The 144,179-nt window shown below is 36.2% G+C and overlaps 9 protein-coding genes, 1 long non-coding RNA gene and 1 other non-coding gene across 14 annotated transcripts in view; 7 read left to right on the forward strand and 4 right to left on the reverse strand.

Moving 5' to 3' along the window:
- Positions 1-4,232: 4,232 nt before the first annotated feature.
- On the reverse strand, positions 4,233-8,251 carry LOC126713895 (uncharacterized). Of its 2 annotated transcripts, XM_050413840.1 has the most exons (8): positions 7,887-8,251; positions 6,610-6,707; positions 6,445-6,531; positions 6,202-6,370; positions 5,613-6,116; positions 5,224-5,279; positions 4,837-4,924; positions 4,233-4,495 (listed from the first exon to the last, which is right to left on the reverse strand). In XM_050413840.1, the coding sequence occupies exons 1-6, from the start codon at positions 8,034-8,036 to the stop codon at positions 5,256-5,258; spliced, it is 1,032 nt and encodes a 343-aa protein (XP_050269797.1). In that variant the 5' UTR covers positions 8,037-8,251; the 3' UTR covers positions 4,233-4,495; positions 4,837-4,924; positions 5,224-5,255. The 2 variants fall into 2 exon arrangements, with proteins under 2 accessions (XP_050269797.1, XP_050269796.1); XM_050413839.1 differs by lacking the exon at positions 5,224-5,279 and having other exon boundaries at positions 7,887-8,250.
- A 13,948-nt stretch (positions 8,252-22,199) lies between these two features.
- On the forward strand, positions 22,200-31,582 carry LOC126713896 (RHOMBOID-like protein 9, chloroplastic). 2 transcript variants are annotated; one of them, XM_050413841.1, is made up of 7 exons: positions 22,200-22,350; positions 23,970-24,525; positions 26,976-27,198; positions 27,333-27,498; positions 27,957-28,127; positions 30,875-31,029; positions 31,261-31,582. In XM_050413841.1, exons 2-7 carry the CDS (start codon positions 23,976-23,978, stop codon positions 31,496-31,498), a joined length of 1,503 nt encoding a protein of 500 aa, XP_050269798.1. In that variant the 5' UTR covers positions 22,200-22,350; positions 23,970-23,975; the 3' UTR covers positions 31,499-31,582. The 2 variants fall into 2 exon arrangements, with proteins under 2 accessions (XP_050269798.1, XP_050269799.1); XM_050413842.1 differs by having other exon boundaries at positions 27,336-27,498.
- Positions 23,712-23,830, forward strand: LOC126716196 (5S ribosomal RNA). The gene has a single exon (XR_007652015.1). It is a non-coding gene; the product is annotated as a 5S ribosomal RNA (ribosomal RNA).
- Positions 31,583-69,833: 38,251 nt separating the features above from the next.
- On the forward strand, positions 69,834-71,197 carry LOC126713897 (membrane protein PM19L-like). The gene is made up of 4 exons (XM_050413844.1): positions 69,834-70,168; positions 70,384-70,561; positions 70,726-70,774; positions 70,897-71,197. Exons 1-4 carry the CDS (start codon positions 70,036-70,038, stop codon positions 71,086-71,088), a joined length of 552 nt encoding a protein of 183 aa, XP_050269801.1. The 5' UTR covers positions 69,834-70,035; the 3' UTR covers positions 71,089-71,197.
- Positions 71,198-74,262: 3,065 nt separating this feature from the next.
- Positions 74,263-84,567, reverse strand: LOC126713898 (ultraviolet-B receptor UVR8). Its single transcript, XM_050413845.1, has 10 exons — positions 84,265-84,567; positions 83,402-83,512; positions 83,236-83,296; positions 82,826-82,944; positions 80,191-80,276; positions 79,806-80,007; positions 78,542-78,595; positions 78,034-78,147; positions 76,984-77,040; positions 74,263-74,609 (listed from the first exon to the last, which is right to left on the reverse strand). Exons 1-10 carry the CDS (start codon positions 84,439-84,441, stop codon positions 74,403-74,405), a joined length of 1,188 nt encoding a protein of 395 aa, XP_050269802.1. The 5' UTR covers positions 84,442-84,567; the 3' UTR covers positions 74,263-74,402.
- Positions 84,568-86,988: 2,421 nt separating this feature from the next.
- On the forward strand, positions 86,989-87,723 carry LOC126700085 (uncharacterized protein At4g02000-like). Its single transcript, XM_050398073.1, has one exon. The coding sequence runs from the start codon at positions 86,989-86,991 to the stop codon at positions 87,721-87,723; it is 735 nt and encodes a 244-aa protein (XP_050254030.1).
- A 12,861-nt stretch (positions 87,724-100,584) lies between these two features.
- Positions 100,585-100,910, forward strand: LOC126713900 (uncharacterized). The gene is made up of 2 exons (XR_007651482.1): positions 100,585-100,674; positions 100,812-100,910. It is a non-coding gene; the product is annotated as an uncharacterized LOC126713900 (long non-coding RNA).
- A 370-nt stretch (positions 100,911-101,280) lies between these two features.
- Positions 101,281-105,275, reverse strand: LOC126713899 (14-3-3-like protein A). 2 transcript variants are annotated; one of them, XM_050413846.1, is made up of 5 exons: positions 105,126-105,275; positions 103,765-104,255; positions 103,521-103,646; positions 102,065-102,181; positions 101,281-101,545 (listed from the first exon to the last, which is right to left on the reverse strand). In XM_050413846.1, exons 2-5 carry the CDS (start codon positions 104,248-104,250, stop codon positions 101,471-101,473), a joined length of 804 nt encoding a protein of 267 aa, XP_050269803.1. In that variant the 5' UTR covers positions 104,251-104,255; positions 105,126-105,275; the 3' UTR covers positions 101,281-101,470. The 2 variants fall into 2 exon arrangements, with proteins under 2 accessions (XP_050269803.1, XP_050269804.1); XM_050413847.1 differs by having other exon boundaries at positions 103,521-103,643; positions 105,126-105,274.
- Positions 105,276-128,671: 23,396 nt separating this feature from the next.
- On the forward strand, positions 128,672-129,022 carry LOC126700107 (uncharacterized). Its single transcript, XM_050398110.1, has one exon. The coding sequence runs from the start codon at positions 128,672-128,674 to the stop codon at positions 129,020-129,022; it is 351 nt and encodes a 116-aa protein (XP_050254067.1).
- Positions 129,023-131,215: 2,193 nt separating this feature from the next.
- LOC126713901 (uncharacterized) lies at positions 131,216-134,772 on the forward strand. The gene is made up of 3 exons (XM_050413848.1): positions 131,216-131,410; positions 131,863-132,010; positions 134,450-134,772. Exons 1-3 carry the CDS (start codon positions 131,356-131,358, stop codon positions 134,526-134,528), a joined length of 282 nt encoding a protein of 93 aa, XP_050269805.1. The 5' UTR covers positions 131,216-131,355; the 3' UTR covers positions 134,529-134,772.
- A 3,755-nt stretch (positions 134,773-138,527) lies between these two features.
- LOC126713902 (T-complex protein 1 subunit zeta 1-like) overlaps positions 138,528-144,179 on the reverse strand; it is a 10,530-nt gene continuing 4,878 nt past the window's right edge. The window contains exons 8-15 of the mRNA XM_050413849.1: positions 144,127-144,179; positions 143,935-144,021; positions 141,160-141,364; positions 140,911-141,005; positions 139,787-139,855; positions 139,583-139,690; positions 139,346-139,464; positions 138,528-138,925 (exon numbers count right to left, since the gene is read on the reverse strand). The exon at positions 144,127-144,179 is cut by the window's right edge and continues 62 nt beyond it. Of these exons, the coding sequence (XP_050269806.1) occupies positions 138,850-138,925; positions 139,346-139,464; positions 139,583-139,690; positions 139,787-139,855; positions 140,911-141,005; positions 141,160-141,364; positions 143,935-144,021; positions 144,127-144,179 (812 nt within the window). The 3' untranslated portion in view covers positions 138,528-138,849. The remainder of the gene's footprint in view (positions 138,926-139,345; positions 139,465-139,582; positions 139,691-139,786; positions 139,856-140,910; positions 141,006-141,159; positions 141,365-143,934; positions 144,022-144,126) is intronic.

Genomic DNA, 144,179 nt, shown 5'->3' on the forward strand with positions numbered 1-144,179 from the left:
CAAGGGTGGGGGCCAAGGCCCCCCAAAGTTTAAAAAAATTATTTTATAGTATTTATATTATTTACATTTAAAAAAATGTAGCATGTAAAAATTGAAGTTGGCCCTCCCAAATTTTGAGTCATTTCAATGTTGCTCTTAAAAGAAAGAGAAATTATATTAAAATTATATAATTTAAGAGGTTTAACAAATTGAATTATGTAAAAAATGATAAATTTTTGTACATGTCTAATAGAAGAAATACATGACTTTTGTATGCTCATTAAAATTTAGGAGATGATAAATTCTCTTAGTAAATTAATTTTTATATATGTGTGTAGAGGTTTGTCTTGATTAACAAATATATTAACATCATAACTTGGCCCTCCCAAACCAAAATTTTTGGCTCCGCCCCTGGTGGAAACCAGATGCGTTATGCACACTTATTTCTCTTCACCAATTTTCTCATTGAGCCGAAAAGACATTTATGTTGGTCCTTCTCAGCGGATTCCACGGTCGGAGATGTGCTATTAGTTTATCCTTCTTCCTTTATTTTTTCCCCCCCACAATTTTTCACTTTGAAGCATAATGGACGGACTACAATGAATGTGACCAAAATGTAATAACCGCTAGCAAGACCAAGATGTAAAGGAAATTTACATGAAACATCAGCAATACAAATGGGCCTACCCAGGTTATCAAGGTTTTCTGTGAATCTAATGTGTACATCAGTTCTTGAGTACAAGTTTGCAACAAAATTACAGTACCTTAGGGTCAGTTGAATAGGGGGAGGGCAGATTTAGGTTTGTTTAGATACCGCTTATTGTTAAAAATTGAAAATATTGTAGCGAAATAATTTTTAAATATGTGAATAGTGTTGTGGGACCCAGTTTTAAAGTTAGATTTACGTTTTTCTGTACTTACGGGTCTCATGAACAGTGTACGAGACCTAGTTAAAAAAATGCAGACGAGCAAAATAATTCACTCTGCCGCTATCCAAACTCACACTTCATCAATTTTCTCCCTCCCCCGCTTTTCTCTCTAAATTGGGGTGAAAACTATTTCACTCAAATGGTGAGCTCGGAGAAAAAACTCCGGACCATTTTTATTCAAAAAAATTCTACATCCACAACATTTTAACTACTCTTTCATAACAAATTATAAGTGGTAAGTTATTAACTCACTACCAAAATTACTTTTTTGCCCACTAATAACAGCCAATAAAAATTTGTCACTTAAGATTTATTGTAAAATTATTGCGAATATAGAATTTCTCTTTTTCACTCCACCCTCCCCTTTCCAACCAAATACTATTTTATATCCTATTTCCTCTTCTTTCTTCTCTTCTCTTCACTTTTCTCTCCAACCAAACAGCCCTAAAGGAGGGTAGTTGTCGTTTAAGGAAGGCTCATGGGCATATTTTGGGTGCTAACTTTTTCTTTTTCTATTGCAATTAAATAACAATCTCCAATTGGACCTCATAATAACAAAAAAAAAAAAAGCAATTACGCATGCTACAGGTAGAGTTTCCTAGTTAAAAAAAAAGAATAGGAAACTGAAACCCAAGTAAAAATTAAAAAATAAATAAAAGAATCACCTCAATCTACTAACATAATCGAGTGCTATTGTCTTAAGTCTAAACCCCTTTCACATTTAAAATTCTAAATTTCCAAGCAGTTGTGTTGCGCGACTGAAATGGGGGAATCATATATTCATATAGGCTAGGTTATGACAATACAAAATTGTATCATAGCAGAGGCAACATACCAACGCAATATTTTGAGCTATTCAATTGAGGTTAAAGAATGTTATAATAGAATCTAGCTCCAAGATATTATGCATGGGAGTTCTAAAATAGTCATGTGACTCATGTGGATTCTCCTTAAGAAAATAGATTATTGGGGAGAATATTTGCTAAGAATCAGAATTAGATTTTTGGAATTTAGTTTTTTGATAGTCTTGATTTTGTTCTTCTCTCCAAAAGCTTCCGAGAAGCTGGATTGGTAGATTTTTGTAACTTTATTTTTTTTTTAATATAAAAGTTTTCGTTTTTTAGAATAAAATATAAAGGGAAAAACCATAGAATCTAACGTTTACCACGACTAATAATAGAATTTGAAGGGAAAAACTAATGGCTTAGACCAATTATGTGTGTGTTAGCCTCAAGTTTTTTTTTTTTTGTGGATAAATATTAGCCTCAAGTTATGTTCTTATAACGTTGTCTCCTTATAATTTTTATATTTGTAAATTATTAAGACGATCAAAGAATTAAAATTTTAAGATTCCTTAAAAAAGAAATTATATATAGAACTTTTTTTTTTTTTTTTTGTGTTGAAATTTTAATATACCTTCTATATATAAAATTTTAAGATTCCTTAAAACAATACCCAAACATGAGTAAGGAATCTTAAATTTTAATACCCTCTCTCCTCCATTTAAAATTTTAAAATATCCAAATAACAGAGAGGATATCTACTCTCTTTTTTCAATCATCTCCTAAAAATGAAAATCTGTATATAAATAAATAAACTAAAATATTAAAAGAAAAAGGTATGCCAATGTAAATACTAATGACATCATATAGCAATAGCACAAAAAGAGCACTACAAATAAGTTTACATTGGTGATTGGACAACATCCGAATAGAATATGGAAAAGTCCAGCACATAAAGAAAAATAAAAAAAAATGTGTGATGAGGATAGGTAGGTGAATCATTGCATAAAAGAATGTGAAAGTTGGTTATTGATTGATTCCAACGAATTTTAGACGCAAATGTACAAAACTACTTTATGATCGATTTATGTCATCAGCTTCAACACAACCCTAACTTCTCCCAATCTCTCAGAATCCTGTTTTCATAATATAATTTGTTTCCCTACGTTTCTTCATTTCTTAAACCCATTACTTGAAGACGACAAAATTGACTGGTGAGGGCAGTGAGGGTCATATGTATTTTTTTTGACTTATGGCTAGGCTCTTCCACAATATGGTGCACATCTAATCATCTATGCTTTAATATCTATCAGTCAGCACAATTGTAGCAAAATAATAGTAACTGTATTTTCTGAAAAAGGAAAAAAGAAAAAAAAGAACTATGGCTTGTAAAATTTGAAGGAGATATTTTGGATATATAGTGTAACAAAAAAGTCCCTTTAATCTAATCCGGTATTTTTTTTCATTTTTGTTTTTTTTGAGGTACAATATTCATGCCATTTTTATGAGGGGTTGGAATGAGTAATATTACGTCTATAATATTTTCATAATAATTTTACAACTAATTTTATGTGATAAGTTGTTACTAGTTTTAATTTAAGTTCACCACTGATATCACTAGTTAATAATAACTTGCTATTTAAGATTTATTATAAAATTGTTAAATATTGTGGATAACATTACTTAGATTAAATAAAATAGGCTTTAATATGATACTTCTATAGATGCCAGTCATTAACTACCTGGTCTTTCTTGTGAACTATTCAAATCATACATGCCAGTCCTTATGAATCCTGACCTCTCAAATTGCATAGCTGATATCCCATAACCTTTAAATGAACACGGTTCGTGACATTTGATAGAGTATCCCAGTTCTTCAGCTCTGTAATGTCACTATAACAGGTGTTTATGAGAGAGCTATACAAATACATCAATGGCATTAGATCTAAAAACTTGTAGAAGCATCAAAACAATTATACGGACGTAAGGGAAAAAAAAGCAATTCAACTTTTGATGAGAACACGAATGCTCAAGAAATCAATTAAGATAATTGATCACAATTTACCACCATTATTGTCTCTAAAAGATTCCTACAACTAATAAAAACTTTCCTTAGAATTTCAAAAGGGATTTGATACTAGTTTCAAGATTACAAATTGAAGGTTTCCAGATTACAAATTCCTTCTTCCTATTATTGATAAATTTGATTTACAACTTCTGATGGCAGAGAAAGATTGCACCCAAATTCTCAAAAAGAGCTTTGATAAAGCAAAAGTTTCTACTGCACAGAAACGATTCATTGCAAGTATAAATGTAAAATGAAAAATGAAAAATGCAGTTATTGCTTGTTTTTGTTTAGCACCATAGACAAATTAGTTTTTTATCAAGTTTAGTGCTATGGGCACAAAATTTTCACGACAAAATTTAGGTGGTAAGCTGTTACAGTTTCTCATTTGGGCCCACTACTTGCTTGCCACCTAGACTTAGTTGTAAAAATATTGTGCCTATAGCTTAATTCTTCTAGGGCCCCATATCTGTAAAATGTTGGAATCATGTATAATTATCATTGCCAATTGGGTGATACAATAGGTTGTACATAAATATCATGATATATAGTCCCAGATGATTCTGACTCTCTGTATACATTTGGATTTTGGCATCTCTCAATATTTGTACTAAAAAAAGGTCCAAACTAAACTATAACCTAGAGGTAAAATATCCTGTTCATCAGTATATCAAAAATGCACAACCGTCAACATCCAAGAAAATAGCCTCTGTTCCAATGGCATCAGTATCTTTGCTTGCCTATAAACAACATATGAAAGGAAATGTCAAAATATAGTTCAGAAAACAAAGCATCCTCATAAGTAGACGTAAAATACGCATTCATGAGTGTGTATGTGGGTAAAAAAGAGACTGAGGTCCATAATGGCACATACATAACTCGACAAAGTAAAGCAATAACCAAATTGCATTAGCCATTCACATGTCAGACAGTAATCAAAAGAATACCAGTATCTAGCACAACTTAATATTGTATTGACATCACCATTAGATAAGAATTACGCCTGAAAATATTTAAAGAAGGGGGGGGGGGGGGGTGTTATCTAGCACAACTTAGTATTGTATAAACAAAAATAACTTACTCTTAGATATCATGCGCTTTGCATCAAACATTGCAGCATGAGCTTGAGTTCCATCACTTTTTTATTTGTGAAACAATAGCTGCATGCTCTGAAATTGAAAAGGGCACCAATTTTAGATAAATTAGCTTTGGAAAGCTTCAAGAATTGAGATATGGACTTACAGGGACTGTGAGAACAATATTCAAGGTCAATAGTTTATAGAACCTAAGATCTGGCCATTTTAAATGTTAACACTTCCTTCTCCCATAAGAATAGGTGAAGGGTGAGGTTGTTAGTTCAAAACTCACTAGATACATGTATAACTAATCCATCAAAAAATTTTGAGCTTAAAAAAAAAAAAACTATTTAACATCAAGAACCTAATTACATTTAAGAGAGAACAAATACCTGATGTAATATACTATTTTGCCAATGAACTTCTAACTCAAATAGCACATCGTCCACTGTGAAAAACATGTGGAGAGTGAAATCATGGGTTCAAGACCAACAGGGTAAGTGACTAACTCAGCCATCAACAAGAAAAAAAGAAGACATTTAGTTAAAAAAAGCTTTTAAATATGTGAATGTTAGATTGGATATGGAATACAAGGACATCAAGTTCCACCCTACTAAAAATTTTCTAACAATCCATGCCACTATTCAAGTGCCCATATTAAATAATGATCACACTTTCAATCTAAAATAAGTTAGTAGAAAAAAAGATACCACAATATTTTACAAAATTCAAGGATTTTGCATTTCGATCTAATAGTTAATAAAACTGAAATTAAACTTACCTTTCCAAAAGAGGCACAAAATTCTAAAAATTGCAATGCAAGTTCAACATCTTCAGGAGGTAAATCAATGTCAGCTACAGACATTAAGCTGGCACCCTGAGGCAAAGGAATGTCAACTTCAAATTCTTTGTTCTCAAGATTCATGGTACCCTTCCCGACTTTACATGACATAGCATTGCCATTCTTCATAGCATATGAAACTCCTGCATTTTTCAGAGTTTCACCATCCTTTTCTTCTTTGATCTCTTCTGATTTAATGGGACTCAAAGGAAAATCCTCTGAAACATGTGTTTTTGAATTCTCTTTCATAAAGAGGACACCACCATCCTTTCCGTTTGTTATAGAGACTTCCTCCGAAATTTTAGGCTTCTTTGGGCTAGTATTCTTTGGGTGAGCACCAACATCCCTGCATATTTCCTTCAGTGCTTCCCACTTTAATTTCTTTGACTTTATTTCATCAGATTTTTCCTTCCCCCATATCCTCAGTGAAAAAACTTCATGTCCCTGTGACAGAACACGAATCCCATCAGACACACCAAAACCTAAAATGCTGCTGCAAACAAAGTACTACAAAAAAACACTATCGAACCTTGTTTAAAGCAACTAGGTCTTTCAGTGAAATATCCATGTTGTCAACAACCAATTCATTACCAAAATTGTCACGAACTTTGACATTCAGCATTTCTGAAACAGATGAATATCCGGCGATCCTGGCCTTTTGCACTAGTTGACCAGTGGGTTTGTGACCTCTTTTCTTCCTAGAAAAACATTGATCTATCAGAATTACCAAAAGACTAAAAATAACAGATTAGCTCACATACCAAACACTTACATGCAGAAACTACAATTGCAAATGCCTCTACATCTGGGACATTTCCAGTCATCCAACAATTCCACCTCTTCTGCTTTCTCTCCATACCTAAGTCAATATTAAACAAAACACATTAGCCAATAGCATCAAAAGAAGAACAAGAAGACCTTTATTATCAAATCTAACCTGTTCAAGAGGCATTTGTAACAGAAATATATGGGACAAGGCTTCTTCACTTTCAAGTTCTTACACGACACCGATAAAACCGTCGTTTTTTGACGACACTTCAGCATCATACCCAAAAAACATAAGAGATTAATCAGTAAAGCTGGCCCTAAACATTAAACCAATCGAAAGTTCAGCAACTTAAATAACCATTAATTTGGAGAAATGAATCTGGAAAGTGAAGCAGACAATATGATAACTAAATAACCAATCAAAAGTTTTGCATTGTGGTTATTTCCTACACAAGAACTAAATCAATGTTACGAAGCAGACAAAATGGATTAGGCCGAATTCAATAAAACTTTTTTGAAACAATGCAAAACAAAGATTAGATAATTCTACTTTCTTTCACTTTCCCACGTTTTCTCACCAACCAAACATAACAAAGATCGCAAATTCAGCAAACTGGCTCAAAAAGTTCAACCAATCCAATCATCAGACCCGTACCTTCATGTCAATTTTGCCAACATTGTCATTTGGCACAAGATATCATGGCATGAAACCCAATTATCATAAGTCAAACGGGTGGATGGGGGTCTTAACTAATGAATATAACCAACCGAAAACTCGGGTTACATACTGCAGGTGGCCATCATTTTTTCACAACAAGCCATTCCAGCCTTCGTGTGACCAAGATCTGGCCGTGGGAGGCTGCGATCTACTAGCAGAGAACATCCTCTCTCCCCTCTCTCACTTTCAGCTGCCTGAACCGACCAGTTTCAACCTATCATAAGACCACACTGGTCGGTCAAATGCCCGGGCATCGATGGCCAGTTACTGGATCTTACTTTCTGAAACCCCAAGTTGTCGGTCGGAACAAAAAAAAACACAGCCGAACTCGGCCCGTGATAGCTCCTCGTTCTTTCCAAAAAAAACCAACAACAAAAATAATAACGAGAAGCTACAAAGCTTCACATTCTATTGCTCTCACACACTTTCTTGTAAACCAAAATGAACAAAAATGGGAATTTGGAATCCCAATTGCAATTATTTTCTATACAATCAATGATACAAGGCCTACTAAATTCCATTAGCCCCAATGGAGAGTGGTAAGTTTTCCAAACAAAGAGTCTAAGAATTAAGGCCACTAAGCTTGTTTTTCTTTCAATTACGTCGCAAGCAGAGAAACACAAACACAAACAGAAAAACAAAAACAACATAATTCAGAGCGGGTGACATTTTCTCGTGAACCAAACAGAAAATTGTGAAAATCCTAGGAAAAAAAAAAAGGGAATTACCTGGTGACAGGTCTTGCCGTTCTGGGAATCGTAGACCCGATTGCCGACAACCCGGATTCCGGGGCACTTAGAGCGCTTCGCTTTGTAATTCCCATTCTTCGAAGAGACTTTGTTTTCTTCTGAGCTTGAAGAAGCAACGGCCATACCCATATCCCCGGAATAACTGAAATGCTTTCCGGTCGTCGTTTTAAGAAAACACAGTAACAAGCGTTTTCGTCTTCTGTTGACTACACATATAGTAAGTAGTATATAAAAGAGAAGAGTGGGGGTTTTGAGTTTTCATTGTGTTTTTTGAATTCCCGGGCTTTGGAATTTTTGGAGGCTCATGCTCTCATTGAGGCCGCCAAAATGTGTTTCTCAACTTTCCATATATTTCTTATTATCTATATATATATATATATATATATATAAAACCGAAGCTTTTGCTGGCACCACAATTTTCCACGTCAGCACAATATTTAAAAAATAAAAAATAAATAAAAATTATAACTCCTCAAAACCCTAGCAACCTTACCCCTCTCTCAAGTTAGGAAATATAAAGCCACGGTTTCTGCAAATTCTCTCTCTCTCCAGACGTAGGAAGCCCTAAAGCATTCAAGATCTACAAAACCCTAGCAACCTTACCCCCCTCTCAAGTTAAGAAATATAAAGCCATGGTTTCTGCAAACTCTCTCTCTCCAGACGTAGGAAGCCCTAAAGGATTCAAGATCTACAATGCATGGTATAGCATTCAAGATCTACAACTCATGGTATAGATTTTAGCTTATAAAGTTCAGCTTTTGTAAGGTTAGTTTGTTTATATATTTAGTTCTTACGTTTAGGTTTAGGTTTTAAGAGATTTATATATTACTACTATGTGGCTGAATTTCCCGTGACATCAGTTTTATATTTTTAACCAAATACATCAGGAAAGCAAGAGAAGGCGCATAAATATTTAGTCCTTACGTTTAGGTTTAGGTTTAGGTTTAGGTTTTAAGAGAATTATATATTACTACTATGTGGCTGAATTTCCCGTAACATCAGTTTTATGTTTTTTTTATTTTTTTATTTTTTTATGTAAGGTTAGTTTGTTTACATCAGTTCTTTATCTCAAAGATAAGGCTTTTATTTCTACCGCAAGAACTATTTAGGTATGTATCCCTTGCAAGCACACATGAACTTAAATTGTCTTTTAATATATGCATGCTTTATTATTTTCTAATAGTTTTCCCGTGCATCGCACGGGTTAGCGACTAGTTATTTTATATATATATATATATATATATATAAAGATAAAAACTTAGGTACAATTTATTAAGTGCAGTAAATTAAATTCTTACTTATGTAAGGTTATTTAACTTGAACATGATGTTCATTTAAAAAAAAATGAACATGATGATATTGGGTTGAGTTGCGGTTATCCTATATGAAGAAATTGATTTCAATCGATCCATTTGTAGTCTTCCGTCTCTTCACCTTTCTTATTCATTTGAGGTCTTGCTAGATTTGTTGAAAATCTCACTAGATTTGGCTAGATGTTTGCTAGATCAAGTAACATTTGTGTCGATTTGATGAGATCTCTACTGGATCTACACTTGATCGATGAATATCTTAAGATGTCCGCCTTACGTCACCATTGACAAGGACAACAACAAATTCGACCAAACTAAATGTCGCAAATCAAATGGCTTGTTAATCAACACCTTGTACTCCACCCATTGTTAGCGGGCGTGGGCATGGGTTTTTAAGCCTTGATACAGTCGAGTTGAGTTCTATCTTGGATAGGATCCAACTGAACCGAACTGAACTCGTGGATACCCTAATAAAGCACATATAATATCATCTTCTTTAAGGATAATTAAATTTAATGTAGTTATGTGGTAAATTTATTGGGAAATCTAAGTGTCGGGGGTTCTTTTTACGTTTCTTGTACCTTAGACACGCATCTTGATGTTATTGGATAACGATTAGTCTAGGCTTTTTATAAGAAGAAAGTTAGGCTTGACGCTTCGTGGAATGGGCTCCAAAGTACCATTCTGCCGCTGCTAGTTTGTGCGCAAACATTGAGTCCAAAGTCTTAGGGAAGATGTTGCAAAGTGGGCTTATCCTCTATTTTTGATGCAGAAGGAACTTTTTTCTAGTTTCTGCCACAGGCTTGACTTTTCTGCTATGCAGTAAAACTTTTTGCTGTGCAATAAAATCTTCTGTTACGCAGTAAAACTTTCTGCTGTGTAGTAAAGCTTTCTGTTGTGCAGTAAAATTTTCTGTTGTGCAGTAAAACCTTCTACTGTGCAATAAAGCTTTTTGCTGCGTAGTAAAACTGTGTGCTGTGCAGTAACACCTTCTGCTGTGCAGTAAAGTTTTAAGCTTTCTACACTTTTCTACAACGTAAATGACTACTCTTCATTTTTACGACAGAAATACTTTTCTACTTCTTGCACATAAATAAATCTAAAATCCAAAGAAAATACCCATCAAACAAATGTTAGTTTAAATGTGTTAGCATATTCCCAAATATATACATACATATATTTGTATATGCACTTATATGTATTCACATATACATATATAAAATATATTTTTTTCACAACATGAGAAACAATGTATATGTGTATATACTTATGGCAGGATAATGATTAGTTCGTGTTAAAAGTAAAACACGTAATAACAAAGAAATAAGAAAGTTTCGGCAGAAAAGGTTTAGTTAGTATAATAACTAACACAGTAAATATAATAAAAAGGTGCTACAGCAGAATAACTAGTACAGCAAATAAAGATACCACAACAGGACAACTGATGCAGCAAACGTGATAAAAACGTGCTACAACAAAATGACTAAATACAGAAGATATAAGTTCTAATGAGTGAAATCAAATATATTTGCAATTGAAATCAAATATTGAATCTTCCCATAGAATAAGTAAACTAAGAAGGAACCCAAACCTCAACTTGAACAACCTTGTCATAGGCTTTTGCCATCAAAGTTATGCATTTTGGAGAATAAGCCTAAATGGCTACTAACTACTACTTTTAGGGGACTTCAAAGAGTGGGTTTGCTAAGAGGGAGGGAAAAGATGGTCTATTGATGCATGCCCTTATTCCTGTTGTGTTTTCTCTCTTCTTTTTACCACTTTATTTCTTTGTTTTTTCTCTTCGTTCTTCTTACTCTTAGTTTCTTACTACTCTCTTGCCGTGGGTTGTTCCCCCTTTGATCTTTCCTTTTCTTGGGTCCCTCTCTCTAGGTACCTCTCTCTCTTTAAGTGCCTCCATTACGTGCTTATTGCTCTCTTACCGTGGGTTCCCCCCTAGGTGCTTCTCCCCCTACGTGCTTCCCCCTTTTACATCCATGGCTACCTCCTTCTTTTATAGCGAACTAATTCAGTGAGATTTCTCTCTTTTACTCCTAAGGCTTCACCAACTATTTTTGGCTTGTTGTGGGCATTCCTTTAGTATTGCCCACCAACCCATTTATTGCTCAACCACTACCTCTGCTCAGAATATATTTGCTGCACCACTACTCATTTCGTGATAAAATTCTCTTTTGTTTGTTCTTGCTGTATACCTTTACCTCTAGGTTCAAATGGATAAGGATTAGGCTACCTCACTACCTAGCTCCATGACATGCATCAAATAGTCCAAACCATCTACTACTTCTTTTGAGTAAGATACAATCCCAGCAAGGTATATTCCCAAAAGAAGTTATGGCTGGAAACCAAATATGGACCCATTTTCCCCCCACCACCAAACAACACCCTCTGAATCCCTTTACCATGGGCCTACTTCTCTTGTATTGGCTGGGTACAGGTTGCTAGTGCTCTAGCCCTTTTGTGTCCACTATCTTCTATTTTTGTCTTCTTTCGTTTTCACGCCGTATCTGCCGTAACAGATTAGCTTTGTTTTGTTCTGCTACGTGTCTCTGTCTTATTTCTTCATGCGTTTCCTGTTGTTTTTGTCATTTCCTTTAGTTTGGCTTTTCTTTCTTTCATGCATTTCCTGCTACTGACACTTCCTGCTATTCCTTGTTTCTTTTCATTGTGCTTTTTCATATTAGTTTTCACACTTATCCTTTTATACAAAAGGATTTGGGCCTTTGTGGGCCAAATAATATTGACTAGATCAAAAGGGTCTTGCGCCCAATTTGTCTTTATCTGCTGAAGTCATTCTGCAATAGAATTGTATTCTGCGGTAAAGCTGTATTCTGCTGCAGATCGCTTTCCCTTGCATTTCTTTCTTTGGACCTCTCTTGCTTTTTGGTCTTTTTGGTGGGCCTTTGGGCCTTGCTTTTCATTGGGCTTTCCTCCGTATGGGCCTTTGGGTACGGATTTACAAAAAAATGGGCATCAACGCTAAGAAACTGGACTTTGCATGCTATGAGATAGAGTTATTTTCTGGAAACTTTTAGTGAAAAAAAATCTTTAAAAAATAAGTCATATTTTTTATAGGGTTTTTTGTTGAAGAAAAATAGTTTTCCTTTATCTCTTTTTTATGCCACCAAATATAAGTAAAAGCTAAAAACTATTTTCATATGAGGTTTTCCATCAAAACAAATGGAGCATAATTGGATTGAATCCTTTGAGGTTCTGTGTTAGTCATATTCTAGCTAGCCTGCACAAAACCACCACATATAGGGTTGTCCAAGCAACCTGGCTACCCAAACAGACCGACCAAAACAACTTATCACCGATGGGTCGAATGGCGGGTTTCCTCCTCTAAAACTTAAACCACCCGACCCGACCGACCGACAAACACTAAGAATAAGGCCGAAATACCTAGATTCGGCGACGAGTAGGTGCTCCTCCACTCAGATTATGGTTGGCCTTCCTTCACTCGGATCCAACCTTATTTTCTTAGATTTGCTCAAATTTTTCTCTACCCACCATCGCTCTTTCATCAATTTTAACTAAATTGACCAGTCATCTTCCCAAGCCCAATCTGACTTGAGCTATGGTGATTGGTGGTTAGTGGTGGGTCTCATCTTCTTCCACAAGACTTGAGGGGTTGAATTTGAGTTAAGGCCAAAATCGACCCGTGGATAGCCTCATCACATTCTTATCCTGACAAACTTTTGTAACTTAGGCTGGGTTTGGCTCAATGTAAAATATTTTCAAAGTGTAAAATATTTTTCTGAAAGGAAAATATTTTTAGGTGTTTTGCTTGTGTTCCTGAAAATGTTCTAGAAAACACATTTTCTACTAATTTCTCACATTTTTCTCAGCTTCCAAACAAATATTATAATAGAAAATCCCAATATATAAACCAAAGAAAAAAAAAATTCTATCTTTCTCAAACTATACATCGATCGTGAAAGAGGGAGAGAGAGATAGATTGAGAGAAAGGGAAAGGTAAAGGTGGTGGCAAGATCTTGTTGGTTAGATCTGAAGGTAGCAACAACGAGATTGGCGGTTTGATCTAGAGGCGGTAGCGATGGCCTCGAGCTTGAGGAGGCGAGATTGTTGGGTGGGTCATAGTGGTTTGATCTACTCATGGGTGGGTTGCGGCGGTTGGTCCGATTGCTCTATGCTCTCTCCTTCATTTGGTTCAAGCTCTCTGTGAGTCTCCTCTCTCTTTTTGGTTTGGATGGGTGAGTGTGAGTGTAAGGCTAAAAATGACTGTAATTCAGTTGTAGAGAAAATAAAAGTGTAAAAGATTTTACACTCCCAAGGTCCTTATTTTACTGTTAACTAAAATTAAATTTCAATTTGATTGTGTTTTCCAGCCCACCCTTTGAATGGTGTAAAATATTTTCTGTATTTTTTTCCACCCGAAACAAACAAAGCCTTACACAAAAGTTCCTCCATAAAGTATGGAGTCACTCAACCAAAAAAACGATGTTAATTTGTACTAGGATTAAAGAGATGCTAAGAAATCAAACAAATCAATGAAATTTTCTTACCATCTCACATAAAAACTTTCTTCTCCTTATCGAAAGAAAAAAAAAATTTTCTTCTCAATTCACTTGGGCCCACCATATGAGAAATTTATGTGTAATGCTGTGAAATTTGGGTCTGTTAATCACTGTGGCCTTTGATGATTGGACTTGCATGTATTAACATATAATCAAATATACATATATTTAAAAAAACATTATCTACATTTTTTGAGTTTGGGTCACTACCTTCTTCTTTACCTTTTTATAACTCACTAAAATATTTCATATCCTCCCAATTGACTTCTAGGAAGAAGGTTTAGCCCCATAAAGTTATAAAGTTATAAGGAAGAATTAAAACCTATTTTTTTTCCAATTTAACCAATTATTTTTTGGCAATATTTATTTTTATGTAGAACACTATTTGGTTTTTAAAAAACTAATACCTATCCTACATGGATTTAGGAACCAATTATAGAATGCCATATAATTAGCCCGTAATCCCTCAATTTTGGCTTGTTCATCTTCTTTGCATTTTTCGTGCTACTCATGACTCTCTTTATATATTTCTTCTTGCCGGAGACCAAGAATATTCCCATTGAAGAAATGACTTGTGTGTGGAAAAGGCATTGGTTTTGGAAGAGATTCTTGCCTGAAGACCGTCCCCAAGTCTAAATGTTATGCTACATTAATTTCTATATAACTAGTTTATTGTGGGTGCTAGTTAGCTCAATTAGTAAAGTCTTTGATGGTTGTATAAGAGATATGGGGTTCTATCCCTACCTACACTGAAAACTGATTGGTATCTTAATCTGAAGATAAAGAGCTATCATCAGGAGTGGACGCTATAAATCAAAACTCTCTCTCTCAAAAAAAAAAAAAAAACTAGTTTATTAATTACTTCAGTTTTTAATTTCCCTATACTATTATAATTTTCCCCCCATTTTGGGGCTCCAACAACTACTATTACAAGGGTGTCATAATTGTTTTTTTCTCTGCAACCCCTTTGCTATTTTTAGTTATTGGGGAGGTTCAATTTTTATATTTTAGTTAATTTGTTCTAATTGTAGTTGGGCTTCGGTTTCCTTTCCATTTTCTATTGGGGTGTGTGGTGTTGTTAATGGCCTTTTCTATTCTTCTATTCTATTAATATGAGGTTCGTTCATAATGATTATTGATATCAGTGGTGGTGCTAAACCAAGCAATCAGGCAATTCAGCAGTCTCTTTGCTAAGGCAAACTCGGATGTACAATACTGATTTTTAATCACATAATTTTTTTTTTAAATGAATCATGTATTATAAAATTTATAAATGGAATTATTTCATTAAAATATTTGGTTTCAAACATGTTTGAAACTATTTTGATCCAACCCACTATATGACAATTAAAAAGACTATCCAATTGTAATTTTAGTCACACGATTTTTTTAATTAATCATGTGATTTGTTGAAATAATATACATGAGTAGTAATAAGTTGTTATATAGTGGGTTGGAAAATATAACTCTAAACATGTGTGAGAGACCATGCCTTCAGCTCAACCTGTTCTCTAGTTAGGCCAAACTCATGAGATGATACAAACTCATGGGTAGAACTCACCCTTGAAATGACTTGCAAGGGGAGAGTGCCCAAAAACTTATAAACTTCACCATAAGTTTACACTTAATCTAGTGCCCAAGAGCTTATAACTCTCTCTCTCTCTCTCTCTCTCTCTCTCTCTCTCTCTCTCTCTATATATATATATATATATAAGACTATCAATATTAACTTTAGACATATTAGAAACTATCTTGATCCAACGCACTATATAGTGATTAATAAGACTATCAAATTGTTATTTGAAAATTTTAATCACATTATTTTTAAAAATGAATCATGTATTATAAAATTTATAAATGTAATTATTTCATTAAAAGACTTGGTTTCAAACATGTTTGAAACTATTTTGATCCAACCCACTATATGATAATTAAAAAGACTATCCAATTGTAATTTTAGTCACATGATTTTTTTAATTAATCATGTGATTTGTTGAAATAATATACATGAGTAGTAATAAATTGTTATATAGTGGGTTGGAAAATACAACTCTAAACATGCGTGAGAGACCATGCCTCCGTCTCAATTTGTTCTCTGGTTAGGTCAAACTCATGAGATGATACAAACTCATGAGTAGAACTCACCCTTGAAATGACTTGCAAGGGGAGAGTGTCCAAGAGCTTATAAACTTCATCATAAGTTTACACTTAATCCAGGATCATAACATAGCTTATAAACTTAACCATAAGTTTACACTTAATCCAAGATCATAACATACCATTATGCTTCGTAGCTGACGTCCATGACGATCCACTCTATCAATATTGACCTGATGGTAGCCCTTTCTCTTATTTTTTTTGGTGATTCAACTCATCTATCAGTTATTCAATGACTTAGTAAGACATTTTAATCTAGCCTCTAGGTCACCCCATCTGAGACCCGACCACAAATCCGCAACTCATTTGATCCCATACTCAATGAGTTACGTATGATGACTCGATGTGGTGGTTGACTCTAATACCAAATAATACAAACTCATGGGTAACTTATCCTTGAAAACCCTCTTACAATGGGAAGGTTCCCAAGAGCTTATAAACACATTATTAATCTTACACTCAATTCAGGATCATAACATGTAAATGGGTGGAGTTGTGTTGGTGCCTTTCATGAGTGTAGTGGAGGTTCTACTGATGCTATCATCCCTTCCAGGTTAAGCGTTTTACAATAGAGCCGCTACTACTATTTTATTGAAAAAAAAAAAGAAACTAAAAATTGAAAATATACAATATTTATTGATGAATTGAAATTTAATGTATAACTCTTGAAAAATAACCAGAAAATTACATGGCTTTGATCTTAGATATAATTTAAGAAAAATACACTTAGTTTCCTAGTTACAATCTAGAGATTCTAGTGAACTTGTATGAGTTAGATCTCTTTTGACTTAAATTGGGATTTCGATCGTAGAGAAGAACTCCATGGACAGGCTACGTGATAATCAGAATGCTATCCATATAGCCTCCAAGTATGTCTTCTACAAGAGAACAAAGCATGTAAAAGTCACCACTTAGGGCATTTTCTCAAGGAAAAGGTGATTGCCGGAATCATCTCAGAACACCAACTATTAGAAGTGAATATCAATTGTCTATCTCTTCACAAAGGGATTGGGAAGGCAATCCTTTTTCTTCTCACTCACAAATAGGAAATGATCGATATCCATTCTGAAATTTAAAGGGTAACATATGGAAGTGATTAGTTGATTTATTCAGTATAATTTACTAAAAAAAGAACAATAGAAATGAAATTTCTCTTAAGGGTATTACTTTAGCCCGGTAGACAGATCCTCCTATAGATAAATAGGGGATTTCGGCCTTTTTGGGGAGGATAAAGGGTAAAACATCAGGTTATCCTTTTTCATTGAATATCTCGGGTTCGATTTAGATTTTAGAGAAAGAACTTTTCCTTTGCTACAAGGCCAATGAGGAGAATCTATTGATAGTTTTGTATTTGGATAAAATAAAATTCGGCTAGTTATAAAACATAAGATAAGTAAGTGGATTAAAAAAAAAAAAAAAAAGTAGAAAGGAGGGGAATGGGCTTCTTAATCCATTGATCTTCGGCTTAATTGATGGACGAAGTTGTGCTTGTTGATGATTGATAATAAGAATAGATGTTAATGATAGATGTGAGCTAGATTGGTGTTTTAAAATCTAAGGGTAGTACTACTATTGCATGTCCAAGTGTTAAAATCTTGATGTGGTTTGATATTTTTCTTTCGGTTGTTTGTTGCATTCACCGTAGCATTTTGATTGTTATAAACCTCCTACGTATTTTGGAATTATTTTATTGATCATCCAACGGATCAAATTATGTCTAAAATTAAGCTTTTACGATTGATTCTAGGCAAGCATTTACCAAGATAAGGATATTTTGAATCCCTTGGACACGTGTCTTACTTCCATGGCATCAACTCCTTCATTTGTTTTCTATTTTGTTCTTTGTTTTGCATTCTCCTCACTTTGTGTTTGTGAGCTGTCGTTGCCTCGGCTCTTTTTTAGGTCAGTGCTAGAGCCTGGGCCGTGCAACCCAATTAGTTTTACATGCCCAAATGGTTTTTAAAGTAAAGTTTTGCTTCCTATGGCCCACTTAGTGTAGACATGGGGCCTTGGGCTTTAGTAAAAAACGCTATGAGCTTCAAGTTTGATCCGTGTAGTATATGCCTTTGGGCTTTTGAACCCAATTCATGAAACAAGAGATTGAGGACTTGTAAGCTCATTCCATGTAGTCGAGACTCTTGTGTTTTCATTAAAAATGCTTTTGGGCCTCAAGCCTGATCCATGTGGTCAAGAACTTGGGCTTTCGAGACAGATCCATGAAGGAGACAATGGGCTACCAAGCCCGTTTCGTGTCATGATGAGTATGTGTCCAATATTTTGGAATGTGTAGATTACTGGGCAAAAGCCCAACCTAGAGAGAAGATAGAGACTAATGAGTGATAGTTTGGACTTGCTAATATAACCATGCTGGTCATGTGAGATCGTGGGGTGTCATGCTTCATTACCGTGTGACTTCTCATGTTTGAGGACCAGACATTGCTAGTATTTTTTTACGCACCTTGAAGATGTTGTGAGAAGCTTAAGGCTATGTCCGGTTCAAGTGATAATGGAGAGATAAAAATAGGGAAGGAAAATGGAGGAGAGATAAAAGTTTTCCATTGTTTGGAGGAAGAAAATACAAGATCAAAGGAAAATGGTGTGGGTGGGGATTTCCCACTTGAGCCACCAAATATTATCCTCCCAATTTGGGAGGAAAACTTGTAGAGAAAAATAAAAATCCATTTTAAGTACAATTAGATGACTTTTCACGTGATGCGCAAACTACTTTACAATTTCATTTAAAATTATTTTTATGTATATTAAGACTTACATATAATACTTATTTTGTTGTATAATATTCTTGTTTGCCCACAATATTGTTGATTACTTTGAAACTTGATTTTCTTAGTTCATATTTTATTTTAAAAAAATTTATAACACCATAAGACTATAACATATTATGGTGGGGTTTGGATTGGGCGTCTGCGTTTACAAACGTGCGTTTTCTCTTTTTTTTTTTTTTTTTTTTTTTTTTTTTTTTTTTAAGCCGTAGTTATTGACTTCAAAGACAAAATTCACTGTTTATGAACAGTGTATGCACTGTTCACACACTGTGCATGCACTATTCACGTATTTAAAAATATTAAAAATGGGCCCCACGGTACTATTCACACATTTAAAAATTATTTTGCTACAGTATTTTCAGTTTTCAGTTTTCAACAATAAGTTCAATCCAAACGAACCCTATAACATTTACGGTTGAAAGTAGATTTTATTTTTCAAACTGATTAAATGATTTTGAAATTTTTAAATAAGAATTAAAAGTATAAAATACTTTTATATCCTAAAATTACATAAATTTAAGCAACCTCCCAAACACTTAATCACTCTATTCTCACAACCAAATATGAAGACCTCAATTGTAAACTAATTCATTATCTCAATGAAATTAAGAAAATCATTTGTAAGTATCAACCTAAAGAGAGCGCGATTAAACAAAGAGGAATTGGCTAAAAACACATCAAATTATCAAAATTTAATTGTTTTTAGTTGGGCTTTCGTATCATTTAAAAAAAAAGTGGAAAATACTTTGAAATCATCATCAATTTTTATTTTTATCACAATGGCTCATACTACACAAAATAGTAGTAAAAAAACCTACAAATTATGAGTTCTAACACAAAATAAAAAAAATAGTTGTAGGGACTCAATTTGTAACGATCCCAAATTGAGTATTGGATTCGAACGTTAAAGGCCCAAATAATAAATTTGTAGAGCGTGGATGTCAAAGAAATAGATTAACTCCAAAAGAAAAACGATTAAACTTAACGTTTATAGATGGATTAACACCAATATAACGATCAATTTCTCCTTGAAACAAGTTCAGTTCTTTATTTCATAAGGTTTTTTTCTAAGTACTACTCGTTTAGAAGTTCCGATCTCCTCCTTTCTTAATGCATTCTTCCATGTTATATACTGCTCTCTTGGTGTCATCTTCACCACACACGTGTAGGTTGGGTTCGGGGGATCCCTTCCTGTCCCATCCAACACGTTTTGGAACCTCCAACCAGCAGTTGTAAGGCTGCTTCATCACTGTTCAGGCATCACCTCCACATTAATGCGGCCAGAGAGTTGGTTGAGAGGCAATTAATGCGGAGGCAGGTGTTGTTAAAGATATTTGTTTATCTTTTCTTTCTTACCCTTGGTCCCATGTCCCACTTTTAGTGGTAATGTAGCTCTGAAGTGTGTTTGTAACAATATGGCGTTCAGGTCGTCTTCGGACACATATTGCCGAGAAGGATTTTGTCCTCGGACGAATACTAAACTCACCTCACGTGATATCTACTTTTCTTTTTCATTTGGTTACCCTTATAACCTGATATGGACCTCCTTGGACAGTTTTACGTCCTCAGATGGGCCACAGGCCCAGTTAACACGGTTTTAATAATTATTGATTAACTGGCCCCCACAATAGTTAACTTTATAATTAAATTAATTAGAATACTTCTTTTTATTTTTCTATGTTATAAAACAAAATACATTTATGACTTTTCAAAACCAAAATCTCAAACATCTAAAGACTCAAAGCAAATCACAACTTTCATAAAATTTACAACGTCCGACTTCAACATCAAAACCATAAGCTACTGTCACTGAATAAAAAACGCAAGCCCCCTTCCTTGGTCATAGCCTATTCATACAAATTATATTGCAATGTTGGAGTTATATAGGTGTCGTTGAAAGGTTGAAAGTAAATAATATCGGCTTTTGTCTAAGTGTATTTAAAATGGGATGGTATGAATGGCTGTGGGCATATGTATATAAATGAGTAGAAATTAAAATGGAGAATGGAAATGCAAAGAATTTGTGTGTGTGAGAGAGAGATGAAAAGTTTTGAAATATTGAATCAAATTAAATAAATAGTAGTCTTAAAACATTGAATAAAAAATGTAACAAAAATTAGTCTTGAAACATTGAATCAAAGGAAATAAAGAGTCTCTATTTTTAAATTTGTTCTTATCTCTAATGTGACTTAAGAGTATTTCAATTATTTTCTTAGAATGCGCCACATTGCAGAACCTCGTGCTCTTCTGCATGAGGTCTCTGCTTTTATACATATATTAATGATTTCTTTTGGTTATTTTAAAAAATGTTTGTTTTGATAGCTATAGCAAAAATAAATAAATAAAAAATAGATTTGATAAAATCTATATAATGGAATTTTTTTTTCCTGATGAGTTTATTTTAATAAAATATCATTGTACTTAATTCCATAAATCACATTTTATTTATATAAAATAGATAGGTAAGAAATAAAAAAATAGAATATAATAATTGGGATGTGTTCGTTTTTATTAATTTCCTTAATAAAATTTTCTAAAAAAATTTCCCAATAAAAAAAAATATTTCTAATGCAATAAGGGCATATAATTAAATTTATATGATTTAACTTTTTTGGTTATCTCCTGTTTCTTTCTATTCGTTCATTTTTTTTTTCATTCCCCACACCAAATCCACATGAAAAGGCTTTTTTTTTTTTTTTTTTTTTTTGGCATTGTTCTAGTTTTTCATCCTCCCATTCTAAATATAACTATGGGCCTTATTAGTTTTATTTATTTATATAAAATTTTAAATATTATTTATACTTACAAATTTATAATATTTATATTATTAAATAGTTATTAATTTAAACTATTTTAATGTAAAATAACAATCCAATCATAAAACCAAAAGGACAAAATTTAGGTACAATACTCTAAATACAGTTATTTAGGTTTCTCTTTTAAGATTCTGTCATGTAGATATTTAGTGTGTGTTTGTATTTAAAGTTGACTTTCTGCAGTGAACAGTGCACATATACACTGTTCACGGTCCCACAAATTTCATTTTTTATCAATTTTTTCATTAAAAATGGGTCCCACAGCACTATTCACACATTTAAAAATTATTTTGCTACAGTGTTTTCAGTTTTCAGTTTTCAGTTTCAGCAAAATAAGTTCTATCCAAACACACCCTTATAACTAAAAAATAAAGTTCTATCCAATGAGAAAAAATCCACGTAAAAAAAATTTTTAAAATAAGAATCTAAAAAACAGTATCAAAATATTGTACATAAATATCCTCCATTCTATTTTTAGTCCCGTCCGATTTTAGAAACCATACCATAAGATATGAGAGTAACCTGATCCAGTAGGGTCCAAGGAAATTCGTGGTGGGGCAAATCCAATACCACTTGAAGGTTGGGGTTTTGCTATTCACACGTGGCAACATCTGAATGGGCCAACAGAGATAAGGCAGGATTCGTTGGATTTCAGTTCCTGCGTAGGTGTTGTTTTCAATTATATGTTCAATTATTAATGTTCAACTGAGAGAAGTACTAAGAAGAAGTATCCAAAAACCTCTGCAACTCATTTAATTGGGATGTCCAAGAATCCTCCATAATGTCAGGGAATTCATACTAAATATAGTTTGTCTTCTCTAACGGTAATAACTACCCACCTCCTTTCTGTGTTTTATAAACTCAGCTTTTAACTGTTCTCTGGTTGAATGGTTGGTTTGTTTTAAATGTTATCAACTTGGCTAAGTACGTAGTTGGTGTCATGTTTTACTGTTTGATGGAGAACTAAGATTTGGATGTTGTATTGCTCTTCCTTTCTTACATTCTCAACTGCCAAATATATGATGATAGCTATCTCTCTTCTTCCGTTTTGTTTTGTGGGAAGATATGCTGTCTTCTATTATTGGTGACTACCCCACATGATATAGTTCATTCTGAATTTTCACGTTTTCGTGTAAAAGACAAATTGGGTTGCTTTGGTTACCATGTTCTAATTGAGTAGTGTTCATATTCAAAGTTCTCCCACGGGTATGGTGGACTCGTTTACTATGGGGCATGACGTAAAGTCAGACGAACCAGGTTCATGGAGTTTTTGAAGTAGAGACCGGGAGTAGAATATTCTAGTTATAGACTGGCACTCCATTTCATTCTATATATATTGCACATCAATTTTCATGAGAATCCAGACGATTCTTAACATGCTAAACTTGTGTGTTGTGTAATTTAGTGAATTCAATTAGATTCCATATGGATTTGATGATTTAAAATCAAGGGATTTGAAGAACAATTTTTAGTATAAATTACTTGATATGAATTTAACAAGACATGATAGATTTGAACTTTGACGACTTTTTTTCCAGGCAAAACACTTGTCATATGAAATAACTTCTTACAAATAATCATTTCCTATCCACATATTAATAAATGTTTAGTCATCAATGAATTTTGTCAATACAAAAATTTGATCTTTAATAGTGAGGGGATAGGTTCTGTACTACTTTTTCTATTCCACTTTATGTTCCATTAGTCACAACTTGTCATGTGTTTATTTTTTTCTATTTTAAACTTTGGTTATTTTATAAGGAAAGTTAACAAATATATAGCAAGTTGTGATTGGTGAAACATAAAACGGAACACAAAAAGTGGTACGTAGGATTTGTATTCTGCTGGGGATTAGCTTGAAATGATCACTTGAGTTAAAATTTCATTAATCATGGAAACTATCTAATGGACCTTATATATGTCCTTTGAACTTCAATCTATGGTTTCAACCTATTATAATTTGGCTTTCTTTTTGCTAAGCTATTATAATTTGGCTTTGTTTCTGGATAATCTCCTCTGCCCCTGAAAGGCTGACACGTACAGATACACACAACTGTCTTTTGCTGTTTCTCTGCTAAATGAAGTACTACTGTCCTACTAGTCCATCCCGAAAAGCAAAAGTGATACTGTGGTTGGAAAGGATTCTTTATTACATCATCTAAAAGGAACCACATTTCCATATTTTGGTTGCGATCATACCAACACTAATGCACCGGATCCCATCAGAACTCCGCAGTTAAGCGTGTTTGGGCGAGAGTAGTACTAGGATGGGTGACCTCCTGGGAAGTCCTCGTGTTGCACCCCTCTCTTTTAGTTTACCACATTTCCATATTTTCGGAATAATGAAATTGTTTGGAAATTTTTATTCATATTTACATTGAACACATTTTTTTCCTTGGATAGACCTAATTGTTGACATGTTTTTGTTCTGTTTTTCTTTCAGGATTACATGGCTGTGGTTCCAATATGCTATAAAATGCCCTATAAGGACCAAACTCAACCAATTCAAAATGTGATTAGGCATAGTGAGAGAGGATTCTTGAGTGAGTGTATTGCCTTTGCAGATGTTACTAGCTGCTTTATGTGCAGGAGATGGCATGGCTCATATCCTACTACTGATATCTTGACAAGAACTAAGATTAAAGAAGGGATAGCACCTAGAGGATTAGCTTGTAATCGAGTTTGTTCTATACATTTCAAGGGCATGATGGAAGTGAATGTCCTACAAAGGGGTTGTCTTAGAGAAAGCCACCTAAGGTCCACTTCAGACAATGATTTGCACAGAGAAAAGTTCTCCATGATGTGTTATGCATCAGAGTCTGGTACTAATGAGATGCAGTTGAGATCATTAGATTCTTATTTTGAAAAACTTCAAGATGATGCAAAACTGCCTCCGGATAATTCAAACAACACCAAGGAACTACATAGTAGAAATAGTCAGTTCAGATCAAAGAAGGAATTGGACTCTCTCGAAATCTACCTTGGCAAACTTAGAAAAGGTAATATATATCAGTATTCTGGAAAATTTCTCCCTGTTGAGTAAGTTGGTTTCAATTAAGAAAGCCTGCTCATCAGTTTAGCATATAATGAAATAAAATCTACTAATGCTTGTCATTTTTGCATCTTCTTTAACTTATTGAGCATAATACTAAGCAGTTTTGATAGATAATATTTGCAGTTTTAGTTGATATTTGGACTCTGCTAGTTCTAGATGTATGGCATTTCTTGATTGGAAAATTAAATCGTGAGATGCAGAACTATTATCCGTATTGCACATCTAGTCTACTTTTTTAGGCTGTGACTCAAATCCTGTACCATTCAGACCAATCGGAAAGCACTTCTCTAGTGAAGACTGAATTGTAATATAATTTGTAGCTAAAGTTCCTAGATTGGTTATCAGTTTTTCCACCTCAGTATGGAACCTTAACTTCAAATCGCTGCTGTCTGCAATAGTCTTGCCAATAATTTCAAGTGGTTTCTCGTGTTATGCCTTTTCAAAACAACTCCGAAAATTTTCTAGTCTTATCATGTATTCCATTGGGGGTATTTTGGTTATTTAAGAGTCTTTAAGGGTATTTTAGTCATTTTAGAGGTCTTGGGATTATTGTGGTCATTTTGGAGGTTTTAAGGTCATTTTAGAGATTTTGGGGTATTTTAGAGGTTTCTCCTTGTTTCAGTCATTCTCCTGAGTAAAAAAAAAAATATTACCATTATTTAATAAGGTAATCACCAGGGCCGGCCCAACAAAATTTGGGGCTTAAGGCGAAAATTTTATAGAGGCCTTTTTATATGTAAACATTAATTAAATAAATTTATATAATACTAATTAAATTAAGACTAATTTGATGTAAATATAGAAATTGATGAATAATACTAATTAAACTAAGGTTAATTTCATACAAATAACTGAATGTCATAGTTGAACAATAAATTTAAACAAAAAGAACTTAAAAAAATATTATTTTTTTAAAAAAGAAACTTACTTTAACTTGGATACATGACTATGCATAGTTAAGTATAGTTGTAATCTAAATTTTAATTTTATATATTCTTTTTAAGAGAAAGAGATAAATAGATATTATTTGGTGTGTGTCTTTGTAGGAGATTAGTTTACAAAAATTAAGATCTCAAACTATTAGAAGAGATTAATCATTGATGATCTATCACATTTGCAGCATTTATTTTTTTGAAACATTTTAGGGTTTCAATTGGTTTCAATTTCTATTGGTCTCCTATTTTGGAAGCCTTGTTAGAAATGAAAAAGAAAAATACTAAAAATACTACAAAATGTTCACAATATAATGTGATAATAATTGTAATTGATGAATTTTAACAACTTAATTTATTTATGTTTGAATTACTTTTTTATATGATTGGTGACATGTCAGTTAAACTTAAACTTAAGCTTAAACCTATAGTAAAATTGTGATATCTTTAACACCACTCTTAAAAAAAGTACCAATTCTTTAAAAATGTTATATTTTTATAAAATTTTGGGCCTTTAGGGAGTGGGATGGACCTTTTTTTAGTAGGGAATTTTTTTTTTTGGGTTTTGGGACCTTAGGCCTAGGCCTTGGGCCGGCCCTGGTAATCACATTGCAATGATTTATGGTAATGTGAATGTTTTGGTAATCTTATATTACCCTAATGTTTTATACAAATAAATGAACTAAACACCATAATGTTGACATTATGATAATGTTGTTGCAATGCTTGTCTCATTATGCGAACTAAATGCACTCAATGTAATCTCTGTAACATACTTTAGATATCATAAATATGTACGATTGGTATAAACCAATATCTTGGCTTTCTGTTACGCTTTTGGTTCTTCTCTTCTGCTATCAGTTAGTGACAACTGCAAACTTAAAATGTGTGTTTGGGTTGGCGTTTGCTGCGTTGCGTTTCAGTTTCTACGTTTTCTCCTTTTTTTTTTTTTTTTTTTTTTTTTCACGCGTTTTCCCCCTCACAAGCGGTTACTGTTCATGTACTGTACATGAACAATAGCCGCAACATTTGACCAGTTTTACGTGAACAGTGCATCCATGCACTGTTCACGGACCCACAAATTTCATTTTTTATCAATTTTTTCATTAAAAATGGGTCCCACGGTACTATTCACACATTTACAAATTATTTTACTACAGTATTTTCAGTTTTCAGTTTTCAGTTTCAGCAAAATAAGTTCTATCCAAACACACCCTAAGTATGAGCGCTGTATTCTTTTGTTACCTAGAAATTAAAGAACGTAAAATTTTAATTATATTTGTCGTATTCTAAGGGCATAAAAGTAGGATTTTGGCTGCCAAAAGTAGTGATAATATGATTATTACCAACGACAATGCTTCTTTTTTAGCGTGCAGTCAATGCTTAAGTCTATAGTTACATTTATTATGTATATTGCTAATTATAGCGAAAACTGATATTATAGTTTATTCTCATCCTTCAGGCGCAAACTCAGAAAATTACCCTTCATCTACTTCCATTGAAAACACTGCCAAAGGAAATCAAGCAGAAAAACCGTTGTCTATCATCAAAAATTCTAGAAGAGATGATGAAGAGGAACAAAAGAGTTACATGGAACTAAGGAGAAGAAACAGTGGTATTAGCCTTGAAAGCTCTCAAGATTTACGGCAGTATGACTATGATGAAACATCCAATCTCTACTTAATGTAAAGCCCTGGTCTGTCATAATTGCGTTTTTATATTTGACATAGTGTATTTTTCTTGCTTTTATTTTTCATGTCATATCATGTTGTGCACTTGCAATTCTCTAAAGCTTCTTTAATCTTAATCTTGGATGCAGAAGTTTATTGGTTTCTATAGACATTGCGGTTTTCCTGTTTGAAATAGCAAGTCCGATAAGGAACTCTGACTTAGAGCTCCTTTCTCTTCCATTACTATATGGAGCAAAGATAAACCAATTGATCTTGGTTGGAGAATGGTGGCGGCTACTAACGCCCATGTTTCTGGTACAAGATTGATGATTGGGTTCGTGTTTCCATTCTATTGCTGTTTAGCATTTATTTTTTAACTCAAAATTATCAGACATCAAAATCCACTTCAAATAGTTTGACTGCTACATTTTGGCAAACTGGATGCATATAGGGTCATAGGTCAGTAACTTATTTATTGCAAATAATTGGGGTCATCACTGAAATTTATTACCGAATCATGAATTGAAGTAGATGACATGATGCATAATGTGATCTGATTTTTCTTTTTTGAAATGTTATTGATTGCTTGGAAGCATTAAGAACTCGAGTCTATGAAAAACAGTGGCTTGATTTAATATAGATAATGATTTCATATTCAACAGTACTAATAGTCAGTGTGGCTCAAAATATCAAATTTGCTATCTCTCAAAACCTTTTCTTTCTTTTTTTTTGTTTGAGCTAAGATGATTCTCAAAACCTATTCATATGTGCAGCACTCAGGATTTTTTCACATGGCTCTTGGTTGTTGGGGGCTTCTTACATTTGGTCCTCAAGTTTGTAAAGGCTATGGTTCTTTTACATTTTTCTTGATCTATATACTTGGAGGAATTTCTGGCAACTTGACAAGCTTTCTTCACACAGCAGAGCCAACGGTTGGTGGGACAGTAAGAACATTGCAACTTCACTTCTTTTATTCATTGTTTAGGTTATGCCTTGTTTTTATTTGATCAAGTAATACTGTGTATTGGTTGGTAAGGTCTCATTTCATGATAGACCATGTAGAAGATCATATGTCACAAATGTTGAAGATCTAAACCCACACAGCTCATACTTAAAATAAGTTTCAAACTTTGTATTGCACAAACATGATAAATTTAGTAGCTTTATCCTTCCATAAGCGCTCAATTTAGAGGAAAATCAACTAGCAGCTAGGTATTGAATTCGTATAATGAATATCTCATACGTATAATTCTCTATTAGTTGGCTTGTTGCTGTCAAATATCTAAACCCTCACAGTTCCTCTTGAACTAAAAGTTTTAAATTAATTACTACGTAAGTTAGTTTAATGGTCTTATCATTGCAATACTTCTAAATTTAGGGGAAAATTGAACTAGTAGCTAGGTATTAGATTCATATTAATTCGATATCTTCTTCTAAAAAGAAATAGTAAATAAATAAATAAAATATAAGTTCAATATCTCATACAAATAAATAAATAATTTTCTATAGATTGGCTTCTTGCTTTGCCATGGCATAGCTGGGGCCAAATCCTGCTCTAGTGACTACATAATTTTCTTACTCAGCAAAGATGCTCATTTGATCGAAATTGAGTTGGTGATTGGTCCACATTAATATTCTACTTGGCTTAAACATTTTAGGCTCCATCTGCTTTTGGCAGTCTTACAAAGAAAATCCTACTATTATAGGTCCTTGAATAACCCTTCCATACTAAATCCATCAATCATGTGCGTAGTTCAAGCCTTCCATTCAGATAATATCATAAAAAGTATAAAGCCATTTGCATCAAACTCACAGCATTTTATGTTCCTTAGACGATCACTTTCTATGTCAAGTAATGGTAATCACTTAAACTCTCGGTGAAGTTGGATGGCTAGCTATTATTATGTATCTATACTTTCTTCCATGGGGGTGTATAATTGGCAATTTCTTTGTACTTTTCCCTGATATTGTATACTTAAGGGACCCGGGTGGGCCCAGGCCCTGGGTCCAATTTTTTTTTTTTATATATATTTTTTATACTTATTATATATTTTATTTTTGTAGTTGAGATCATTTCTAAAATCTTAGGTCCCTATTCTCTTTAATAAACCTAGCTAGCCTCATCCAAATAACAACTATTCAACCTAAAAACTTAACAAAAACAATAAAAACATTTATAAAGGTGATTGTATTTTAGCAAAAAAAAAAAAAAAAAAAACTATTTTACCACAAAAAAAAACCAAAAATCATGTATGTAAGGACTCAATTTGTAGTGATCCCCAAGAAATATTGGGTTCGATCGTTGAAGGCCCAAACAATAAAATTTGTAGAGCGTGGGTGTCCAAGAACTAGGTTAACTCTAAAAGAAATACGATTAAACTTAACGTCTATAGATAGACTAGCACTAATATCACGATCAGTTTCTCCTTGAAATCAGTTTAGTTCCTTGTTTCATAAGGTTTTCTTCTGAGTACTCTTTGTTTGTGAAGTCCCGATTTCCTCTCTCAATGCATTCTTCCAGGTTATATACTGCCCTCTTGGTGTCATCTTCACCACGCACGTGTAGGTTGGGTTCGGGAATCCCTTCCTATCCCATCCAACACCTTTTGGAACCTCCAACTAGCAGCTGTAAGGCTGCCTCATCACTGTTCAGATATCACCTCCACATTAATGCAGCCAGAGAGTTGGTTGAGAGGCAATTAATGCGGAGGCAACTGTTGTTGAAGATATTTGTTTACCTTTTCTTTCTTATCCTTGGTCCCATGTCCCACTTTTAGTGGTAACGTAGTTCCGAAGTGTGTTTGTAACAATGTGGCGTTCAGGTCGTCCTCGGACTCATATTACGGAGAAGGATTTTGTCCTCGGATGCATACTGAACTCACCGCACGTGATATCTACCATTCCTTTCGTTGGGTTACCCTTATAACATGATATGGGCCTTCTCGGACAGTTTTACGTCCTCGGATGGACCATAGGCCCAATTAACTCGATTTTAATAATTTATTGATTAACCGGCCCCCACAATGTATTATTGGAGAAGTTAAAACTAATTTTTTTTTTGCAATTATAGTAAACTGATATAAATACTAGTTGACTATAGCAAATTGTTAAATATGAAATACAATATTTTATTAAGATTATATTTCTTCATTCAATTAAAAAACTCAAATTCTCTCTCTTCCTTTATTATTTTAATTAGTTGTTTATATTATTTTAAATGAAGTGATAAAAAAATAGAACACTTAATATTAGGTTTATTGTAAAGTGTAGTGGTAAAATAGATAAAATAACTTTTTAAGGTGTTAAAAGCTAAAATTTTTAGCAATACCACTATGAATGCTCTAACTTCAACAACAAAAAAAAAAAAAAAAAAAATCCTAGCTATCCTAGTATTAAAAAAATCATTATTTTGTTTTTTGTTTTGTTTTGTTTTGTTCTTGTCTTTGTTGGTAAATTATTGCATCATAATGTATTTAGAAACAACAATTTTTTGTATTTATAATTTTTTAATACTATATAAATGCCTATTTGAAGGTTTTTTTTTTTTCTTTACACTCCAACTCCCGCTACCTTAAAATCCCGAGTCTGTCCCTGTCTACATTGTGATCAATTTTCTTTTATCTATATATGTGATTCTCATCATTTTTTGTCTTCACCTTTCTATATTTAACCAATTCCGTTACACACACAGGGACCAGTATATGCCATAATAGGAGCATGGCTCATTTATCAAGTCCAAAACAAAGACGTTATTGCAAAGGATGTTTCGGATAGTATGTTCCAGAAGGCAATAATTATAACGCTCCTTGGCTTCGCATTAAGCAATTTCGGTCCAATTGATGACTGGTAAGGTTTCAGCCAATAGAATCTTGGATACATTATTTTGTCATGAATATATTTTTCTAGTTGGTCATTTGAGATTTCTTCGATATAAAATGATTCAGTTCTGATTGTTATGGGATATGAAAACACATGGTCATCATGTATTGGAAGTAAGAATGATAAGATAAACATGCAATACTGAAAACTTATATGGCTTTTGAATTTTAAAACCCATTTATGGATTGACTGTTGTAGGACACACTTTGGAGCAGCTTTTACTGGAACAGCATATGGCTTTTTCACATGCCCAACACTTCAGTTGGATGATGCATCTTCAAGAACTGGTCAAGAAGAAGGAATCACACTTGTTAAGCGATATGCTGATCCTTGTAAATCACTTATTTTCTTCACCATCTTCATTATTGTTTTAAGCTCTTTACTCTTTTTTATTGAACCTCCTCTAAACGCCGTAGCGTCTGAGAACTTCGCATAGATGTGCAGAATAGGATGCAATATGGTAGTAGTGTTTCTAAATTCATGTAGCATGGACTTGAATAATAGGTCTTTCTTCTTTTCATTTCTTATGTTTTGTTTATTTATTTATTTTTCTTCCTTTGATATTGCCCTTAAATTTCACTATGGACACAGTTTCAACCCTATTCAAAGTAGAATAAATTGTTTGAAAGCTTGTCTCAAAAAAATACAGTTCAGTTAACCTTTGTTGTGTGTTTTGATATTAACTCTAACTTAATTTAACATTGAAAGACCAATTTATCCTCATTTGCTTGTTTTAGAGAGAGGGGTAAATTGGTTTTTTAATACTAAATTCTGTTAGACTAAAAACCAAAATAGACGATAGAGGGTCATTGAAACAGTGTTATAATTTTTGGGGGGTTTAACTATGTATATCAATAATTAATGGGTAAAGTGTAATTGGAATGATAGTTTAGGATGAAAAAATATAATTTACCCAAATTTAACTCAATGAAATAGTGCACTATGTTTATTAGTATCCCTATTTTATTTAATTTTTCAAGATTGTATTTTTTTTAGGGGTTGGATGATTAGATAAGAGTAGAATAGATTGTTAGATTAGTCTTTGAATATATAGTATCTACTTATAGTAGATACATATTAGGTTTCATTTGAATTTGAATGTTACTTTATCTTGTAAAGACTTCTAAAAAAATACTTTATCTTTTAAAGCTGAATATATATATATGGCCTGATGTTGATCAAGGAGGCTGAAAAATATTACTATTATTGAGTGAGTTTTTACTTTGGAGGTTTGAACTCCCTCAAAGTAGTCAATTTATCAATGAGGAAGTTTTAGTTCCCTCGAAACCAATTGGGTTTGTAATAATGTTCTTTCATTGTACTAAAATAATTTATGATTGATTTTGAACTAAATTTTCTAATGATCTCTCTATCATTATTCTCACATATTGATGGTTGTAACCGAGGAACACATTATAAGGAAGCAATACTTATTTGCCTAAGTTCACATCTTTGAGTCTTTCTAAAGATTGAACATCTAAAGATTGAACATCTAAAGTTTGAACATTTGGGACAATAGATTCCTAAAGTTTCAACAGTTTGAACATTTTTTTCCTCTTAAAATACAAATCATTTATGGATTATTTCCCATAAATTATTAAAAAAAATTCTAAAAAGATTATATAACAAATCTAAAATATATATATATATATATATATGAGAACTACAAAGTGTAAATTAAAGTTAGCATTCAAACAAAACCAAACAATTAAACAATGATTTGTCTTTATCTTAAAACCTCTTACTAATATCAAATATAAATAGGGTTGTAAAATAACTGAGCCAAGCCAAGCCGAGCCGAGTATTAAAAGTTCAAGTTTATTCATTTAATTTTATTTTGAACATGAGCCGAGCTTTAGCTTATAACCAAACACGACTACATATTCAAGCTTGGCTCAGTTTCTTATCTAGAAAACCCATTTGTTCACATGCTACTTGATGTACTTATTATTTCCTATATATAGCAAAATCATAACTCAAACATTTTACACCTTCCCAAATCTATGAATTTTTACTAGGAATTAACATTTTTATATTATCGATAAACTACAAATAATAAGTTATACCATATGAACCTATTTATAAACTTATACAATTCAATTTCAAGTGTGTCTATATATATATATATATCTGAAGACAAATATACATATAAAAATATAATATTATACATAGTTAAATCGAACCCTCATGTTTATGAGTTTGTTAACGGACAAATTATTATATTTGAGCTTAACTCGTTTAATAATCGAGTCTAAACTTAAGCTTGAGCTTGGGTTGGTTGCTAAACAAATGAATATAAACAATTTTTTTTTCCTGAGATGAGCTCGAGATGTTTATAAGCAGTTTGATTCATTTACAGCACTAAATACAAATATATAATATTTGAACTAATAATTCAAATAACTCAAACCATTATTACTAAATATAAATGCACTATGTAATATAAACAACATTATATATCATATAGTATATATCTATACTACTAATACAGGATTCCCCTATTTGGGTACCGAAGTATCCTCACACAAATTCCCTTTATTTAAATTTTATTTCCTACAAATAAAAAAATTAAAAAAAAAAAGTTAAAAGAGTCATCTCAAACTTACTGAAATTTTTTATTGCTAATAACAAAAGCCACTACCCACGTTTTTTTTTTTTTTTTTTTTTTTTTTTTTTAATTTCTTTAAATCTTATAGAAATTTTTGTTGCCAATCACCCACTTAAGTTTCATTAATATTCTTCCTCTGAACTATTTCTATTTGTCATCTATTTTAATTCAAATACTTCAACACTCCACTTCTTTTTTACTTCTTTAAAAAAATTCTATTTGTTATCTATTTGGATTTAAATGCTTCAACCATCCACTTTCTTTTTACTTCTTTAAGAAAACAAAACTATTCATACTTATCCCAATCCATACAATTATCACAACAATTTCATTCCCAGTTTTGGTTTCAATTTCAGACTGTATGAAATTGCCCACATTTGAAAATGTTAAAATTGCATTAATAATAGGGATAACAAAGTAAAATTACTACTCCAAAATACCCACTGCTATCTTAACTCTCATTAGCAACTATCAAAAAAGTCCAAGAGAAGGGAACCACTACGAGTGTATCACTATCTCAAGATTCTCAACTCCCACAAGCGTATCACAAACTGATTCAAATTTAAACAAACCCACTAGTTACTATCCTTATCATTCTCAATTTCGCATTCAAATTGAAAAACCAAATTAACTTTTATGACAAAATCACATGCAGCAACCTTTTGTTAAACATCTTGCCCATTATTATCATTCATGGAGGGCAGCCAATCAAGCTTGGCAAGAGCGACAGAGATCCCCGACTACAAGCTTAGTTGCTAAATTTTGATAATTAAAGAGACAAAGTATATCTTATTTCTATAGAGGTACGTATTTCTTAAAGCAAAGGAGGTGAATTCTGAGGTGCTTGTTGTTGACAGAAAGCTTGGCGAAAGAGACAGAGATCCACAACTACAAGTAAATGTGGAAAATGGGCAGGTCGGGTCGGGTTAGGTTGGGTCAATCAAGTTATGAGTTGGGTCGACTTGTCCCATATTTTTCGCATGAAATATTTTAAAAAGAAAATAACATGTATTTTCCATTTGAAAAGTCACATAGCAAATTACTTAATATAAAATGCATTACTTTGAATTCACCACTCATATCAAAAATGAGCATAGCTAAACAAATTGACACTTTTTCAATAATTTTAAAATTATACAAATCCCAACATTACTAACCAAAACAAAATAGCACAAAGATAAGTAAAATAAATACACAAGTTTCATTTCTACACAATATGAACATCCCAAAACATAAAACAAAATTACAAATGCCTTATTAGATAACTAATTTGATAAAGAATAACAACATATAAGAAATTTACAATCTTAAAAACTAATTTTATAATCTACTATCAATTGTGGTTGTCACTCTATTTCAATTTGAGAATATACATTAAAGTTTGACTGTTTACTTATTTATACACGATTTCTTTTATGAATATTATGTCATTGTTAAGCAACACACACTCCAGGAAATATCATAATTTATTTTAAAAATCCGTTCATTTTGGACATGAATTGTTAAAAAATAGGCCTAAGCATTCACAATTTGTGCTAATTTCATTGATACTTTGGCTTTACTCGTTTCACATTTATGAATGTTTCTCATAAATTTTAAATTTATTCTTTTATGTCTATAATGTTAAATTTATGTTTTTAACTCTACAATAACCATATTATTTTGGCATGTACTTTGTTGTTTGATACCTAAAAAATCATTACTCATTACAGAATGCATTAACCATTCATCTTTCAATTTATTTGCATGTAATTAAGGTCTCAATTGTTTTCTTAAAGCTCACAACAAACAATTGAACCAATATTGTTTTAATTTTATTATTTTTTTTACCAATTTTTTTTAAATTATAAATGGTTCAGGTCACGGGTTGGGTCGGGTTGGTTGACCTACAAAAAAAGGAGTTGGTTCATGGGTCAACCCGTTTTTGCTTCGGGTAAAAAAATTTGGGTTCGGGTTGGGTCGGGTCGAATTAGGTTAGCAAATTTTGACCCATTTTGTCAAGTTTAACTACAAGCTTGGTCTTAAAGGCAAATTATATCTTATTTCTATTAAGGTATGTATTTGATTCCTACAAGCTCTGATTCATTTGCTATCATGCTGCATTAGAGTTTTGTGTTACCTTTTTCTTTTTTAGGGTTCTTTATTCTAAGCAAATGGTTGTTTGGTCTTTATTAATCTTCTTATACCTTTTTATATTTACCAACTTGATATTTCCAGGGTTATATGTAGGGATGTTTGCCAAATTGTACCATAACTGCTTGTAAAATGGTGTAAACACACTACATGGTGTAGTGTGGTGTGCAGTTTTATATTAGATAACCGCACCGCACTGCACCGCCTTGCACCCTATATATATATAGATACGGATAAAATCCCTAAGTAGACGGACATAAATAACGGGAGTAGACATTAGTGACAGAGTCGCCAAAAGAGATGGTCCTGGCATTCTAAAGAACTAGTGGACAGACTCATAATCTGGATGGATAGGAGATACGACGGTTGTACTCCTTAAAGTAGATGGACTTATAACATGGAGGGAGAGGAGATACGACGGTTAGATTCATCGAGGCAGACAAACCTAAGCGAGACGATTTGCCAAAGCCACATGGCACCTTCGTGGCATCTATGTGTCACCTTCGTGGCGTGAGTGGTCTCCAAGAATCCTAGTATGAAAATGTCTTGCACTCTACGCCTAACTACAATCGGAGGAATCCCTAAAAGGAACGGATCTTGTAAATTGCGAGTATTAACGAGGATTTTCTCTATGAGAAAATACCCCCTCCACCAAGAAATTAAGGTCAGCTCTACACTACTATAAAAACCCCCAAAACCCTCACAAATCAAGGTATGCGTAATTTTTTCCAGCTTTGGCACTTTAGAGTTGTAGAAATTCTCCCTCTCTAACTTAACTTTCAGAGGGTATATAGTCGATACCACACCGGTACTCTTTGTAAGGTCTCCTTTATTTCTGTTTCACAGGTTATGTTTAAAGCACGTGAGGACTATGCGATTCATTGACGATTTTTGGCATTATCATATATATATATATATATATATATATAAAATTATTCATATTTAATATATATTTACTTTATATTAAATATATATTATAAATTTATAATATCAATACAAATAGTATAATACCCTAGCCCCTAGCTAACCCATCTCTCAGTATCATTGTTTCAATTTGTTTGTATCTTAATCAAACTATTAGTATACATCACTTTCATGGTCTCCCCCTCAATCTCATAGTCAAATTGTTCAATCTCTCTCAGGTTTATATCTTTTAAGTCTCACACACTCCTCTCTCTTTTTTGGTTACTACGTTATGTTTGTTAATTTTTGTTTGCGTACATATATATTTTTGGATTGGGTCTGGTGGAGGAAGAGGAAAAGGAAAAGAGGTGGGAAAAACTAAATCCTTTCAAAATCTAAGGTAAGATCTACTTCAATCGTATCTTTTTGTGATTTTCGTGTTTATTAAGGTTTTTATTTTGACATTGATTTGAGGCTTCATGAATGGGATGATATATTGTGATTCTATTTCTGATTTCAATTGTTTGCATTTTTTTTTCCAGAAAAAAAAAAAGAAAAAAAAAGAAAAAAAAAAAAAGAAGAAGGTGAAGTTGAGGGAGTGTGTGACTAATATACCGGCCCAAAACCATTTAAACAGCACCTTGTACACTGCACCTATGACTGCAAAACTGAGGTGTGGCAGTTAGTTTTGGCTAAACTGCACTCCAAAGTGCGGTGCTAAAAATATCCCAAAACCGCACTGAACCACATTGTGAACCTAATTTATATGTGAGGAATTCTACTTTGCATTTACCTTCTGTAGGTTGTCCAAAATTTGGTATTTGTGGTCAAATTTAAGCCACAGTTAGTTAAAGTTAGCACCCTTCCTTTGTTTTAACTCAAACTTAGAACATCCACAGCAGTGAATCTATAATTTTAGCTATTTAGCACCAATAAAAGTTACTTTATCTATTTTACCTACACACATGCTACAGCAGTGGATCTATTTTAGCTTTCAACACAATAAAATAATATAAACATCACAATAAAATATTATAACCACTACAATAAAATAATATATCTTAATACCAAAAAAAACCCACAGCACCACCCACAACCATCTCTACCATCAGCCACAGCCACAACCACAACCACAACCACCACCAACACCACCACCAGCAGTCCACAGTAGAAAAAAAAAAAAAAAAAAAAAAAAAGCTTGGATTGTCGGAAAAACCCACGAAGCCCACGACGAGGAAGGCAGCGGTGGCTTTGACAATGAAACCCAGAGAAACCCAGAGCTTGGATTGACGATCGACGATGAAACCCAGTAGCGGCTTGGGGTGGGTCGACGATGAGAGTGACTGAGAGATTATTGGGCACGGACTGGGCAATGGGGCTTGGGGAGATCGGCGATGGGGCTTGGGGTGGGTCGGCGGAACTGATCGGCGATGAGGGAGCTGGCCGACGAACTGAGGGATGAGGGAGCTGGCCGACGAACTGAGGGATGAGGGAGATGAGGGAGCTGGTCGGCAAGCTAGAGAGAAAAAAAAAATTGAGGAAGAAAGGAGAGAGAGAGAGAGAGAGAGAGAGAGAGAGAGAGAGAAGGAAATGTTTTTTTTAATCAGAGAAGAGAGAGAAGGGCAAATTTTTTTTTTTTTTTTTTTACCTTTTTTTTTACCTTTGAGCTACAGTGCACATCTAAAGATAGATGTGCATTGTAGCTGAGGAGCTAAATCTTTTAGATTTAGCTCCACTGCTGCATCATTGTTTTTTGTAATTGAGAGCTAAAAAATAGCATTATACCTATATAGCACCACTGCTGTGAGTGCTCTAAAGCTTTGTTCTTTTGTAATGTTGAGCTATTTTGAGTTAAATCATGAAAAATTATAATAATCTTTTGATTAAATTTAATTATTAATGATTTTTTTCTAATATATGTGATATATATACACACACTAGTCTTTTCACATACGCATTGTGTGTACTTAAAAGCTCTTTTATATATTTTTTAAATAACAAAACTTTTCTTGTATACTAATTCAAGGTTGTTGCATTTTTCAATCACCAAAATCCTCAGGACAGTTTGATGCATTTTAAAATTAAATTAATTATTGTAGGGACACGATTTGTAACGACCCGTAATAACGTTGGGTTCGCACGTAAAAAGGCCCAAACAATATCATTTATAGAGCGTGGGTTTGAAAGGCTGGGTCTTGGTCACAAAACGGTGGGTTTTTCATGGTGTTCATACATAATTAAAGCGTGTGCGCCCTAGGAGTCTTTTTCCAGGAGGCGGGCTGGGAGGCTCTGGTTTTTGGCCATTTTTCCCAGCCCCCTCTTTGGTGCATTAACCTTCTCATTATATAGCCCTTCCTGGTTGATCTTAGCCCTCCACTTGTTAGTCAGGCAGGTGCCTGCTTCTGTACCTGTCCCATCAGCTGTCCCTTATTGCTTTCTGTTAGTTGCGATGATCGAAGTCACCCTGTCCAGGAGTCTTTTCTCATTAACATGGTCAGGACGCTGGCGGGTGCATTTAATGTGGAGGGGACATATTTACCCTGAACTAGTTTTGCACCGTACCTCCACGTGGGTCCCATTCCACTCGTATCTTCTTCAGGGGGCTTTTTGGGGGCGACCTTCGTCGAGAAGTTGCAATTCCCCTTGAAGTCCTGGAGTGCCGAGGATAAGGTCATCCTCAGCTGTTTCCTTTGACACCTCGGCCTTTCATCATTCGTCCTCGGCACACACCCTCCTCGGCATGGGCCCTGAGCCCTAATAGAGCGTGGGCCGGATCATAAGTTCCCCAGCCCCACAATAGCCCCTCAAAATCCTGCTATCTGACTCCTCGGACTGATAGGAGGGTTTTGATGACATCAGACATCTGCCAATGCCTGTCAATCCTTGTCACCTATCGGTTCCCGAGACTTTTCATCTGCCCGAGACATGTTCCTGGAGCCCTTGGAAGGCGAAACGTGGTCTCATTAAATACGGGCGGCTCTGTGTTTCCCACGTTCTACGGCATGATGAAGATCGAACGGTGGTGATCCCTTGGTCTTTATGGGCGGGAAAATTTTTGCAGTTACCCTAGAAAGTATAAAAGATTTTTTGGAACGGATCTGTCTCTTCAGTTTTGCACATAAGAGTTCTAACGCGTATACCCTGGGTTCATCTGAATTTTCGCCCAAACTCAAGTCTATCTCCAGCACAAAAAGCTTGTCCGAAGCGTCTTTCCTCTTTTATGTAAGTTCCCTACCTCCATTAACTCGTGCTTTTTCTTTTCTGGGTTTATTTTTCTCTGGTTCCCTTCCTTCTCCCGTTGCTGTTGAGTTTGTTGAGTAAATCATAGAAATGGTTAAATCGAGACTAAGGAAATTAGTCGATACTGAAGAGGCGATGAACAAGTTCATCGCCGATTACAGAATTCCTCCTAACGTAAGTCTGAGGCATTGTAAAATGGGGGGGGGGGGTGGCACTATAAGAGGGAAACGGGCGAGGTAGTAATTCCCGTCCTCGCCTTTGTAGAGGGGGTATGAGAATCCCTATGGGGCCGGTAACGAGGGGTTACCTCAGGCACTTCCGATTAGCCCCCACCTAGTGCGCCGGCAACGTGTTTAGGATTCTGGGTTGCGTGGATGCTTTAAACGAAAAGATGGGGTTAAGTCTGACCCATCATGACGTGAATTGGTGCTATAATCTCCAAAATTTGAAGGGGAAATCCTACTACATAAAGACGAGAGACGAAAGGGTTCAATTGATCCAATGCCTCCCTGATTCCAACAAGGGATTAAACAAGAATTTCCTTATAGTCTCCGGTGAATGGCATGATGGCAATCCGTGCCCCATAGTAGAAGGAGAACCAGGTGGGGTATAGGGAATGGAAGGGTGCTGACCCTTTGCGCCATTTCTAATATGATGTGGTTCGGTAACTAACCATGCATATGTGTTTTTCTTTTGTAGATCCACACGCTTATCAACGGCATTTTCACTTAGTTAATCGGGTAGACTTGGAGACTGTTCTACAAGCGGCAATTTTCGTAAATGACGGAGATGGTCAAGTCCGAGCCGCTCACAAAATATTAGGGTACCCTCCCGTTTAGAAGTCATTTGCCGACGCTAGGCATGTGATCAGCGCCAGCCGTCCTCGGCTTCCGAAAATCACCGTGGTCGAGACAGGATTTTTAATCTCTGAAGTATCATCTGTCCTAGAGAGCATCTCACTGGTGGACCTCTCCTCATCTCATCAAGTAGCGGAGGACGAAGGGAAGTTAGATCAGCCCGAGGAAGGGTTTGGGGTATTTGACCTAGCCGACCAATCCGAGGATCCTCCTGGTGATATAGGTGACCCAGCCTTGTCCGAGGCGGAATTGTCATCAGTAGGCACATCTTCTCAAGCCGAGATGGGACTCAAGAGAAAGCCCCCGACCACCCTACTCGAACTCCTCGAGGGTCAACCAGGGAAGGGTATGCAGGGAACGCCACAACCCAATGCTCCTTCCCCACCACCTCCGCCAAGGCTATCCAAACTAGGTCATCCTCCTCAAAGTCACAGCCACAATCCCCTCGCCCCAAACTTCCTGCTTCTCCCCCACCAGCTCTGCCTCCTCGGCCGGAGAGCACTGATTCAAAGAGGAAGAGGAGTCCCAAGGGTAAGGAAACCATGGATGGGGGAAAGTCCCAACCTTCTAAGGAGAGGGAGGAAGCCCCGCGTGCGAAGCAATTAAAGATTGGTCACCAAAGCAAGGGTAAGGAGACCGAAGTCCAACCTTTCCAAGGCAAGGGAAAGGGGATCGAGGCCCAATCCTCGCCCAGTGCCTGGCTTCCCGCCCCGATGCTTCACGGGGGTCCACTGCTGGAAACTGCGTCCATGAGGGACCTTGGAGATGGTGAGGGTGGTTACGTGGCAGACGCATTAGGGAGAATCATGTTACTTCCCACCGACGTGGATGGGCTGAAGAAAATGAGGATGCAGGAGGCCTTCCTCAGTACGAAGAGGTACCTGGGCATGGTAAGGCTCTTAAAACCTAAAACTTTATTAAGTCTCACTCCCGGTTTGTCATTCACGATGTATTTATCTCCCTTGACAAGCTCTCCAGGCCACCTATAGGATGGAGGAAGAGGTGAACAATCAGAGTAAGGCGGCCGAGAATGAACGCTCCAAGCGCTTACTGGCCGCGCGGACACTTAAAGCTTCCGAGGAGGACCTCGCCAAGACCAAGATTGCTCTAATAGATGCTATCCGAGACAGGGATAGCGCCTTGGCGGGTTTAGCCAATGCCCAAAAACAGGCCGAGGACCAAACAAGACGTCTGCTAAAAGCCGAGGATCAGTTGCAAATAGCTAAAGAGCTGGTCAAGGACTTAAATAAAAGACTGGCCGCGGCAGAGCATGACAAAGGTGTGGCGAAGTATGCCCGTGACGAAGCCATAAGGGCCAAGCAGGAGGCCGAGTTTGCCAGAAATGAGGCTGAGGCTGCCAAGGAAACGGCCGAGGATAATGGTTATAATGCGGGGGTAGCTGAAACCCAAGCCATCCTTAAAGCCCAGATTCCTGGAGTATGCAGGCTTTATTGCTCCCAGGTTTAGGAAGAGGCCCTAAAGCGAGCTGGGGCGAACGCTTCATCCGATTTGTGGAAAGCGGAGAACATATTCTACCCTACAGCCATCCGTGAGGCCACCTCCATCAGCTCTGTGGCTGTGAGCGACCAACCCGAGGAAGGGGTCACTCAGTCGGAAACCGTACAGGTCGGCGCCTCTCCTGGCGAGACGCTCAAAGAGGGAGAACTCAGGATGTGATAGACACCTCTCAGCGTACGGATCCTGAGGTACCCAAAGAGGTTGCTGAGCCCATGGTTGGCATTCAAACGCCTAATGCTGAGGAGCCAGCCATACCTGCCCAGCCCCTACAGGCAATTCCCCTTGCTGTGGTCCCTAAGATTGCCGATACTGACCCTATTCAGCCTTTCCTAGAAGGGACTATCCTCCAGGGCGTCGAAGCTGACCCCATTCCGCCTTCCCAGGACGTGGCCAACGCAAAACTAAAGAAGTAGAAACCCTGGCCAGGCTTCGTTTTTGTTTTTAGTTTAACGATTAACTTGTTTTTTTTCCATTTTGAAAACTTTGTAACCTACTAGTAGTTTGAACCTATTTGAACATGCATATATGAAATCCTTTTCTTCCTTTTTCCTTTTGGTTACTTGTTAGATGCCCTTGTCGATACTTAATATTGTTTATGAATTTTGAACTAATTATCTTAATACGTATGAGTGGTTGTGCATGCGATAAATTTAGAATCATGTTTCAAAACGTTAGCTTACCTGCACTTGCAGAGCCTTGAACTCATTTCTGACCCTCATTCAATGGAGATATAGGCATCATCCTGGACGTCACGTGTAGTTGCTAAGTCCTGCTTAGTATCCAGGTTTCTCTAAAGTAGTTGGCTTCCCCATAGGTTTGAGCCCGAGAACCATGCACTACCTTGGTTCTGTCCAAAACTTGATAGACATTGATAAGAAGTTGGTTTCCCCATAGGTTTGAGTCCGAGGACCATGCAATACCTTGGTTCTATCCAAAACTTGATAGATATTGATAAGTAGTTGGTTTCCCCATAGGTTTGAGTCCGAGGACCATGCAATACCTTGGTTCTGTCCAAAACTTGATAGATATTGATAAGTAGTTGGTTTCCCCATAGGTTTGAGTCCGAGGACCATGCAATACCTTGGTTCTGTCCAAAACTTGATAGACATTGATAAGAAGTTGGTTTCCCCATAGGTTTGAGTCCGAGGACCATGCAATACCTTGGTTCTGTCCAAAACTTGATAGATATTGATAAGTAGTTGGTTTCCCCATAGGTTTGAATCCGAGGACCATGCAATACCTTGGTTCTGTCCAAAACTTGATAGATATTGATAAGTAGTTGGTTTCCCCATAGGTTTGAGTCCGAGGACCATGCAATACCTTGGTTCTGTCCAAAACTTGATAGATATTGATAAGTAGTTGGTTTCCCCATAGGTTTGAGTCCGAGGACCATGCAATACCTTGGTTCTGTCCAAAACTTGATAGATATTGATAAGTAGTTGGTTTCCTCATAGGTTTGAGTCCGAGGACTATGCAATACCTTGGTTCTGTCCAAAACTTAATAGATATTGATAAGTAGTTGGTTTCCCCATAGGTTTGAGTCCGAGGACCATGCAATACCTTGGTTCTGTCCAAAACTTGATAGATATTGATAAGTAGTTGGTTTCCCTATAGGTTTGAGTCCGAGGACCATGCAATACCTTGGTTCTGTCCAAAACTTGATAGATATTGATAAGTAGTTGGTTTCCCCATAGGTGTGAGTCCGAGGACCATGCACTACCTTGGTTCTATCCAAAACTTGATTTTGGTAAGTTCAACTATGGCGTGGAACCTTGGTTTGGGGGTATTAGCAACTCGGCCAAGCCCCTAGGACCATCCGTGCTGCTGACGCTATGAAGCGCAACCCCTAGTGAAGAAACGTAGCCCCTAGTAGAACTTAATGCTAGAACACTACATCTGGCTGTTGGGAAATGACGTGAGGGATTGTTTCAACCCACTACCTGTGCCAAAACACAAGCCTTCCCACATACGGCGCCAATTGTAGGGACACGATTTGTAACGACCCGTAATAACGTTGGGTTCGCACGTAAAAATGTCCAAATAATATCATTTATAGAGCGTGAGTTTGAAAGGCTAGGCCTTGGTCACAAGACGGTGGGTTTTTCATGGTGTTCATACATAATTAAAGCGTGTGCGCCCTAGGAGTCTTTCTCCAGGAGGTGGGCTCGGAGGCTCTGGTTTTTGGCCATTTTTCCCAGCCCCCTCTTTGGTGCATTAACCTTCTCATTATATAGCCCTTCCTGGTTGATCTTAGTCCTCCACTTGTTAGTCAGGCAGGTGCCTGCTTCTGTACCTGTCCCATCAGCTGTCCCTCCTTACTTTTTGTTAGTTGCGATGATCGAAGTCACCCTGTCCAGGAGTCTTTTCTCATTAACATGGTCAAGACGCTGGCGGGTGCATTTAATGTGGAGGGGACGTATTTACCCTGAATCAGTTTTACACCGTACCCCCACGTGGGTCCCATTCCACTCGTATCTCCTTCAGGGGGCTTTTTGGGGGCGGCCTTCGTCGAGAAGTTGCAATTCCCCTTGAAGTCCTGGAGTGCTGAGGATAAGGTCGTCCTCAGCTGTTTCCTTTGACACCTCGGCCTTTCATCATTCGTCCTCGGCACACACCTTCCTCGGCATGGGCCCTGAGCCCTAATAGAGCGTGGGCCGGATCATAAGTTCCCCGGCCCCACAATTATTATTTTAGGTAGATATTTGGAAAATAAATTTTAGTTTTTTAGTTATGAAATAATAATAGATATGCGCTGACTTTTAGCAATTAGACAAGTTAAATGTTAGTTTAGTTTATGAAATATCAATTTTTGCTAAATTTTTATTTATTGAATACATGCATGGTAAAAAATTTCCATTGACCGCTTGCAAGGCCATCTTAAACAGTCTACATAAATAAACTTCTGAGCAGTCAATTCAGGCTTATTAATTGCAAGATATGTGCCGAAATCCCAACTCAACTAAAATGCAAAAGCTCCATGAACTACTAGTTTGATCTGTCCAACTCTTTCTTAATTGATTCTCCAAGTTCTAAATTGCATCGGGAACATAGATGTGAGCTTGAGTGCATATCATACAATGCACAATCCTGTCCATGTCAACTGTCTGGGCAACATCGCATAAAAGCTCCCCCACCCCGGTGGCAGGGCCTGGCTCCCACCCTATTCTCACTTGGGGGATGAGAAATAATCTTCATCCCCACACATCACATAAAATATAAATTACCCCCTATAAGTTTGGGTCAATAATCAATTACGCCCCAAGCATTATTTTTTTATCAATTTTTTTCTTAAAGTTCACATTTGCTGTTAATGTGGTCCTTGCAAATACCAAAATTCCAGACAAAAAGTTAAAAACTATCCATAATCAATCAACATTTCCATCTTTAATCGCTCTTCTGTTCTCAAGTTTTATGAGGAAACTTGCAGTCCAGCTTTGGCCTTCTCTGCAGAACCACTTCTGATGATACCGAAAACAATACCACCAATGAGTCACACGTTCCTCGTACGATTGCAAATGGCACCTGCACAACGAAAAGGAATAACCTAGCAGAGAGCACCGGTGTGGTACCGGCCAAATACCCTCCGAAGGTCAAGTTAGAACTATTCTCACTGCTCTAGAGTGCTAGAGAGGGTAAAATTATGCGTACCTCGAGTAACGAGAGTGCTAAGGTTTTTATAGTAGCAAGGGTCATCCCTCTTTTCCTTGGAGTAGAAGTCTTTTCCTTATAGGAGTCCCTTTGGGCGTATTTTCCGGGATCCTTTCCTTATAGGAGTCCTTTTGAATATTCTCTAGCGTGGGAAACAAGTCAACTCTTGACTTACAACGTGGGAAGCAAGTCGACTTTATGATCGGTCCGTCAGCCTCGATGTATCTCCTTCAGCTTTTTGGGCGTCACTTGGTGAAACCGTCAACCTTGGAGGCATCAACTTTAACCGTCAGATATTGCTCCGTCTATTTATTTATGGGAGACAGCATAACACCGTCAGTCTGAGGCTCTCTCCTTTTATCCTCATCAGTTGCCCCCTACTCTACATGCTTGACGTTTAGAACCGTCAGCATGTGGAGTTATTTCTAAAAAAGAAGTACGAATGATTCCTCGGGCCGCGAGCTATTTAATGCAAGGTCACGTGGCGCGCGGTAGTTGGCCTCGTTTCTGGGCACGGGCGTCGCCTCGCGTTTCGTGCGTTTTCTCCTTATATAAATATCACGCCTCACTGCTTTATTTCGCTATTTCAACCTCGAAGATCTTTCAAGAGAGAAACCGTCACTCTTACAAACGATTCGTTCCGTCAACTTGTACCAATACCGTCATCCTTCAAGTTGTTTCACTTATTCAAGATCCATTTCACCTGTAAGTTCCTCTTCCCTTCTCTTTGTCTCTCTTTTTATTTTTACTTTTGCCCAAAGAATTTTTTATTAAGAACGTCAGTCTAGGGACTTAGGGTGTATCCGTCACTTGTAGGTAGTCAGATGTCAAGTGACGCGTCGAGTGATCAGTCGTCAGTCCGCGACGGAGCGGGCTACGACGAAGTTTTTGGCTCAGGTCAAGAGTCCGACGGCTTTTCTGAGTCGTCAGGAAAAGAAACGTCAGCCCAATCCCTTAGTATTGACGTAGAAGACCGTGTCGAGGGAGTTAGGGAAAAAATGTTAAGTGAGGTTGAGGTCCAGGGGATCGATGAGGAAGTTGTTGATGATGGTAACTGGGAGGAAGGTGACGAGGAGATCGATAGTGACGGAGGTAGAGGCGGTAGTGACGGTAGTGAGGATGAGGGTGACGAAGAGTCCAGTGAGGGAACTTCGGGGAGTTCTGGAGGTAATCGTCCCTTCATCCTTCCAGAGGAGTGGGCCGTCAATAAATTTCTCCCAAAGATGAGCAACAGAGTTTTTTCTGAGTTGCGCATTCGTTTCCAAATCCCAGATCACATTCCTCTCCGTCTCCCTAAAAAGAATGAGAAGTGTTATACAGGGAGGACGGCTGATGTGGGGATGTACGATGCCATGTTCGCAGCTGGCCTTAGACTTCCACTGACGGCTTTACATCGTCGGCTGGCGGATTTCTTAGGATTGTCCGTCAGCCAGATATCTCCGAATGCTTGGAGGATCTTTATTGGTGCTGAGGTCCTCTGGGGTCGCCTGAGTGGAGGGAACCGTCAACTTTCGCTTGACGAGTTCTTTTACTGTTACAGACCTCAGCATAAAGTATCCGCCAAGGGGACATATCATTTTGCACCCCGTGAAAAGAGCTTAAGATTAGTGTTCGATATGCCGGATTCGAATAGGAATTGGAAGAACAGATTTTTCTTTGTTAAGGGGACGGACTGGGTGTGCCGCCCGGATGAATGGGACATGTTGCCTGGGGGTTATTTTGATAACACATGGGCTTATATTAGGGAGTCAGGTTGCCCCCCTTTCTTTTTACCGTCGCTTTTTATTTTCCATGTAACTTTCACCGTCTCTTTTAACACCGTCTGTTTCCTTTTGTTTCAGCCATCGCTCGTCCGGAGGTGTCTGACGAACAAAGGGAATTCATCCGTCGGATACTCACCATCCCACTTGAGCAACGTAGGTGTAGGGATTTGATAACCCTAGACACTCTACATTTGTATTGTGGTGGTCCTGAGCCGACGGTCGAAGCTCGGAAGTTGGAAGAATTTTCAAGAAAACGTAAGTAAATGCATTATTTAATCCGTCTGCTACTACTCATCCGTCAGCTTATTTATCCGTTAGCTTTCTTTGTGCAGAGATGGAGGCTGCGAAGCAAAGGGTGAGGGCCGCTGCTGCCCGTAAGAAGGAAGAAGATAAAGCTAAGGGAAAGGAAGGAGCGTCAACTCCTCATTCCTCCTTGAAGGGCTCAATCAAGAGGAAATCTGACGGAAAGGATGATCCTCCTTCCAAGAAGGTGGCCGTCACTCCTACGGACGTGCCCTCCCAGAAGTCACCCCCCAAGCCTAGTCACGGTGCTGGGAAAGGAGTGATGACTTCCTCTGGTCCCGTCATTGAGGGGCCCCGTTGCTTGCTGACTCACAAGGATTACGCTGTCGAGGGTCTGGAGTCTCTTATCAAACAGACGGATCTGGATCCTTGTGCTCAGCTTGGGACGGATGACCTGGGGGCGTCAGCCTTCTTTGATATTGCACGGGTATGCTTCCTACTTTGATTAATCTGATCTTTATCTTTCTCAATAGTTGACGGTTGTGTTTCCTGCAGGCCTTGGTTCGTGTTAAACCACTTCAAGACCGATGCGTGGCCAAAGAAGGCGTCGTCTCTCGGGTGAGGAGGCACAATTCCACCCTGATGGATCAGCAGGCGCAATACAAGGAGGCCGTCCGTCTCTTAAACACAGAGCTGAAGGACGTGAAGGAGAAGTTAGGAGAAGCAGAGGGCGAGCAGAAGAAACTTGAGGAGGAGGTCTCATCTTTGCGTGCGCAAGTGGTGACGGCTGGGACTGACGCAGTCGAAAAATTTAAGACAACTCAGTCCTTCATCGACTCCTGTGCTGATTACTATGGCGCAGGTTTCGATGATTGTCTGAAGCAAGTGTCGTTAGCTTATCCGGAGCTGGATCTGTCTGGAATCACCATGGATACTTCCGTTCCAATGACTCCTGCCGCTGATAGAGATGACGAACACCTCAGTTTGGATTCTTTGCTTAATGATGCTGGGGTTGTTTTGGCCCAGCCTGCTGTCGCTACCCCTGCTGGGCCTTCAGATCAAATTGTGAAGGATAAAGCTGACGGGGTCTCCAAGGATGCTCCTGCCGCTTAATCCTTGTTATTAATTGTAATTTTTGAACAATGTCTTCAAGTGCCCTTATGTTTGTTGGGCTTTTTGCTTGTAATTCCATCTACCCCCTGTTGTCCGTTACTTTGAACATATACACTGACTGTTATTGCTTGACTAATTTTAATGAGATCGCCATTATTCTTTTATATTTAGCCTTTTTTGATTAGCTCGTCATCTTTACAGGCTTGTTGGTTGGAGAAACTTATTTGTAAGTAGTTTCATTTTTTGGTAAGACCGTCAGTAATTTGACCGTCTACCATATAAATTTTTCATCCATTGGACCGTCAGCTCTTCAGTGATGGCTTCTTTGGTATGTCCCATTAGATGATCGTCGATTTTTTGTTTTTAGCTTTTCCGGATCATTATTTTCTTTAGTCATTAGCCTCGATGTCCTTTGACATCTCCGTTGGTCCGTCGGTTTTGAGGGCCCGATCCATATGATAACTCTATCTATTGGACCGTCAGCTTTTAACTTTAGCCTTTTCGGACCGTTATTTTTATGGCCATTAGCCTTGATGTCTTTCGACATCTACGTTGGTCCGTCAGTTTTGAAGGCTCGATCCATATGATAACTCTATCTATTGGACCGTCAGCTTTTAACTTTTAGTCTTTTTGGACCGTTATTTTTATGGCCATTAGCCTTGATGTCTTTTGACATCTCCGTTGGTCCGTCAGTTTTGAAGGCTCGATCCATATGATAACACTATCTATTGGACCGTCAGCTTTTAGCTTTAGCCTTTTCGGATCGTTATTTTTATGGCCATTAGCCTTGATGTCTTTTGACATCTCCGTTGGTCCGTCGGTTTTGAAGGCTCGATCCATATGATAACACTATCTATTGGACCGTCAGCTTTTAGCTTTAGCCTTTTCGGACCGTTATTTTTATGGCCATTAGCCTTGATGTCTTTTGACATCTCCGTTGGTCCGTCGGTTTTGAAGGCTCGATCCATATGATCTCTATCTATTGGACCGTCAGCTTTTTAGCTTAGCCTTTTCGGACCATTGTTTTCTTGGCTTTTTTAGCCTTGATGCCTTGACATCTTTCATTAATCCGTCAGGTTTTTCTTTAGTCCGTGAGTTATGGACTTAGTCGTTTTTGGGCCGTAAACTTAGTAGACCGTCGGAGGAACAATATACTTCAGCAATTTCTGAATAAAACTCCTCTTATTGCTATGCATTTAAATAAAAGTAATTAAAACCAAATCCTGCCCCTTGGGCTAAAAAAAGTATTGTTGCGAAAAAAGAAACTAAAGTAAACGATAAATCTGAGGAGTTAAACTATAATTTGCTGAAAAATAAAAGAAGTTGGTCTTCATGCTGCTGCTCCTATTGGTAGTACTTCCGTAGGTGCTCGGTGTTCCACGGATGTGGTAGTTTCTGTCCCTCCAATGTTTCAAGGTGGTAAGTACCTTTTCTCTGCCACGACGAGACTCGGTAAGGACCTTCCCAATTGGGGCCGAGTTTCCCTTGGGTAGGGTCCCTAGCGGCGCCCATGACCTTCCTAAGAACAAGGTCTCCGACTTGGAAGTCTCTGTGTCGGACCCGAGAGTTGTAGTATTTGGCCATGCGATCCTGGTACCTAGCGAGCCTTTGTTCTGCTGCTGCCCTGATCTCATCCACTAGGTCGAGCTGTAGTCGCATAGCTTCATCGTTTTTGTTCTCATTATGGTTGTGTACCCTATAGCTTGCGAGTCCGACTTCTGCCGGGATGACTGCTTCGCCTCCGTACGCCAGGCGGAACGGTGTCTCTCCTGTGGGTGTTCTTGCCGTCGTCCTGTATGCCCATAGTATACTCGGCAATTCTTCAGGCCATATACCCTTCGCCCCCTCGAGCCGAGTCTTGATGATTTTGAGCAAGGATCGGTTTGTGACTTCGACCTGTCCATTAGCTTGAGGGTGGGCGGGGGAGGAGTAGTGGTTCTTTATTCCTAACTGGGAGCAAAAATCCCGGAAATGGCCGTTGTCGAACTGCCTCCCGTTGTCCGAGACAAAGACCCTAGGAATGCCAAACCTGCATATGATGCATCTCCAGACGAAGCTCCTTACGTTCTTCTCTGTGATCGTGGCCAAAGCTTCAGCTTCCACCCATTTCGTGAAATAGTCGATGCCTACTGCCAGGAATTTCAGCTGTCGTACGGCTGTAGGGAATGGTCCCATAATGTCTAATCCCCATTGTGCGAACGGCCACGGGGCCGTCATCGGGGTCAGCTCTTCGGTCGGTTGTCTAATAATGTTGCCGAACCTTTGGCATTTGTCACAGGCCCTAACGTAGGTTTCGGCGTCCCTCTGCATGGTGGGCCAATAGTAACCTGCTCGCACGAGCTTGTGTACCAATGATCTGGATCCTGAGTGGTTTCCGCAGATTCCTTCATGCACTTCTCTCATAACGTAGTCTGCTTCTTCCGTACCCAAGCATCTTAGATATGGTCGGGAGAAACCTCTCTTGTACAGGACGTCTTTTATCAGGACGAACCTCGCCGCCTGGACTTTAAGTTTTCTTGCGCTTCCTTCTCGTCCGGTAAGATGCCGTCTTTTAGGTACGAGACTAACGGCGCTGTCCAGCTGCTGTCGGAGCATATTTCCTGCATGTCACTGATATCTATCAGCGGGGAAAGTTGTACGAAGGAAAGTACATTACCAGGGACGACCATTCGTTCTGCTGAGGCGGCCTTCGCGAGACGGTCTGCTCGCTCGTTTTCCTCTCTGGGAATCTGGATGATTTTGGCTTCTAGGTCGCCCACTCTTGCCCTTACTTCATCAAGGTACTTCTTCATCTTTTCGCTCTTGCACTCGTAGTCTCCATTTATCTGGTTGGTGATGACCTGTGAATCGCAGTAGACGACTACCCTTGCGGCTCCTGCTGCTTTGGCGAGGTCAAGTCCTGCTATCAGAGCCTCATATTCTGATTCATTGTTGGTGGCGGGAAAGTTTAGACGGACCATACATTCGATGGTGTCTCCTTCAGGCGATAGCAACACAATGCCGGCCCCTGCGGCTTGCCTGTTGGATGATCCGTCCGTATGTATGCTCCATTGAGGGGACTCTGCTGCCCCCTGGTCCTCGTCGTGGGTGAACTCAGTTATAAAGTCGGCGACAGCCTGTCCCTTGATGGTGGTCCGCGGACGATATTGAATGTCAAATTCGCTCAGCTCGATTGCCCATAATGCCAGTCGTCCCGCGGCCTCGGGGCTGCTCATTGCTCGCCGTAAAGGCTTGTCAGTCAGGACATTTACCGTATGAGCTTGGAAGTACGGTTTGAGCTTTTGGGCTGCCGTAACCAATGCGAAGGCAAGTTTTTCCATCGGTGGGTATCTCTCCTCGGCACCGCGAAGCGCTCGGCTTGCATAGTATACGGGTTTTTGCACTCTTTCTTCTTCTCTCATCAAGGCTGCGCTGACAGCTGCGGGGGAGACGGCCAGATAGAGAAAAAGCTCTTCTCCCGGCTGCGACGGACTCAACAACGGTGGAGAGGAGAGGTAAATCTTCAATTCTTCGAACGCTTGCTGGCATTCGTTGGTCCATTCAAATGATTTTTTCAATGTTCGGAAGAAGGGCAAACACTTGTCCGTTGCTCTCGACACGAACCTGTTAAGTGCCGCTATTTTTCCATTTAGGCTCTGTACCTCCTTTACACTTCTTGGCGGTGTCATTTCCATAATGGCTCGGATCTTATCCGGGTTCGCCTCGATTCCCCTTTGAGACACCATGAATCCCAAGAATTTTCCTGCCGTTACTCCAAAGGCGCACTTCCCTGGGTTGAGCTTCATATTGTAGGAGCGGAGTGTATCAAATGTTTCTTTGAGATCTTCTAGATGATCTTCCTCCCTCCGGCTCTTAACTAGCATGTCGTCCACGTAGACCTGGACATTCCTCCCAATCTGTTGCGCGAACATTTTGTTCATGAGCCTTTGGTACGTTGCGCCTGCGTTCTTCAGGCCGAAGGGCATGACCTTGTAACAGAATAGGCCTTGGCTGGTTACGAACGACGTTTTCTCCTGGTCGGCTTCGTGCATTCGGATTTGGTTGTATCCCGAGAAAGCGTCCATGAAGCTCAGCAACTGGTGTCGGGCCGTGGAGTCTACCAGGACATCGACCCTCGGTAGGGGGTAGCTATCCTTGGGGCAGGCTTTGTTAAGGTCGGTGAAGTCCACACACATCCGCCATTTCCCGCTCGCTTTCTTCACCATTACTACATTTGCTAACCAGTCGGGATAGTACACTTCCCTGATGAAGCTTGCTTCCCGTAGCTTTCTGACTTCCTCTGCTATGGCTCGGTCCCGCTCCGGGGCAAATACCCTCTTCTTTTGTCTGACGGGTGAAAAGGCGGGCGACACATTCAGCTTATGCACCATGATTGAAGGATCTATTCCTGGCATATCTTCATGGCCCCATGCGAATACGTCTCTATTGCGTCTGAGGAAGGTTATGAGCTCTTGACGGATTGTGGGGTTAGCGAGCGTTCCAATTTTGGTCGTTCGGCCAGGATCGGAACTGTCAAGGGGTATTTCTTCTAGCTTCTCGACCGGCTCCGTTATCGTCCGGTGCTCTTCTATACTTAAAGTCTGAACTTGGTCCTCCATTTCCACCATGGCTATGTAACATTCGCGCGCGGCCATCTGGCTCTCGCGCAGCTCCCCTACTCCGTAGTCAGTTGGGAACTTAATCATCAGGTGGTAGGTGGAGGTTACTGCCTTCCATGAGTTGAGCGTGGGTCGCCCGAGGATAGCGTTGTAGGCTGATGAGCAATCAACAACCAAGAATGTCACGTCCCTGGCTATCTGTTGGGGGTAATCACCCACAATTACGGATAAGGTGACCGCGCCCAGTGGGAATACTCGGCTCTCGTCGAAGCCGACAAGCGGGGCATTTGTTGGGATCAGTCGCCCCCTGTCGATCCTCATTTGCTGGAACGCGGTGTAGTATAAGATATCTGCTGAACTGCCATTATCGACGAGCACCCGGTGCATATTGTAATCCCCTATACGCAAGCTGACGACGAGTGCGTCGTCATGTGGATGGTGAAGGCGTCGTGCGTCTTCTTCCGAGAATCCGATTACGAGACCTTCTCTTCTTGTTATCTTCGGCACGGCTCCTGTTAGTTGAACACTCTGTATCATCCGAAGATAGGTCTTGCGGGCCTTCTTGGATGACCCGACGGCGGTCATTCCCCCTACGATCATCCTTATATCCCCAATTGGGGGCCTCGGTCGCTTATTATCCCGTCGGGGGTGTTGGTCTTGCGTGGGGGGATCCGCTCTATCCTTGCTGACGAATCTCTGCAGCTTTCCTTGTCTGATAAGGGCTTCAATCTGCTGCTTGAGGTCATAGCAATCAGCTGTGTCGTGGCCGTGGTCGCGGTGGAACCGGCAGTATTTATCTCGGGAGCGTTTGTTGGGGTCACTCTTCAGCTTTCCTGGGAATGTCAGCGACTCCTCGTCCTTGATCTGCATAAGGACTTGATCTATCGGGGCTGTTAGCGGGGTGAAGCTTGTGAACCTTCCTCCCAGGGGCTTAGGGCGTCTTTCGTCTTTTCGGTCTGCGGTTCTTGCCTTCTTCCGGCTTTGGTCCTGCCGATTGTCTTCCTGCCGCTCTCTCTTCTTAGGCCTCTCTTCTCGAGCTAACAGTGCATCTTCAGCATTCATATACTTTGTGGCGCGATAAAGTACTTCTGACATGGTTTTTGGGTCGTTTTTGTATAGGGAAAACAAAAACTTGCCCTTCTTCAAGCCATTTGTAAATGCCGCTACAAGTATCTTGTCGTCAGCTTCGTCGATCGAGAGCGCCTTTTTGTTGAAGCGGGAGATGTAGGCTCTTAAAGTTTCGTCTTCTCGCTGCTTCATACTCATCAAGCAAGCCGTAGACCTCTTGTAGCGATGGCCCCCAATGAAGTGTGCGGTAAACTGAGCGCTGAGTTCTTTGAAGGTGCTGATGGAGTTTGGCGCCAGTCGACTGAACCAAATTCTTGCTGCGCCCTTCAGCGTTGTAGGGAAGGCCCTACACATGATGGCGTCCGCTACTCCTTGCAAGTGCATTAGGGTTTTGAAGGTCTCCAGGTGGTCCAGTGGGTCCTTGACCCCGTCATAACTGTCTATCTGTGGCATGCGGAATTTACTTTGTAAAGGGTAGGAGTTGATGGTGGCGGTGAACGGTGAGTCAGTTCGGTTGACAAGGTCGTCAAGGTCGCTTGATACTCGTCCCTTGAGAGCATTCATCATAACCTCCATTTGCTCCTTCATGGCTTGCATCTCCGCGAGGACAAGTGGCGGAGTGGTTTCCGCGAGGGAGGGAATGCTCGTGTTCTGTCGTTCTGGTTTGCTCGGGGCGTTGCTGGCCTGGGGTCCTTCCTGGTTTCTCCTATCGGCCCTGGTTCCTTCTTGATCTGCTCCTTGGTTGTTGGGAGCTGCATCTTTCTGTCTCAGCTGCTCTTCTAGGTCGTGGTTTTGTTTTGTGAGGCGCTCCACGGCGGCGGCGAGCGTCCTCACCTGTCTTTCAAGCGCAGTTGTCGGGGTTTCTTCTTGTTGAACGTCGTTGGTGGTCGCCATTAAGCGAGTGAGTACCATGTAACTCTTTTTGTCTTGAGAACGTGTTAAAGCGTTTCCCACAGACGGCGCCAACTGATGATACCGAAAACAATACCACCAATGAGTCACACGTTCCTCGTACGATCGCAAATGGCACCTGCACAACGAAAAGGAATAACCTAGCAGAGAGCACCGGTGTGGTACCGGCCAAATACCCTCCGAAGGTCAAGTTAGAACTATTCTCACTGCTCTAGAGTGCTAGAGAGGGTAAAATTATGCGTACCTCGAGTAACGAGAGTGCTAAGGTTTTTATAGTAGCAAGGGTCATCCCTCTTTTCCTTGGAGTAGAAGTCTTTTCCTTATAGGAGTCCCTTTGGGCGTATTTTCCGGGATCCTTTCCTTATAGGAGTCCTTTTGAATATTCTCTAGCGTGGGAAACAAGTCAACTCTTGACTTACAGCGTGGGAAGCAAGTCGACTTTATGATCGGTCCGTCAGCCTCGATGTATCTCCTTCAGCTTTTCGGGCGTCACTTGGTGAAACCGTCAACCTTGGAGGCATCAACTTTAACCGTCAGATATTGCTCCGTCTATTTATTTATGGGAGACAGCATAACACCGTCAGTCTGAGGCTCTCTCCTTTTATCCTCATCAACTTCCATTTTAGAAATCATTTTCTCTAACTGGTAATTTCCCATATTGGAGAGAGAGGGAGACAAAGTAAACAGTTTTATTGAATGAAAGAATCCCAAGGCTTGGAAACTAGAGTCTAGAGAGTTACCATCGTTTCTAAGTCTTTCTTTACACGGGGAAGACCACATAGCTCTGTCAAAAGGTTGAGTCGTATGACCTTCACCTAGCAAATTCATAGCAACAAAAATTTTAGCAAGAACAAAAAGATTAGTTGAAAAATAACCATCAAGATATTAAGAAAAGAAAATTAATGGCATCATATCCTTTAGAAAATACAGAACATACATACTCAACAATTTTTTTTTATTGGCCTCCAAAAGGGAAATAATAAATGGCTTCTTTTATTTAGTTAAATAAGTTGAACGAAATCAAAACAAGAACTATCTCCAAAGCTATGGAAAAGCACAATCTGAAAGCTCAAGCTGTAAAATTGAAGAGCTTCATGACACAGATGAAGCAACTACAATTCCAACAGTAAAACCAGTGTCGGCTAAGAAGAGTAAATGAAAAACACTTGTCGTTTATGTTATGTAAATTAGTCTTGGATTAGTGCTTATACGTGTGCACGTGTGAAGGTTAGTTACAGGATTGTTAGAGTAAGTCTTAGTCTAGGAAATATTTACTTAGATATTTCCTATGCTTTCTCAGTGATATATATATTGTAGTTGACGAACACTATTGTAATCAAGAATTCATTTTATCAATCTCAGTATTCTTTTTCAATACCAGAAACTCTCTCTTCCTCTCTGTTTTCTCTGGGTTTTTCCTCTGTGCTTTTACATGGTATCAGAGCTTGAATCCACAACAATGGCTTCCGCAAATGCAACTTCTTCGTCTCCTACTTCAAATTCAACACCTGCTATGGCTAGTACAGCTTTACCTGTTAATACTTCACTGCTTTTGCTATCCAATATGTCTTCGATGATGACTGTCAAGCTCGATTATGGCAACTACATCGTTTGGAAGCATCAAATTGAGGTAATTCTTGAAACTTACTCAATGATTGATGTAATCAATGACTCTGTTATAGCTCCTGATTGTTTTCTCAAAGATTCTTCTGGTAATTTCACTACTGAGATTAACCCTAATTTCATTTCCTGGAAAAACCGTGAGCAAGCTATGTTTACTTTTATCAATTCAACTCTGTCTCCTTCAATTCTTGCTCTTACTGTTGGGCAAAAATCTGCCAAAGGAGTTTGGAAAGTATTGGAAAAGAGATTTGCTTCAATTTCAAGGTCTCATGTGATGAGTCTTCGAAATGAATTGAATGTAATCAAGAAAGGTTCTGATTCAATTGATAGTTATTTTCAAAAGATCAAGCAGACTCGTGATAAGCTAGCTGCTGTTTCAGTGTTTCTTGATGATGAAGAGCTTCTTCATATAGCTCTTGATGGATTGCCATCTGAATATGATTCTTTCAGTTCTGCAATTAGGACTCGTAGTGATGTTCTGTCTATTGAAGAACTTAACACTTTGCTCAATTTTGAAGAGAGAGTGATTAAGAAGAGATCTAAAGCTTTTGCTGTTGATCCTAATTCAGTGGCCATGGCAATGAATTTTCAGCCACAGAATCAGGGTTTCCCTCAAGGAAGAGGTGGTAGAAACAATAATCAGAGAGGCAGAGGTGGTCGTGGATATAATCGAAATGGTGGTCACAATTCTGGTGGATATGGTAATTCAGGATATAATCCTAATTCAGGTTATAATCCCAATTCTGGAGGATATGGCAATTCAGGTTACAATCCTCATTCAGGTCCACAGTATAATCAATCTAAGTCTCAAGGAGGACAAAATCAATCCAATAGGCCAATTTGCCAGATTTGTGGTAAAAATGGACATATAGCAGTTGATTGCTATCACAGGATGGACTTTGCTTATCAGGGAAAACATGCTCCTGCCAAGTTAGCCTCAATGGTAGCTAACTCTTCACAAGTGCAGTCATGTAATGGTTGGCTTACTGATACTGGATGCTCAGATCATGTTACTCCCAATCTATCTCAGTTGTCATTGCATCAGCAACCAGTTCAGGGCAATGAGACAGTTACTGTAGGCAATGGACAAGAGCTTCCTGTCACTCATGTGGGTCATGGTGAGCTTCAAACTTCTACTCATAATCTTAGGCTTAATAATATACTTAGAGTTCCTGATCTTGCATCCAATCTTGTCTGTTCATAAGTTGTGTCTTCAAAATAATGCATTTTGTTATTTTGATGCTGAGAAGTTCTCAATTCAGGATTTGCCTTCGGGGAGGGTCCTCTACAAAGGGTTGAGTAAGGACGGAGTCTATCCCATTCCCACTGCTTCTCCACTTTCATCCTCTGCTGCTTTCAACTCTAAGTCCAGTGTGTCTGCTTTTACTTCTATCAAATCTGATCTAATCTTGCTTTGGCATCATAGACTTGGACATCCAAGTTCTAGAATTTTATATTCTGCCTTGCAAAATGTAATAAAGAATGTGTCTTTGTCTCAGATTAATACACTTTGCTCTTCCTGTACATATTGTATAAGTGCTAAAATGCACAAGTCATCTTTGAATAAGACTTCCATTGTGTCTAATTCTATCTTGGATATTGTTCATAGTGATGTTTGGGGTCCTGCCCCTCTCACATCTATTCTTGGTTTCAACTACTATGTGATTTTTGTTGATGATTATACAAGATTTACATGGTTATTTCTGTTGAAACATAAGCATGAAGTTCTTTCTGTATTCAAACATTTTAAAGCTCTTGCTGAAACTTAATATTCTACCAAGATTAAGGTCCTTAGGACAGATAATGGTACTGAGTATACCAACACTGCTTTTCAAGCATTTTGTTCTTCCACTGGCATTCTTCATCAAAACTCTTGTCCCCATACTCCACAGCAAAATGGTGTTTCTGACAGAAAACATAGGCATATAGTTGAAACCGGTCTTTCTCTCCTCTACAAATCAAATCTTCCCTATAACTACTGGTCTTATGCTTTTTCCACTGCTGTGTATCTTATCAATAGGTTGTCTTCTTCTGTTTTGAACTTCAAGTCTCCTTGGCAATCCCTTTATTCCAAACCACCTCCTCTTCATGCTCTTAAATCATTTGGTTGTGCTTGCTATCCATATCTGACCCCTTATAATAGGAATAAACTTCAACCCAAGTCCAAAGAGTGCATCTTTCTTGGATATCCTCCATTATCCAAGGGTTATATCTGCCTTAATCCTTCTTCAAATAGAATTTATATTGCTTGTTTTGTGTTGTTCAATGAATCTCTTTTTCCTTTTACTCATAATTCTGCCTGCACTAATCCTAATATTCCTTTCACATCTGATTTCTCTCATTGGTTTCCTTCCTTATCTCCTTCTATTGCTAAACCTACTGATGTTCCCTCTTCTTGTGCATCTTCTTTTCCTTTGGACCTTACTGCTTCTCTACTACCCTCTGCTCTAGCTTCATCATTGCCTATACCTGTTGTTCCCTCACCTGATTCCTCACCATCTATACCTGCTGCCTCTCTACCTAATTCCTCCCCACCTATACCTGATTCATCTTCTATTCCTTCTGCCTCTTCTTTACCTGTCACTCATAATAATCATCCTATGGTTACAAGATCTAAACATGGTATATATAAGCCTAAAGCTTTGCAAGTTACCCATGACTACACTGTGACAGAACCACCATCTTTTGTCATTGCTGCTAAACATCCTCAGTGGGTTGTAGCCATGGATTCTGAATTTAACTCTCTTCAGCAGCAAAAGACTTGGTCTTTGGTTCCTAGGCCAGCTAATAAAAACATTGTTACTTGTAAATGGGTGTACAAATTGAAAAGGAACAGTGATGGGTCCATTGCTAGGTACAAAGCTAGGTTGGTTGCTCGGGGCTATCTTCAACAGTTTGGGTTGGACTATGAGGAGACTTTTAGTCCTGTTGTGAAGCCTACCACTGTCAGGTTGCTTTTGGCTTTGGCTGTGAATCAAAATTGGGAACTAAGGCAACTTTATGTGAGTAATGCCTTCCTACATGGCTTTTTAAAGGAGGAAGTGTATATGGCTCAACCTCAAGGGTATGTTGATTCTAAGTTTCCTAAGCATGTTTGCCTTCTCCATAAGGCTCTCTATGGTCTTAAGCAAGCCCCTAGGGCCTGGTTCGAGAGGTTTACCTCTCACTTATTTCACATTGGGTTTTCTGCTTCAAGTGCTGATGGTAATCTCTTCATTTACAAGCATGGTTGTCATTTGGTCTTCCTTTTATTGTATGTTGATGACATTGTTCTTACTGGCAATGATTCTACTTTTACTACTTCTCTCATTCATCAATTGGGTTCTGAATTTGCTCTCAAGGATCTCGGCCCTCTTCATTACTTTCTTGGCCTTCAAATTGACTATACATCCAATGGTTTATTTGTGCATCAGACAAAGTATGCCTCAGATTTGTTGGCAAAGTTTGCTATGACTGATTGCAAACCTTGCAAGACTCCTTGCTTCCCAAATCAGCACCTTCTTCCTCATGACAGTTCTCTTCTTGCTGATCCTACTCCATACAGAATTCTTGTTGGTGCCCTTCAGTACCTCACTTTCACACGGCCTGACCTGTCCTTTGCAGTCCAGCAAGCTTGCCAATTTATGAGTCTTCCTACTCAGAATCATCTTCAAGCGGCTAAGCATATTTTGAGGTACATTCAAGGGACTTTACACTATGGTCTTGCTTTTACCCCTGGCCCTATCTCTTTATCTGCTTATAGTGATGCAGATTGGGCAGGGGATCCTGTGGATCGTCGGTCCATTACTGGAATTGTTGTCTTTTTTGGGAATTGTCCTATTACTTGGTCTACCAAGAAACAAGCTACTGTCTCTAGATCTTCCACTGAGGCTGAGTATAGAGCTTTGGCCTCTTCCGCTGCTGAACTTTGTTGGATTCGTATGCTTCTTCGAGATTTGGGTGTCTTTCTTCCTCGGCCTCCTTTATTGTGGTGTGATAATGTTAGTGCATTGGCTATTGCTTCAAATCCTGTGTTTCATGCTCGGACCAAGCACATCGAGGTTGATTACCATTTTGTGCGTGAAAGGGTTCTTAAGCATGATCTTTTGGTGAAGTATATTTCTTCTCATGACCAGCTTGCTGACATTTTTACTAAGGGCCTGCCTTCTCCACGGTTTCACTGGCTTACATCCAAACTCATGTGGAAATTCCCCTTTCGTTTGAGGGGGGATGAAAGCTCAAGCTGTAAAATTGAAGAGCTTCATGACACAGATGAAGCAACTACAATTCCAACAGTAAAACCAGTGTCGTCTAAGAAGAGTAAATGAAAAACACTTGTCGTTTATGTTATGTAAATTAGTCTTGGATTAGTGCTTATACGTGTGCACGTGTGAATCTTAGTATTCTTTTTCAATACCAGAAACTCTCTCTTCCTCTCTGTTTTCTCTGGGTTTTTCCTCTGTGCTTTTACACAATCACATTACATCAAACACCTAGAATGGCCTTTTACAAAGAAGGTTCCATCATACTCTACTCTTCGCTGCTGCCCTCATGCAAATCATAAACAGAAATGGTGCATCTACATCTGTAATTTAGAACCCATTCAGGCAAGCCAGTGATATAAACCTCCTTGCAACTTTTTCCCTCCATAATTATCATAGAAACGCACTCTCTTGTCATGATGTAGCAAAATATGGCCCGTTGGAATAGTCCCAAAAGAATGAATAACAAGCCGCCATAGTTGTCATAGCGAAAAAAGCGTAATCTTTCCTTAACCCACACATGATTGTGGTAACCGCAAGCAACCATCATCATTATATTTGTCAGCTACCAAAGCCAAGCACTCAACTAACCGTTGAAGATGTAAACGGAGTGAGTGGTTTAGAGTTGTCATCTTTGTACTCACGGGGAACTGGGATTAGTCTAATTTCTCATCTTTGAGATCAAAAGCCACGATGAAATCCGCATACTGTGTCAACCAATATATTGCACCATTAACACAGACACTTTCATATATTTGGTAGAATTAAAACGCAGCCCAGGGTTTACGTTTTTCTTTCTCCACGAGCCGTTGTTGTTGCTGCTACTGCCTAGTGTCAAAACCGTACAAACCATTTTAATAACTCTAGGATTTGATTCTAGAATAGCAAGTGTCCATTTAACAAGTTTAACTTTGTGGGTTTTGGTTAAAGGGTCTAAGCCAAAATGTGTTTTGACGGCCAAAGTGGTATATGTTTCAGAAGTGAGTGGATGAGGATCAAAGGGAAGAGTTAGGGCCTGTTGGGTGGTGGCGTTATAGGTGAAAATAGGGGAGTGATTGGAATGGGGATATTCATGGTAGTGAGTGAGAAAATAGGGTTTCAAATATTGAGAAGAGAAGAGGTGACTGAGAGGATGGGAGGATGGGAGGAGGGCAGAGTGAAGAGTGGAGTGGGATATCTCAGAAAGAGTGGATCATGATCATGGATTACCGGGACCGAGAAATAGTGTTGGTGGGATGTGTCTTTGTTGAAGGCAGAAAGGAGGTTGTGGGTGTGAGTGGATGTGGATGTGTATAGTTGACGACAGAGGTGCAACCATTGGCAAGCTCTCCGGCTGAAATGCATCAAGGACATGCCTGCTCACTGCGGCTCTTATTATCTGTGAAGTAGATGAGTTTGGGCTTTCGAAACCAGTTCATGAAACAGGAGATTGTTTACTCGTAAGCTCATTTCATACAGTAGACTCTTTGGCATGTTTGGTACATGTATTTAAAAATATGTTTTTAGTTTTTAAATAATATAACATGTATTTTCACACATTTTTTCACTCACACAAATTATTAAAAAAATTGAAAATTAAAAAAACTGAAAGTTATTGTTTAAATGCACGTACCAAACGGACCCTCAAAGAGTGCTTGTGGGCCTCAAGCCCGATTCATGTGATGTGGACCTCAAGCCCGATTCATGTTATGAAGAATTTTCGGGAAAAAACCCAACCTAGAGAGAAGAGACAGACCAAGCAATGAGTGATAGTTTGGGCTTTATATTACCATAGTGGTCATGGTGAGGTGTCATGCTTCATTACTGTGTCACATCTCATGTTTAAGGACCATACTTTCCTAGTTGGATTTCTGATTTTTCTAAATTAACGTTGTATCTGTTGGAATAGATTATTAGCGAGTGCTCATAATTTTATATGCAACTTAAAGATCTTGTGAGAAGCTTAAGGCTAAAGGGGGAGGAAAATAGAGGGGAGATAAAAGTTTTTTACTGTTTGGTTGAAAAGAAAATGAAAAACCAAAACTAACTTTTATAACAAAATCAAACGCAACAACCTTTTGTTAAATATCTTGCCCATTGTTATCATTCACAGACAGCAGCCAATCAAGCTTGGCAACAGATATCCCCAACTACAAGCTTGGTTGCTAAAATTTGATATTTGAAGGCAAATTATATCTTATTTCTATTGAGGTATGTATTTCTTAAAGCAAAGCAGATGATTTCTGAGGTGTATGGATGGTCAACCTATTGGGTAATGGATATCCAACCCTACCCAATCTAAATATTCTAGGTAATACCCGATTCTTAATGGGTAAAAGGTAATTATGTAGGGTTTGGATATTACCCAAAATTTTTGGGTAGGGTTTGAATATTACCCATTTACCCATTATTACCCATTTAACTAATTAAATTTAACCCAAACCCAACTTAACCAAATTATTATGGGTAAACCCCAACCCACCCAATAATCAAAACTACCAAATTGCCCCTAAAACTTAAAAAATGACCAAGGCACTCCTAAAATCCTCTAAAATTGCCGAAATACACCCTAAACCTAAAAAATGTCTAAAATACCTCTGAAACCTAAAAATTACCAAAATAACCCCCTAAACCAAAAAAAAAAAAAAACTGAAATACCCCCGAAACATAAAAAATTACCGAAATACCCCTGAAACCTATAAAATGACCCAAATACCCCCCCCAAACTAAAAATTACCAAAATACCCCCCCAAACTAAAAATTACCAAAATACCCCCTTAACCTAAAAAATTACCAAGATACCCTTGAAACCCAAAAAATGACCAAAATAATCCCAAAAAGTAAAAATTACCAAAATACCCCTTAAACTTAAAAAATAATTGAAATACTCCTAAAACCTAAAAAATGACCGAAATACCCCCCCTAAAACCTAAAAATAACCACAATACACCCAAAGCCTAAAAAATAACTGAAATAACCTCAAAACCTATAAAATGAACAAAACACCCTAAAACCTAAAAAATGACTGAAATACCCTCAAAGATTAAAAAATAACCAAAATACCCCCCAAAACCTAAAAAATGACCAAAATAGCCCGAAACTTAAAAAATTACCAAAATGCCCCCGAAACCTTAAAATTACCAAAATTCCTTTGAAACCTAGAAAATTATTGAAATAGCCCTAAAATCTAAAAATTATTGAAGTACCCCTAAAACCTAAAAAACGACAAAAATGCCCCCTAACCTAAAATGACCAAAATACCCTTAGAATCTAAAAAATGACCAAAATAACCCTGAAGCCTAAAAAAGTACCAAAATTCCCTCAAAACCTACAAAATGACTGAATATATATTCTTAGAACCTTTAATTCGACTAAAATACCCTTGAAACACCCAAAATACCCCAAACCTCTATTTTGGTAATTTAAGAGGTTTCAGGTGTATTTTGGTCATCTTACAAGTTTAGGGGTATTTTGGTTACTTTAATGGTTTCAAGAGTATTTTGGTCATTTTAGATATTTTGAGGGAGTATTTTGGTCATTTTAGAGGTTTAGGGCTATTTTTGTCGTCTTATAGGTTTTGGGGTATTTTTGGTAATTTTGGAGGTTTTGGGTTGTTTTTGGTCATTTTAAAGGTTTAGGGGTATTTTAGTCATTTTATAGGTTTGAGAGTATTTTAGTTATTTTTTAGGTTTAGGCTGTATTTTTATCATCATATAGGTTTTAGGGGCATTTTTTTTTTCATTTTATAGGTTTCGGGGATATTTTGGTCATTTTATAGGTTTCAGGGCTATTTCATTCATTGTTTAGGTTTAGGAGGTATTTTGGTAATTTTCAAATTTCGGGGGTATTTCGGTCAGTTTTTAGGATTCAAAAATATTCCAGTCATTTTTTAGGCTTAGGGGGTACTTTGTTAATTTTCATGTTTCGGGGGTATTTTAGTCAAATTTTAAATTTCGGGGGTATTCTAGTCATTTTTTAGGTTTATGAGGTATTTTGAAAATTTTTTAGGTTTCGTTGATAGTTTGATCATTTTTTAGGTTTCGGGGGTATTTCGGTAATTTTTTTTGGTTTAGGGGTATTTGGTCATTTTTAGTGGTTTTGGAGCATATTTGGTGATTTCAGGGGTATTTTGGTCATTTTAGAGGTTTCATGGGTATTTTGCCCATTTGAGAGATTTTGGGATATTTTGGTCATTTAAGTGGTTTTTGAGAATAATTAGTGATTTTAGAGATATCATGGCTATTTTGGTCATTTTAGAGGTTTCATAGGTATTTTGCTTATTTTAGAGATTTTGAGAATATTTTGGTCGTTTTAGTGGTTTTTGAGCATATTTGGTGATTTTATAGAAATCGGGTTTGGATAGGGTATGGATATACATGGGTAAACAAATCGGGTAACAATTGGGTATGGGTATACCCTACCCATAGGTATACCCTACCCATACCCTACCCATGGCTATCCCTATTGAGGTGTTTGTTGTTGACAGAGAGCTTGGTGAGAGAGACAAAGATCCACAACTACAAGCCCGGTCTTATTAAAGGCAAATTATATCTTATTTCTATTAAGGTATGTTTTGATTCCTACAAGCTTTGATTCATTTGCTCTCTCATTGCGTTAGACTTTCGTTTTACCTTTTTCTTTTTTTGGGTTTTTTATTCCAATTAAATGGTTGTTTGGTCTTTGTTAATCTTCTTATACTTTTTTATATTTACTGGCTTGATATTGCTAGGTTTATATGTGGGGATTTTTACTTTGCATTTATCTTCTACAGGTTGCCTAAAATTTGGTGTATGTGGTTTTCCAAAAAAAAAATTGGTTTATGTGGTCAAATTTAAGCCACTGTTAGTCAAAGTTAGCACTCTTCCTCTATTTTAACTCAAACTTAGCTTTGTTCCTTTGTAATGTCGAGTTATTTTGAGTTAAACTAGGAAAAAATATAATAATCTTTTTGTTAAATTTAATTATTAATGATTTTTTCCTAATAAATATATATATATATATATATATATATTAGTTGCTGTCATTTTTTCCACAAGTTTGATACTAAGAGCAACCACATCACTACATCAGCATGTGTAAAGTATTTTAAAATAGAAAAAGGTGTCCATTTTACACATTTTGACTAAAAAAAACACCCACATCAGTGGGTGTAAAATTGTGCATTTATGCACAATTCTACAGTAACCGTGTATATATGCACGGTTAATGTAGCACTTGTATTTAATATTTTAATAATTTGTTTTCTCTCCTCCCTGTCTCTCTGGTTGCTCTCACTCTCACCTCACTCTCACTGCCGCTAATCATCAGAGAATGCCACACCATGCATCAACAAAGAACACCATATCAAAAAATATCTTCCAAAATCAAGTAAAACAAGAAATTAGTATTACGCAGGATTTGTTTGGTTGCTGAGAAAAACACAGAGAAAAAAAAGAATAAATAAATAAATAAATTTGCGATAAACCTAACTCAAATTTGAGTGGAGCCGATCGTCTTTCCTTCTATTTTTACTCTTTTCCACCACTTTCTCACCAACCAAACAAGAAATAAAGAAAATTAACAACAAAAAAGGCGTACCTTGAAGGACCTAGATCTTCAGTGCTAAGAGGAGCATAAGAAGACCGATTCAAGAAGCGAAGCCATTTCAATCACCAAACCGCCAGAACCGAACGCCGATAAAAACAACAAAGCTCGCACGTCGACGAAAACAACCGCTACTTTCCTTTGCGTGTTAGGTCTGTGAGATTGTGTTGGATCTGTGAGAGAGAGGGGCAGTGAGGGAGAGAATAATAAAAAATTGTAAAAGAATGAATATTTTATTGAATAAATGTGTAGAATAGATAAACTGATGTGGGTGTTTTGTAAAAATTGGTGTGTAAAATAGAAAAAGTAGCTTTTTTGTGCAAAATAGATGGAAATTTTATATTCACTGATGTGGATGCTCTAATACCGAATTTGGTCTTAATGTTTTGCATATCAATTAAGATTTTCCATCAAATTCATGATAATTATTGAAAAAATTATAATCATATTAAGTTCATTTATACTCTCGTGAAGAACATCTTTGACATAAATAATGAAAATAAGATCTATTATTTTATTTCATTAAAATAGTTGTAATTTTTTTTTTCTTTTATCTTTAATCTCTTTTCCAAGTTGACTTATTCACAAATCTGTTAGATTGTATAAAGGTCGAATTGGATTAGTGCGGGTAACAGACACTATTACTTGACTGTATGACTTTAAAGATAATTTGGAGTTGTTGTAATTTATGTGATTGTTGTTAAAAAATAGCTATATAGAACAAAAGACCCTAATTATGTCTATATTTATCAATATTCTCTTAGAGCATCAGTATTCGGAATTGTAAAACTCCTAATATGTTATATTTTAGCATCAAACCACAAAAGGGAAGCATTAACTAGGATGCCAATTTAAAAAAAAAAAAAAAAAAAAAAATTACAACCAAGCTATAGTAGTGTCCTAAATTTAGAACCCACTGTAGCAAGGTTGCAAAAATAAAATAATGTTTTTTTATTCCTTCTCCTTCTAAAATATCTCATTCTTTCTCTCTCTTCAGTATCTCATCTCCTCTCTCTCTCTTTGTCTTCTCTCTTTGTTTAGGTTATATTATTATTATTATTATTTTTTTTAGAAAAAGGTAAGGAAATTTTATTGAATCAAATCCGATTGGAAAACACTATCCAAATCACTAGGTAGAGATTCTACCCATACATTCGTGTCTGCAGATATAACTGCTTTCCTAGCTAAAGCATGCGCCAACCTATTCCCTTCCCTCCTAACATGTCTGTAGATATATTATTTTAATGTGTTCTATAGGAAAATAAAAACTAGGATGTTAAGTGTATAATAAAATGGGATGGTATAATAGATAAAATAACTTTTTAGATGGTAAAATAGAATATTTTTCGCAATCCTGGACGCTAATGCTTAAGCAACAATTTTTACATAATATGTTCCTTCTTATCATTCATATGTAGTTCTTCTATATATAATGATTTGAACATAAAAATTTTTAATCCGAACCAGTGTTTATGAAAAATTAATATATAATTAGATAAAATGTGCATAACTACTAAAAAGAAAATTTAATTATATCTCTCAACTTCATGTCATATTGTTTTACCTAATGGCCACACATCATAATTTAGTTACGTATTGATATAAATGCAACAACCTTGAATTAGTATATATATATATTTATATTTATATGATAAGTTTTGTCATTTAGAAAAAAATAAAATAAAAATAAAAGAGCCTTTAACCACGCGCAACATGTGTGTGCATAAGCTATAACTTTTCCTTGAAAAAAAAAAAAAAAAAAAAAAAAAAAAAAAAAAAAAAAAAAAAAAAAAAAAAAAGAAGATAACTTAAAACCCCCTCAAATTTGTCAAAAATTGAGGTAGTACAACTCTTCCTTAGGGCCCGTTTGATTGAAGAAGTGAAAAAGTGGGAGGATAGAAAATGAGGAAGGGATAGAAAAGTGGGAGGATAGAAAATGAGGAAGGGATAGAAAAGATTTAGTTTTCTATCATATGTGTTTGATTGAGAGAATAAAAAAGTGGAGAGATGGAAAACTATAAAAAATGAAGTTGGTATAAATTTACAATTATGTTCCTATTAAATAAAACAAAAAGTAATACAATTTTTTATACACATTTATTTATTTAAAAAATTATGTATGGACATTTCACTTTTTTTTTAATTATTATTTTAAAGGCACAAGCCAGATCATAAAACTGGTGAAAAAAAAAAAAAAAAAAAAAAAAACCACAACGTGAACGTACATGTTAGTAACAGTGAAAAAAAAAAAGGGAAAATAAACTAGGGAAGAAACTAGAAAGTGATAAAAACAAAAGAAAGAAAAAGAAAAAGTGGGATGGAAAAAAAAAAAATCATGAAACAACGTGAACCTGAAGCAAAGAAGGAAAGAAAGAAAAAGTTAGCAAAGAAGAATGTGAGGGGCATTTTGGGTAGTTCTTATTTGTGAGCTTCTCTCCATAGTTTTCTCTCTATTTTGGGGAGAAAATTTTTTGGTGGATCCGAAAATAAAACACCTGAGCCCTATCATTTATTTTCTTTCCTCTCCACCCAACCAAACACACTCCAAAAAAATTTTCTTTACTATTTTCTCTCCAAAATTTTTCATTCATCCTATTTCATTCCCAAACAATTACACCCTTGAATTGTATTGTTTTTCCTTTGGTCCCTAAAGATGAAATGTTGGTTTTGTCCCCATGAATTTACCGAAGTTAAGTAAAGTAGACAATCACGTGCCCCCAAATATTTCATACGGATAATGAGCCAGCGCCGCTCCACGTTGGCACTGTAAACTTCAAAAAACGCACCCCTGTTTCTTAAAGTCCTCCACAAGACACCACGAAAACAAAAGTCTTTTCTTCCATCAACTCCAAGAAACATCCAGAAACCTCGTGTGAATATGTTCTGTAGGTCCGTACTGTGTTTTTAAATTTTGATTAGAAGTGGAGCTTGAGCATAATAACAATGGCTGTTGGAAGGCGTAGTAGAGACCTGATAGGTCCTCTTTTGGTGGTCAACTTTGTGGTGTGTCTTATTGTTCTTGGACTGGCTGGATGGTCCCTTGACAAGTATATTGATGGTGAACAGAATCATCCACGTGTGCTCTCTCTCTCTCTCTCTCTCTCTCTCTCTCTCTCTCTCTCTAATGGTTGAGTATCTCTTTTTATTTTTATTTTATACATCGATAGTTGATAGTTGAGTTGGGAGTTGGGGTGGAGGATTTGAAAACTCCAAAATTAAAGGGTGTTACTTGGGTATCTCTATGCTCTAACTGTTTGAGTATACTGTGCTACTTGTTTGATATCTTTACAGATTTGGGTGGGAATTCATCAACAAGCTTTATGTTGATCTTTGCTTTGATAGCTGGGGTGGTTGGTGCTTGTTCTGTGCTTCCTGGGCTAGTGCATCTTCGGGCATGGCGGAGTGACAGTTTGGCTGTGGCAGGCTCTTTAGCAGTTCTCTCCTGGGCCATTACAGCTCTTGCTTTCGGGTATTTCATACAATCACCTCTTTACAACATTTTAATTTGTTCATGATTCCAGTACATGTTTCATGTTTGTGTGACCAATTCTTGAATTTCATTGAGCTAAAATAGCTAGGTAATTGTTAGTGGTTGGATGCACTAATCTTGGGTGTATATATATATATTGACAGTCTGGTATGCAAGGAAATCATTTTGGGAGGACGCAGAGGTAAACGTCTGGTAAGAATTCTCAACCAATAACATAGATAGATGCCTTTGTCAAAATGCTGTTTATTTACCAAATTCAAGTCCCTCCTAGTTAACAAAAATAAGTGATGCCTTAATAACCTGGTAATTTGCAGCAAACATTGGAGGGCCTCATATTCATATCACTACTGAGTCAGTTGCTGTATATGGGGGTTCTGCATGCTGGGGTGTTTGACAACAGCTATGGACCAGGTTATCGTAGCTACGACGTCGACAATGACCATGCTGGTGGCGCCACTGCCATGGGTCATGAACCCCAGAATCCCGGAACTTCTGATGTAATCTGAAACATCTCGCAAATGTTCTCTCTTAAGAGGGTGTAGATGATACTTGAACTTTCAATTTTTGTGTTTTTGTATGAAATGGGATTAGACATGCCTGAATTTTTCTGATTGATTAATTTATCCAAACAAAGAAACGCATGGTGAGGTAATAATTGCATCGAACCACAGAAATTAGGAAAACAATATTACCCCCAAAAGGGCCTGGCCCATGGATCAACCCTTGGTAGCCCAATTATAATGACTAATTAAGGAGAAGGCCCAACTAAAGCCACCAAACCAAAGAAAGAATCCATCAACTAAGGAATGAATGCGAACCGAGGGAGGAAGGAAAGATCCTCGGCTGGTTGGAGCGAGGGAAAAAGAATAAGGAAGCAAACAAAAAGAATTCAGACAGGGAAGGGAAGAAACGTATGGAGAAAGCAAGCAATCACTTTGAGTTTCTCTATAGTACTGGATTCATCCCATACAAAATTAAATAAATATATTTAGTTTTTCTTGATTTTTACCTACTGCGCTAATTATAAAAACTAAATTCAAGCTAAGCACCTTTCCATGTTTTTAAAGAGCAAAACTTAAGTACAGTGACTTAGGGGAATTTTTTGCAAAATAACGTCATTTTGCTAACAATTTTGTTAGTTAACAATGATTTCAACCTATATAGGAAACTAGCATCTTGAGTATCTTAGACTCGAGTTCATATGTTGGCAAAGCTGAGATGGAAAAATTATCCACGTGAAACTCGAGTATTAAAGATTTGAGTTCCTAAAGAAGCAACAAATAGAAACCACAAAGAAGAAACAACAAACCCACGAAGATCAAAGCCAAACCACGAAGAAGAAACAAAAAAACCCACAAAGAATAAACAACAAACCCACGAAGATCAAAGCCAAACCACAAAGAAGAAACAACAAACCCACAAAGATCAAACCCAAACAACGAAGAACAAACAACAAGAACAAACCCAAACAACACGAAAAAGAAACAACTAAACCCCTCAGCTCAAACTAAACACAAGTGGCGAAGGCTCTAGGCGAATGAAAAAGAATAAGGAAGCATACAAAAAGAATTCAGACAGGGAAGGGAAGAAACGTATGGAGAAAGCAAGCAGTCACTTTGAGTTTCTCTATAGTACTGGGTTCATTCCATGCAAAATTAAATAAATGGTATCTTGAGGTTTTTTGAGTTTCCTTATAATGGATTCATCCCATACAAAATTAAATAAATATATTTAGTTTTTCTTGATTTTTACCTACTGTGCTAATTATAAAAACTAAATTCAAGCTAAGCACCTATCCATATTTCTAAAGAGCAAAATTTAGGTACAATGACTTGGGGGAATTTTTTGCAAAATAACATCATTTTGCTAACAATTTTGTTAGTTAACAACGTTTCTAAACTATATAGGAAACTATCATCTTGAGTATCTTAGACTTGAGTTCATTGTAGCAACTCGAGTTCATATGCTGGCAGTGCTAAGATGGAAAAATTATCCACGTGGAACTCAAGTATTAAAGACTTAAGTTCCTAAAGAAGCAACAAACAAAAACCACAAAGAAGAAACAACAAACCCACGAAGATCAAAGCCAAACCACGAAGAAGAAACAAAAAACCCACAAAGAAGAAACAACAAACCCACGAAGATCAAACCCAAACAACGAAGAACAAACAACAAGAACAAACCCAAACAACACGAAAAAGAAACAACCAAGCTGCTTGGCTCAAACTAAACCAAGGTGGTGAAGGCTTTAGGTGGCAACAACGAAGGCTCTAGGTGAAGGTTTTTCTCTAATTCCTTCATTTTCTTCTCTAGGTGTTTGGGTTTTTTGAAGTTTTGTTTTCTTCTCTAATTCCTTCATCACTCAAGTTCCACGTGGATAATTTTCCACCTTAGCTCTACCAGCATATGGAATTCAAGCCTCTAAAACTCAAGATGCTATAGTGAATTTGTGTTTAAGAGACTCAAGATGTTAGTTTCCTAAAATAGTTTGGAAACATTACTAATTAATGAAATTGTTAGTATTTTGGTGTTAAATTGCCAAAAAAATCCATAACTTAGGTACTGTTCTTTAATTTCCCTTTTTAAATTTAAGCCACATGTCCAATAAAGACAACCTAACAAACAAACGTTAAAAGATAAGCATGTCGTCTCCTTGCTTTGGTTTTTGTGTTTTTCCTCACTAGCCCGGAATAAAGAACTAGATGATTTTAGCTTCAGAATTCAGATCTTTCCCCAGTTGACTTCTTCCACTAAATCTTTTTTTTTTTGGTTTGATACTCTGGTTTGATCTGCCCCCACCGACTTCTTCCATTAAGTCTCCTCCTTTATATTTCTTCCACTATGGTCTCCCCCTTTAGAGACATCAGGTTACTTTTTATTTTATTTTTTACTTTTTACTTTTTCAAATCCTCTCCTCTTTTTATGGCTTATCCAGCAATAGCAGTCCACACTACCCCTCTCTCAAAAAAAAAAAAAAAAAAAAAAGTTTCTTGTATTGTTCAGTAACAGATCGAAGGAAATAAGGAGCAAGGTCATGGACCAAAACTTCTTACTAGATTTAAGGAAATCAAGGTCCACCGCGAATCCCTACATAGCCACCATGCCCCGCTGTCTTCTTCATCTCTCTCTTAGGCCGGTTCTCTCTTAAAGCTTCTATTATGGGTTTTCATCTTGGTGAAAACCAATTTGCCTCCTCACATGATGGCCATAATGAATGCGAGATGTGGTTGTGAAGTGATCTTGCCAAAAATTTATTTAATTTTAGCCAAAAATTTTGTTTGTTTCTTGGGAAAAGGAGGGTGAAAGCGTTTGAAGCCATCTGGTTTTTCTCGCAGGGAAGAGATAAGTGGAAAAAGAATGTAAAAAAAAAGAAAGAAAAAAAAAAAAAAGACAGTGCTATTACTTTAAATGCCGTTTGTTGAGTTCATTTTATGCACATGGCTGAAATTTAAAGAGGGAACCTAATGATCTGTTAGGTATTGTATCTAAGTTTTGCCCCTTTTTAAAACATCTAAGGTTCAAATTTCCTAACTTTCTAAAACATCTAAAGTTCAAACTAAAACATCTAAGGTTCAAATCTCCTAACATTTTTAAAACATCTAAAGTTCAAATCTTCTTTTTTCCGCTATAACTATTGAATTAAAAAATAAATAAATAAACTAAATTCGAAACCAACAATCTAATCACCAAATTATTTATCAGATCAAACTGTTCCGTCTATGTTGCTTTGTTAATAAGTGTCCCTTAAGTTGTAATAAGTTAAGCAGCCTAAAATTTATGATGCTTGTTTTTAGAAATTTGGCATCATCATTTAATCACATCACTGTTTAGATTCATCAGTATCCTTCCATTCAACAATAGCTAGAGTATGGCGTCCCCCACAAGCAACGAGTTTAGCAATCCAACGACCCTCAGCTGCATCGTCACCAAGATTTCTTGGAGGTGGGATGTTTATGGGCACTTCCAATGGTTGACCAGTAGTCACCTTTCGACCATATCCAAGACGTCCATGGTCACCTCTACCAAACTGCCCAAATCATTATCAGTCATCATAATTAGCACTTCCAACTGTCTAAAAATGTGGCAACCAATCAACCCGATCAAATAAAACAAAAAACAGCATGAAACAAAACTAGAATATAAAGAAGACACAACAAACTATCAGATGACCAAACAAGATAATGAAATGAAAATATATCTATGTTACATTCTGAAGTAGAACAGAAATTTAACTCCTCGTGGAGTGGTTTTGCTGATAATAAAGCACCAACTAAAATAGGTTTGTCTGACTATCACTTTTCCTAGAAGAGAAGGTGGTGTACAGCTGTTGAATGGAATAGAATGACTGTCACGATATTCATCTGGAGTCTGCTAGATCTGGGTGGGTCAATTTGGGTGGCATGGACACAAGCATATCTGTTGAAAGGTCATTTTGGGAAATTGTTGTTCCAACTGACAGCTCTTGGGATTGGAGGAAGATCCTCCATTTGAGAGATGAAGCAAGGTCTTTATTGAGAGACTCATAGGCAGGCAATGGTGAACAGATATTCACTCGACCTGACAATTGGCATCCAGATGGCCCTCCACTCTTGAAATATGGCCATATGATTTTAATGACCCTGCAATAAATCCTACCAGCAAATTGTTTACTATTACATCTGATGGTCATTGTAATTGCCAGATCTGACGATCTAGTACACATCCAAGAAAAGATGTTTGATGTGCATTTAGGAGGTGAGAACAAGGTGGAATGGCTCCCAGCACATAATAAGCAATACAATTGCAAGGAAACCTGGAATTATATTTGTGTCTGAAAATCTGTTGTGAGTTTGGTGGAGGCTGGTTTGGTTTCCAAAACACATTCCTAAGCACACCTTATATTAGTTGGTTAGCTATTCCTGATAGGCCAACAACTTAAAACAGGCTTGTCGCTTGGGTATATCAAGGTGATTACTATGTTCTTTCTGTAGAAGCAAGCTAGAATTAAGGGATCATATATCTCATGAGAGTTCTTTCTCTAAAAGAATCGGGTTAAGGGGTGGTAGAGAAAATGTCTCATTAAAAAATGAAGACTGGAGACTAGTGTTAAAGTATTGAGTTTATTTTGATGTTAATGGCCCAAGAGGCCCAGTTATGTTATAAGACCTTGTTGGGCTCACCCTGCTTCTAGTCTCTATATATTATACCCTGTTAGGATTCACTATAATTGACGAGTTGAGTATAAAATAAAGAAGTAGCCACTAGGGCTTTATTCTGTGGATGTAGGCCGTTGGCCGAACCACGTAATCCCTATTTTCTCTTTATGGCTTCTGCTTCTTTATATAATTTTATTCTTGTCTTTAACAACTGGAATTTTGAATTAGCTTGGACTGTGAAGAAGGTGAAGAGTAAGAATTTTCAGAAAGTCATCTGCAGCTTAGCTGGGACAGCAGCTATTTACCACATATGGCGGAAAGAAATGGAAGGACTCATGATGGCAAGGTGTGCACTACAGAACAAGTGATTTCAAGAGTTATCTTTAATCTTAGAGTCAGATTATCTTGGTGTAGGAATGTAAAAAACACCATCTAAAATAGGTTCCTTTGTAGCACTTGTAGAATTCCTTTTTCTGTGCTTGATCGATGATCTGGTTTGGTGCGCTTAATGGGTCTCTGATGTAGGCTTCCCTTGGTTGGTTGGCCTGGTTTTGGCTTGTGTTATATTTGAATTTGCTGCATAAACAGTGTGTTGTACTGGTGTGTTTCCAAGCAATGAAATTTATTGTTCATTTAAAAATATATATATATATTCTACATTCAATACCGTGTCACCCAAAAAAATTCTCAAGCCAAATTGGTGTTCTCAACTCTCTAGTGAGTTTGGTATTGCCCCAATGAAGAAGACTTTGGACACATGATAACAATAAGAAAACATAATATAAATAGACTAATGCAAGTCAGTAAATACAATAAATTTCAAGCACTTACTTGCATTAATGGAAGATAATATAAATAATTACCGAATGTAAAAGACCTTGAGAATAGTCTAAATCAAAACACTATTTCTCCTAATCTTTTAATCTCTTAACATGTCCCCTTATATGTCATGTGGCATAATTGCCAAACTTTATAGATGTAATATGCCATGTTAATGTCTTTTTTTATTATTATTATAAGTTAATAACATTCTTGATAATTGCAAATGGCGTAGACCATGTTAATGTCATGGTTACATTCTTAACACTAGTATGGTACAAACGCCAAGAAAACCCACCAAGGTGAGTTAATCCACGTTCAATTTTTTTTTTTTTTTAATTCATGTTTTTATTCTCATTATTTTTTTGAATACATGTTCATTGTTTATATTCAAATATCAGTCTTCTTGTCACAGCATTGACGTGAAAGAGTGTTCAAAATACATACTGAGAATATGCGCCCATCACGCGTAAGTGCAACTGAATGCGTGCCTCCACAAGACACCTGGACCACAGATGAGAAAATTTTGTAACAGACTTTCAAAAAGAAGAGAGTTTTTTTTTCCCCCAGGATTTCTAAGTATTGAAATGATACTGAAAACAATTTCCCTAATAGCCTTTGGAGGAACATGCACATCTGTAGGAGTTGCAACAAAAGCAAAATGAGGATGCATAGGGCATCACCTGAAAATGAGTATAAAAAACTTAATGGTGTCATAAGTTGTGTGCTAAAACTATGATATACATGATTACACCATGCTAAGGACTCAATTAATATGTAACAGATCACAAAATAGACTCATCTTTGTTCCTGCATAAATGATCTCATTTCCATGGGATGCTAACCCTTTGTCAATTCAAAAAGATGTCTATCATGCCATGAACGCAAAAAATATGGGATAAGAATGAAGTAAATGATAACATATTTCCCTTTCAATAATTAGCATTTGTGTTGAATCTTTAATGACTGTTCTCTGTTTTAAAAATAAAATATAATATTAAAAATATAAAAAGTGATTCTGAAAATTGGATTTATGCCTTTAAACTATGGGAAACACTGGAAGTTCTTTATGTTGTTGCTTCCACAAGTACTTGGGGAATCCAGAACAAATACCTCTATCCCAGAGGATGTTCTCTTTTTTCTTTTTCAGTTTTTTTCTTGTCCATGGTTCTTGATATGATCTAGTACTTTTGAACCTGTTGCAGACCCTTAGATTATTTATTAATTTGTTTTTTGGTAATGCAAGACATGTGGAATGATGTCCTTGGATTAAAAGTAAAGTCAAAACCTAGCAGTTTTGACTTTTTAAAATATATATATGCTAGCAGATTTGATTCTATCTCCCACTCATTCAACACTATGCAGATTATGACACCATATTTGTGAGCTGTACATCCAACTATAATCCAATTAAGCTAATCTATTGCTAGTGATGTGCCCAAAATAAATCTATGCTGGTTCCTGAACAATACAAATATAAAAAAAAAATGTCAGTACCTGAACAATGTCCTCTGCAGCTAGTAAATTAACCCTCTGAGGCACCATTTTGCTGCTCTTGTCATTATCTCCAAATCCCAACCTCCCATGTTCACCTCTTCCCCATCCATACACCTGCAAGGGAATGGCTGATATTTTAAGGCAATAAACTTAAAACCTTGAGTGTAACTCAGCTTCTTTTTCCAGTAGGCAATGGCCTAGCCAGTTGCCAATTCAGTTATAACATAAAACTTAAAAGGATAAATTAATAGTAAAGATAGAACAAAGGTTAACTTTTGCTTTGGTTGCAAATCATGACTAAAGTGAATTAAAACGCTATCTGAGTTCTTAAGTGGGATTAATTTTTATTCGTAAACAAAAGCTCACTTCAAATTCCAATTTGGTCAATGTAACTTTGAAGCTTCATGTTTTCAACTAATTTCACCTGAACAAGTAAAAATAACAATGTACAACAGATATACACCAAAAAGAATGTCTTGAGAGAGAGAGAGAGAGAGAGAGAGATCACCTCTCCATCATCCGTCAATGCAGTAGAATGCCAGCCTCCAGCAGCAATATCAACCTAGATGTGCATACAGGTAAAGGGGATGTCAGACGAGTTACAACATCAACCAATAAATTAGCACAGTTTTAAACATTTATCTAGCATAGCATATGTAAGTCATTGTTTCCATCCTAACTAAAGCATAAACGTCAACAACGAAAATTAAAGATTAATTAGTTAAAACTGGCCAACAAGAAAATGAATAAGAATATAAGATATCAGAACTTGTAAAACATTGGAAACTGAAACTAGATAAAAGCAAAAAAATTTGCAGTTCAATTTGATGTTAGGAAGATGCGCGTTATCTAATGTTTATTATGATTAGCATAAGTAGTGCCGTTATCAACTTTTGATAGTACTAAACCTTTCCACCAAATGTTTTATTGGTGACATTTGTGAGAAAACTAAGTTGCATCTCCCGTCTTGTTTCAAGGATTCACATGTTTTTATCATAGATGCAAATGAGGACTTTGCAAAGAAACTACATAATGTACTCAGTTATGTCTCTGTAGTAGTTCTAGAATGGATTTTTTAGACTAACATGATACAAGAGTAGAAGCAATTGACTAAATAAGCAACATTTCTATTTTGTCAAGACCTGACAAAACATGTGATAATGGTTTTCATCTCAACCTTATGTGAACTGCTGACTGGGTTGATGCATTCAGCCAAGTGGATTCCAACAAACACATCAAGTTGCAAGCTTCATGCTTCAAAGTTGAATGTGCCCATGCATTGGATGGAGGGTAAGGTTATGTATTCAAGATCTATTAGATGCCTTTATAACTTATCAATAAAGAAGTGTAGGAATGAAAAAAGAAAACACACTCCACAACCAATTGGATTCTTGAACCCTTTTTCTTCAGTTGTTTTCACAAAATATTATGGCTCAAGGAAAACTTGAACTGTAAAAGTATTCATGCCTGAAAGCCCAAAAGCTTGCAACTAGATGAAGCCTAGTAACTAGGTCAACACAGGACTTTATAAGTTTCCCTCCTATGCCATGAGCCTAAGCATGCTTTACACCCAATTCAACAGAACGGTAATGGCAGAACTAGTGTAGAAATTATTAAACAGAGAAAATCAGAAATAACAAATTCATAAAATTTCAGAAGTCACACGTTCAGATGAAATTGAAAGGAACATCCATGGTGATAGCCATTAATACCTAATGGAAATAAAGCAGGCAGATTAAAAAAAAAAAATTTAATTAAATGAAAGTACAAACCAAAGTAAGTCCAGAAAGCCCATTAACAGGAATAGGTTGTGATCTTGGTTGAGTATCTCCGGTTCCAAGTTGTCCATATTCATTATTACCCCATGCCCATAAAGTTCCATCTTCTTGGAGAGCCAGGTTATGAAATGCTCCAACTGCAATGAGCCTCACACTTTCAAGACCTTGTACTCGAACAGGAACAGAGATCTGTTTTCTGTAAGTACAATATAAAGATTATGTCAACTAAAACAGAAAAACTACTTATTTATAAGCGTGCAGTTACAGTGCCAGTAAAGCACACTCCATAAGGTCAGTAACAAGCTGACCTGTTTAATTATTTAGGTACAAGAGATTCATAAAAAATAAAATGACAGAATTAAGTCTAAGGGGGGTATACATGTCTCCAGGAGGCCATGGCTGACCCCATGTCCATACATTCCCATCACGTGTGAGTACTACAGAGTGAGTACCTCCAGCAGCTACCTGTGACATAAGAAATTAGAAGATATTAAATGCACAAATAGAGCTAGCCATGTCAATGTATGAATGCAAATATACAGATAGAATGGAGAAGGAGGTGGAGACAAGAAACTTCCAATACTGTGCCTAAATAACAAATTAAAATCCCAGTCCCAGGTTACTTAAGAGTTCATTAATCAAAAAATGTGTTTTTTTTTTTCTTTTTAAGTTAAAAAACATATACTTAGAGTTGCATTAATCAAAACAAATATGCACTTATCCATGCATGTTGAACAGATGAGGCACATAGAAACTATGAATGGTTTTATAAGTAAAGACTAATGCATTCCATTGATAAATCACTAGAATGAATCTTGGAATGAACTGCACTATGAATTGAAATGATAGCTAAAAGAAATGGATTGGGTCATTGAATGAGTTTCAAAAACTGTAATCATGAAGATGATGAAAACACAAGATTTACAAAATAACAGTGCTACAGTGATACTTAACTTAAGTTCAACTGCATCATATCCATCATATGAAGATGAAAAACATTTCTCAATATGGGTGTAACACTATGTTTGGTTTGGTGAAAATAGGAGGGAAGGAAAAGATTAGGGAAGAAATTGATGGAAAAGTGGCTTGGTTCCCTTATTTGGTTCATGGGAAGGAAAGGTATGGTTGATGATGTGGATGGATGGGATTTCAAACTAGTCCACCATCTTGTGTCGCAAATTGGGTTCATGTTACTTTAATGCCCTTTATTTTACTAATTTATTGCTTTAAATACATAATTTTTTGTTTCTATCTTATCCAAGCTTAACTAGTTTTTATCCAGGTGTGGGATGTCGAAATCAAAAAAAAAAAAGTATTTATACCCCTTAATAAAAAATGCAAAAAAAAAAAGTTGAAATGTTATATAGATTTATAGTTATCATATATTTTATATGTGTGTGTGTTTACAATTTTTCTCTTTTACCCAAACTTAAAAAGTCGTTTTCCACACATGGGACATCTGATCCTAAGAAAATTATTTGTAACCCCCTAATAAACATGCAAATTCAATAAATATATATATATAATTGTACTTATATAATATTGAAATATGTCAAATATATCCATAAGGGCATAAAAATCAAACAACATATTTTCCTTTACAAACCAAACAAGTGCAAGATTTATTCCTTTTTTTCTATCTTTTCCTCCCTACTTCCAAACACACATAAGGAAAGATATCCTCTTCTCTTTCCTTTCTGTTCCCTCCCCTCAAGTGCGACCAAACATAATGTATTACCCCCTCCATCTCAATTTGTTTGTCTTGTTTGAAAAGTCAAACTTTTTAAGGGAATATCATTTATTGTGTTGTTTATCTTATAAAAATGTATAAGTTTACGAAACTACCCTTAAATAAATTTATCAGCTTTTTAAAAAAAAAAGTTATTCTTGATGAGACAACTAAAAAAGTGCCCCAATTAGATTTATTTTTTAAATATTTGTTAGTTTTCTTTTCAAATAGTTTTGAAAATAAAGTAGGGGTATAATAGGAAAATTAGTAAATTAATTACTTTTATTTTTAGAAACATGATAATATTTTAGGACATCCCATAATGGAATAGAAGACAAACAAACTAGGACAGAGAGAGTATTATTTATATACTATCTAGAAAAATACGAGAAAATGAAGAAATAAATACCCCCTACTCCCCTATCTCCCTCATGCGGATACCAAAAGCAATGCTAATTAGAATTTAAAATTCCATTATTGTAATTTTTTTATTATTGAGGATCATTTGGGATAATGTTTAAGGTTTAAATTAGTTTCCTTATAAATATTTGATTTGACAAATGAAATTTGATGTTGGAATTTTCCAATAGTTGACAGTTGGTTCTTGGAAACCTACCTAGGTGCTGATTCCTAGGTTTTTCCTACTTGGTGCTGATTCCAAGAAATCTAGATTCTGATTCCTAGGGTCTATCCTTTCTCTTCTGTTAATTGTTTTTCCCCAGTTTTTCCTTTTTGCACTTGTCTGGCATCATTCCCCTAATGAGACCACTAGTTCTAGACCAACTTAGGTTCCAAACCTTAGGTTCCAAACCAGTGTCAAATTCTATTTCTGAATAGTGCGTTCAAAAGATATCCAAAGAATCAGTATAATTGCAAAACATAATAAGACTCTAGCTCTGATCTTGATCACGAATTACATTGCCGGAGGAATTTAAAAGAGCTTACTTTCCTATTCTTCTATTATTGTCCTAACAATGGAACAGCTATTTTAATGTCATTGTAGCCTGCAAAGATGAAGCTGACTTCCCAGAAAACCATGACAAGCTTATTTGCATGCCAAGTGGCTCAAATAAAATTCATAAAAACCAATGTCTATAATAATGCAATGTAGAGCTCCGGCGCTTAAAGCATATAAATATTTTGATAAGTAATAAAATTTTATAAAAAAGCACACACTTGAAGCATGTAATGCCAAGCTGCTGAGAAATAAAACAAAGCCAGAGAATGAGTATTAAATGCTTAAACTTCTAGTATAGTTCCACACATTGGCTTGAATAAAAATTACCTGACGAACTACAAGCTTTGGTGCACAAATCTTAGGAATCACTATATCCCTTCGCAAAGGCCTACCAGTGTCATCTTTCCTCTCTGGTTCTTCCCCACATTGCCCATACTCATTTCCACCTGCATCAATTTCCCACACATCAACAGAATACCACCAATCCTCACTCATTGAGACAACAAAGCAAAAATAAAGAAACCATACTTATGTGTATCTTGTTATTTTTCAAAATGTCACAAACAAAATGCCAACTTAGCTAATTTAATGCACTCAGGCCTCAGCTAAGTTGATTGAGCCCTTTTTTAATTATAAAATATGAAAAATCTAAATCCCCAATGTTTTAACTACGTTTCTTTTTTTAATCTCAATAAAGTAAAGAAATAAGCAAGATAAACAAAGCTTAGTTAAATTACCCCAGGCATAAGCTCGGCCTTGTTCATCCACAGCCAAACAGTGCCACCCACCAATGGCTGCCTAGAACAAATCAAAACACCCAAAAAATGGAAATATTACACCAACAAAAACCAATCTTTCCACATTTAAACTCAAAGCAATAGTGATCAGAATTACAACAATTACCTGAACAATTTTAACATTGGCTAGTGCCTTAACCTGGCTTGGAATGTTCTCAGTCTTGGTCTCTGGTGGGTGCCCCAATGTCCCTCTTTGGTTCCACCCCCACGTGAACAACTAACAACCACCCAATCCAACACAACAAAACAAAACAAAACAAAAATCAATAATAGAGATATACACTGATTCATAACCCAATTACATTGTAAGATACAACAAAATCGCTTTATAAAACTTACATAAACATTATAGATATACATGTATTAAAGTTATATTTATTATAAATTTAGAACATATTCAATTAATGACTAAATTAATCATCACTTGTGCAATAATATTGAACCAAGCTAACTAAATAAATAAATAAAATTAAAATATATTTATAAGCTATTTATATTTTTCTTCTCATCATATTACCCAATCAACCTCATCTCAATGTCAATGGTATCATCATTTTGCAAAATCATGTCATCATTGAAATCTTCTTCTTCTTCTTCATCTCATACATTTGCTATCTTTTATTTTTCCTCTAAAATCTCAATTTAAACCCACCTATCAAAGTATCGTCCGATACATAAAAAAATATTCAATTATGTATTGTACAATTCATGAGTATAGTGGATACGTACCTACAATACGATACTTTCTTAGTTTGATTGGATTCGTATCGTTTGATACTAACAACTATAGTCTTAAATGCAAGACCTCATTACAAGGAAATGAGGCAGAGGTAGAGCTAATTGGGCTTAACCATTTAAGATACACAATACAACAATTTTCTAGCGTAGTAGTTGTAGTAGTAGTAGTAGTAGAAGGAGTGAGTTTAGAAGAGATAGAGAATATAATGAAGTGAAATAGAAGGAAGAGACCTTTCCGTCGTCGCAAATGGCGAGGGAGTTGCGGCTGCCGGCAACGACGGAGCGGACGGAGTAGGAATCGAGGGCTTTGATGGGATACGCCCATTCTTTCTCTTCGTTGTTCCCTATTCCCAATTGCCCATCCTCTCCTGACCCCCAAGCGATGATAGCGGAGGTGTTGGAGGCCATTTGAGGGTAAGAGTGCTTGAAGTTGAAGCAGGTGCTCAAGACTCAAGTGTGAGGGTGGGCGGCGAGGGGCTGTGTTGTCTACTTGTCTGTGTCTCTGTGTTTTTTTTTTTTTTTTTTTAACTTTGTGTGTATATGATAATGATATGATATGGCCAAAGATAAAAGTCACTTTCTACTTTCTACTTTCTACTTTTTATTGCTCTTGAGAGAGTTGGGGAAAATTGCGTACCCGATTCGAAAATTTGTGCTTAGCTGGTTTTGGTTTAGTGGATGATAGTGTCATAGTGATGATTGATGGAGAGTGGAGACGTGGTCTGGCAAGCGGCGACGTATGCTGTAAAGGGTTTTTATTTGGCAATAAAAAAAAAAAAGTATTTGCCAATTGGATAAGCTTAGGTTAGGGTGGGTAGAAAATCCACCAATTTATCAAATCCGACCTGACCCGATCTAATCTAACCTATCGGGTTGGGTTGGGTTACAAAAAATTTTTTTATAATGGGTCTAGTTGGGTTTGGATTATCAAATTACAAACTTGCCAAACCCGACCTGACCCATCCATATTTTAATATATGTTTAAAATATATTATATATTTAATAAATTAAATAAAAAAAACAGTTGTAGAGCACTTCCTCGATTCCTACTATCATATATAATATAAAATCCTATTAGTTCTTTTTATATATATTTGAATATATTATATAATTAATAAAAAATTTTAAAAATTTTAGATATATTTTGTTTATAACTAAGTTAGGAACTCATGTATATTTTGTTTATAAGTGAATTAGGATATTAGTTTATTTATATTTTGTTTATCAACTCAGTTGGATACTTAAACATATTTTGTTTACAACTAAGCTGAAATATTAGTTTATATATTAATGTATTTTTGTTTATCAACTCATGTGGTAAGTATGATATATTTTTTTCTGCTCAATTTAATAATAATATATAGTAATAAAAAAAATTGTCCAACCCATGGGTTCAACCCGACCCAACCATGGGTTGGGTTGGACTTATGTAATGGGTTGAGTTGGGTTGAATTTTTTTTGACCCATCATGATGGGTTGGGTCAAAAAATCCCTTCAACCCGACCCAAACTGACTCATGCACACCCCTAGCCAAATCAAACAATTTCACAACAAAAAATTAGATAAAAAACTATTAATAGTAGGTAAAAAATTATGTCAGCAGTGAGTCCAAATAAGAATTAATAATAAATTGCCACCTAAATTTTGTTGTGAAATTTTTTAGAATACATGCATGGATGAAGCCTTATAATAAGAATGTTAATATTCAAAACATTGGTTAATATAACATACCACTTTTACAACAATAATACATTTGTTTTGTTTTGTTTTATCTTTCATTAGTAGCCAATCATATCATTGTAGGAAGTATTTGTTAAAACTTTTGATTAGATAATAAATCTGAAAGTTTCTCAAAAAAAAAAAGATAATAAATCTGAAAATTTTAGTATATTATCATATCATCATATACTAAATAATAAAAGTTGGGCTTAAAAACCGTGGTTGTATAAAGTAGTTTCACCAAATTGTAGGAATTTTTTTAGATTTTAAAAAAAAAATAGATACATTTATTTTTGTTCTTATCTTCTTCTCCTATAATTTCTAAGTTGATAAAATTTTTAATTTGAATACAATCCAAATTCTTCATCTAATCCTTTTATTATTAATTTATCTATAATTTTTAAATTGATAAAAATCTTAATTTTATTATAATCCAATTTCTAATCCTTTTATTATTTATTTATTTTTTTTACTTAAATTATATTACTACACGTCAATAAAATTCACAATTTAAATTCTTCACCTAATCCTTTTATTATCAATTTATCTATAATTTATAAGTTGATAAAAATATTAATTTGATTACAATCCAATCCTTTTTATTATTAATTTATTTTTTACTATCTTTTTTACTTAAATTATATTACTACACATAAAAAAAAATAAAATAAAAAAAGAAGAAAAGAAAAGAGGCATCACTTTTTTTATCTTTGGATTTCCTCTTCTCACACCGTTACTTTGTTTTTTCTTTGGATTTCCTCTTCACACACCACTTATTTTTTAAATTTAGATTTCAGCTTCACACCTCCACAAGTTAGAATAATATTAGACTTTTTGTTTATATCAAATTGGTCCCTATCTTTTATATCATATTTCAATTTAGTCCAAAACCTTTCAATTGTGTCAAAATGGTCCCTAACTTTTTTGAAAAAACTAATGCGATAAACGGAACAATAAAAAATTATTTTTCATGTCACATGAACTACCAACTATACCACCACATCAGTTAAAAAAATTAAATTAAAATACGCACATGTGATCCTTTATTTTGATTAAAAGAATGCTGAAGTAGTCCCTACCTAGTTTCTCTGCTCTAGTGAAAGTCTCTCTCAGAGCTTCCTCTAGGCTGTAGAATTTTCTTGTCCCTTCTATTAGGTGCGTTTGTCCCTTAGGATAACAAGTTTATCCTTAAGGTTTGTGGTACATTTTTTCGGGGGTTAGGGAAACACTTTAGCCATGGAAGAATTAACAAACCATTGCAACGGTTTATCACTATCGGATAGAGAAGGACCAACTTTTGATCTTGAAGATGATATGGCCACGCCAGAATTCCTCATTGCAGCAAAATTCTTCACAAGACGAGCGCTAAATATGGAAGCCATAGCCTCGACGTTTAAGCCTTTGTGGAGATCAAAAAATGGATTCAAAGTTAAAAATATGGGAAATCACATTGTTCTTTTTATTTTTGATAGTAAACTGGAAGTTGATACTATCCTCGACAATGAGCCTTGGAGCTTTGACAAACACCTCATGGTGTTGCAACGCTATGACAAGGACACGCCAATTGAAGAATTACAATTCAATCGTACTACTTTCTGGGTGCAAGTACATGACATTCCTGTGAGGTTCATGAACCAAAAGGTGGCGGAAGGTATTTGCAGTAACGTTGGAACGGTCATCAAGAAGTCTGAAATAGAAGGGGAGGGAGGCAGATTCATACGAGTTCGGGTTAGGCTGGACATAACTATTCCTTTAAGTCGTGGAAGAAAGGTGTCAATGGGGCAAGGGAAGGAACTATGGGTGTCGTTTAAATACGAGCGCTTACCTAACATCTGCTACTGGTGTGGCTGTCTCAACCACGACGATAGGGACTGCGAAGCTTGGGTGGAGAGTGAAGGGACCCTTAAAGATGAAGACAAGAAATTTGGGCCCTGGTTGAGGTGGGCCCTGGTTGAGGGCAGCCCCAGTTAGCAGAGCACAAAAGACAGTGGTCACTGTACCAGGTTTTTACAAGAAGACGAAGGGTGTTTCTTCCATTCCTAAGAGTCCGGTACAAGTTAGGAAACCTCAGTCACACAACACGGTGGTTCTGCCACATCAAGAGGCACCGGCGGCTGTGGAAAAAAGTCAAACGGACACACCAGGGATGCAATCAAGGGAGTCGGTTACAGAGGGACAGAATAAATGCTCACCCGTTTTTCAGCAGCCAGATGATTGTGTAGAGCCGTTGGAGAAGGAAGTTACTGAAAAAGGAAAAAACAAAGAATTAAATGTGACACGGAATGACAACCTTTCCATTCTGAAACCGAGATTAATTCCCACCCATTCTGAAACCAAGATTAATTCTGAAACCGGTCCTATTAATTCCCCTATTAATTCGGTGCAGCAAGATTGTTTCCTTTCTAAGCTTGCCGAGATTGATGAAGGATTATCCAAATTAAGTGCCGTGTCTGCTCCTAATTATGAGGGTTCAGGGGAAACACATTCAAGCCACGTCATTAATGAAGGAGTCAAGGTAACGGCTAGGGTTTGTCCAAGGCAGGGGTCCGAAATTCATGCACCAAACAGTGAAGAAACAACAGGGCAGCAGGAAGAAAAAAAACAAGTGCAGAATCAAAGGACATGGAAACGCAAGACCAACCCGGCTGCAACACAGATCACCAAGGGTAATGCAAGCAAAGAAGATTTGGAGCTACCAATAAAGAGGAGTCATGAACATCTCTCAAGTCTCAATGGTTTACCAAGCAAAAAACGTATGGTTTCTGTTGAGATTAACCCTTCAATACTGGCGGAGGCTGATGGACAGCCCCGCCCATCACAATGAGTCTCTTAGTTTGGAACTGTCGTGGGCTTGGGAACCCACGTACAGTGAGAGAGCTTGGAGATTACATCCGGGCACAAGATCCTACTGTCGTGTTTTTAGCCGAGACATGGACAGATGATGCAAGGCTAGATCAAGTACTGCGTAATTTTGATTTTCGAAATAAGTGGTCAGTGGAAAGTGGAAATAGAGGAGGGGGTTTGGTTTTGTTGTGGAAGGAAGAAATTAAAATCACAGTGGAAGACTCATCGAAGTACTGTATTGATGTGTTAGTTGGAAAAAACACCCCACATGAATGGCGATTCACAGGCTTCTATGGTGAGCCGGTCACAGCTAGAAGACATGAGGCTTGGGCAAAGCTTCGAACACTGAATGATAGGCCACATATCCCATGGTTGTGTGCAGGGGATTTCAACGAAATTACTAGACAAGAAGAAAAGGTGGGTGGAGCTATTCGTGCACATAGTCAAATGCAAGCCTTCCGGGATGTTATTGATGAATGCGGATTTATGGATTTGGGTTTCATTGGGCCGAATTTCACTTGGAGTAAACATTATTCGGACGGGAACTCAATATGGGAGAGACTTGACCGTGGACTAGCTACTAATCAATGGTTCATGAAGTTTCCTGGTACTCGTGTACATCATCTTCCTTGCCTTTCCTCGGATCATTGCCCCTTGTTAATCAATCCAACAGGTATTGAATTTCCTTCCTACAAGAAACCTTTTCGGTTTGAGGAGATGTGGCTATCAGATAATAGTTGTGGAGAGGTAGTTGAAGCAGCTTGGAGGTCTTGTAGTACAAGGGATCCGAGTAGAGGAATTCTTGGGAAAATTGATAAGTGCGGGATTGACTTAGCTTGGTGGAACTATAATGTGTTTGGTAATGTCCGTAGGGAATTGAGAAGGAAGAAAGAACAACTTATTGAAGAAGAAGCCGTGGCTGTGAGAACGGGTAGCAACTCCCGATTAAAACAATTGAAGGAAGAGATTATTGTATTGATGGATAGAGAAGCTAGAATGTGGAATCAACGCTCTCGTATCCTTTGGTTGAAAAATGGAGATGGTAACACAAAATTTTTCCACACCCGGGCATCACACCGGTTTAGGAAAAATGTAATCTTGGGAATAAATGATCCACTAGGTGAATGGAAGGTGGAGCCGAATGATATTGGGGAGGTTCTCATAAATTTTTACCAGGAACTTTTCACTTCCTCCAATCCGACCCCACATGGTGCTGCCCTAGACCAAATTCCACTTGTAATTTCAGACGACATGAATAAGGAGCTGGTGCGCAATTTTGAGGAGTGGGAAGTAGTTCAAGCTTTGAAACAGATGGCACCTTTGAAGGCTCCCGGTCCTGATGGGATGCCTCCTTTGTTCTTCCAACATTTTTGGCCTATGATTGAAGGGGATGTCACACACTCAGTTTTGTATTGGTTGAATTCAGGTACACTTCCACACCCAGTAAATCATACCTTTATCACTCTAATTCCAAAAAAGAAAAACCCTTTGTTTGTGTCAGAATACCGACCCATAAGTTTATGCAATGTTCTTTACAAGATTTTTTCTAAAGTTCTTGCAAATAGGCTAAAAAAACTTCTCAATTCCATTATTACTGAACACCAATCAGCTTTTGCCAAAGGGCGCCTCATTACTGATAATATCCTTATAGCCTTTGAAACTTTGCATTGTATGAAAAATTATAATTCTGGCACAAAAGGGTTCATGGCCTTGAAGCTTGACATGAGTAAAGCCTACGATAGGGTTGAATGGGTGTACTTGGAAAATTTGATGAGAAAGATGGGGTTTTGTGAACATTGGATAGGCCTAATCATGGTATGTGTGAAAACAGTCACTTATTCGATACTAGTGAATGGAGATCCAAAAGGCTTGATTCAACCTTCAAGGGGCCTCAGGCAAGGGGATCCCTTATCTCCTTTCCTCTTCCTCTTGTGCACCGAGGGTCTTCACGGCCTTATTAAAAATGCAGCTAGCAAAGGCGATATCAACGGGTTCAGTTTGTGTAGAAATGGACCCAAGCTAACCCATTTGTTTTTTGCAGATGATAGCCTCCTGTTTTGTAGGGCTAACTCCAGAGAATGCAGCAAGGTGATGGATTTGTTATCTATGTACGAAGAAGTCTCAGGCCAAAAAATAAACAGAGACAAAACAACTCTTTTCTTCAGCAAATCTGTAACTGAAGCTGATAGACAGATCATAAAAGGAGTCCTTGGGGTTCGTGAGATTAAACATTATGAAAAATATTTGGGGTTGCCTTCTTTGACGGGAAGGGGAAAAAAGGCAAGTTTTAATTATATTAAAGAGAGAGTGTGGAGGAAATTGCAAGGATGGGAAGGAAAACTCCTTTCCCAAGCTGGTAGAGAGGTTCTCATCAAAGCGGTGATCCATGCCATTCCAACCTATGCTATGGGTTGTTTTAAATTACCCATAGGGCTGTGTCATGAAATTGAGGTGATGACAAGAAAGTTTTGGTGGGGACAAAGGGGAGATAAAAGAAAAATTCATTGGTTAAAATGGAGTGAGATGACAAAGTCCAAAAATGAGGGCGGCATGGGCTTTCGTGACTTAGCTCTACACAACGACTCTCTCTTGGCCAAGCAAGCGTGGCGTTTATTGCAAGATCAATCCTCTTTATTTTACAAGGTCTTTAAACCACGTTTTTTTCCTAATTGCTCTATCATGGAGGCGGAGGAATCTAGTCGTGGTTCATATGCTTGGAGGAGCATATTATATGGACGTGACGTGATCAAGAGGGGTGCTTGTTGGAGAATTGGTACAGGGCAGAAAGTTCAGATATGGCAACACACTTGGCTGCCATCAAAACCCCCTACACGTGCCATGTCACCTATTCTTGAGGGTTGGGAAGAGACCACGGTAGATGTCCTCATAAATGAAGAGAACCGGACCTGGAATGATGATCTTATAGCTGGTTTATTTGCACCTGAAGAAGCTGAACTCATTAAGAAAATCCCTCTCTCAAAACATCCAACAGAAGATAAGCTATTCTGGCCATGGACCCAAAATGGCCAATACTCCTGCAAGTCTGGATACCAGTTTTTGAAGATGGAAGAAGAAGAGCCTAGACAAGAGGTAGAACAAAATGGTGAAAAGAATCTGTGGAGAAGAATATGGGGGTTGCGGGTTCCGAACAAGATTAAGAATTTCTTGTGGCGTGTCTGTCGTGATGCTATTCCAACAAAATCAAACCTGAAGCGGAGACACATGCCAGTTGATCCTCTGTGTGAACGGTGCTGCAAGGAAGAAGAAACAACTCTCCATGCGCTGTGGTCATGCAGCGAACTCAGTTCAGTTTGGGCTCATTCTCAATGGAGTTCACGGCATATCTCAGGTGTGACAAACTTCAAGGAGCTGCTGTCATGGATCCTCAACAATCAGAGCAACCCAGAGCTATTTGGGATGATAACATGGGGAATTTGGAATCAGCGAAATCAAGTTCGCAACCATCAACCTTGCTGCACTTCAGACCAGCTTGTACCGCAGGCAACAGGGAGACTTGATGAATTTTTGGCTGTGTTACCACCCGTTCCAGCAGCTGAACCGAAACCTCAGGCAGTATGGAAGCCCCCAGATGGAAGGATGGTCAAAATAAATTTTGACGGAGCAATATTCAAGACTGAAAAGAGAAGCGGGATCGGTGTTGTTGTCCGAGATCACACAGGTGCCGTCCTAGCATCCATGGCTCAAAGCTTCTCCCCAGCACTCACACCGGTGGAAATTGAAGCTGTTGCTGCATCACGGGCTCTGGAATTTGGACTGGAAATAGGCTTGGCTGAAGCTGTATTAGAAGGAGATTCAGAGCTAATTATGAATGCTTTGAAATCAGGAAGTGGTACAATTGCTCTGGTGCAACCACTAGTTCAGGATGCTTTTATTTATTCAGATTCTTACACTAAATTGCTATACTCTCACTGTAGAAGAGACGGCAATAAGTTGGCACATAGTCTAGCTAGATATTCGATTAATGTTTTCGACTATGTTGTATGGATGGAGGAAGTTCCATTGTCTTTATTTTCTGTAGCTCAAAATGATTTGGCCACTTTGGCAAATCAAGTTCAATAAAATCCCTACGTTCATTCTCAAAAAAAAAAAAAATACGCACATGTGAGAAATGAGATGAGTTTGGGGAAACTAATAGGTTCTAAAATTGCAAGCATCAAAACAACCATACGCTGCAAAGAGTGCGCCTATAACACACTAAGTACCAGTGCTCAGACAAGATAGACATACAGAAGGTCTATTTCAAATTTCAATTGTCTTTGATAGTCCATTAGCTCTTGTGAAAGAATTTCTGAACCCACCAGCTCGGATGTGTGGCAGTGAATAACACGCAATAGCAAGACTTATTAACACACCAACCCAGCTGTCCTTTTTGGTTATACTAGTATTATGTCCGTGCGATGCAGGCTTAATAAAAAATATTTTCATAATATAATTAAATTTAATAACAAATAAAATGAAAAAAAGAATTAATTTAAAATTTAAGATTAAAAAATAAATTGTACTTGTACACTTAAAAGAAATTTAATTTTTATTTATTATTTTGATATTTAAATAATTTGTTTTAGTGTTGATTTTATTCAAATGGTTATAAGTTATATCAACCCTAAGCCAGCATATGTATCCATATGTAACATTCTAAATTAATAATAAATAAAAATATAATACTCTAACTTAATGTAACATTCTAACGTACTAATAAATAAATATAACACCCTAACTTAAAGTAATGCTTGTAATTGTATTGTGTTTTAGCCTTTAAGAACACATATATTATTTTTTTTAATCATAAAAAATAATGAATTCAATAATTGAAACGGTTGAAAACAAAATTAAGCCAAAACCTCAATTTATTAATGAAAAAATATCCAAAATTTTGAGCTTAAAAAAAAAAAAAGGGGGAGTTAAGTATAGATGGATTCTCTCGTATCCAATTTCATGTTTGACAACAAATTTTGCTTTTAATTAAATAATATAGATTACATGGAACAAATACCAAACAAAAGCTATAACAAATTAAATCCATTATAAAATATGGATATCAACAACAAATAATCATGTAATAAGAAATTAAAAAAATACAAATATATTGCTTGCTATATTGACTTCTAAAAAAAACACTAAAAACTGTGATCAAACATAGAATTTCAGCCTATCTATAAAACTTGTTCATAAAAATCATATTATCTATAATAAAAAGGCAACAAATACACAAAATCTATTCAATTTGATGAAAGAAAAAAAAAAATTTACCTGCAAGGTTGTAGATAGGGCAGAGAGGAGAACCATAGCACTTTTCTATTATGAAAGTTGCAACATAAAAAATAAGTACTCATGAAAAGCATTACTGCACCAACATTGTTAGATGTAACACTATTTACATGTGGCTAGGCCAAAAAAAAAGAAAAGAAAAGTAAAGTAAAGAGACAAACACGACTAGGCAAAATAATACCTGTATTGTATTTTAGAGTGAGATAAGATTTATTTTTATTTTTTTTTTATTTTTTTTTTGATAAGGAGGTAACTTCTTAATCCGATAGAGTTTGAATTTAGATGATTTATAAGTTTGAATTTAGATGATTTATACTTAAACTAAATCTCCTTCGATCATTTTTTATTGGATAAATATGGATAGAATTTCATATTAGTATAAAGAAACAAAGTACTATTAAGGATAGACGTTTTTTTTTTTTTTTTAATGAATTAAAGTACAAAACTACAAATGAATGGTGATTTAAATAAAATTGATAAACATTCAATGATTGATTAAGATTTTGTGTACATCCTAAAAATTGATTAAGTATTAGAGTTTAAGTTGATAATAATAACTAAACTTCTATTTTATCAAAAATATTGAAATATTTAAAATCTAATCAAAATTCTTCAATTTTTTTTACGTGTAGTAAGAATTTATGAAAGTGTGAAGCTGAATTTTTTTTTTTAAAAAAAATAGAAATTATAGGAGAAGAAGATAAGAACAAAAAATTTATATCTATTTTTTTTTTAAATCTTAAAAAAAAAAATTCCTGCAATTTAAGAAGATAAGAACAAAAAATATATATATATATATATATATCTATAAAAATTTATGAAAGTGTGAAGCTTAAGAATAATTTTTTTTTTCTTTAATGGATGAGAAGAAGTTAAGTTGATATTAAATTATTGAGTTTTTGTGTCTATCAAACTTTATCTAAAGAAGTGATTTCAAATTAAAAAATTTATCAACTTAGAAATTATAGGAGAAAAAGATAAGAACATAAAAAAAATTATATTTATTTTTCAAAAATCTATTAAAATTTCTGCAATTTGGTGAGTAGGAAAAAAAAATGCAAATATGTTCTTTTTTTTCTTTTTCGTTTTTTTTCTCTCTCTTTTTTATTTAAATTCTATCCTTAGGTAATTCTATTTTATTGATTTTAGACTTTGTTGATAACATTTTAGATAATTACAACTGTTATAGTTGTAAATGAAATGCTACTTTCTTTCATTACTTGATTTGTTATATTTATCAAAAAAATATGTATATATCTATTCTTAAAATCTAAAAATTTATTAAAATTTCTGTAATTTAGTTAAGCCACATGGCGCAACCATGGCTTCTAAGCCCAACTTTTATTATATATAATATGATATGATTTGGTTAGAGGGATGGAAAAGTGACAGGATAGAAAATAGTGAAAGGATGAAAAAGTGAGAGGATAGAAAAAAATTTTAATTTCTCTCATTTTTGTTTGGTTGGAAGCAGAAAAATGGAGAGATGGAAAAAGTGAGTTCGTAAAAAATTTACTCATACACCTTTATTAAAAAATGATGGCCAATTAATACAAAAAAGTGACCAAAAAAAAAAAAAAAGCAATCACCCAATTTATTAAAAAATAAAAAACATGTCCCAAAAAAAATCATGTCTAGTTATACCCAAAAAGAAAAAGAAAAAAATATTTAAAAAAAAAAAAAAAAAAACTATCAATCCCAGAACCCAGAAAAAGAAAAAAAGAAAAGAAAAGGCAACATCCAAGGAAGGAAAAAAAAAATATATATATATACAAAGAAATGAACTAGACATGGGCATTTTTGTCCATTAAGCAATCTCATTTTCTCCCTTCAGTTTTCTCTCTATTTTAGCCTTTTTAGGGAGAAAACTTTTTGGTGAGCCCGGGGAGAAAACACTTGGGCCTCACCATTTATTTTCCTTCCTACCCACCTAAGTGCCCAACCAAACACACTCAAAAAAGTTTTCTTTCCCATTTTTTCTCAAAAGTTTTTCATCCACCCTATTTCACCTCCAAACAAACACACCCTTATGGTGTCTACAAATAAACTAGGGGCTACCACCATAGAAGAATTAAAGCGCCTAGATGTTCAAGGTAATCTGCGGTTCAATCATTAAGGGCCCGTTTGGATTGAAGAGAGAGGGAGGAGAAGTGGAGGAGAGTAAAATAAAATTGGCTAAAAATAGGTTAATTTTGGGTCAATCCTATTCTACTCTACTTTACTCTCCATCCTCTCTCTCAATCCAAACAGACCATAAATATACTTAGACAAGATTTTGTTATTATTTTGTATACCGTATATGAATTATACGTTTATGATATGGGTTCCAATGATGAAATGTTGTTACACATTTATAATTAATATGGTTAGACATGATTTTATCAAATAAAAATCACTCAAAATGATAATTTTTGTCTGATTACATGTTAATTATAGTTATAAAAAATTATCACAATTAATATTTTTCTTTACAAAAAATTAAAAATACATTGTTTGTTCTATGTAATTTTGTAATGTTGTATACTATTGAATTCCAAAAAAGAGGACTGCCCCATACACATATTTTGATTTGGCTTTACCATGACACAAATGTCCTTCACCAGCTGACATTGATAGAGTTATATCGGCAGAAATTCCAAACAAAAACACATACCCTATTGCATATGAAGCCATAGCTCAATTCATAATGCATGGACCATGTGGCGCAACAAATAAAACTCAGCCTATATGGTTAATGGCTCTTGCACTAAAAAAATTCCAAAGAATTTTTACAACAAGGCGACAATTGGTGTTGATGGATATCCAATTTATAGAAGAAGAGATGATGGAAGATTTGTACAAAAATGAAATGTCAAATTAGATAATGGTTATGTTGTTCCTCACAATATCAATATATTGGTAAAATATCAAGCTCATATAAATGTTGAGTGGTGCAATAGATCTAAAGCAATTAATATCTCTTCAAGTATATAAACAATGGCCCTAATAGAGCTACAATGTTGGTATAAGAAAACGTAACAAGAAATGAAATATCTGGATTGAAACATGAAAGTTCAATAAGTGTATAAAACACCTTGAACGTTTAGACCCCCAATTTATAAATTACCAATTCAAGCTTAATATCAAACAATTAATGTGTGGAATATGAACAAGCTTAATATAGAATTGATAAATAATCTAAACTAAATAAAATCACATCCACAGAAGAAATTAAATGACAAAGATTAAGGGAAGAGAGATGCAAACACAAGGACAACACACGATGTGTTATCGAAGAGGAAACTGAAGCTTTCGGCGTAAAACCTCTCCGCCGCCCTTCAAGCGGTAAAAAATTCACTAAAGAATGTAGTTAGGATACATGAACAACAATAAACCCTCCAAGCCTAATTTACCTAGTGTATCTAAGCCCTCCAAGCTCCTACTCCAACGAGGTTACGCCGAATCTATTTCTTCTTTAGCTTACCGGATTCCGCTATAAACCATAGCATCAACCAATATGAAATTGATCCCTTCTTAACTGCTTCCCAAAGCACCAAACAACCTTTTCACAGATATGGATATGGTGAGAAAAGGTTTTGGTAATGTACCTCTCAAGGATGTAACAATGGAAAGGAAGAGAGTATAGGAATTTGAAGAGTATCTATGTGAAGATTGGGGATGAGTCAATCTTGTTTTTCTCTAGGGTTTCTCTCTCAAAATTCTTTATGGAAACTCTCTACATTTCGTGGGTATAAGGGTCTATATATAGTGGGGTGAGAAAGGAATGCGAAGAGTCAGTTTTTCCCACACAGGGTAGTCTGGCGACTTGGCCTCGCGACTGGACTGAGTCGCGAGTTCAAGTCGCGAGCTAACGGCCTGGCCAACCTGGGACTTTTGTCCTGTAGTGCAACAGCTGGCATGACACTTCAACTTCTGGTATGCTTGGCACGTGTGCAACTTCTAGCGACTTGCAAGCCACGAGCCACCTGCGAGATCCAGTCGCGAGTCCCTACTTTTTTGCACAATCTTGAGCATTTCTTCACTCTCTCACATACTACCCTTACATGATTCCCACCTAAATACAGGGTTACTAATTGCTAAAATATAAGCAAATTTGGCACGGAATAAAGCCAACAAGATGGTTGATAAAATTTCAACCTTACAAAACAAATCACTGATCTTAATGAAATCAAGAGTTACTTAGATAGGTTGAACAATCGGAACAAAGGTTCTTATTCCTTGAATAGTTCTATCTCCTACAGAATTAAAGTGGCTATTCATCCTAAAAGGAAAACAATTTCCTTTAAAGATCTGTTATGCTAACAATCAACAAAAGTCAAGAACAAACTCTAAACAATGTTGGCCTCTACTTGCCAAGTCCAGTGTTCCACCACAACCAATTGTACTTTACTTTGTCTCAAGTAACAAGCCCCGAAGAACTAAAGATTTTAATAAAGAACAATGACAAACAAGAACAAAGATACACTAAAAATATATTGTACAAAGAAGTATTCAACAATCTCCCAAAGGTAAAAACAACTTCTAACATTTTTTTTTTCGCATTGATATTGTTGTAAATACAAAATTCAGATGAAAACAATTCGATACATGTAACTACAAGTCTTATTAGAGAACAATTGGTATGTTAAAAGATAATATTTTTCTATTGACGTGTTATCATTTTATATTTGATGGTTGTTATACCAATACAATTTATTTATTTGGTTATTATAATAATTTTTTATTTTATTATTGTTTCTCAGATAAAATATATATTCTATAAGTTTATAATAAAACAGTACAACGCACGGGTCTTAAACTAGTATATATAGTATATAATTTCAAAACAGTGCACCGGTACACTCCGATATTGAAATATTCCGTTCTAATAGCTAAGTTAGAACGGTTTCAAAACGGAATTCAATACAATTACAGAGATCAATAAGTTGTCAAAGTTGACCCCTTTAAAAATAAATAAATAAAAATTGAGCCGCCACTGTTCTCTTACCCAACAATTAGAAATTTCCTCACTTGTTGAAATGGATGTTGAAGTAATTGTTCCTTTGATTAAAACCCTTTCCTGTGACAACCTTATGTTAGATCCTCTACTCATTGACTGTAGAACCCTTCTGAGGGCATTCCCTAATGCAACAGTGGAGGTTGAATCACATCTCCCATGCAACAGTGGAGGTTGGATTACATCTACTGGGAGGCTAACCACTGCAAAGATGCTTGGCGAAAATTGGATCTTTGCAATCGGATCTTGGCTAACCCACTGCCTGTGGTGGAGTCTTTGCAGGGCTAAGCCACTTTGTAATAAACTAATTTGCTTTTAATTTATATATTCTCCCGTTTTCCATTAAAATAATAATAATAAAAGAAATCACGATATAAAATTCTCAGGTCAAAAAAAAAAAAAAAAAAAAAAAAAACTACACACTGCAATTGTTAGAAAAATATATCGATTGATTTTTGTTTCCGATAAAAATAATAGATTCGTCTGCGTTCAAGTTGACAAGGACACGGCCCAACCACCAAAATGTCAATGACAAGCCAAGCATAGAATTCCAAACCAAGCAAAGACGGAATAAGATTCTCTCTATTTGCCGAATGCTGCTTATTCATCGGTCTTATCCATTAGGAATAGTCGAATACTCTATAGGAAGTTGGATAATTTCTTACTTTTATTTGCTTTGCGCCATTATGTAGCATCCATGTTTAATGGGAAAAGGGTAGCTAAATTATAATCAAATGTAGAGAGAGAGAGAGAGAGGCACAAGCAATCATCTTCCCTGCTCCTCAGGGTCTAGAAGTAGTACCACACACAAAAGCTAAAAATTCAGTTCAATTTTATCACCATATATGGCTTTAAAAGAAACCAATCAAAGAAGCCATAATTTACATTGCTAGCATCAGAAGATGCTAATGCCATATCTAAGAGCATTTTAGCATAAATGCACCAAATAACCACTGCATCAGAAAATGTCAAAAGGGAGTATTGCAAAAATATTTAGAATTGTGCTACAGTACAATTCTAAAGGTAGAATAGTACTATAGCACAATTCTAAAACTTATAATATTTTTCTATTCCCCATTTTCTGACTCTCTCTCTCACGTTGTTTCTCTTCTCATTCCTCTCTCCACAATGGCGTCTCTCTCTCATCACGTCTCTCTCTCATCACATCTCTCTCTCACGGTGGGCTTTTCTGGCGTGGGTCGTGGGTCCGGCGTGGAGGTGAGACTGGAAAGTCAGATCGGCGTGGTATGGTGGCGATTTCTGGGTATTTTTAGGTACGTTTTCTGGGTTCATGGGTATGCGGCGGTGTGGTATGGTGGTTTGCGGCGGCATGTTCATGGGTTTCCGGTGTGGTTTGCAACGGCGAGATCGGTTTGTAACTGGGTTTGTGTAAATTTTGACTTGATTTTTTTTTTGTGGGTCATCTTGTGGATTTGGAATTTGCTATTGGTTTGATTTGATTTTGGGATGGATTTTTTTTGTGGGTTCATGGTGGTGGAGTTGGGGGTTGCCATGGTGGTGGAAGGGGGTGGGGTTTTTATTATGGGTCATATGTGGGTTCATGGTGGTGAAGGTTTGGGGGGGGGGGGGGGGGGGGGGTTGCCATGGTGATGGTGGTGGCCATGGGTTTCGGGGCTAAGGTTTCTGGGGTTGCCGTGGGGTGGTGGTGGTGGTGGAAGGGGGTGGGGTTTTTATTATGGGTCATGTGGGTTCATGGTGGTGAAGGTGGGGGGTTGCCATGGTGATGGTGGTGGCCATGGGTTTCGAGGCTGAGGTTTCTGGGTTGCCGTGGGGTGGTGGCGTGGTGGAAGGGGGATGGGGTTTTTATTATGGGTCATATGTGGGTTCATGGTGGTGAAGGTGGGGGGGCTTCCGTGGTGATTGTGGTGGCCATGGGTTTCAGGGCTGAGGTTTTTGGGGTTGTCGTGAGGTTTCTAGGGTTTATTTGGAAGAGAGCTGAAAATGAGAGAGAGGAGAGAGATGAGAGAGAAAAGATATAATTTTGATATATATTATTTTATTTTGTAAATATATTATTTTAATGAGTAAAAGAGGAAAATAGAAGTTTGGGATGTAGAGGTATTGTAAAATAAGATGGTATAATGATAAAGTGAGTTTTTAGAATGGTAAAATAGAGTAGCATTAGCATTTTTCAATGCTAATGCTGGGTAAGTGCCGGATCCAAGATGATCAAGAGTCTTGGGAATGATCGCAAAGGTTAGCTTTATTGCTCAGACACAACGAACCGTGTTTGATTGGAGTTAAATCCAACTTGGAAAGAAAAAGAAAGCACAATCACAAAATGCAAGAACATAAATAACCATCAGATCCAAACTACCATGCAACTGATGCTTCAAAGGCATCAATTTCAGCACTAAATCGCATTCCACATCACTCCAAACACCAAACCATATTCTTCTCATCAATAATAAAAAGCACATTCATATCTTTCAGAACAATTCAATCCAGGTGCTTCTATAAACACCCAAGGATCCTCAGTTCATTGAGAAATTCTGCTACAACAATCCACATACCATCTATGTAAGAGGTCTCGAGATTTAAAAGTACAGAGTACATCCTACGAACTTATCACTGCTGCTGAGGTGGCTGACCCTCGCCTGACTCACGCTTAGATGCTTCTTTGATCTCATCCCCAGCATCATCCTAAATTAACACAACAAAATACATTAGGCAAGGAACTGGAGGAGAAAAAATCCCAATGATATGACACCAAAGCAACAATCATATGCAGCAGCCACACATGCCTAACCACCCACCCCAAATGGATAAAAATACAACTTGGATCGATGTGATGTGACCTGAATCGCCAACCCAACTACAACAATTTGATAGTGTTGTTTTTTTTATGAAGGCTGATCCCAAGAGAGTCTATTGGTTTGTAATATTATTTGGGTTAAACCTCGTAAAGATGCTTTTAAACCCAGTATGATCCAGGTTGAAGTGTCAAATCAACCAATCTCAGACCAGCTTACATTTTATAAATGGCAGATGCAGAACACATAAGGGGAATAAAAGAATTTAATGCACAAAAAATAAGCCGGAGGAAATGAAGGATATGAAGGTTTCCTAATATTTGTTTAGGATGATGACCTAGCAACATCAAACATTTCAGCCTACACACAGACACATGCAGGGGAGAGAGAGAGAGAGAGAGAGAGAGACCGTGATGTCAGAAGTCCACAAAGTCAAATTGTCTCGGAGAAGTTGCATGATCAAGGTACTGTCCTTGTAGGACTCCTCACCCAATGTATCCAACTCAGATATAGCCTCATCAAAAGCCTGCCAAATGTAAGCAAAGGGGGTAGAGAGTGAGCAAGCAAGAGAGAAAAGAGAGAGAACAATGGCATACTATCAACCTTGCAACCTTCTAGTCGATTTAATACTTACTTAATGTCAAGATTTCGGAAAAGAGAGAGAACAATGGCATACTATCAACCTTGCAACCTTGTAGTCGATTTAATACTTTTCCGATTTAATACTTACTTCATGTCAAGATTTCGGCAAGACTTCAGCCAGATAAATCAGAAACTTTATAAATGGAATTCAACTTAAAAAAGAAAAATGCCACAACAGAGACATAAAAAGCTCACAACCTTATTGATAAGCAACAGCCAAAACAGTATCCCTATCATAATGATAACACACTAGAACTCACATGTTGAAACCATGACACTAATCTCTGCACAAAGTATATCAGTTGAATATATTATGAAGATCACTCAGAGAGAGATTTTTTTTTGGGGAGGGCCGCGGGGGGGGGGGGGGGGTTGTTTATGGAGGTGGGGAAAGAGAAAGAGATGATTAACACCCAACCCCATTGGTTAGATCAATTCCTTCATAACAAGTACTCAATGAATTATTCCAAAACCAAATCGGGTTTTGCATATACGGTATTAGATTAATACACACAACAACAAATGGATAAGAAACCCAAAAAACTACTAACAAGCAATATGTATCACACCCATACACATGGGCACGCACATTAAACTCAAGCAATGGAACCAACGCCTACAGAATTAATAAGTAATTTGTACCAGTTTGATAATATGTCCACCACAAGGACATAAAAATATTATAATTCAAGCGATGAAACCATGACCCCCATGTGTCAGCATATTAAAAAATCCATAATATGGTCTTCAAATGAATCAAATTACAGCCAACAGCTTTAAGATTCAAATACAAATACAGCACTAAATATAAACCAAGAAGGGTCAAAATAATCATTAGAAAATCATCAGTCACCATGAGATATTAAAAAGCGCCTTTTTTTTTCTCCCTAAAATCAGCTTGCTACCAACCCCACACTCCCCACACAAAAAGAAGAAGGAAAGAAGGTACAAAAATATAACTGCTTATCTATGATGAAAGGAATTACTATTAAAATTTCAGGATACTCTGGGGAAATAGTAACCCAAAAGAAACTCAGAAAATAAATTTACCATTAGAACAGTCTAATCTGGTTCCTAGATTGCTATGCATTAGAAGTTGACTCGAACCAAACAGAAATGGTCAGGCTACTTAAAAAAATAACAAATCATGCCCATAAATAAACAAATAATTGCAACATACTACAGTCACAATGAAACAAGTAAAAGCAGTCATGTAAAAATACCTGCTTTGCAAGATTGCAAGCACGATCAGGTGAGTTAAGGATTTCATAGTAGAACACAGAGAAGTTAAGAGCAAGACCCAGCCTTATTGGGTGAGTAGGAGGAAGTTCAGCCAAAGCAATATCCTGCTTAAAAAACACAAAGCAAGCTCAAAAATCACTATCACAGAAAAGTCCCAACTTCAAACCCAGTAAATGAATTACAGAGGAGTATTGAAAATAACAACCTCATACACCATACACCTACCTGTGCAGACTTGTAAGCCAACAAGGTGCTCTCAGCAGCTTCCTTCCTCTCAGCACCAGTCTTAAACTCAGCCAAGTACCTGTGGTAATCACCCTTCATCTTGAGATAAAACACCTTCGACTCAGCAGCTGAGGCTGATGGAATGAGATGTGTCTCAAGAAGGCCTAAAATGCCGTCACAGATCTTGCTCAGCTCATTCTCAATCTTGCCCCTGTACTCCTTGATGATCACAACATGATCCTCATTTCCCCTACTCTCCTCCTTCTGCTCAATGGAAGAGATGATCCTCCATGAAGCCCTCCTAGCCCCAATCACATTCTTGTAAGCCACAGAGAGGAGGTTCCTTTCCTCCACAGTCAGCTCCTCAACATCCACGGTCTTTGCAACTTTCTCCATGAACTCAACCATTTCCTCATAGCGCTCGGCCTGCTCGGCTAACTTGGCCATATAGACATTCTCCTCCCGTGAAGAGTCAGTTGGCGACATCTTTGCTACAACAATAGAAATTACTGTAAGTCCACAGATCAATTCAATACAAATCTTATTAATCTCTTGACCTATATTATATATCATATCACAAACCCCAAAATCAAACATAAATATCTACTAAACAAACATTGTAATTAACCCACTCCCCAAAAAAAAAAAAAACCATCTTTGAAATATTAGGAAGCACAAATTGGAATCTGATTATTAAAACTGTTCTGATCTACAGAAAAATTCAACACAACCCTAACTTGCAGACATGAATTAAAAAAAAAAAAAAACTGAGGATAATTAATTAATTATCTGTTTTCAGAATATCCAAAACTACAAATTCCCAATCACTATTTAATATACATTGATTAACACTAAATATACATATTTCGCATTAGGAACAGTAAAAATAAATCTTTGTTGTTTTCCTACCCTAATGGCTAATATTTTCTCAGCTACTAAACAGATCAAATCACACTCTCGTCACGTTACGAATTAAGCATCACAGAGCTGTTTTACACTCACTTCAGTAAAGTTGATCACAGTTTTTCAGTCTCACACAACAATAAAACCAAGGTTCAAATACAAAGTCCGATCATTTCCATTTTCCGACACTTTCTCGCAAACCAAACAAATTCATAAATATAAAACAACAAAAAAGCATTAAAAAAAAAAAAAGCCCAATCTAGCAGATCCAATTAAAATAAAAAACAGAAATTTAATCAAACCAAACAGCAGCCCTAGATCTCAAGGATCAAGATTAACACGAACCTAGAAAAACAAAAACAAAAAAAAAAATCGAGTAGATCTAAGAAAAAGCCTCGAAACCCTAACCCTAGATAGTAGAAAAGGAAAGCAATCAGCGAGTGAAGAAAAGAGGGTACCTCTCTGATTGGCGAAGAAACTGAAATTCCTCTCTCTCTGTGTGTGAGTGCGTGTAAGAGAATGAAATGAAGTGTGAGAACAGAAATGGAAAAGGGTGCTCTTAAAATAAATACAAAAAAATAAAAAAAGCGGAGAGAGAGAAAGAGAGAGTGAGTCCAATGAGAACGTGACACGTGGTGCGGAGCGGAGAATCCGTGGGAGAGAGAGTGTCTCTGTGTGTGTGTCACGCTGGCGTTGACGGTCAACGGGATTAATGTGGGTCCTACAATCTGTAACCGGTAACACCTCCACATCATTGTGTTTGCGTAGCGTTTTTTTTTCATGGGAAAGAGTGGCCTTGACTAAACGGTTTTTTTATATCTTCTTTTTCCTGTGTAAAACTAAACGGAAATGCTGCCAATTTCACGCGCCGGCTGTGGATCTTTATTGTTGCTGCTGCCGTTTTATTTTTATTTTATTTTTAAGTCCGTTACAACTTACAATATGCTAATTTTGCAATTCGAGCTTTTTCCTCCCTATAAAATATTTACCATTTAAGGGTGTTCATTGGAAATAAGGGTTTCCACTGGTTGAACCAGCTTGAGTTTTTGCCCTAAATTTTTTTGTCACGCAATTAAGTTAACTTGATGGTAGCAATTTGGAGAGGAGGCCAACCAATGAGTATTAGTTGCTTGGGCGATCGTTTTTCATGGTTGAATTTTTCGAGTTATCGATTGGATATCTCGATGATGTAACAGTGAATCAATATGTAGTGAAATGACAAAGATCTGAACTTTAGTGGTCAAATCTTGACCTCAACAAGTTGAGAGATGCCAAATCTCGACCTCAACTACGGTAACTCTGTGCAGCTATCAAAGATGGAAGGAGGAAAGATCGTTCTAGTGATAATAAACTTTTGTTGGTTCGATTTTGATGTTAAGAGTCCAATGACCTGAGACTTGAACTAAAAACTAGTTTTTTTTCAAGACCCAATACTTGCTTCTCGACTACATAGCAATCAAAACCAACAACGAGTCACCAAGTCGGTCAGAGTCAATTGGGTTTTAAGGGTCTGTGGATAGCCCTAGTTGCAAATACTCTCGTAGGCTGGGAAGGATATTAACATCAAATTAAGGTGTTGATTAAAATTGTATAGTTAATAATGCACATTACAAATTTCCCTATAATTTAGGATATATGATTATAATAAATCCTTATTTCTATTTGATAGTTTCCTCTAAATTTTTATTTTAATAATCAGAAAAACTAGAGTGTTGATTGCAATATTTCTATCTGTATTTGTTAGTTTCCTCCGAACAAAATTGGAGGATACTCTTTTCAATTTATAAATAAAGAGGAGTAATTCTGAATATTATTCATATGAATATTTTTTATTATATGAGCATTTTTTTACCTAAAATCATATGAGAATTTAATTAAAAGAGGATGTGTGTTTATAGTATTTGAGCTATTTTGGAAGTTAGAATACTCCTTTTAAGGTGAGCTTCGAATTAACATATAAACATCATCAAATTATCTCATTCAATTCACTTACTTAATCAAGAAAACAAGAAAAAAGTTCTAGCCGGTTGGTTGAGTCTTTTACGCTAATATGAGAGTGAGAATACATGCCTAAAAGTGTCTAAATTATCTTGGAGGTTAGAGTACTCCTTTTGATGTGGGCTACGACTAACAACGATGAGCCTCATACACTCCTTTCCTTCATAGAGATAGTAATCTAAATTACTACCTAATGGTTTAGAGGAAATTTTTCCATTTAGTTGGAAAGAAATTTTTATTTGTATTTTCTTATTTTGTGTGTTTTTGGTATAAAAATAAAATCCTCCAGCTTATTGAAACTTAGTCTAATTTCTATTTTAATCATTGAAATTTTAAAAAGCACATTTTTAAAAAGGAAATTTAACAAATGCATGTGAAGTTAGTCCTTTTATTTTATTCCCTCTCCATTATAATTTTAGGTGGCTTTGTTCTTGGACGGCTAGGTTGGGCAACACATGGGTGTGTGTTCCCATTGGCTACAAACCAACCCCAAAGTCATGTCACGAATTGCCCAGCTATCTAAGGTCAGAGTCACTTAAGCATGCATTTAGTTAACCACATCAGCAAATATTATTGCTTAAAGGGTACGAAATGTCAAAGTTTGGTGTTATATAAAATTTGTTTAGTGTGGAAAAAAAATAAACTTTTTAAAATTATATTAATTAAAATAAAACTTAAACCAATGACAGGGACAAACCTATATGTTTAACTTTGCAAACTACTTTCACTAGTTTATGAATTTGAACTGGGATTGGCTTTTTTGGGGGAGGGAGGATTTTGATTTCAATTTCAAATACAAATTAGAAAAAATAAAAAGGACTGGTTGAATATGATGGCAGAGGTGCGTGTCCATTTGGGTGTCTTGAAGAGCAAAGTTATGACTTGCATTTTGTATGCTTACCCACTCGTGAAATATGACACACTTGAAAAGCAATAGAAAAATAGATGGATTCTTGACTTTGTTATTAATGTTATTACTTTTTGTGAACTTTATGGTTGATATGGTTACTCTTTACCAAATAAAAATCAAAATAATAGTTGATATTGTTACCAAATCATAGGTCACGCGTAGACCCGACCCATACAACATGAACATGCATGCATCATATGAAATGCAAATTGAATGAGGTTTGTTCCTAAATGTGTTGTTCATTCATTAAAAGAAATTCGGATGCCTATTGTCCATTGCAATATTTGACTTATTTATATTATTGTCTCAGTTCCTATGAGTATGTGAGACGTGGATACATTTTTGGTATGAATGTGTGGTGTTCACATTGTGGACACGTAGAATTTCTTAATAGTCATTTACATAAATTTACTTAATATATTAAAATGACAAAACTTAGGTACGGTACTTATGTACTGTTTCTTAAGTTCTCCTCTTAAGATTCAGTCATATGACTGTACTTAATTAAAAATACGCTTCTATTTCATAAGAAAAAAGCTGCATAGTTGATTATTTAAGAAGGAAACTTAAGGAACAGTACCTAAATACTGTACATAAGTTTTGTTCATATTAAAAATGCTTAGTGATGCATGACTAAATATTTTAATTTGATATCAATAGTGATTGGAGTTACATTTGTAACTTAATATTATGTTCATGCGGTGATATTCTATCTTTCTTAGGCAATAGAGACCCCCATCCACACTTTGAGATAAGAAATTATTTTGTTAGGTCTTTTTGATCCAACGCTAGCCGATAATAGACCTACCATGCCTTGCTTGTAGATTAATTGCAAAGCTAACCCTTGTTCTATTGGGTTGGTGGTTGCTACCAAGCCAATTTCTTTATGCCCATCAAAGGACCTTGAGATGCTTGATTCATGAAAAAAAAAAAAAAGGATTCGAGAAATTTGAAAGAGCTCGTATATAAGGAATGAGGGTGACCCATGGACCAAAAAAAAAAAAAAAAAATCAAATATTATAAAAATGAAATCACACCAAGATTTATATAATTAGGAGACTAAAATGTCTTTTTCATTTTTTTTTATAGCAAGGGGAGAGAAAGGTGTACCTACAATTCATTATTTCCACACTCAAATTACTATTTTTTTAATGGGACTAAAATTACTATTAAATGTAGAGTGATGCAACAAATTTTATTACAGAGAATTCAAAAAATGATGCATCATCATCAATCACAATAATACAAAAAAAAAATATTTAAATATATATATTTATGGATACTTGAAACTTATCAATTATATTTATTGTCATATCAGTTTATAAAATTCATGTGGTAAATTTTATACAAGTAGCTTTAACATTTTTTTTCCTTAAATAGTTCCTTCATTAACAAATAATAAAACCCACCTCACTTTCACAATAAATTAAGAGGATAATCACAGGGGAAGTTCAAAACCTCAAAGTCACGTCATTGCATTAATTAACGATATAATTATGCTGGCAATTGATGAGTATAGTCTAATTTTGCGCCATATCTCATCTAATCTAAACTTTTAAATTGTAAGGACTGAAATGGGATTAGGCCCAAAATAGGATTGGGTTCTAGCCCAAGCTGTCCAAACAATAAATTTGTAAAGCGTGGATGAAAAAACTAGATCTATTCCAGAAGAAAAACGATTAAATTTGGTAGTATAAGATTGTTAGACACACGTAAGATGAGAAAATCTGTCCTCGGAGTCTCTCGAGGGGTTTATATTATATTGTACTTGTTAAACAATAAGATCATGCAAGAGTTCTCAGTCTTCTTCCCCTAAATTTCTTTGATTTTTTCCAATCCCCCCTTTTAGTACATCTTTTCATGTTATATACTCTAGTCTGGGTGTCATCCCTACCACACACGTGTAGGTTAGATTCGGGGAACTCTCTCCTATCCCATTCAGCACTTCCCAGAATCATCAACTAGTAGCTGTAAGGCTGCTTGATCACTATTCAAGCGTTACTTTCATATTAATGCAGCCAGAGAGTTGGTTGGAAGTCATTTAATGCGGAGGTAGCAGCTTTTGAAGATATTTGTTGCCCTTCTCCTTTCTTATCCCTTGTCCGACGTCTAACTCTTAGTGATGATGTAACTTCGAAGTAAGTCCATGATGATATGACACTCGTACTGACCTCGGACACTTGTTGCTGAGATGGCTTTTATCCTAGGATGCTCGTTGGACTTATCTCATATTATCTTTACTCCTCTCTTCACTCCGTTCTCCTTATAATCTTATCTGGACCTCTTCGGATGGTCTAACGTTCTCGGACCGGGCCATAGGCCCAGTTAGCACTGCCTTAACAGTACCTCTCGATTAACTGGCCCCCACATAAATTTTTATGTCAAGTGAGTTAATTTAGTATAAAAATTGAATTTCAATTAGAGTTTAATTTTGCGTCACATGTCCCATCTAATCTAAATTTTTAAAATTTTTCTACTAAGTGAGTTAATTAAGTATAGAAAACGATGAGTCCAATATAAATAAACCTAGGTAATATATATATATATATATATATATATATAACCAAAGCTTATAGAAAAATTGATTATAATCAAAATTAAATTTTGCTTTTGTTAACTTTTCATACAAATTAAATTGTTTAGATTTTTGCTTTTTTTTTTTTTTTTTTGAACTAGTGAGTATAATTTTTTTATACAATTTCTATTTAGATATTTTGTTTGTGAAGATCATGAACGTAACAAACTATAATTAAGCTAAATGATTTCATGTACCTATCCCCATTCAATTTAGGAGATACTATTGAACCAATTTATTCTTTTATTTTGTGTTGTATTTAGTAGAATTTCACAATGAGTTATAGTGAATTGATATTGTATATGTAGTGTCCAATAGTGATTTTCAAAATTATATACACAACAACAGTGTAATGAGAAACTTGGAGTAACCAATATCATTAAAATTTTAAGGAAAAATCATTTCAGTACCTCTAAATGTCCTAGTCAAACTAATGTCCTATATATTTAATAACCCAAACTAACATCAATAGTAATACTACAATTCATCATTCCCATGCGTAAACACAAGTTATATACTAGTATATATTAATAGCCAAAACTGAGAGAAAATCAAATTATATTTCAAATTGGAATTCAATTACAGTCTAATTTTGATTCCATGCATCTATCCCCATTCAATTTAGGAGATACTATTAAACCAATTTATTCTTTTATTTTGTGTTGTATTTAGTAGAATTTCACGAAGAGTTATAGTAAACTGATATTGTATATGTAGTGTCCAACAGTGATTTTCAAAATTATATACACAATAGTAGTATAATGAGAAACTTAGAGTAACCAATATCATTAAAATTGCAAGGAAAAATCATTTCAGTACCTCTAAATGTCCTAGTCAAATTAATGTCCTATATATTTAATAACTCAAACTAACATCAATAACAACACTACAACTCATCACTCCCGTGCGTAAGCACAAGTTACATACTAGTATATATTAATAGCCAAAGTTATGAGAAAATCAAATTAGATTTCAAATTGGAATTCAATTAGAGTCTAATTTTGCGCCATGTGTCTCATCTAATCTAAACTTTTAAATTTTTGTACCAAGTGAATTAATTTAGTGTAAAAATTGAAGTTCAATTAGAGTTTAATTTTGTGTCACGTGTCTTATCTAATCTAATTTTTTTTAATTTCTGTGTCAAGTGAGTTAATTCGGTATAGCAAACGAGGAGTCCAATATAAATAAACCTAGATAATATATATATATATATATATATATATATTTATATATAAAACAAAGCTTAGAGAAAATTTGATTAGAATCAAATTATATTTTGCCTTTGTTAGCTTTTCATACAAATTAAATTGTTTAGATTTTTGCTGTTATTTTTTTTCCTAAACTAATGAGTATATTTTTTATACTGATTTTATTTAAATATTTTGTATGTGAAGATCTTGAATGTAACAAACTGTAATTGAGTTAAATGATTTCATGCACCTATCCCCATTCAATTTAGGAGATACTATTGAATAAATTTATTCTTTTATTTTGTGTTATATTTAGTAGAATTTACGCATAGTAATAGTGAATTGATTTTGTATATGTAGTGTCCAATAGTGATTTTCAAAATTATATACATAATAGCAATGTAATGAGAAACTTCTCATAACCAATATCATTAAAATTGTAAGGAAAAATCATTTTAGCACCTCTAAATGTCCTGGTCGAATTAATGTCCTATGTATTTTGTAGGGGGCAAAACTAGGATCAAGCCAAATCTGAACAGGAATGGGTTGACTGTTGATGCTCACTTTGGCAAAAAGGCCCAATAACAAGAAAAAACCCAACAATATGGGAGACAATAAGGGAGAAGAATTAGCAAAGTGAGAAGAAAACCATTAAATCCGAACGGCAGGAATAATGATCCATGGGCCTATAAGATAGTCAAAAGGCCCCAAAGAAAGTAAGCGGGCCTAAGGGAGCCCAAAGAAAGAAGTAGTAAACCCATGGGAATTATGAATAATGGAAAGCAAGCAAAAATGGGCCAAATGAGCCCAAAGGAAAGAATTAGTAAATGGGGTTGGTAAAAAGGTCAATAAACCCCCGAAGGTAAAGGATATGGTAATTGGGCCAGGGAAGCCCGAAAGATTTAACAAAAGCCCATGGGAATGAAGGATTAGAATGGACCGAGGATACCCAAAGGAATGAAGCGGGTTAAGGATGAACAAAGGAATAAAATAGGCCGAGGAAGTCCAAAATAGTATGAGAACAAGCCCAGTCGTAGTACTGGGCTACATGAACTAAGTAAAAGGGAAAGTGTGCGGCAGGCCCAAAGGAGGCCCAATGAGCACAGACCAAAATGCAACATGGCAATGGCAATGAGGCGGCGTGGCAGAAGTGTCAGCCAACCCACAAAGAAGACAAGGGCTGGATTGAAGAAGGAAAAGCCTATGCCCAAGCAAAACCCAGCTCAAGGAGAAAGTAAGATACAAAGAACGAAGACCCAGTAACTCATCCACGCCACAAGAGGTTAAGAATAAGTGGCAAAACGGCCAGCAAAGACTAGACAAGCCCCCAGGCCATGGCAAACGCATGAATGACAAACAAGCCTTGGACTCACATGGAAGTGGAGCACGCACAAGGCTCAGACACCACCCATTTGTACCTAGTCAATACAGAAGTGATGGGCCATGGGTCAGAGGTAAGAAAGGGTATGATCTAGCGGTGGGGAGAAGGGGGAAGTCTATTCTAAGGTTCCCACTCTAACTCTTTTGGGAGAAATGTCCTGCTAGGATAACATACCACCCAAAAGAGGGAAAGATAAGCTGAAATCACTAGGTGCATGCCATAAGAATTAGTAAGAGAGAATGCCCAACCCTTATTCGGATGGGAATGCCACGAAGAGTAAGAAAACAAAACAACACTCTTTTGTCTGGGAATGGAACGTGGCACGGCCAGCACAGGAAAGTGGTGATGGCTAGGCAGCTGACAAACCAATGGATGGTTTGGGAAAGACACTTACACCCGAACAAAAGTAGTTTAGGAGTAAAATAGTAAAACCTATCATGGCAGGCAGTGTAAAAGGGCCTTGGCACACACAATGGGTGGGAGGATGGGCAAGCACAAGAGATAACAAAGAGAAATAAGTAAGAAAGAGCGAGAAAGAAAAGAAGTAAAAAAGATAAGAAAGAAAATAGGTAACATAGAAATCAAAAAGAAAAAAATGGAGAGTGAAAGGAAAATCTAAGAGTGAGAAAACAAGGAGTGTAGTAAAGGCATGCACCAATAGGCTACTCCCTTCTCTCCCTCTTAATAGCCTACTCTCTAGTAAGAATTCGGAGATAAGCCATCTAGGCCCATTCCTTCAAAGTGAGCAATTTCTGTGGCAGGATTTCCCTCGTGAGATTGCCCACATTGAAGGGTGGTTCTCTTCTTGGACTTAAATCTCTTAAGAAACCAAGCATGATACACTAACCATTCTTTCTTTTTCAAGCATTAATATTGTTTCCTTTTCTTTTATTGTTGTTATTAATCTATTTTTGCCATGCTCATATCATTGTATTCTTTCCCCCTTTTACTAAGAGAATGGTTTAATCATTGTCTTTGGCTGACAGCAAGCATATTCTTCTTATTTTTATCATATTATACCCTCCTGCTATAACATTTTTGTGTCAGCATCTTCTGCCGTGGGCACGTGACCAAGGTCCCAGCAAAGGGGTCTTAGCTTGTGCACAAGCTATCTTGGGGTGAGTTTCAGTCAAGCCAGTCCCGACTTTCCTACCCCAAAACTATTGAGCCATAACGCAGCAGGAAGCAGTCTAGCCCAGGATTACCAAAAAGGCCCACCACACTGACAAGCAAGCCTTGTGCAATTAATTTATAAAGATGGGTTATCAAGGCTAATCTTTTAAACCTTAGTAGCTTTACTTAATGATTGTTAAAGAAAGGAAAAACTTCCCATACAATAGTTTAAGAAGAAAATAATAAAGTGAAGAGTGAAGATTCTAGTTCAGGGTCTTCGTTGGTTAAGCCAAGGAGGGATGATTCTTTGGACTACACGCTTCTCGACAGTACAACTCTTAGTTCTGTTATTTACTTTCCTAGTTTTTCTCCTCCCCTTTCTTGGTGGAGCTTCCTTCCTTTTTGAAGTAGTTGGGGTTGCATCCCAGCCCTACACTTAGACTGCTATGGATCCCCACTTGGATACTTGTCCCATCAGTGTCTTGCTAATGGTGATAGGTTAGGTTGCAAGCTGTAAAGACATTGATCACGGGTCATTCTGCCATTAAATGTGGTAAGCTAAGTGGGTACAGTGCATTTAAAGTGGAGGTGATGGATGCTTTATAAGGAAGCTTTCTCATTCCCTTGCCTACACATCTCTACTTTCTTCCTCAACCCCCCATCCTGTTAGCTCTGGGTTGGGACCCCAACCCCCCGAGGGAAGCTTTCTCCTCGGACTTCTTAGACTTCGCACTCTTCTCAGGTTTCAATATTTGGTTGTCTCGTCTAGGCTGGACCCAATTTGATGACAAGTGTTGAGGGCCATTTGTGAGAGCCCAGGCAAACAGGAAGAAAGCCCAATAATAAGGGCAACAAGGAATTGACAAAATAGATAACAAAAAACCATTAGGTCCAAGCGGCAGGAATAATGGATCACAGGCCCAACAAATAAACAAATGGGTCTTAAAGAAGCAAGTGGGCTCAAAGAAGCCCGGAAAGAAAGAAATAGCATCCCATGGGCAGTGTATGAGAAAGAAAAGCGAGAAAGGGCCGTCACAGGCCCAAGGCTATGCAAACTAAGAGAGTAAGGGGTTTATGGCAGGCCCATGAACCCCAAGGATGAGAATAAGGTTATTGGGCCAAGGAAGCCCAATGAAGTTAGTAAAAAGCTCATAGGAGTGTGGAATTAGCAAATGGGCCGAGGAATCCCAAAGAAAGCAAGCGGGCCGTGGATGCCCAAAGGAAAGCCCAAAGGGACATAGGAGCCCATAAGTAAAAGCAAAACAGTGGCCATGACAAGCCACTGAGAAAAGGAATAAACGACTGGCCCAAAAGAGGCCCAGTAGGATTAAGTTATTACGGCAGGAATAACAGTACAACGTTGCAAGAAATAAAGAAAATCAAGAGTGGGCCAAAGAAAGGTAAGGCCCATCATCAGGCAAAGTCCAGCTTTTGAATGGAGCGGGAAAACAAAGAAAAGCCCACATAAAAGGTCAGAAAATACGGACGGAGAGTCTTCAGATCACGGCAGACGCATGAGCAGCAGGTAGACTTTTGGACATATCTGAAAGGAGAGCACGCGCAAGGCCCAGGTACCACCAGCTTGTACCCAGCCAATATGGGACGTGGTGGGGCCATGGGCCAAAGGTAAGAGGTAAAGGGGGTATGGTTTGGTGGTGGGGAGAGGGGAAAGGACCTATTTTGCGGCTCCTGCCCAAGCCCTTTTGGGAGGTACGTCCTGCTGGGATGACAGACCACCCAAAAGAGGCAAGGTTGAGGGGGGAACCGTTAGGTGCATGCCTTGAGGGAAAGAGAGAGAAAACATTTATGCCGTGGCAGGAAAGAGTGCTACGATGGACTGAGGAATGAAACAAACCTGCCTTTGTCTGGCAAGGGTGAGTGTCACATAGACTTGGTGGCCGGCAAGTACGCCCAGACCAAACAAAGGCGGTTAAGGGGCAAAGTGGTAAAACATTGGCCACGACATGCACTATAAAAGGGCCCTTGCCATGCCCTGAAAAGAGGATCGAAAAACAGAGCATTCACGGAGTAAAAAGAAAATAGAAAAGAAAAAAGATAAGAAAGAAAACAGAGAAGAAAAGAGAGGAAATTGAGGAAAAAAGAAAGATAGTACAATGGGCATGCACCAGTAGGTTGGTTTCCCTTTCTCCCCCTTCAAATCCTGCTCTCTTCCAAAACGTAACAAGGATTCCTTTTGGGCAATAACCATTCAGGTCCGACTCCCTCAAAGCCATTAATCCCCACGGCAAGATCTTTTCCTGGGGGATTATTTGCATTGAGAAGAGGCGTTCTACCCTCTTTGGCTTTGTTTCGGCGAACCAAACTTAAAACTTAATTTATGCCCATTCTTGATTAATTCATATTGATTTTTTTCTCCTTTACTTTCTCTGTAAATGACATTATCACGACTGCAATCATGCTTTATAAGTAGAGATTACTTGGCCATTTTATTTAAATAGTCAGAGTACTCTGTTTTGGTTATTATTATTATATCTGTCTGCCGTAACTCATCTGAAACAGTTCTGCTTGCCGTAAGCCTACTCCTAGCAGACAAGGCATAAGTTTGTGCACAAACCGGCTCAAGTTGAGTTACAATTGGACCGGCCCCAACTCCCTTACTCAGAAACATTCGGGCCCATTACCGCAGGAGGCAGCTCAGCCCAACATACAATACGCATAAAAGGCCCCTACATCGAGTAAGGCCCAATTGACTCCTCGGGATGTACTAATGCCATGTGCCTTTGCTCCTCGGGTTCCTCCTTTCCACATATTTAATAACTCAAATTAACATCAATAATACCATTATAATTTATCATTTCTATACGTAAGCACGAGTTAAATACTAGTTTGCTTAATGGTATGGTAGAATTCAACTCTTCCAAGGAAGGTAGGGTTTTTGAAGGAATGTATTATATTCATCCCATTCCATGTCCAAAAAATAATAAAATAATGTAACAATGATTTTTATTACTATTACTATTACTATTAGATATGATCGTACAAAATCCTATTGACTCAAAAAACAATTACAAATAGGATATTTAATTAATTTGCAAAACAATGTTTTTCCGGGAGAAGAAGAAAGAAAAGAAAATGCAAGGATGGGCTATTCCGCCTATAGCTATACGTAAGTCTTGCTCAAAAGTCAATTTTGGGTATAGTCAGCACATGCTGGCTAGACTAAAGCGTAGGTCTAAAGGTTATACAAATATTTGGAAAAATAAAATGATAAACAAAATACAATAGACCCTTTATGACTTCATATAAAAAAATTATATATAAAAAAAAAAAAAAAAAAAAAAAAAAAAAAAAAAAACTCGAAAGGAGATTCCATAATAAAATATATATTAACAAAATTTTAAGATATATAGTTTTTATTTTTTGGTAAAGATATATATAGTTAAGAAATACAATGAAAGAGAACTATATGGACTAGGCAAGGTTCATAGAGTTTCAGCACCCAAAAAAAAAAAAAAAAAAAAGAAGAAGAAGAAGAGGCAAGGTTCATAGAGACAATGAATGAGGTTTACATCAAATCTTACCTACGAACTAACTCTTAAACATTTCATGCTGCTTTTAGTACATATAAGCTTACTAGCAAAAGACAGTACATATGATATACGGTTAAATATTTGATTCTTAACGCTTGACCTGTGTTTCAAAATCGTTCTTAATACTATAAAATGTTTTTAAATAGTTATTTTCACATGATTAATGAAAAATACTAACATAGCAAATTGAATTCACGACATTGATGTCACTTCAATGTTTTTCACCCATACAATAATGATAAGAGCATTTTTTAATCAATTTTAAAAGTGTAACGACTAAAGTGAGACATGCACTTTGTTTGTTTTAAAGTAAAATATTTTTGTGGGTTCCAGTTAGTTCAACTAGTAAAGTCTCTGATGGTTGAATAAGAGATCTGGAGTTTAATCCCCACCTACACCAAAAACCGATTGGTGTCTTGGTCTGATGATAAAGAGATTCTCCCTCCATTTGGTGGCTAGGTCATCTTTTCAATGGGTTGGGCAGTTGGTGCCAGCGATGTAGTGGCTAGACCTCCGCCCAGTGACTAGTGTCGAAGACGTCATTCCAACTACCAATGTCGACGGTCCAATGGCCGGAGACACAGAATAAGAGATCTGAGCAATTATTAGAAATGGACACCAAATAAATAAATAAATAAACTTCATACTGCCCTCTTCTTTTCGTCAACTGCCATGGGTTTTGAATTTTGATGGCTATATTTCACTTTTATATATAAAGAAGGGTTTTTATTTTTTATATTTTATATTTTTAATAAGAAGTTTAGACTTTAGAGTAAGAAAAACAATAGTGATATCACAATAAGTGGATTTAGGGTCCGTTTGGATACAGCTGAAAACTGAAAACTTAAACTGAAAATTGAAAAACACTGTAGCAAAATAATTTTTAACTGTGTGAATAGTACCGTGGGACCCATTTTAATGAAAAAGTTACTGAAAAGTGAAATTTGTGGGTCCGTGAACAGTGTATAGTGTGCACTGATTGGCTGAAAATTGTTTGACAAGTCAAACTTTGCGGCTACTGTTCATGAACAGTAGCCGTAACAGTAAAATTTGTCCCAAAATGCGTGAAAAAAAAAAGAACAGAAAAACGCAAACGCAAACGCATCAACCAGACCCAAACGCACACTTAATGTACTAGCTTTACCTTCAGTTTGAGATTGAACTTTGAGTTTTAAAAAGTTTCGAAAGTCGGTCAAGATGACTGCATTGGTTACAAATGATCAAGTCTGCTTCCAAGTTATCCTATATACGAAAAATATGTACCACTTTTCTTTGCTATGAGCAATATACTTGAATTATACTTGGATGTAGATGATGCCCGCGAGTCATTGTGGTTGATATTAAATCACAGTACAGCAATAAATATTCTTTCCTTGCTATGAGCATTATATTTGGATTATAATTGGTTCTACTAATTTAAAATTCCTATACCTTGTAGACTAGTATTTGTTAAGATTTTTAGTGCTGACTAATTACATGACAAAGTTTACTTTTGAACCATTTTAAATTATATTCGTTTGGTGTATTTGAGGATGAAGACTGAAGAATTTGTGTTCATTATGCAAGTTTGCAAAAATTGGCCAAGCAAAATTGATGATGGATCGAGAGAAAATGACAAGTTGAACATAAACCACTAGCCATTCGCACGACATTTGGTTGAGTAAATCCTTTAGGGGAAGCACTGAACTAAACTTTAATGGCAGCTTTTGTGGTCAATCATATCTCAAATGATATAGGGCCCATTTGGTAGCAAATTTCAAATATTCTTTGTTTAAAATGATGTAAAAACTGTAGTTTAAAAAATGTTATGGAAACACGTGTTTATAGTGTTTATAAAGCAAAAAACGTTTTTGGTACCATGTTTCAAATAACATGTTTCAGTGTTTGAAAAATATAATTGTGTATTTGGTATGTGTGTGTTTGATTTTTAAAAAGTTGAAAACCAGGTACAAATTTAATATTTATTATTTGACGAGAGAGAAGAAAAGTGCCTATATTACCGTTGCCCTTATTCTTCTCCCACTATTCCTTCTTTTTCCTTTTTCTACCTTGAAGCTTCTCATTCCCTCGTCTTTGTCTAAAACCAAACCCACACCTTCGCATTCCTCATTTCCATCGACGCAGACGAAGATCCAAGACGGGCTTCATTTTCCTTCGGATCTCATCTCCACTGTCAGCAATCCAAGACCCAGCAACGAAGAGGGATTTGCTTGCCGCCAAAGCCAAGGGAAGAAAGTGCCACTTCAACACTGAAAACCCACAGGCCTGCTGCAAATCCAGGTTTAAAGAACACTTTGACCTTGGTTGTTAATGAGTTTTTGTCTAAAGATTGTTGTTTTCCTTCTTTATACTTTTAATTGAAAAACTGTGGCAATTTAGTGAGAGGGGTTTTGTGAGATCATTTGCACTTCTAATAAATTTTTAGTCCTTTCGTGTTTCCATTTCTGCATCATCTGCACATATGACTTTACTTCACTTGGACTCATAAACCATAAACACTAGGTTGATTCAAATAAAGATCGCATACTAATATGTAGACTTAACTGTTTAGTAACCCCTCAAATGTAAGACCTGAAATTTTAAATTTTATACACACAACTCACCTTAGCAAGACCTTTAGGGCCAAAAACCAACAAAGCCACCACCCCAATGACTAGAGCCTCATGTGCTCCAACCCCAAACAGAGATGCATAAACCACATTACCTTTACATCTCCCTTTCCTATCTACACCACCATCATTTCAATTGGGCTTAACCAACAGCTAACAATGAACATCCTCTGCATCAGAAATGCTCACATATATCTACTTTTGCCTATGAATGATATTGTTTTGACTATAAAAACTCTTGAAGCCTATCCTTATCCCTGTACAACATGAATCTCTCTAAAAACAACCAAGTCAATTACACTGTGAAGTATCCATATTTTTTTTGTTGACAAGAGTCCAATTTAGCAAACCCAATGCAACAGAGATAATAGCAGTAATCATGCTGCACTCTCTTGTCTCATATGAGAAAGGGAATGATATTGTTTTGACTATAACAACTCTTGAAGCCTATCTTTACCCCTATACAACATAAATCTCTCTAAAAACAACCAAGTCAATTACACTGTGGAGTATCCATATTTTTGTTGTTGACAAGAGTCCAATTTAGCAAACCCAATGCAACAGAGATAATAGCAGTAATCATGCTACACTCTCTTGTCTCATATGAGAAAGGGAGAGGTGAGAGATCATGAGTTAATTCCTATAGTTTTAATCACTATGGTATGTAGAATGTTGCAAATATATAGACAAGATCGTCTCATTAATAACTATGGTATGTAGACCATTGCAAATATACCGAGTTTAAAGTCTCATCATTATTTTTTACTATCTTTATCCTTCTATATATACAAATATAAGAAAATATTGAACATGGTCCTATGACCTATCACAAGTTGTTTGGCAGATAGGTAATATATTAGTGCCTTCTATATGAATGTGAACATACTTGTGTTCATTTTGGCGGGAAATTTTTTTTCAGGCCTAAAACATAGGAGAAATGATATTGACAAAAGAAATAGATAATTTGCAATGGACATGCGTATTACATTTTTACTTGTTTGGAACAAAAGTCTTTTATATAATACATATTATGTTCATACGAGAAATATAAACTACTGCATATTAGATTATGATGAAGTTAAACTTGATACTGAACTCACGTCTTTGTGCAAATTACATTGAACAGTTAGTAAATTCAAAACTCTGTGGCTTGAGAGCAAGTGTGAGGATTTAGGATAAGTGAAATGAGAACCGATACAGGCTTTTCCAATGTTGCTCGAGGGATCAATGTGATTTTTTTGAATGGTGTATTCCTTTGTAGACACCATTGCTATATGCGGAGGATTTCCAACAACTATAAATAAAGGTGTGTGTATTGCGAGAGGAATTGAAGGCCGTGCATGACAAGGTCCAACCATTGTTGAGACTAAAAGAATGGTGAAGATTATGTTCATTGGATGGTGCTTGCTATGCACAGATGTTGCACTATTGCTCACTATGACAACGGTGTAAAAGAAAGTGATATGATGGCCACTTTGTTTTTGCTTTCTAAGCATATTTATCTATTATGTACGACTCCTTATCAAACTGACATGGATACATAGGTCCAATTTAATAACGAGGTTGTGTAATATTTTTGGACATAGTAGCCTCTTGTATTTTGCTAGTGCTAGCTATATGTATCTTTGAAAAAGTTGTTTAAGCTCAAATGTTTTACATGTTCACTGTGCACCAAGAAGCCTTTTTGGGTAGAGGACTTCCTGGAAGATGACAATAGCAAACCAGAAAGTTACTAGGAGAAGAAAAAAAATCCAAACATTTCATTCACTTTAGAGTCTAGACATTTAGTAGTAGTTTCATTATATTTGGTACTTTTGTTGCATTATATCAATCACTGATTGTGTAGTTGGTATCATTCGGTTGTTCTTAGTAATGTTCTATTTGTTGAAATCTTTGGTCAACTTTTGAACTTTTTAGATTCTATTGATGTGTTTTGTGCTTAGTGTGTTATTAGTGATGTGCTTTGTTCACAAAATAAAATGTATTTGAAAGATGGGTAGTTTCTGTTGGAAAGCCTGCAAATATGCTGCTTACCAACCTGCAAAATTGCACTATATGTTGCTTACCAACCTGCAAAATTTTCACTATCCTCTTCAAAATACTCTTATTTCAATAATAACAATTTGCTAGTAGCTGTACACATCTCTTGTAAGGAAGATTTTGATTTTCTGGAATGACTGACATTGAAGGTTATAAAATATATATATATATATATATATATATATATATATACAGTATTTGAAAGATGGCATCGAAAGCTTTCTCATAACTGAGCAACAAGAACAAAAGTACAAAATAAAAGTACAACAATTTGCAAATTACATGGATATATTATCCACAAATACTTCCTACCAAAAAAATCAACCACGGTTGGCTGTGTAATTTGCTTACATAGCTGCAGTGATCACATCACGATACTCGATCATGGCTCGTTGTTCCCAAGGATTAAATGTTTCTTCATTCCCCCCACTTCTGACTCATGCATTTGCTGCTATGCTTGCATCGCATCTTTCCACGTTTGATTCTTCCTATGCATGGAACATTTCATCTGATCGGTTATACATGTGTATGAAGTTGTGCTGTGCATAGCACGCGGTGACAATGAGTCGTTATTTAGACTATGAGAAGGAATGCATTTCATTTAGAATCGGGAACCTTGCCTTCAACACACCAATGTACCATTCAATCACCATTCATAATGACGAATGCCTATAATTAAAAAACTATTGCTGGGTTGTAGCTTGCTTGTTCGCACCTCGATATTCCTGGGCATGGTATCATACAGATTTGTGTGGTGTGAGGAATGCAGTGCTTATTGCATACCTCGAATCTATAAGATAGTATGATCTTGCTATAAATCGGTATACTCATTAGCATTTAATGATACAAAGACACGAGTAACAACATTAATAACAATAACAATTTTCTTACGTAAATTAGTTTAAATGACCTCTGGCTGGCCAAGGGAACTGGAACTTGGCATGTCCAAGTGTCTCTTGCATCACTCTTGAATTGTTTGCACTTCCCTCCTATCTAGCATGCACATACGTAAACCACATACCGAAGTTGCATGCACACATCACGTTTTGAGATATCTCACTCCTATCTCTGAAGGCAGTGCTTCTATTGGCCAGCGCAGAAGCACTAATATGTGTCCCATCAATGGTCCCTATACATCTCTATTAACAAAACAGTAATGTTCATTGTGTATAGTTAACAAAACAATAATTGATATAATAACAATATACTGCTATAAATTGACTAATTTAAAACATTAATTGAATTAATAACAAGATACCATTACAGTATCATATCTTAAACCATGAATAATATTTTTTTATTTCCGCAAAGATGATGAGGAAGCTCAGTTGCATTATCGTCAGGTCAAATTATGAAGCATCCCAATGAATGAATAGCCCGTAATGCACAATGGAACCACCTTTGAATGGTTTCAAGAGAATGCTGAAAGCGGTTCGCAATCAGCCTAAAGTCAATATTATGTCCAATAACGTATAAGAACATCCTAACCAACTCCTCCATTGACACAATGCCAGTATCCTCCTCTAATAGGTGTAACCTCTTCAACTCATCACACAAATTCTTAAAAATGTGAACATCCATGCGAAATATGTCATAACAGACTTGGGGATTTTCTTCTAGTACTTCGTCTACGTAGGACTTACCACTCAAAATACTAGTGCACCTAGGACTTTTGATGTAGTGTTTTTGGACATTGTCAATACACTGCATCATGTAAGCTGTGGCAATCTTGAATTCTACATCACTTTCATCGTGATCTGAACCGGAGTTGGTCATGACTGAATCACACCTATGGGCAACCAATGAGTTCACATAAAGCCACTATACTGAGTTTAGTAATATTTTGTTATAAGCCATGATACATAACCAACATAAATAGTATTGAATGAGTGAATATATAATATCCCATCTACAAAAGATGCCATTATGTGTGCTACGCACATAACCAAACAAGTCTTGATTGAAAATTAAATTTTAGTAATATATATGTGTGTGTGTGTGTGTGTGTGTGTACCAAGCAGGAAGTAAACATATGTGACAACCAAGATAGCCCTAGAGTTAGACATTAAAGAAGACAACACTCAAACATTAGTCCAAAGCATTATAGTATTTTTAAACATGGAAATGGAATAAAGCTAAAGATGATGTTCAACCAAAACTATCATGCCACAGCTATCAAAACAGACGATACTGTCAACCACACCCCTTCTAAGTTGACTACAGTACACTACCAACGAAATCCATCCAAGCCTTTCTCCTGTCTACCATCATGGAAAAGAAAACGGCTCTAGTTTCAGGACTATGAAGCTCCTTTACAACCTTGCAATAGGTGAAATGATCCACATCTGTGTAAGAGTTGACCACGACAACTGCTTTGTCAATCGAGAACCTATCACCCCCCACAAAAGACTCTCTTGATTGGGGCATACTGTTAATGGACCTATTAAGCTTTGCCCTTGACACCTTAGTGAAGCCCTTTATAGCTTTAGTCATCTCACTAAGGGAGTCTCCTTTCTTCTTTTTTCCACCTGAATGAACCAATTCAGTTGACCGCTTTTTAGCACGCCTACTGCGTTGCCCTTCAATCGGTGTGGGCAGCTCCTCTATGTCATCCCCATTATTGGCTTCCACATTCACATGTACCCCCATCGATATGAATGCCGCATCAATCTCTCGCTCTTCGTCACTGTTTGGAGCTAGTTAGGCAGAAGAAATTTGTAGGAAGCCCATGGTAGTGTTGGCTTTGAAAAGCTATCCTAATAGCATAGTGTTCAAGCCCCTTTTTCGGAAACTCCTTGCATCCATGGTTGGCCTATTGACAATCGTATATATCGGGTTAAACACATATGAATGACTTGGTAATTATTATGTACAACCGTAACACTTACCGCAATTGCATGTACCAAACGGGCTCATAGTAACTTTAGTTGAACAAAGAGATATCCATATGCAAAAGAAATTAAATAGCGTTTGTTAGGATTTTTAGTGTTGGCTAATTCTATGACTTGAACAATTTTCGATTGTATTCATTTGGTGTACTTGAGGTTGAAGACCAAAGAATTCATGTTCATTGTGCAAGTTTGTAGAATATGGTTAAGCAAAATTAGGGGTGTTAAATAGGTGAGTCTGGGGTGGGCATAATTGGGTTGGGTATATAAAACCTATTTACCCATTTAACAAATTACTTTTAACCTAAACTCAACCCAACCCAATTATTATGGGTAAACCCCAACCCACCCAATTACCCAATAATCAAAATTACCAAAATGCCTCTAAAACTTGAAAATGACCAAAGTACCCCTAAAGTCCTTTTAAATTACCAAAATATCCCTAAACCTAAAAAATACCAAATATGCTCAAAAACCACTAAAAATGACCAAAATACCCCCCAAAATCTAAAAAATGACCAAAATACCCCCATAAACCTAAAAAATGACTAAAATACCCCTGAAACTTAAAAATTACTAAAATATCCCTGAAACTTAAAAATTACTAAAATATCTTTGAAACTTGAAAATTACTAAAATACCCCCTATACCTAAAAAATGACCAAAATACCCCCTTAAACCTAAAAATGACCGAAATACTCCGAAACCTAAAAATTAACCAAAATACCCCAAAAACCTAAAAATTGATCGAAATACCCCCGAAATCTAAAAAATGACCGAAATATCCCTGAAACCTTAAAAAAAACAAAAACACCTCTTGAAATTTAAAAAATGACCAAAATAGCCACGAAACCTAAAAATTGACCAAAATATCCCATAAAACTGAAAAATGACCAAATAACCCTAAAACCTAAAAAATTACCAAAATACTCTTGAAACCTAAAAAATAACCAAAATACCCCTAAAACCTAAAAAATGACTAAAATACCCTCAAAACCTAAAAATTGACAAAAATACCCCATAAAACTAAAAAATGACCAAAATACTCCCAAAACCTAAAAAATAACCAAAATAACCCTGAAACCTATAAAATGACAAAAATACTCCTAAAACTTAAAAAATGACCAAAATATCTCTGAAACCTAAAAAATAACTAAAATACTCTTGAAACCTATAAAATGACAAAAATGCCTCTTAAACATATAAGATGATAAAAATACACCCTAAACCTAAAATAAAAATGACCATAATACCTCCAAAACTTAAAAAATAACCGAAATACCCTGAAATCTCAAAAATTACCAAAATGCCCCAAACCTAAAAAATTACCGAAATACCCCTAAAACCTAAAAAATGACCAGAATATCCCTAAAACCTAAAAAATGACCGAAATACTTACGAAACCTAGAAAATTACCGAACTAGCCCTAAAATCCAAAATCTTAAATTTAATGAAACTTCCCTAAAACCTAAAAAATTACCGACATTCCCTTGAAACCTACAAAATGACTGAAATACTCTTAGAACCTTTAATTTGACGAAAATACCCTCAAAACATCCAAAATACCCCAAACCTATATTTTGGTAATTTTAAAGGCTTCGGGTGTATTTTGTTCATCTTATAGGTTTAGTGATATTTTATTCATTTTAGATATTTTGAGGGGTATTTTTGTCATTTTAGAGGTTTAGAGCTATTTTGGTCATTTTAGAGGTTTTAGGGTATTTTTGGTAATGTTAGAGGTTTCGGGTTATTTGTGGTAGTTTTAGAGGTTTTGGGATGTATTTTGGTCATTTTAAAGGTTTAGGGGTATTTTCATCATTTTATAGGTTATAGGGCATTTTGTTCATTTTTTAGGTTCCGGGGGTATTTTGGTCATTTTTAGGTTTCGGGGGTATTTCAATCATTTTATAAGTTTCAGGGGTATTTTGGTCATTATAAAGGTTTCAGGGGTATTTCGTTATTTTATAGGTTTAGGGGGTATTTTGGTTATTTATAGGTTTAGGGGCTATTTTGGTCATTTTTAAGTTTCGGGAGTATTTTGGTCATTTTTTAGGTTTTTGGGGTATTTTGGTCATTTTCTGGGTTTCGGGGGTATTTCAATAATTTTTTTTTATGTTTAGGGGGTATTTCGGTTATTTTTAGGTTTTAGGGGGTATTTCAATTAGTTTTTTTAGTTTTAGGAGGTAATTTGGTCATTTTTTAGGTTTAGGGGGTATTTCAATCAGTTTTTAGGTTTCGGAGGTATTTTGGTCATTTTAAGGTTTCGGGGGTATTTAGGCCATTTTTAGGTTTCCGAGAGGGGTAATTTGGTCATTTTTTTAGGTTTAGGAGGGTATTTTGGTAATTTTCAAGGTTTCATGGGTATTTTGGTCTTTTTAGTGGTTTTGTGGTATTTTAGAGTCGGGTGATTTATAAAAATGATACTTGACTCATAATTGGGTCTAATTGGGTACAAGTTGGACAAAAAGTTTTGCTAGCCATTCTCACAACATTCAAACAAAAACTTTCGCTAGTCATTTTCAAGTACGATGTCTATCTGCTTGTACAAGAATTCTAGTTAGTATAGGATATTTCACAACAACCTTCATAGTGGATTTGTTGAGTTGAAGTCTGTCATGGAGTGTTTTTACGTTTTCACTCCATCAATAAATCCTTATTTCTATGTGTGAATTGTTCATGTGATGTTTATCTTGTGCTTGTTTATTCATGATTATTGTTTTTAGGGTCATATTTTTTAGCTTAGGCAAACTATAAAAAATGTGTGAAATTATGAGTTTTTGATGTGTCTTAAAGTGGAAATTGAAGAACCAAAGATTGCTCAAGAACAACTTAAGAAAATGTGAAGTTTCTATTTCCTCGACCCCTTCTTGATTCCTTCTCAATCTATTGAGATTTGAGATGTGGGAATCAACAAAAAATTAGTAACACGAAGAAGCCCAAAACTTGTCAATTTCAAGCCTAATTCGAGATTCGTTTGTTGTGTTATTTAAAGGACATTATAAGCCATCCAGAGAGAGAGAGAGAGAGAGAGAACTCCATTTGTGCAGCTTAGGTTTGTGTAACCATGTTTCTCTTAGTTTTCACCATACCAGAGAGTTTCAAGTAGATCTGAAGATTAATGGGTGAAGGAGCTGATGCCATGGCAATCACCCCAAACTTATTGCTGTGGGAAAAAAAAAAAATTCAAGAGGTTTTGGAGTTAGTTAGAGGTTCTAGTCGTGATCACGGGTGTGCCATCCGTAGAGGCAATTCATATGATTAAAGAGTCCAAAAGTTTCGATTACTTGGATTGTAATAACTTCTCTTATCATAGTGAATTTGCTTCTTGGGAAAGTTCCCCCCTCGAGTTTTTACTTTAGGGCAAATTGTTCAATTAGTTTTCTCTGAATTATCATATTGTGTGTTCTGTATTTTTCACTATATTTATATTTGATTGCACAATATTGATATTGTTTACATAACCAAAGGTTGTTCATAACTTGACTAATTAATCACTTGGCCTAATATTAGTTAATTCACACAAGCAGGGTCTAAATAACCCTAACAATTGTTGTGTTTAAAATTTATTATTAAATTTTATTTTATCAAAAAAATATTATTATTATTATTATTAAATAATTACTTAGACTTGCAATAGAAACCAGGTGCTTTATGAGGCAAATGGAACCTCGGAAGCTCATATCTGGAGGGCTACAATCCATATGATTGAAGATTTCAAAGAAGCAAATTGGCTGGAAATTAAACACAAGATGGACAAGAAGGATCACTGGGAACCTCCTCCAGTGGGTTTCTATATCATTAATGTGGATGGTACAATTCCTTTGGCCACTGGACACTCAGGGATTGGAATTATAGTTCGAGATAGTGAGAGCAGATTTTTAGCAGCCATGTATTTGCCCCTCCAAGGAAGATATTCTGTCGAGGAAACTGAGGCAATCGCAGTGGAGCAGGGATTTGTGTTGGCAAAAAAGCTTGGCCAAGAGAGAGTTATCATAGAGAGCGACTCTCTCCTGACTGTCCAAGCTGTTGAAGCTAATGATGTCAGAGGAGCTGTTGGTCACATTGTGAAGGGCATTGTGCAAAGTTTATGCAGCTTTTAGGAGTCAAAAATCAGACACATTAATAGGACTAGCAACAAAATAGCCCATGAACTAGCTCAGCATGCTAGAAGAATTAGAGAAACTTTCATTTGGAGATTGGAGATTCCAGACTTTTTGTTTGAACTAGCTAGATCAGAGGGAGTTAGTTAGGTGGAGTAGTGTTTATGGTCTAGGCTGTTGCTGGTTCCCTGTTCTTGTGTTTGTTGTTTTTCCAGTGGCCTTTGTATCTGCTTTCATGTTGTTGAATGATATCTCAGTCTCTTCTCAAAAAAGAAGAAGAAGGAATTGAATAGTATTACACGCTAACAGTAACAGAAGACAAAGCCTATACCTTATTGTAATTTAATATCACACGCTAACGGAAGAGAAGGCCTAAAAGGAATAGATTCCAAAGACCAAAGTATAAGCTACGAATAAATATTGAAAGTAAATTGGTTTTAGGCTTTTGATTTCCATGTGGCACCTTGCACCAACTATTTTACTCAACTCATACAAGTATGTCAAGAAGAAGCAGTGGAGGTAGAAGCTGTTAGTAAAAAGAGAACAAAGAATAAAAAGCAGGGCAGTTTAAAGAGATTTAACCTATGACATTCGCTTCTGATAATGCTCTGTTAGGCAAGTTGGAAGGTGCTGGGAAGAGTTGGTACATTTGCTTTGAAATGAAGATGGTCTATTTAAGATATATGACAACTTGATTATGATTAAAGAGTCTATACCACACAGGAAAGAGTCAGTATATATAGAAGAATAACAGTTTTGTGTGTGTGGTTTTTTTTTTTTTTAATTAATTGATTAATTTTTATTTTTATCATTAGCTTGAACAGACAAATCCCTCTCTAGTCTCTACACTTGGGTAACGATGGAAAAATGTCTCTGCCCTGCATAGACCTGGCAAGTCCCGCCCTAGCTTGCCTCTTTCTTTTTCTTTTTTTTTTTTTTTGTCCCAACAAGTAGACGGGGTGGGCCAAAAATTTTGCCTACCCGCCCCCATCTTGTCATGATTGATGAGTACTGTGTAATTGTTATTTCTCTTCTCACATTCTTCGCAATGTAGCCCAATAATTAAATTTGTTGTGGGTCTACCGTAAATATGGAACTATTATTTCACTATATTTTAAGAGTATTTAAGAATTTTCTCACATATATATGATAAAATTAGGTGACAGAATTGATAGACATGAATCTTCTCACATTCTTCGCAGTGTAGCCCAATAATTAAATTTGTGGTGGGTCTACCGTAAATATGGAACTATTATTTCACTATATTTTAAGAGTATTTAAGAATTTTCTCATACATATGATAAAATTAGGTGATAGAATTGATAGACAAAATATTCATGGAACATGAAGCAACCGTTGTCTTTTCACATAATCACATGACAAGCTGATAAGGACAGGCCATTCATCTAGAAGATTTAAGCAATGCCTATCATATGCTTTAAAAGATATTGGGTTTATCTCTATATATTAATAGCATTCAGATTTTTTTTTTTCAAAAAAAAAAAAAAAAAAGCATTCAGACAGTTAGTTATGGTTTCAAAAAATATCAAAAATACCTCTAATCTAATTAGATAATCCTTATTCTTAAAAAATAAAATATGGGGTTATAATTGTAATTCAACAAAATTCAAAAAAATAAAAAACTACTAGAAAAATATTTAAATATATCTCACGCATGTTTGATATATTTTTTCCTAAAAACTAGCACATACTAAACCCAATAGTTACTCAATTTCAAATCCTAAATTTTAGTTTCTTATAAATTCCTTTATATATAACTTCACTAACAATAGATAAAATCAAATTGAAAAATTATATTAAACTCAAAATAAATAAACAAAACCTCACACGTGCGGAGTGCATAAGATGAGGCTAATATATACTAGCCTCATCACATGCACTTCGCGCGTGTGATGAAGCTTTTTTTTTTAAGCTAAAAAAAAAAGCTCTGTGTTTATATTTTATATATATAATTTTTATTTTGAGAATCTAATTTATAAGTAATTAAAGCAATTTAAAAATTAACAGGAGAGTAACCCTGCTTTTTAGGCAATATTTTAGTGGGAATTAGAGTTGCATTTTTTTCGCATCGTTATGCACCCAAAAATCATACAATCTGGCCCAATATGGCAGCCCAACAAAAAGTGATACACTCACATGCCTGTGAGCAAAATGTAAAAGAAAAGACAGGCATGAGGCTCAAACGGTCACCCCAGCCACTACGAGTCTTTGACACAGTGAGCACAAAACCAATAGGGTTCTCTTCTCTGAGCTAAGGAATTCTGAGAGAGAGAGAGAGAGAGCGAGTTTGAACTTTGTAGTGGTATTCTTTGATGGGGTACGTACAGGAAGCACGTGAGAATCACGTGAAGAAGAAAGTAGAAGAAGGTAACCAACCGTTTTCTCATGGCATTACTTAAAACCCTAAACCCCTTTGTTTGGTTCCTGAGAAAAAAAAAAAAAGAAAGGCATTCATGTGTTTAGAATTTTCTGCATTTTTATACTTCTCTCTGCATTCCTCAGCAACCAAACAATCATAGAGTTTCATTTTCTAATTTTCGTGACTGTTCACTAAAATTTACTTTCATTCATTTATTTATTTTAAATATTAACTTCTTCCACGAAAGAATTAAATCAGTTGAGGTTAAATTTGAGTGTGTAATTTTCTGTTCTCTAAAAGAAAATTTTAATTTTTGCTTGTAAATTTTGTTTTTATTTGATACTATTACTATATACTGTATTTTTGTCTTTCTTCTTTTATATATGTTTAAATTTTGATTTTGGAATTTGTAATATGTGAGTTATGCCTAAATGAGCTAATGTGTGTTATACAAATGTAGCTTTAAGAAGCAAAATGAAGCAGAAGGCACTTAAGGAGTGTGATCAATACACTTCGAAGTATGCTCAATGTGCGTTGGGAAGAACCTTATCGGTTGTTTGGGCGTGTCGGGAACTTGCTAAAGAGTTGAATGGTTGCCTCCATCAATAGTAAGTGTGATTTTTTTTTTTTCTGACAAGCAACTTTTTGTATTGATATGATATTTCGTTTCATTGTTTCTGCATTTTTTGTATGCTAGCGATATTGGAGTGTGTGTGTGTGTGTGTTTGTGGTATGCATATAGTCCAATTCTTTTGATACTGCATATAATCCAATTTAATTTCTGTTGTGCTGTTCTGAGAGGTGTTGGCTATGGAATGATGTATATTCTTTGGTAAAATGAAAATGAAAACCAACAATTGAAAAATATTTATGTGTACAGCGTACATATATGCCTTTCCACCTTAATTCACTTTATAAATTTAGGATGCTTGAGGACCCAGTTATAGGCCTGCAAGAAACTCGTGTTTTAGCGTCATTAAGCAGTAGTGATATTGTGGAAAGAATTACTCGGATTTTGATGGGTTCACAAGTAGCATAACTTTCACCTGATAGTCTTTGGAGATTGTGTTATAGAGCATAGCACAACTAATAAAGTTGTTAATAAAGTTGTTATTGCCATCTTCCATAAGTGGATCCAGCTGATCCTATGAGTATATATTGTCCAAGTCTTTAAGGTTTTTCTTTAGCTTTTGAAATATTATGTTGAGAATAGATTTTTATTCTAAACTGTAAATTCATCTTCTTTTGGAGAAGCATCTATAAGCAATTAATATGGCAATACCAAAAATGAATTTAAACCACTGAAATCATATTTGCTTCATATCCATTAATCTGTTTCTAGCTTACTGCTACTGTTCACTACTCATTGTACTGCATGGTCTAGAGCATGGAAGCTCTTCAAAAGTTTAACCACTTCACCAAGATTTGAGGTTTTTTTCTTTCTACTTGGACATAGTGCTGTAAAGCCTTATCTTATGTATGTCATTTTTTTTTTAAGTAATAAGTTTTATTAGCTGAATAAATGCATCAAGTACACAGGGTGTATACTAGGTGTTCAACTCCCCTTAAGATCCAAGATTACAAAGATCAATAAAATATAATAAGTTTGAGAAAGAAAAACTTCCTGATGCAGTCATCCATTCAAATAGGGATCTAAGAACCTGCAATTTCAGGTCTAAAGCTGTCCTTTCACACCCCTTGAAGTTCCTAGCATTTCCTTCCTGCCAAAGGCACCACACCAAGCAATGAGGTATGGCCTTCCAGATATCGCCATTCTAATGTCGCCTAAAATGGCCTTGTCAACAAGCTATTAAGTCTATAACCCCTTGAGGCATCACCTAGTGAGCCCCAAAAAGGGCAAACACCATATCCCACTACTATCAGGCCAAAGGACAATGTATAAGCAAATGATCAACTATTTCCCCATCCCTCTTGCGCATACAACACCAACTCACCAAAACAATGCTTCTCTTCCTCAAGTTATCCTCAGATAATTCCTCATGTGTGTCATCTGGTAGCTGTTGAACTTGGTTAGAATACTTGGAAATCATAAGAAGAAGTAGAAAGTGACAGTTGTTTGGCATTGTGCCAATACTATTATTGGAGTATTTTAATAGTCATCTCCAGTGAGTTCTTGTATCCATGCACGGTACCACCTAAGGAAGGTTCTATCAATTTATTGGAGCACCAAATCTGTGTCACTTTGACATCCATGGTTGGGTTTCCTGGGCAGTGGGTTGGTATGAAACGTTTAATGCTTTCACTTTCACCTCTTAAGGCAACTGGCCTAAGATATTTTCTTTGGTTGGTTGGTCAGCTAACTATTGTTGCAAACTTGTAGAGGAACCAATCACAAGAGGGTTGCGGTTCTTACGCATTTGCTAAAGAAATTCCTGAAGTGACAATGGATAATGGCATTTCTGCTTGACTTTCTTAGACTCAACTGAAGTTGCCTTTGATCCTGTTCTGTGTTCAACCTGCATTATGTATCTTTCGGGTGTGACATCGATCACCATGTTGCAATTACCTAATTTTTACCGTGATAACTTTTAGCGTTGGTGGTACCTCACATTAAATTTTCAGTGGTTCTAGATATCAAGATTACATTATGGCTTTGTTATTCTTATCATTATAGAATTGGTCATTGGTGTGACCCACGGTTGTCATCTGATGTGTGTATACAAGGATGATGTCTTTCTTAATTAGTCTTTAAAATTCAGTTTTCCCCATTTGTTGAAATGGTAATTAATATGATGTGTGTCCTCCAGAACACACATCTTTCCAGTTACTTCAAACTTGCTACTGGCTGCCATATGCATTTATATAGACAACGTGGAAACCTAATTTAGAACTTCAGAACCTGATGTCTTTATTGTAAATTTACTAGAGCTCTTACTTCTTTTATTTATTTATTTATTTTGGGTTGGTGGGTGGGTTATGATGAGCAAAAGGGTAAATTAAACATAATTGTTAGGATTTATTTAATTACCCTATAATATATTTCTATGAATATTCAAATACCTTACAATTTCTTTTGGCTTTTGCAGCACCAATGATACTGTTTTGGAAGAAATGAAGAGAGAATACATGCTTCAACAAGACGGAAAAGCACCTGCAGGAGTATAGTCTCATATTTTTCTGTAAAAGCCCATTTATGGTGTAGCATTCGATGTTCAATTTGTTATTTAATGCATGGGGGGTAAGAGTTCTAATCCATCAGCGTGATGCATATTATTCAGTCACAGTTTTATCTATTGGGGTGATGCATATTATGCTGCAACTGTGATTTGTCTTCACACGTTTACAATTTTCTTCTGAAACTCTGTTGTTGGGAAGGAAAAATAATAAATTCTGGTGGAATTAGTATGAATTTTTACCCTCTTTTTTTTTTTGTTACAGTAAGATTTTAAAGGTGACTAGCCCCCACGGTCAAACCCCAGGGAATACTATCGAATTAGTATGACTTGCTAAAGAGAAAAACTGTTTCAATTTGGAGCTTTCCCTTTGCGGGAAATAAATCCTGTCCCCTTTGATTGAGATCCTTTAAACTCCAATTTTATTCACATCTAGTTAAAAATTGGAGGGAGTTGATGTAAACCACACAAAATCAAATAAATATCACAGCATACCCATCGTGTGAAGGTCACTTCACAAGTTAAGTTCTTGTGGAGTAGGGGGTAGGGCTGGAGTTCAAGTCTTCTAAAGAGAGCTTCACACATATATATACTTAGATTAGACTATAGTAGGATTTCTATCTCATATAATTTTTTTTTTTTTTTTTTAAATGTGAAGGGATCTTATTCTAAAAAATTATTGCTGAAGAGACTTTTTGAGCGGTTGCAAAACCTAGTCAGTACCTTAGCCTTCTGCCATTCAATGCCCAGAGTATACCCCCCTCCCTCTCTTCCTTTTGCCATAATGCTTCTTCCATGACTCTGCCAACTAAAGTTCCATTAAATAGAAAAAACTTGCTTACAAAAGAAAAACCACAGATCCATCATGACAGACAAAATGTAGTACCACGTAAATGTTTGTGTAAGCTAATCAAATGATTCAATTTTTTTTTCTTCTTCTTCAATCACTAACCCAAAATGCTGTAGACAAATTATTGCCAGGGTGGTGGCGTTAACATGACTGATTATTTAGTTTGCATGTATTAGGACCTGGGCAAATAATGGCAATACCTGTTTACGATTACATCTTAATGGAATAGCATGCCTAGTGGCTGGTGGTTTAGACTTTAAACTTGAATATATAATTTTTAAGAACCAAGTGGTAAAATAGCGTGGTTGTGTGGGTTTCAGTTAGTTCAATTGATAAAATATCTTAATATCAAATAAGAAATATGAGGTTCAAATTCCACTTACACCAAAAACCAATTAGTGTATTGGTAAGAACAGTCACCCCAAAGTGGATGCTATGAAGTGGATGAGGGAGCCTAATGTATAACGTCCTTGTCCTATAATTTCTAGGAACAGAAATGAACATTTGGAATTTTTCTGTCTTTAAATACATACTTAAAGCTCTTTGAAAGATGTCTACCATTCCAAATATGAGAGGCTCAAGGGATCTTGCTTTTTCATCATTACCACACAAATTCCATTGAGAAAAAACCCACTACTACCCAAACACTATCGGCTCCTTGTCCGTCCCATTTAGCTAGTCGTAAACATTGTCGGGGTCAATTTTTGATGCGGCATGCTAAATGGGACTTTGGACCTATCAAATTGAGTTCGAATTAAGAGGGAGTTAAGCCCACTACATACTCTAATACAAAATAGAGGCTAGTGGTGCATTGTGAAGAATCTTCTAATGATACTTACAGAAGAAAAAAATATTAGCCTTAATACACAATGGTATAAAGTAAAGGAGATGGTGAAGGAGAGAGAGAGAGTGAACTATTTGTGCCACCACACACACGAGCACCTGTGAAGTTTAATTGCCTCTTATATTAGAGGTTTAGACTTAAGTGAATAGCTTTGAGACAAGGTTTTATAATATATCAAGAGAATTAATATCCATCTTTGCATATGAAACAAAGCTTTTGGTTGCTTCATTCTTAGAAGAATGGCAACTTTGAGCTTTATTCACATTTGGATATTAGAAATATTTAGTTTTGTACCAATTTTGGATAATCTGTTTGACTAAGCCAAATTTGTCGTGCCCTTCTTAGGAATATGACTCTACAGAACCTGCTAAATTTGAGGGATCTCAATCTCGTCATTTTGCATTTTAATTAGGCACCCCCTGCTCCCTCAAGCACTTATGGTTTAGGGAGGTATCAACTCGCCTAATTGGGCAGTGCTAATTAGTTTAAGATTTGAACAAATACATAAATAGTTTTATGCAAACTTTATTATGTATGTCGCTAGCACGTACGTTTTTGGATTTTGCAAGTGCTCCTAGCACACTCGGCAAAATCCAATTTTTTGGGCCCATGGATAAGGTAGAAAATAACAATAAGTGTAGAGGCACACCAAAAATGGAAACATTCTAGGATGACAATTAATTTCACACCTATTTTCACAACAATATGATGCGGCTGACTGTGAGTGATGAAAAAAAAGTAGTAGGTCCATGTGAAAGACAGTTAATCACAATCTATCACATAAGATAGTTGTGAAAATAGGTGTGGAATTGCTTGCGGTTCTAGAATAATTTTCAAAATTGACAACATATTTGACATCTGTGATGGCAAGTTGTTAATTTATATTATATATAACAAGATTTCACGCTTTGAGCTAAATTTTTATGTGGTTCAAAAATACCTTCATTAATGAAGGGTAAATTCTTTTATAAATTGGGTCATAAATGTCAAATAAAAATTTTCATTTTGAATTAAAAAAAAAAAAAAAAGAACTATTAAAATTTAGGATTTTTTTCCCTTCACGTTCATCTTTTTATTCCCTAAAATTTAGCCTTTTTATTCCTTTTTCATCCAAATAAAAGTAAAACACCCTCAATTTAAAAAATAAATAAATAATTAAGAGAAATCCTAAAATTTAGCATTCTTTCCCTTCACGTTCATCTTATTTTTCTTACCCAAACTTTTCTCTATATCACTACACCAAATTATAGTTACTGTTTATCTCTAAAATTTATTATTTTTATTTGTATGAAAAATAAAAATAAAATATATTGTTAAATTATAATAGATGCAAATTACTAATATTTACCCAAAAAAATAGAAAAGTCTCTAAGCACGGGCAACGCGCATGCTTATTAGAGACTAGTGGTATATAATAAAGTAGTGTCAATGGTGGATCCATATGAAAATCAATAATAAATATGCTAACTCACAAGTGTGAAGTTGTAAAAAATGTTGTTTATTGCATTACTAAAAAAGTAGGTCTCCTTGCCTGCCCTCCATGCCACACTCTTCCAAATTCCCTATTATAGTAACACAGTCTTGGGCCATGTAAAAAATAACAAGGATACAAATAGATCGATAGACCTAAAATAATTGGGCATCAACAACTATTAAATCTTTGTTGTTTTTTAGTAAATGAGATTAGTTTATTCAAGAGAGGCAAAAAGACTATAAGAACCTTTCAACTTATGACATCCGTTTCTAATAATAGTTCTTTATCATCAGATCACTAGGTGAGAATTGAGCCTCAAATATCTTATTTAACCATAAAAAAACTTTACCAATTGAACTAACTGGAATCCACTGCTTCATGTAAATCAAATTGGAATAATCTAAGTAGTTTTATAATAATCTCACCCCCTTTTGGCATAAGTTACGAATAAATAATTGAGACCATTTTTAATGGGTTAAAACTGAATTCATAACATAAATGTTGTTCTCTGTTTGCTACGCTGTAAAATGATTTACAAAAATATTTTCAACATTTTACCATATATATATATTTTTTTTTTATTGTAAAATTTGGTCAAACCTAAAATAAAATTTTGGTCAAACTTGAAATAAAATTTTGGTCAAATCTGAAAATATTTTTTTGTTGACAGTAAAATCCTTTGTAAAATGTTTTACCTTTAAAAAACCGAGTAAAACATTTTACAAAAACACACAATGATTCCCCCATCAGATGGTTGGGTTGGTGGCTAAGCCACCAGTTTTGGTAGTTTGTGTTTGAAAAATTTTATATATCACACCATACATCTGAAAATATTTTACTGCAATGTGAAACAAAGCTTAATTTTTTTTCCTCCAGTGTCAGTTTAGATGAAAGGTTCTAAAGATGGAAATGCCCACAAGACATTCCTCGTGACAGGCACCCCATTAACAACTGTGAAACTAGATTAAATATAGATTTATAACACAATACACACCGAACAAAATTCAATATTAGGTGCAATGAAGATTCCCTTGATAATGATCCTCAAAACACGAGCCCTTTTACATCAAGTTAGTTCAAGATTTCTCACTCAGAGAAAACCTCCACATGACAAAAACAAGCGTCCTCGAGCATATCACAACGAGCTAATTTGGTTTCCGCATATTTCGCCCAGCACGAATTACTTCATCCACCAATAGCAACTGGGATGCAATTACAGGCCTGCAAGAGTAGCGCATCACATTTGCTCATTTATTTAAAACCAGAAAACATAAAAGCAAAGTTAAAAATTGACACTGAAATTTAAAGAAAACTTGGGAAAGAAAGACACCATATGTTTCCTTGGAAACGTGCTATTACGATGGTACTGGAGAATGCCACCATTCACTGGGTAATAGGGCACATTTGGGAAGTGATGAAAACTTTCAGCTTATTTGATTTTGTAACTATTTTTTGGTAATATTCATAGGTCCCATTGTACTATTTAACTAGCTTTGAACTTACTTTTAGCAAAAAGTTTTCAGTTTTAGCTCAATAAGCTGCTCCCAAACGGACCTTTAGTACCAAAAGCAGACTAAATAATATGAAACAAAAAAGACAAGGAAAAATGTATTAAAATTCAAATACTAAGTTCCCACTTACCCTGAGTTTATGATCTGGCGCTTCACGGAGTAGTTATCAAAAATTCCCTCCATTTGGGGGTAAATAGGCTCTCCTGTGTGCTGATTTAATCCCACGATATTCCCTCGATCGTGCTCTCCCTGAACATCCATTTAGCATGACAAAGCTCAAACATGTTTATTCTTCTCATTTTGCCCCCTTTTTAGTAAGGGGAAGAATAGAAAAAATAAACGGTTATAAGTTTTAAAGAAAGTATACCGTAAGAGCAATGATCACATCTTGAGTGTCCAGCCCAGAGTTTTCAGCAAGTGTTTTGGGCACCACAAGAAGAGCATTGGCAAAAGCTTCAACACCAAGTTGAGCACGCTGATCCAAGTTTGTAAACACCAGAAATTATTAGAGAGAGAACTAATGCTTTTAAAAAAATTATGTGCAGCAAAAATTTTGGGAGACATTTTTTACCCCTTGAACAGTCTTCTTTACTTCGTTAATTAGATGTTGTCTGGCAGCAACTTCAAAAGCTCCAGCACCCTGAACAAAAGACAAAAACATACTTCATCATCTAAAATATATACCAGTAAAGCAAGACATTATTCTACTAGCACTGATGTGAGTGTGGTCTAAAGCTGAGTCTTGATAAGCCAACCATATACAAAATTCAAAACAATAATTTATGTTAAAAGAGTACATACAAGAGCTAAATGGGCAACTAATTCAGCCTTTGTATTACTCAGCAAAACATAAAAAAATTCAGCCATTGTATTAGTTTCTAACACGTCCTGTTTCTTTTTCCAGATGTCTGTATTTCTTTATTCCTATCTCTAGGATGGGAATACGAAACAATACAGTATCCAGTGCAGGGTGGCAGAACAAAGGAACAATCTCCTGCTAAGCATGTCTAACCAAGAAAGACTCAAATCTTGTTGTAACCTGGCCTTCTCATATTCCTAGCAAAAAATTGTAGTACAAATTCAAGTGGCAGATAAATGCCTCTGAACAACTGAAAAAAAATTCCTTCCATCAGGTGTTTAATCAAATCTTAGGCACGTAAAAAAAAAAAAAAAAAAAAAAAATCCTATAATCCCATTGTATGTTTCCCCATCTAAACAAGACAAATCAGTCCCCATGTTGCAATCATTCTAATAAAACTCACGGTAGAAGCTTCGTAGAAAATGCTATTCTAAACAACTAAAGGTTTGATTATGTTAAGACAGGAAGAATTAGCTCAGACTAATCTAGCATCAATCATACCAATGGGGTCCATATGATGGAAGACTAATCTGTCAGTTTTCAAACTTTTCTCACCCATCACATTTGTTTTGTAAAAAATTCGAAAACTATACCAGCATGCATATTTTTTACCATGTTCATCATTTACTTCAAGAGGGATCAGACCATCGCAAACTGTATCAAGAAGGATGCTACCATTTTGTTTTTGGTTAATTCACATGCAAGAGTTACTTGTATCAAGGATATTAAGATAAACATTACCAAGGAAATTCACATAGCAATTATTTATTCAATTGGTATGACAGAGTTCAAAATCTTCATGCAAATTCCCAGAAACTTCTATAGAGGAAACTCACTAAGACAACAGATTCATCTTCAATAGTATTTTTGACTGCCCTCAAACCATCACGAACAGCATCTTTTATCTGGGCGATAGTATGGTCATTAGGCCCTACAACATCATTGATGGCAATAAAGATTAAATCACAGCTGAATTTACCCTTGGTAATAGTATAACACATACCATAAAGCATTGCCAAAAAATGTTTTTGCAATAATGTCTACTTTTTACCAGTAACATGAAGCTGAAAAAATGGTTCAAGCACCTTTGATTAAGATTGTACAAGAATAAGGGTTCTTCACATTTTCAACGAAGGTATACTTCTCTTCCCCAAGGATATGCTCATAGACTAGTCCAGCCCAACCAAGGGAATCACGAGTTAAATCATCTACAGAGTTCACAGCCTCTCCTCCACAGGCTAAAACCAGTCGTTCCATATTTCTCCTCTTTGCTCTCCGAAGGGCAATTATCTAGAAAAGCAGTGAATTAGATAACTGATAAGCTTACAAGAAATTTACAAGGCAAAACAGCCGCTCTTGTAATCCTCATACTAATAAACAATTACTAGCCTCTGAGCACGCGCGTGAGCGCATGCTTAGAGTCTCTTTTATTTTTGGGTAAAGATTAATAATTTGCATTTATTACAATTTGGGATATCTACTTTTTCCAATCACAAAAAAAAAAAAATATATATATATATATATATATATATATGTGGGGTGAGTTTTGTAGATTGGAGAAGTTTTAAAACTAACAAAAGAATGATCCTATTTTGTAGGGAGTCAGTGAGTAGATGTAGGAATTTAAATCAACGTAAAAGTAGGAGTTTATTAGAAGTATGAAGGCATTTCAACATAGAAATAGGAATTTATTATTTTTGTCAATTTACTATTTTAACCTCATTTTTAAGTTTTAGGTAAGGGTATTTTTGACAGTAAAAAAAACAATAACTAACTTTCTTTTACCAATTTACTATTTTAACCCCATTTTTAAGTTGTTGGTTAATTAATTTAGGGGTATTTTTGACAGGAAAAAAAACAATAACTAACTTTCTAAATCCTCTTAATATACTAATAATAAACAAGGCATAAATGCATTTTTATTCCCTATGTTTTGGCTTTTTTCCATTTTGGTCCCTACATTTTATTTTTTCCACTTTTAGTTCCTAAACCAATTAACGCGTGTTTATTTTCGTCCTTTCCGTCAGTCAACCAACGGAAATAGCTGAAGTAGCAACCGGAGGAATTAAAATATTATAAAAATGCCACATCACCCATGACACATCATCATATAAATTTAAAAAATTAATTTATTAATTTTAACAAAATTAAAAAACATAAAAACAAAATTTAAAACATAAAAATACATTAGATTTGAATCAAACACACAAAAAACCCAAAATTTTTCTTCAGAAACAAACACACAAAAACTCAAAATCTCTACCTCACCTCCACAAAAACCCCAAGACCCTACTACCTCCTCATCTTCTTCGACGCCACCCAGCTCCACGACAAGTCGGAGCTCCAGCTCAAAATCCTCCACATCTGCCTCGTCACTCCACAGTAGTCCTTGAAGCAATCGGAGTAGATGGACCAGGGCGTTTTTCGCGACTCGCCGAGTCGATGGCCGATTTCGTCCAAGCCAAGACCAAGCTCAACGTCCGTCTGATTCACCGGCCTCCGTTCCTCTCCACCAAGCAATTGGACTTCATCATGGTCGCAACCCTGGTTTGGATCCCCTTCGCGATTAAGAAGATCGTGAAAGGCGAGACCTTGCTTCATGATCCCAAGCTCTGGCTCGCCGGCTCGGTTTTTGTTTACTTCTTCAGCTTTCTCTTTGGATCTGGGTTTTGAGAAAGAGATGGTGGGTGCTGGGTTTGCTGGGATCTGGGATTTCTCTTTGGCTTTGATCGGTGATTGTTGGTGGGTTTGACTGGGTTTGGGTTTAGAGAAAGAGATGTTGGTGGGTGCTGGGTTCAACTGGGTTCGTTGGTTGGGATTGCAGGGTTTGTTGGTTTGATCGATGATCGTTTCTAACATTCGGGGTTTGGGGTTTGCTAGAGATTTGGTTTTGGCGTTTGCTGGGAATTTCACATTTCGAAATTTCTTTTTGTTTTCTGAGTTATTAACTTGTTGTGGTATTCGAAATTTCTTTGATTATGGTTTGGTTTGGGAGTGGATGAGTTGTTGGGTTGATGTTCATGTTCTTCGAAATTTCTTTGCTCTTTGATTTGGTGATGTTCACGTTTTTTTTTCCTGTAAGTTTGATGTTCATGTTCTTTGATGTTTATGTTCTTTTATTCTGGGTTTGCTCTTTGATTCTGGGTTTGATATTGTTGTTGGGTTTATTTCTTGATTTAAGAAGAACATTGAAGAATAAGTTCTTATGTTCTTAGATCTCAATTATAACATTGTATTTTATGTTTTAAATTTTGTTTTTATGTTTTTTAATTTTGTTAAAATTAATAAATTAATTTTTTAAATTTATATGATGATGTGTCATGGGTGATGTGGCATTTTTATAATATTTTAATTCCTCCGTCTGCCACCTCAGCTATTTCCGTTGGTTGACTGATGGAAAGGACGAAAATAAACACGCGTTAATTGGTTTAGGGACTAAAAGTGGAAAAAATAAAATGTAGGGACCAAAATGGAAAAAAGCCAAAACATAGGGACTAAAAGTGCATTTACGCCAATAAACAATTATTGTACCAGGCATGTGGAACAGAAGTTACAGCATGATTATATACTGAACAGGAATCATCAAAAAAGTGACCAGAATGACTTAATAACAACGATTTGCAACATGTGAATTTAGCATCTCAAAGGAAGTAGTATGGTATCAAGTATTAGCTCTGCCCCATGTTTTGTTCACTAATTGATTGAGGATTAAATTTGACAACAAAGTGGTCAAAGTTACTGCTAGAATGGGATCCATTTAAACACAAATAGAGAGCATTCAGAACACACCAAAAATATAAAACAAACACAATGTTTATAAATCTATGTGAGAAACAGGACGACTATGGTGCACAGCTTACCCCTGCCCTCGCAAGAAGGTCCAGTGATGGGGGATCAATTCCCTTTTGATTAATGACAACAAAGTTATTGTCATTACCAGAACAAACCTGCATGCAACCATAAGAATTAGCAATATATCATAAGCCACAAATTCTGCATGTCTACACTAATGTGCTTACATTGTAAACAAGGACACAACTTGAAGTAGCTACCTTATTTTTCAGTTCAATGATTTTATTAACTCTTTCATCCACCTGACGCCTTT

Source organism: Quercus robur, chromosome 2 (genome assembly GCF_932294415.1).
Source record: "Quercus robur chromosome 2, dhQueRobu3.1, whole genome shotgun sequence".
Taxonomy (NCBI): Eukaryota; Viridiplantae; Streptophyta; class Magnoliopsida; order Fagales; family Fagaceae; genus Quercus; species Quercus robur.

Coding starts and splice junctions, on each gene's coding strand:
- LOC126713895 (XM_050413839.1), bottom strand. CDS start 8,036: ATGGGTATGGCCGTTGCTTCTTCAAGCTCAGAAGAAAACAAAGTCTCT. Junction 6,532..6,609: donor TACAAATGCCTCTTGAACAG/GTTAGATTTGAT, acceptor ATATTGACTTAG/GTATGGAGAGAAAGCAGAAG. Junction 4,925..5,612: donor TTTGTGCCTCTTTTGGAAAG/GTAAGTTTAATT, acceptor TTTCAATTTCAG/AGCATGCAGCTATTGTTTCA.
- LOC126713896 (XM_050413841.1), top strand. CDS start 23,976: ATGGCTGTGGTTCCAATATGCTATAAAATGCCCTATAAGGACCAAACT. Junction 24,526..26,975: donor CCTTGGCAAACTTAGAAAAG/GTAATATATATC, acceptor CTCATCCTTCAG/GCGCAAACTCAGAAAATTAC. Junction 31,030..31,260: donor TTCGGTCCAATTGATGACTG/GTAAGGTTTCAG, acceptor TGACTGTTGTAG/GACACACTTTGGAGCAGCTT.
- LOC126713897 (XM_050413844.1), top strand. CDS start 70,036: ATGGCTGTTGGAAGGCGTAGTAGAGACCTGATAGGTCCTCTTTTGGTG. Junction 70,169..70,383: donor TGGTGAACAGAATCATCCAC/GTGTGCTCTCTC, acceptor ATATCTTTACAG/ATTTGGGTGGGAATTCATCA. Junction 70,775..70,896: donor GACGCAGAGGTAAACGTCTG/GTAAGAATTCTC, acceptor GGTAATTTGCAG/CAAACATTGGAGGGCCTCAT.
- LOC126713898 (XM_050413845.1), bottom strand. CDS start 84,441: ATGGCCTCCAACACCTCCGCTATCATCGCTTGGGGGTCAGGAGAGGAT. Junction 83,513..84,264: donor CCATTTGCGACGACGGAAAG/GTCTCTTCCTTC, acceptor GGTGGTTGTTAG/TTGTTCACGTGGGGGTGGAA. Junction 74,610..76,983: donor GTGATGGGCGCATATTCTCA/GTATGTATTTTG, acceptor TGATTTGGGCAG/TTTGGTAGAGGTGACCATGG.
- LOC126700085 (XM_050398073.1), top strand. CDS start 86,989: ATGGAAGAATTAACAAACCATTGCAACGGTTTATCACTATCGGATAGA.
- LOC126713899 (XM_050413846.1), bottom strand. CDS start 104,250: ATGTCGCCAACTGACTCTTCACGGGAGGAGAATGTCTATATGGCCAAG. Junction 103,647..103,764: donor TGGCTTACAAGTCTGCACAG/GTAGGTGTATGG, acceptor GTGTTTTTTAAG/CAGGATATTGCTTTGGCTGA. Junction 102,182..103,520: donor CTTGCAATCTTGCAAAGCAG/GTATTTTTACAT, acceptor TACATTTGGCAG/GCTTTTGATGAGGCTATATC.
- LOC126700107 (XM_050398110.1), top strand. CDS start 128,672: ATGGACAAGAAGGATCACTGGGAACCTCCTCCAGTGGGTTTCTATATC.
- LOC126713901 (XM_050413848.1), top strand. CDS start 131,356: ATGGGGTACGTACAGGAAGCACGTGAGAATCACGTGAAGAAGAAAGTA. Junction 131,411..131,862: donor GAAGAAGAAAGTAGAAGAAG/GTAACCAACCGT, acceptor ATACAAATGTAG/CTTTAAGAAGCAAAATGAAG. Junction 132,011..134,449: donor AATGGTTGCCTCCATCAATA/GTAAGTGTGATT, acceptor TGGCTTTTGCAG/CACCAATGATACTGTTTTGG.